The 144179-nt window shown below is 40.5% G+C and overlaps 5 protein-coding genes across 7 annotated transcripts in view; 4 read left to right on the top strand and 1 right to left on the bottom strand.

Moving 5' to 3' along the window:
- Positions 1 to 6722, top strand: part of ankfy1 (ankyrin repeat and FYVE domain containing 1) — a 20061-nt gene extending 13339 nt beyond the window's left edge. The window contains exons 16-25 of the mRNA XM_080779358.1: positions 682 to 800; positions 1132 to 1288; positions 2444 to 2644; positions 2783 to 2959; positions 3072 to 3219; positions 4152 to 4242; positions 4330 to 4454; positions 4595 to 4741; positions 4832 to 4922; positions 5138 to 6722. Of these exons, the coding sequence (XP_080635484.1) occupies positions 682 to 800; positions 1132 to 1288; positions 2444 to 2644; positions 2783 to 2959; positions 3072 to 3219; positions 4152 to 4242; positions 4330 to 4454; positions 4595 to 4741; positions 4832 to 4922; positions 5138 to 5270 (1389 nt within the window). The 3' untranslated portion in view covers positions 5271 to 6722. The remainder of the gene's footprint in view (positions 1 to 681; positions 801 to 1131; positions 1289 to 2443; positions 2645 to 2782; positions 2960 to 3071; positions 3220 to 4151; positions 4243 to 4329; positions 4455 to 4594; positions 4742 to 4831; positions 4923 to 5137) is intronic.
- Positions 6723 to 38220: 31498 nt separating this feature from the next.
- Positions 38221 to 117249, bottom strand: ncor1 (nuclear receptor corepressor 1). 3 transcript variants are annotated; one of them, XM_080779554.1, is made up of 46 exons: positions 117119 to 117249; positions 106679 to 106867; positions 104249 to 104349; positions 103916 to 104123; positions 101749 to 101931; positions 99153 to 99269; positions 97738 to 97794; positions 97518 to 97570; positions 96390 to 96456; positions 93019 to 93191; positions 90104 to 90194; positions 89088 to 89266; positions 88509 to 88563; positions 86759 to 86860; positions 76305 to 76441; positions 75562 to 75860; positions 71058 to 71123; positions 64689 to 64825; positions 64477 to 64576; positions 61354 to 61804; positions 61089 to 61212; positions 60764 to 60944; positions 60003 to 60161; positions 57540 to 57706; positions 57113 to 57224; positions 55405 to 55490; positions 55129 to 55297; positions 54908 to 55033; positions 54745 to 54828; positions 53866 to 54116; positions 52681 to 52984; positions 49721 to 49948; positions 48625 to 48831; positions 48035 to 48184; positions 46924 to 47112; positions 46511 to 46673; positions 45729 to 46204; positions 45478 to 45594; positions 44502 to 44650; positions 44160 to 44386; positions 43918 to 44061; positions 43381 to 43523; positions 43113 to 43166; positions 41180 to 41383; positions 40864 to 41034; positions 38221 to 40432 (listed from the first exon to the last, which is right to left on the bottom strand). In XM_080779554.1, exons 2-46 carry the CDS (start codon positions 106787 to 106789, stop codon positions 40233 to 40235), a joined length of 7272 nt encoding a protein of 2423 aa, XP_080635680.1. In that variant the 5' UTR covers positions 106790 to 106867; positions 117119 to 117249; the 3' UTR covers positions 38221 to 40232. The 3 variants fall into 3 exon arrangements, with proteins under 3 accessions (XP_080635680.1, XP_080635682.1, XP_080635681.1); XM_080779556.1 differs by having other exon boundaries at positions 43420 to 43523; XM_080779555.1 differs by having other exon boundaries at positions 46511 to 46652.
- Positions 117250 to 117902: 653 nt separating this feature from the next.
- On the top strand, positions 117903 to 131231 carry LOC308326962 (N-acetylglucosaminyl-phosphatidylinositol de-N-acetylase-like; the record flags this gene model as incomplete). The annotated part of the gene is made up of 7 exons (XM_080780058.1): positions 117903 to 118173; positions 118771 to 118870; positions 124874 to 124964; positions 126377 to 126444; positions 127474 to 127505; positions 130664 to 130797; positions 131018 to 131231. The coding sequence occupies 7 exons, from the start codon at positions 117903 to 117905 to the stop codon at positions 131144 to 131146; spliced, it is 825 nt and encodes a 274-aa protein (XP_080636184.1). The 3' UTR covers positions 131147 to 131231.
- Positions 131232 to 137653: 6422 nt separating this feature from the next.
- On the top strand, positions 137654 to 140474 carry LOC308327241 (polyubiquitin-C). Its single transcript, XM_080780510.1, has 2 exons — positions 137654 to 137795; positions 138487 to 140474. The coding sequence occupies exon 2, from the start codon at positions 138495 to 138497 to the stop codon at positions 140322 to 140324; it is 1830 nt and encodes a 609-aa protein (XP_080636636.1). The 5' UTR covers positions 137654 to 137795; positions 138487 to 138494; the 3' UTR covers positions 140325 to 140474.
- Positions 140475 to 142078: 1604 nt separating this feature from the next.
- zswim7 (zinc finger, SWIM-type containing 7) overlaps positions 142079 to 144179 on the top strand; it is a 13099-nt gene continuing 10998 nt past the window's right edge. The window contains exons 1-2 of the mRNA XM_080780950.1: positions 142079 to 142262; positions 143864 to 143885. Coding sequence (XP_080637076.1) covers positions 142187 to 142262; positions 143864 to 143885 — 98 coding nt within the window. The 5' untranslated portion in view covers positions 142079 to 142186. The remainder of the gene's footprint in view (positions 142263 to 143863; positions 143886 to 144179) is intronic.

The raw sequence follows: 144179 nt of genomic DNA, 5'->3' as shown, positions 1-144179 counted from the left end.
TATCAACACCATTCAATGCAGCCAGTATGGACATTTCCACATACTGATGTTGTCAGCCGTTGGTCGTGTTGTTTGACTATTACTAACCGTAACGGCTAAATCTAACCCTAACCCTAACCTCAGACTCAACCGGCCACGTAATTCCCCTAACCTCATATCAGTCTTAACCGGCCATGTAAATCAGTTTCACAATGGTTTCGCTTCTGCGGCAGTAATTTCCGCATTTCCTAGTTGCCTACTCACGGTAGGCAGTATGTGGAAACAGTGACGTCATCTCTGTGGGGGCTGCGGGGCTCGAGCCCCCATGAAGAATTTGTAACAACTCTTTTGTCCTGACTCCTAAGGCGTCACTCACACCTATACATCTAGCATACAACAATGTTGCATGGTAGATGTAAACAAAGGGTAAGTGTCATTTCCAATGGAAGTCACATGATTTGACACATTTTTGTTGTACAGCTTTCGGCTGTGTTTCAACTGCCCCCCTCCCCCTCATACAACAACAGGACGTTGCCTGTCCTTGTTTACGTTCGCACAGTTCAGGCATTCAAATGCTAATCTGATGGCTTTCGATTTAACCTGCCAGGTAGGGTATAAAATATGTGTGCAAGGTTGCTTCCAATCCTGTGATACCAGATTTTTTTTTAAACTTTACACAATTTCCTGCATTTTCCCTGCTAGGTGCGCCATGGCTGTGATGCCACTTGTTGGGGCCCTGGTCCTTCAGGCTGCCTGCAGAGCCTTCTGCACAGGGCCATAGATGAGAACAATGAGACCTCAGCCTGCTTCCTCGTCCGCAGGTCTGGCTCCACAGCACTTGCACACATATGGCTGTAGATGGGCACTTTACATTATTTACCTATGTCCTTTATTATGTCCTTTATTACATTTTAACCAATTCGAATAATGACTGGAATTAGCCTCATACAGGCACTGGAAAAAGCCTCATACAGGCACAGTCAACACTTGATCCAATAATACACGTGACTATACACTAGCATGGTATTTAATTTCATTCCAGTAATTCGTTTTTGACTGACTCTGGTTGACTTTAACAGTGGTGAGGATATGCTTGCTGTCAGCATGATCAGTCTAACATTCCGTCTATCCTTCATCTGTCCATGTGTGCAGTGGCTGTGATGTGAATAGCCCCAGGAGGCCAGGTCCTAATGGGGAGGGGGATGAAGAAGCTCGGGATGGACAGTCCCCCCTCCACCTGGCGGGTAGCTGGGGGTTGGACGACGTGGTGCAGTGCCTTCTGGAGTTTGGGGCCAATGTCAACGCACAGGTCCGTCTCAGTTGTGTTTTCCTGATATTGCAATGTACTCTTTCCCTTGTAGATGGCCTGTCACCAAAGCATGTAGTTTAGGAGCTGTTGCACATCACACATCATGGACGAGTTAATTCAGGGGTGGAAAATGTGATCTACCCAACCGCATTCCAAGGGTGGAGACTATTAAAAAAATCACACCTGTGTGAACCAAGTGGTGCAATCCCCCCCCCCCCCCCCCCCCCCCCTCCTCTCTCTCTCTCTCTCTCTCTCTCATTAGAGACACAGCACTACCCCTCTCTCTGTTTCTGGCGCCCCCTTCTGGTATAAATAAGTAACTACTCAGGCTCACGGACACAGGTACACACACAGGTATGTACACGGACAAAGCTGGATGTAGAAGTGGTTGCACCACTTAAAAAACACCACCGCTCTGACGTCTTATAATAATAATCATAATCATTATTATCACCAGTAAGATGCCTGAGGGCGAGAAGCGATCTCGCCCTTGGGCGAGCGCTGGCGCTTTGGCATGGGGGATCAGATCAACATGGAATGAATTCTGTACTATAATAAGGAGCATGTCTTGAGTGTACAGGCCAGGGTTTGATGAGGTCAGATCAACATATGGAATGTCAGAACAGGTCAGCTCCATATAGTATATGGAGATATAAGGGTGGTAGGAAAGGGAAGGAAACTTGGAAAGGAAAGATTTATTATTATGGAATATAAATAAGTAAACGCAGTGATTCTCTGGCAAATTGATGGACATTGTATTTGAACACAAACCCACGCCTTGACATGAACACATAATACACACATTTTTCGATAGACCAATTGTAGCTATGGAATGGAAAAGTAATTAATCCCATCTTTTTCTTAAAATGTATAAATCCAATGCAAGTACTTATTCAATTGGGGATTTACATTGCAAAACAATTCGATACAGATTATTTCCATTGCAAAACAATACGATACGATATTTGCTGTTTACATATCGATATACTTTGTTATAGTGTATATCCTTACACCCCTACTGATGATCATTTATGAAAAATCTAATTGTGAAAGCATCCTCCATTCCCCATAGGATCGGTCTGGCCCAATTCATCCTACACCAAAAATGAGGTTTGTTCTTTCTTTGTCTGATCTTGCTCTGGTTACATTCCCCAGGATGCAGAGGGCCGAGCTCCTATCCACATTGCCATTAGCAACCAGCACAGTGTCATTATCCAGCTGCTTATTTCCCATCCGGAGATACGTCTGAACATGCGTGACCGCCAGGGCATGACCCCGTTTGCCTGCGCCATGACCCACAAGAACAACAAGGCTGCTGAGGCAATCCTTAAGAGAGAGCCTGGGGCTGCTGAGCAGGTACAGTTGCGCTTGCACGCACGCGCACGCACACACGCACACACGCACACACACACACACACACACACACACACACACACTCCCCCCCCCCCCCCCCTTGGTATGAACCTACCTGATCTTAGATTAATCTCTGTTCAGGTGGACAACAAAGGGCGTAATTTCCTCCACGTTGCCGTCCAGAACTCAGACATTGAGAGTGTCCTATTCCTCATCAGTGTCCAGGCCAACGTCAACTCCAGGGTGCAGGATTCGGCCAAACTCACTCCACTTCACCTGGCTGTCCAGGCGGGCTCTGAGATCATTGTCCGCAATCTGGTAAACGGAACAGCTTTATTCATATAGTGACTGTATTTGCTGTACTTGCTGTTGTACTGGGACTCTGGTACATTTGGGTACATTTTTATTTATACATGTTCTGCACTTCCAGCTGCTTGCAGGGGCCAAAGTGAACGAAGTGACCAAACACAGGCAAACAGCCCTACACTTGGCTGCCCAGCAGGACTTGGCTACTATTTGCTCTGTACTGTTGGAGAATGGGGTTGACTTTGCTGCTGAAGATGAGAATGGCAATAACGGTAACAATCCGCTGTTGGTTCAAGCTTTTGGTTTTTACTTGTGATGTGATGAGGACCAGTCCAAAGTGTCTGATTTTCAGTCTCAACAATATTTTAGGCTTGGTGCATATTTGACCTGCACATAATCCTATACCTACATGTAAGATCTTGCAGTTAGCTTGATCACACTCACAGTAATCTCAGGGTCTCCTAGGCTACACTCACCGAAACAAAGGCGTTTGAGCACATAAAGCCAATTCTATCCTTGCTGCATTGATTCCTATTGTGGTCAGATCTGATGCTTAACTTATTAACGCACTACATTGGTTAGCTCCATCTTACCTAACACCTCATCAGCTCATATATTCCACCATATATGCTAGATCACAGGATCCTGGTTAACAATAATTCAGCAATCTGTAGACGGCACTCACGGCAGTCAATTTTTCCATCTTGTACTAGTTAATAAACTACCTCATTCAATCGGAGAGCTCTGTTGAAACTTTATACTTTGATATAGTTTCACTTTATTAGATGTAAACTATGAGCTTATAACAGCTACTATGACTGTACAAGAAAGAACAGTTTTATTGTACAATACGTTTGGTTACATTTTTGTTATATTAGCTTCTGTAAAGTGTATTGAGAAACCTGTGACTATGCACTTTATAAATACATTTACTTGCCTACTCTTATGAAACAGAAATACTGTGCTATTAGCACATCCTGTACATAAATTCCTCACAAAATAATACCAATTGGTATTTTATAGTTATTGTTGATTAGTCAGAATCAGAACTGATTAGTTAAAAAAAAGTTCCAGTTATAAGGATGGGGCATTCTGGTACATCCAGAGTCAAAAAACCTAAACTCGGGTAACTCGTGTTTGGCAGCCAATGACAGTTCTGTGATGTATTGATGGTCACTACTTTTCCTCTTTTTCATCATCGCAGCTCTGCACCTGGCTGTGATGCAGGCTCGCCTTAACAATGTCCGAACCCTTCTCACAGAATCCAACGTCGACGCTGAGGCCTTCAATCTTCGGTACTGTTACTCTTCACTGTCATTTCACTCATGATATGCAAACCTCTGTAGACATTGTATCAAATTATAATGTTATTGTCTCCATAGGGGACAATCACCGATGCACGTCCTGGGGCATTATGGGAAGGAGAATGCAGCTGCCATCTTTGAGTTGTTCTTGGAGTGCATGGCTGAATATCCCCTGGACAAACCAGATAACGAAGGGAACACAGGTAGACTTCACATTTTGGGATCAGTCTCTGCCTGCCCACTATGTCAGATTGGTTCAATTCTGTTAGTCAAAGTGGACGAGTAGACCTCAGTGAAAGATGCTGTCGTGTTAGAATAGACGTGCTCTTATCACCTTCTCCAGTTCTGCTGCTGGCCTATATGAAGGGAAACGCTAACCTGTGTCGTGCCATCGTGAGGTCTGGGGCTCGCCTGGGTGTCAACAATAATCAGGGCATCAACATTTTCAACTACCAAGTGGCAACCAAGCAGTTGCTCTTCCGCCTTCTTGGTCAGCCTTTTTTTATTGCATTCACCCTAATCATATATGTATGGTTAGATAAGACTATAATAATTAATTATGTGCCATTTGTTTGTTTAGATATGCTGTCCAAAGAACCCCCATGGTGTGATGGATCCAACTGCTATGAATGTGCTGCTAAATTTGGAGTCACAACACGGAAACATCATTGGTTAGTAACTTGATTTATGCAGTAGTACTTAACACTGTGGGCCTATTTTATACTTTTGACATACTATGGTGACACATGGTGAAAATAGGGGATCTACATATAAGCAATAAGCTCACAACGGCGCATTGCGATTCATTGTGAACTTTCTTTTAGGGACACTATGTTGAAAGTAATTCAAACTATATGGTACATTTTCAACTGTCTTCTTTCTCCAGTCGCCACTGTGGACGCTTGCTGTGCCACAAGTGCTCTATAAAGGAGATTCCCATCATCAAGTTTGACCTGAACAAACCAGTGAGGGTGTGTGACATCTGCTTTGATGTGCTAACTTTGGGAGGGGTATCCTAATGCAGCAGCCTGACTGTCATCTACCCCCACATGCTAGCCATGCCACGCCCCAACTGGATACTGCTGGCTGGGCATGACAGGAGAAAAGGACTTCAGTAGCAGGAAATACTGACAGGGGATCCCTGGACAGTTCTGGACCACAACTTCTATACTATTCCAGTCTTATGAAAAAAAATATTAAAATGTTCTAGAGGGACGCTTTGATGTAGAAAACAAAATTATTATTTTTTCATCCAAGTATTGTGAAGAGAAGCTTTCCAGCTGGGTGATGGTTGGACTGTGTCGGAGGGGAGATGCTATGTCTTAACAGGCTCAGTGATCTTGTCATGGTAAAATCTAGATATCACTCAAAACAAGCGCTGTTAACGGTCATCTTCAGCCATGTACTGTTCAGCATACAGAGAAGTTCACCCAGTTCTCTATATGTAGTAGTCAAAACCAAATGGATATTTCACCATTGGGAGCCTTGGAGATTCATGACCTACACACTAACATTATGCCACTGTTAATGGAAATATCTATATACATGAAAAAGCATTGTAGACCTCCAAGTGGCCCAGACGGTCCACTCCAAAGATCTGGACTGGGAGTCTGGGACACCTGTGACATTCTAACCATAACCATTGTTTCTTCTGTTCAGTTGTCAGTGTAGACTGGGTCAAATAAGGGACAACATGGGTTCTGGTTGCACTTGCAGATTCGTTTTTTAGTTGCTTTGAATTAAGATAATTTGACTATGAGCAATTAAATTCTCAATTGGAAAAATGGTTGAAACAACCAAGTATGGTACACACATCAATCTTGTAAAAGTAAATGATAAAATTGACCTGAAAGCCTTACCATAACAGAGGAATTTGAACTTATGAACTGTGCAGAACACAAATTAATTATGAAGGTGCATAAAATGATTATGCCTATGCATGTTTTATGATTTGTAAACTGAATATCTTTCCGTTGTCATAATCACGTAATTTCCCCCATATCAGTCACCAAAGGATTCATTCCATTTCTGGTCTATCATGAGGTCTTAGTTGGGATTGGCAAACCTGATCCTACTGATATTGCCTCTAGTCAAGTTTTCTTGACTTGTCACATTTTAATGCGTCTTGATTTCTAAACCTAACGGGTGCACTTTATCAAGATTACATGACATTTCTGATAATTTAGGAGAATGTGAGGAGGATGGTTGGCCAAGTAGAGGGGCCACTTTAGGTATTGTTAAATTGTACAGATAAATGTGTGATATTTTTGACCACTACAACTGTTTTGTACTTAATGCAGTTTGTGCTTGTCATTGTGACAAACTTAAATCTTGCCTCTGTTAATCTTTTATGCACATTGTTTAATCTTTTATGCACATTGTATTGTATCTGTATGCTCAGATATCTAGACAGTCTCTTCCTGGTGTATCCTTTTAGAGAAAGGGAAGACAACTTTACATAAAGGTCATCAAAATAAGAGCGTTTGCCCTCATTGCACCCTCATTGAATAATACCGTTATGATTTTTCTCTTCTAAAAAACCTAAGCATGTTGACATTCTTGTGATTTTAGTTTAGCCACCACACTAAACTACAACAAGACAGGAGTCATATTCCTGCAGGTTGGGTTTCTTGCTGTCAATCGGCCTGCCGCTGCCGGGAAATGCACTCGCTCTCCCTCCAATGATGAGAAACGAGGCTAACTTTTTTTTCAAAATTTCAAAAAACATGGGCTATAACCCATCGTTTTTGTCATTTCGTCATTTTTTTTCAAATCCTCAAAAATGATGAAAAACGGCGCACTATAGTATGCCGTACGATATGGGCTATAGCCCATGGTCCAAAATGATGAGAAACGAGGATAACAGTTTTTTTCAAAATTTCAAAAAACATGGGCTATAACCCATCGTTTTTGTCATTTCGTCATTTTTTTCAAATCCTCAAAAATGATGAAAAACGGCGCGCTATAGTATGCCGTACGATATGGGCTATAGCCCATGGTCCAAAATGATGAGAAACGAGGATAACTTTTTTTTTCAAAATTTCAAAAAACATGGGCTATAACCCATCGTTTTTGTCATTTCGTCATTTTTTTCAAATCTTCAAAAATGATGAAAAACGGCGCGCTATAGTATGCCGTACGATATGGGCTATAGCCCACGGTCCAAAATGATGAGAAACGAGGCTAACTTTTTTTTTCAAAATTTCAAAAAACATGGGCTATAACCCATCGTTTTTGTCATTTTGTCATTTTTTTCAAAAATGATGAAAAACGGCGCGCTATAGTATGCCGTACGATATGGGCTATAGCCCACGGTCCAAAATGATGAGAAACGAGGCTAACTTTTTTTTCCAAAATTTCAAAAAACATGGGCTATAACCCATCGTTTTTGTCATTTCGTAATTTTTTTCAAATCCTCAAAAATGATGAAAAACGGCGCGCTATAGTATGCCGTACGATATGGGCTATAGCCCACGGTCCAAAATGATGAGAAACGAGGATAACTTTTTTTTTCAAAATTTCAAAAAACATGGGCTATAACCCATAGTTTTTGTCATTTTGTCATTTTTTTCAAATCTTCAAAAATGATGAAAAACGGCGCGCTATAGTATGCCGTACGATATGGGCTATAGCCCACGGTCCAAAATGATGAGAAACGAGGCTAACTTTTTTTTTCAAAATTTCAAAAAACATGGGCTATAACCCATCGTTTTTGTCATTTCGTAATTTTTTTCAAATCCTCAAAAATGATGAAAAACGGCGCGCTATAGTATGCCGTACGATATGGGCTATAGCCCACGGTCCAAAATGATGAGAAACGAGGATAACTTTTTTTTTCAAAATTTCAAAAAACATGGGCTATAACCCATAGTTTTTGTCATTTTGTCATTTTTTTCAAATCTTCAAAAATGATGAAAAACGGCGCGCTATAGTATGCCGTACGATATGGGCTATAGCCCATGGTCCAAAATAATGAGAAACGAGGCTAACTTTTTTTTTCAAAATTTAAAAAAACATGGGCTATAACCCATCGTTTTTGTCATTTCGTCATTTTTTTCAAATCTTTAAAAATGATGAAAAACGTCGCGCTATAGTATGCCGTACGATATGGGCTATAGCCCATGGTCCAAAATGATGAGAAACGAGGCTAACTTTTTTTTTCAAAATTTCAAAAAACATGGGCTATAACCTTTCGTTTTTGTCATTTCGTCATTTTTTTCAAATCTTCAAAAATGATGAAAAACGGCGCGCTATAGTATGCCGTACGATATGGGCTATAGCCCATGGTCCAAAATGATGAGAAACGAGGCTAACTTTTTTTTTCAAAATTTCAAAAAACATGGGCTATAACCCATCGTTTTTGTCATTTCGTATTTTTTTTCAAATCTTTACAAATGATGAAAAACGGCGCGCTATAGTATGCCGTACGATAATGGGCTATAGCCCATGGTCCAAAATGATGAGAAACGAGGCTAACTTTTTTTTTCAAAATTTCAAAAAACATGGGCTATAACCTTTCGTTTTTGTCATTTCGTCATTTTTTTCAAATCTTCAAAAATGATGAAAAACGGCGCGCTATAGTATGCCGTACAATATGGGCTATAGCCCATGGTCCAAAATGATGAGAAACGAGGCTAACTTTTTTTTTCAAAATTTAAAAAAACATGGGCTATAACCCATCGTTTTTGTCATTTAGTCATTTTTTTCAAATCTTTAAAAATGATGAAAAACGTCGCGCTATAGTATGCCGTACGATATGGGCTATAGCCCATGGTCCAAAATGATGAGAAACGAGGCTAACTTTTTTTTTCAAAATTTCAAAAAACATGGGCTATAACCTTTTGTTTTTGTCATTTCGTCATTTTTTTCAAATCTTCAAAAATGATGAAAAACGGCGCGCTATAGTATGCCGTACGATATGGGCTATAGCCCATCGTCCAAAATGATGAGAAACGAGGCTAACTTTTTTTTTCAAAGTTTCAAAAAACATGGGCTATAACCTTTCGTTTTTGTCATTTTGTCATTTTTTTCAAATCTTCAAAAATGATGAAAAACGGCGCGCTATAGTATGCCGTACGATATGGGCTATAGCCCATGGTCCAAAATGATGAGAAACGAGGCTAACTTTTTTTTTCAAAATTTCAAAAAACATGGGCTATAACCCATCGTTTTTGTCATTTCGTATTTTTTTTCAAATCTTTACAAATGATGAAAAACGGCGCGCTATAGTATGCCGTACGATAATGGGCTATAGCCCATGGTCCAAAATGATGAGAAACGAGGCTAACTTTTTTTTTCAAAATTTCAAAAAACATGGGCTATAACCTTTCGTTTTTGTCATTTCGTCATTTTTTTCAAATCTTCAAAAATGATGAAAAACGGCGCGCTATAGTATGCCGTACGATATGGGCTATAGCCCATGGTCCAAAATGATGAGAAACGAGGCTAACTTTTTTTTTCAAAATTTAAAAAAACATGGGCTATAACCTTTCGTTTTTGTCATTTTGTCATTTTTTTCAAATCTTCAAAAATGATGAAAAACGGCGCGCTATAGTATGCCGTACGATATGGGCTATAGCCCATGGTCCAAAATGATGAGAAACGAGGCTAACTTTTTTTTTCAAAATTTAAAAAAACATGGGCTAAAACCCATCGTTTTTGTCATTTCGTCATTTTTTTCAAATCTTTAAAAATGATGAAAAACGTCGCGCTATAGTATGCCGTACGATATGGGCTATAGCCCATGGTCCAAAATGATGAGAAACGAGGCTAACTTTTTTTTTCAAAATTTCAAAAAACATGGGCTATAACCTTTCGTTTTTGTCATTTCGTCATTTTTTTCAAATCTTCAAAAATGATGAAAAACGGCGCGCTATAGTATGCCGTACGATATGGGCTATAGCCCATGGTCCAAAATGATGAGAAACGAGGCTAACTTTTTTTTTCAAAATTTCAAAAAACATGGGCTATAACCTTTCGTTTTTGTCATTTCGTCATTTTTTTCAAATCTTCAAAAATGATGAAAAACGGCGCGCTATAGTATGCCGTACGATATGGGCTATAGCCCATGGTCCAAAATGATGAGAAACGAGGCTAACTTTTTTTTTTCAAAATTTCAAAAAACATGGGCTATAACCTTTCGTTTTTGTCATTTCGTCATTTTTTTCAAATCTTCAAAAATGATGAAAAACGGCGCGCTATAGTATGCCGTACGATATGGGCTATAGCCCATGGTCCAAAATGATGAGAAACGAGGCTAACTTTTTTTTTCAAAATTTCAAAAAACATGGGCTATAACCTTTCGTTTTTGTCATTTTGTCATTTTTTTCAAATCTTCAAAAATGATGAAAAACGGCGCGCTATAGTATGCCGTACGATATGGGCTATAGCCCATGGTCCAAAATGATGAGAAACGAGGCTAACTTTTTTTTTCAAAATTAAAAAAAACATGGGCTAAAACCCATCGTTTTTGTCATTTCGTCATTTTTTTCAAATCTTTAAAAATGATGAAAAACGTCGCGCTATAGTATGCCGTACGATATGGGCTATAGCCATGGTCCAAAATGATGAGAAACGAGGCTACCTTTTTTTTTCAAAATTTCAAAAAACATGGGCTATAACCTTTCGTTTTTGTCATTTCGTCATTTTTTTCAAATCTTCAAAAATGATGAAAAACGGCGCGCTATAGTATGCCGTACGATATGGGCTATAGCCCATGGTCCAAAATGATGAGAAACGAGGCTAAGTTTTTTTTTCAAAATTTCAAAAAACATGGGCTATAACCTTTCGTTTTTGTCATTTCGTCATTTTTTTCAAATCTTCAAAAATGATGAAAAACGGCGCGCTATAGTATGCCGTACGATATGGGCTATAGCCCATGGTCCAAAATGATGAGAAACGAGGCTAACGTTTTTTTTCAAAATTTCAAAAAACATGGGCTATAACCTTTCGTTTTTGTCATTTCGTCATTTTTTTCAAATCTTCAAAAATGATGAAAAACGGCGCGCTATAGTATGCCGTACGATATGGGCTATAGCCCATGGTCCAAAATGATGAGAAACGAGGCTAAGTTTTTTTTTCAAAATTTCAAAAAACATGGGCTATAACCTTTCGTTTTTGTCATTTCGTCATTTTTTTCAAATCTTCAAAAATGATGAAAAACGGCGCGCTATAGTATGCCGTACGATATGGGCTATAGCCCATGGTCCAAAATGATGAGAAACGAGGCTAACTTTTTTTTTCAAAATTTCAAAAAACATGGGCTATAACCTTTCGTTTTTGTCATTTCGTCATTTTTTTCAAATCTTCAAAAATGATGAAAAACGGCGCGCTATAGTATGCCGTACGATATGGGCTATAGCCCATGGTCCAAAATGATGAGAAACGAGGCTAACTTTTTTTTTCAAAATTTCAAAAAACATGGGCTATAACCCATCGTTTTTGTCATTTCGTCATTTTTTTCAAATCTTCAAAAATGATGAAAAACGGCGCGCTATAGTATGCCGTACGATATGGGCTATAGCCCATGGTCCAAAATGATGAGAAACGAGGCTAACTCTTTTTTTTCAAAATTTCAAAAAACATGGGCTATAACCCATCGTTTTTGTCATTTCGTAATTTTTTTCAAATCTTTAAAAATGATGAAAAACGGCGCGCTATAGTATGCCGTACGATATGGGCTATAGCCCATGGTCCAAAATGATGAGAAACGAGGCTAACTTTTTTTTTCAAAATTTCAAAAAACATGGGCTATAACCCATCGTTTTTGTCATTTCGTCATTTTTTCAAATCTTTAAAAATGATAAAAAACGGCGCGCTATAGTATGCCGTACGATATGGGCTATAGCCCATGGTCCAAAATGATGAGAAACGAGGCTAAGTTTTTTTTTCAAAATTTCAAAAAACATGGGCTATAACCTTTTGTTTTTGTCATTTCGTCATTTTTTTCAAATCTTCAAAAATGATGAAAAACGGCGCGCTATAGTATGCCGTACGATATGGGCTATAGCCCATGGTCCAAAATGATGAGAAACGAGGCTAACTTTTTTTTTCAAAATTTCAAAAAACATGGGCTATAACCTTTCGTTTTTGTCATTTTGTCATTTTTTTCAAATCTTCAAAAATGATGAAAAACGGCGCGCTATAGTATGCCGTACGATATGGGCTATAGCCCATGGTCCAAAATGATGAGAAACGAGGCTAACTTTTTTTTTCAAAATTTCAAAAAACATGGGCTATAACCTTTCGTTTTTGTCATTTCGTCATTTTTTTCAAATCTTCAAAAATGATGAAAAACGGCGCGCTATAGTATGCCGTACGATATGGGCTATAGCCCATGGTCCAAAATGATGAGAAACGAGGCTAAGTTTTTTTTTCAAAATTTCAAAAAACATGGGCTATAACCTTTCGTTTTTGTCATTTCGTCATTTTTTTCAAATCTTCAAAAATGATGAAAAACGGCGCGCTATAGTATGCCGTACGATATGGGCTATAGCCCATGGTCCAAAATGATGAGAAACGAGGCTAACTTTTTTTTTCAAAATTTCAAAAAACATGGGCTATAACCTTTCGTTTTTGTCATTTCGTCATTTTTTTCAAATCTTCAAAAATGATGAAAAACGGCGCGCTATAGTATGCCGTACGATATGGGCTATAGCCCATGGTCCAAAATGATGAGAAACGAGGCTAAGTTTTTTTTTCAAAATTTCAAAAAACATGGGCTATAACCTTTCGTTTTTGTCATTTCGTCATTTTTTTCAAATCTTCAAAAATGATGAAAAACGGCGCGCTATAGTATGCCGTACGATATGGGCTATAGCCCATGGTCCAAAATGATGAGAAACGAGGCTAACTTTTTTTTTCAAAATTTCAATAAACATGGGCTATAACCTTTCGTTTTTGTCATTTCTTCATTTTTTTCAAATCTTCAAAAATGATGAAAAACGGCGCGCTATAGTATGCCGTACGATATGGGCTATAGCCCATGGTCCAAAATGATGAGAAACGAGGCTAACTTTTTTTTTCAAAATTTCAAAAAACATGGGCTATAACCCATCGTTTTTGTCATTTCGTCATTTTTTTCAAATCTTCAAAAATGATGAAAAACGGCGCGCTATAGTATGCCGTACGATATGGGCTATAGCCCATGGTCCAAAATGATGAGAAACGAGGCTAACTTTTTTTTTCAAAATTTCAAAAAACATGGGCTATAACCCATCGTTTTTGTCATTTCGTCATTTTTTTCAAATCTTCAAAAATGATGAAAAACGGCGCGCTATAGTATGCCGTACGATATGGGCTATAGCCCATGGTCCAAAATGATGAGAAACGAGGCTAACTTTTTTTTTCAAAATTTCAAAAAACATGGGCTATAACCCATCGTTTTTGTCATTTCGTCATTTTTTCAAATCTTTAAAAATGATAAAAAACGGCGCGCTATAGTATGCCGTACGATATGGGCTATAGCCCATGGTCCAAAATGATGAGAAACGAGGCTAAGTTTTTTTTTCAAAATTTCAAAAAACATGGGCTATAACCTTTTGTTTTTGTCATTTCGTCATTTTTTTCAAATCTTCAAAAATGATGAAAAACGGCGCGCTATAGTATGCCGTACGATATGGGCTATAGCCCATGGTCCAAAATGATGAGAAACGAGGCTAACTTTTTTTTTCAAAATTTCAAAAAACATGGGCTATAACCTTTCGTTTTTGTCATTTTGTCATTTTTTTCAAATCTTCAAAAATGATGAAAAACGGCGCGCTATAGTATGCCGTACGATATGGGCTATAGCCCATGGTCCAAAATGATGAGAAACGAGGCTAACTTTTTTTTTCAAAATTTCAAAAAACATGGGCTATAACCCATCGTTTTTGTCATTTCGTCATTTTTTTCAAATCTTCAAAAATGATGAAAAACGGCGCGCTATAGTATGCCGTACGATATGGGCTATAGCCCATGGTCCAAAATGATGAGAAACGAGGCTAACTTTTTTTTTCAAAATTTCAAAAAACATGGGCTATAACCTTTCGTTTTTGTCATTTCGTCATTTTTTCAAATCTTCAAAAATGATGAAAAACGGCGCGCTATAGTATGCCGTACGATATGGGCTATAGCCCATGGTCCAAAATGATGAGAAACGAGGCTAACTTTTTTTTTCAAAATTTCAAAAAACATGGGCTATAACCTTTCGTTTTTGTCATTTCGTCATTTTTTTCAAATCTTCAAAAATGATGAAAAACGGCGCGCTATAGTATGCCGTACGATATGGGCTATAGCCCATGGTCCAAAATGATGAGAAACGAGGCTAACTTTTTTTTTCAAAATTTCAAAAAACATGGGCTATAACCCATCGTTTTTGTCATTTCGTCATTTTTTTCAAATCTTCAAAAATGATGAAAAACGGCGCGCTATAGTATGCCGTACGATATGGGCTATAGCCCATGGTCCAAAATGATGAGAAACGAGGCTAACTTTCTTTTTCAAAATTTAAAAAAACATGGGCTAAAACCCATCGTTTTTGTCATTTCGTCATTTTTTTCAAATCTTTAAAAATGATGAAAAACGTCGCGCTATAGTATGCCGTACGATATGGGCTATAGCCCATGGTCCAAAATGATGAGAAACGAGGCTAACTTTTTTTTTCAAAATTTCAAAAAACATGGGCTATAACCTTTCGTTTTTGTCATTTCGTCATTTTTTTCAAATCTTCAAAAATGATGAAAAACGGCGCGCTATAGTATGCCGTACGATATGGGCTATAGCCCATGGTCCAAAATGATGAGAAACGAGGCTAACTTTTTTTTTCAAAATTTCAAAAAACATGGGCTATAACCTTTCGTTTTTGTCATTTCGTCATTTTTTTCAAATCTTCAAAAATGATGAAAAACGGCGCGCTATAGTATGCCGTACGATATGGGCTATAGCCCATGGTCCAAAATGATGAGAAACGAGGCTAACTTTTTTTTTCAAAATTTCAAAAAACATGGGCTATAACCTTTCGTTTTTGTCATTTCGTCATTTTTTTCAAATCTTCAAAAATGATGAAAAACGGCGCGCTATAGTATGCCGTACGATATGGGCTATAGCCCATGGTCCAAAATGATGAGAAACGAGGCTAACTTTTTTTTTCAAAATTTCAAAAAACATGGGCTATAACCTTTCGTTTTTGTCATTTTGTCATTTTTTTCAAATCTTCAAAAATGATGAAAAACGGCGCGCTATAGTATGCCGTACGATATGGGCTATAGCCCATGGTCCAAAATGATGAGAAACGAGGCTAACTTTTTTTTTCAAAATTAAAAAAAACATGGGCTAAAACCCATCGTTTTTGTCATTTCGTCATTTTTTTCAAATCTTTAAAAATGATGAAAAACGTCGCGCTATAGTATGCCGTACGATATGGGCTATAGCCCATGGTCCAAAATGATGAGAAACGAGGCTAACTTTTTTTTTCAAAATTTCAAAAAACATGGGCTATAACCTTTCGTTTTTGTCATTTCGTCATTTTTTTCAAATCTTCAAAAATGATGAAAAACGGCGCGCTATAGTATGCCGTACGATATGGGCTATAGCCCATGGTCCAAAATGATGAGAAACGAGGCTAAGTTTTTTTTTCAAAATTTCAAAAAACATGGGCTATAACCTTTCGTTTTTGTCATTTCGTCATTTTTTTCAAATCTTCAAAAATGATGAAAAACGGCGCGCTATAGTATGCCGTACGATATGGGCTATAGCCCATGGTCCAAAATGATGAGAAACGAGGCTAACTTTTTTTTTCAAAATTTCAAAAAACATGGGCTATAACCTTTCGTTTTTGTCATTTCGTCATTTTTTTCAAATCTTCAAAAATTATGAAAAACGGCGCGCTATAGTATGCCGTACGATATGGGCTATAGCCCATGGTCCAAAATGATGAGAAACGAGGCTAACTTTTTTTTTCAAAATTTCAAAAAACATGGGCTATAACCTTTCGTTTTTGTCATTTCGTCATTTTTTTCAAATCTTCAAAAATGATGAAAAACGGCGCGCTATAGTATGCCGTACGATATGGGCTATAGCCCATGGTCCAAAATGATGAGAAACGAGGCTAACTTTTTTTTTCAAAATTTCAAAAAACATGGGCTATAACCCATCGTTTTTGTCATTTCGTCATTTTTTTCAAATCTTCAAAAATGATGAAAAACGGCGCGCTATAGTATGCCGTACGATATGGGCTATAGCCCATGGTCCAAAATGATGAGAAACGAGGCTAAGTTTTTTTTTCAAAATTTCAAAAAACATGGGCTATAACCTTTCGTTTTTGTCATTTCGTCATTTTTTTCAAATCTTCAAAAATGATGAAAAACGGCGCGCTATAGTATGCCGTACGATATGGGCTATAGCCCATGGTCCAAAATGATGAGAAACGAGGCTAACTTTTTTTTTCAAAATTTCAAAAAACATGGGCTATAACCTTTCGTTTTTGTCATTTCGTCATTTTTTTCAAATCTTCAAAAATTATGAAAAACGGCGCGCTATAGTATGCCGTACGATATGGGCTATAGCCCATGGTCCAAAATGATGAGAAACGAGGCTAACTTTTTTTTTCAAAATTTCAAAAAACATGGGCTATAACCTTTCGTTTTTGTCATTTCGTCATTTTTTTCAAATCTTCAAAAATGATGAAAAACGGCGCGCTATAGTATGCCGTACGATATGGGCTATAGCCCATGGTCCAAAATGATGAGAAACGAGGCTAACTTTTTTTTTCAAAATTTCAAAAAACATGGGCTATAACCCATCGTTTTTGTCATTTCGTCATTTTTTTCAAATCTTCAAAAATGATGAAAAACGGCGCGCTATAGTATGCCGTACGATATGGGCTATAGCCCATGGTCCAAAATGATGAGAAACGAGGCTAACTTTTTTTTTCAAAATTAAAAAAAACATGGGCTAAAACCCATCGTTTTTGTCATTTCGTCATTTTTTTCAAATCTTTAAAAATGATGAAAAACGTCGCGCTATAGTATTCCATACGATATGGGCTATAGCCCATGGTCCAAAATGATGAGAAACGAGGCTAACTTTTTTTTTCAAAATTTCAAAAAACATGGGCTATAACCTTTCGTTTTTGTCATTTCGTCATTTTTTTCAAATCTTCAAAAATGATGAAAAACGGCGCGCTATAGTATGCCGTACGATATGGGCTATAGCCCATGGTCCAAAATGATGAGAAACGAGGCTAACTTTTTTTTTCAAAATTTCAAAAAACATGGGCTATAACCTTTCGTTTTTGTCATTTCGTCATTTTTTTCAAATCTTCAAAAATGATGAAAAACGGCGCGCTATAGTATGCCGTACGATATGGGCTATAGCCCATGGTCCAAAATGATGAGAAACGAGGCTAACTTTTTTTTCCAAAATTTCAAAAAACATGGGCTATAACCTTTCGTTTTTGTCATTTCGTCATTTTTTTCAAATCTTCAAAAATGATGAAAAACGGCGCGCTATAGTATGCCGTACGATATGGGCTATAGCCCATGGTCCAAAATGATGAGAAACGAGGCTAACTTTTTTTTTCAAAATTTCAAAAAACATGGGCTATAACCTTTCGTTTTTGTCATTTTGTCATTTTTTTCAAATCTTCAAAAATGATGAAAAACGGCGCGCTATAGTATGCCGTACGATATGGGCTATAGCCCATGGTCCAAAATGATGAGAAACGAGGCTAACTTTTTTTTTCAAAATTTAAAAAAACATGGGCTAAAACCCATCGTTTTTGTCATTTCGTAATTTTTTTCAAATCTTTAAAAATGATGAAAAACGTCGCGCTATAGTATGCCGTACGATATGGGCTATAGCCCATGGTCCAAAATGATGAGAAACGAGGCTAACTTTTTTTTTCAAAATTTCAAAAAACATGGGCTATAACCTTTCGTTTTTGTCATTTCGTCATTTTTTTCAAATCTTCAAAAATGATGAAAAACGGCGCGCTATAGTATGCCGTACGATATGGGCTATAGCCCATGGTCCAAAATGATGAGAAACGAGGCTAAGTTTTTTTTTCAAAATTTCAAAAAACATGGGCTATAACCTTTCGTTTTTGTCATTTCGTCATTTTTTTCAAATCTTCAAAAATGATGAAAAACGGCGCGCTATAGTATGCCGTACGATATGGGCTATAGCCCATGGTCCAAAATGATGAGAAACGAGGCTAACGTTTTTTTTCAAAATTTCAAAAAACATGGGCTATAACCTTTCGTTTTTGTCATTTCGTCATTTTTTTCAAATCTTCAAAAATGATGAAAAACGGCGCGCTATAGTATGCCGTACGATATGGGCTATAGCCCATGGTCCAAAATGATGAGAAACGAGGCTAAGTTTTTTTTTCAAAATTTCAAAAAACATGGGCTATAACCTTTCGTTTTTGTCATTTCGTCATTTTTTTCAAATCTTCAAAAATGATGAAAAACGGCGCGCTATAGTATGCCGTACGATATGGGCTATAGCCCATGGTCCAAAATGATGAGAAACGAGGCTAACTTTTTTTTTCAAAATTTCAAAAAACATGGGCTATAACCTTTCGTTTTTGTCATTTCGTCATTTTTTTCAAATCTTCAAAAATGATGAAAAACGGCGCGCTATAGTATGCCGTACGATATGGGCTATAGCCCATGGTCCAAAATGATGAGAAACGAGGCTAACTTTTTTTTTCAAAATTTCAAAAAACATGGGCTATAACCCATCGTTTTTGTCATTTCGTCATTTTTTTCAAATCTTCAAAAATGATGAAAAACGGCGCGCTATAGTATGCCGTACGATATGGGCTATAGCCCATGGTCCAAAATGATGAGAAACGAGGCTAACTCTTTTTTTTCAAAATTTCAAAAAACATGGGCTATAACCCATCGTTTTTGTCATTTCGTAATTTTTTTCAAATCTTTAAAAATGATGAAAAACGGCGCGCTATAGTATGCCGTACGATATGGGCTATAGCCCATGGTCCAAAATGATGAGAAACGAGGCTAACTTTTTTTTTCAAAATTTCAAAAAACATGGGCTATAACCCATCGTTTTTGTCATTTCGTCATTTTTTCAAATCTTTAAAAATGATAAAAAACGGCGCGCTATAGTATGCCGTACGATATGGGCTATAGCCCATGGTCCAAAATGATGAGAAACGAGGCTAAGTTTTTTTTTCAAAATTTCAAAAAACATGGGCTATAACCTTTTGTTTTTGTCATTTCGTCATTTTTTTCAAATCTTCAAAAATGATGAAAAACGGCGCGCTATAGTATGCCGTACGATATGGGCTATAGCCCATGGTCCAAAATGATGAGAAACGAGGCTAACTTTTTTTTTCAAAATTTCAAAAAACATGGGCTATAACCTTTCGTTTTTGTCATTTCGTCATTTTTTTCAAATCTTCAAAAATGATGAAAAACGGCGCGCTATAGTATGCCGTACGATATGGGCTATAGCCCATGGTCCAAAATGATGAGAAACGAGGCTAACGTTTTTTTTCAAAATTTCAAAAAACATGGGCTATAACCTTTCGTTTTTGTCATTTCGTCATTTTTTTCAAATCTTCAAAAATGATGAAAAACGGCGCGCTATAGTATGCCGTACGATATGGGCTATAGCCCATGGTCCAAAATGATGAGAAACGAGGCTAAGTTTTTTTTTCAAAATTTCAAAAAACATGGGCTATAACCTTTCGTTTTTGTCATTTCGTCATTTTTTTCAAATCTTCAAAAATGATGAAAAACGGCGCGCTATAGTATGCCGTACGATATGGGCTATAGCCCATGGTCCAAAATGATGAGAAACGAGGCTAACTTTTTTTTTCAAAATTTCAAAAAACATGGGCTATAACCTTTCGTTTTTGTCATTTCGTCATTTTTTTCAAATCTTCAAAAATGATGAAAAACGGCGCGCTATAGTATGCCGTACGATATGGGCTATAGCCCATGGTCCAAAATGATGAGAAACGAGGCTAACTTTTTTTTTCAAAATTTCAAAAAACATGGGCTATAACCCATCGTTTTTGTCATTTCGTCATTTTTTTCAAATCTTCAAAAATGATGAAAAACGGCGCGCTATAGTATGCCGTACGATATGGGCTATAGCCCATGGTCCAAAATGATGAGAAACGAGGCTAACTTTTTTTTTCAAAATTTCAAAAAACATGGGCTATAACCCATCGTTTTTGTCATTTCGTCATTTTTTAAAATCTTTAAAAATGATAAAAAACGGCGCGCTATAGTATGCCGTACGATATGGGCTATAGCCCATGGTCCAAAATGATGAGAAACGAGGCTAAGTTTTTTTTTCAAAATTTCAAAAAACATGGGCTATAACCTTTTGTTTTTGTCATTTCGTCATTTTTTTCAAATCTTCAAAAATGATGAAAAACGGCGCGCTATAGTATGCCGTACGATATGGGCTATAGCCCATGGTCCAAAATGATGAGAAACGAGGCTAACTTTTTTTTTCAAAATTTCAAAAAACATGGGCTATAACCTTTCGTTTTTGTCATTTTGTCATTTTTTTCAAATCTTCAAAAATGATGAAAAACGGCGCGCTATAGTATGCCGTACGATATGGGCTATAGCCCATGGTCCAAAATGATGAGAAACGAGGCTAACTTTTTTTTTCAAAATTTCAAAAAACATGGGCTATAACCTTTCGTTTTTGTCATTTCGTCATTTTTTTCAAATCTTCAAAAATGATGAAAAACGGCGCGCTATAGTATGCCGTACGATATGGGCTATAGCCCATGGTCCAAAATGATGAGAAACGAGGCTAAGTTTTTTTTTCAAAATTTCAAAAAACATGGGCTATAACCTTTCGTTTTTGTCATTTCGTCATTTTTTTCAAATCTTCAAAAATGATGAAAAACGGCGCGCTATAGTATGCCGTACGATATGGGCTATAGCCCATGGTCCAAAATGATGAGAAACGAGGCTAACTTTTTTTTTCAAAATTTCAAAAAACATGGGCTATAACCTTTCGTTTTTGTCATTTCGTCATTTTTTTCAAATCTTCAAAAATGATGAAAAACGGCGCGCTATAGTATGCCGTACGATATGGGCTATAGCCCATGGTCCAAAATGATGAGAAACGAGGCTAAGTTTTTTTTTCAAAATTTCAAAAAACATGGGCTATAACCTTTCGTTTTTGTCATTTCGTCATTTTTTTCAAATCTTCAAAAATGATGAAAAACGGCGCGCTATAGTATGCCGTACGATATGGGCTATAGCCCATGGTCCAAAATGATGAGAAACGAGGCTAACTTTTTTTTTCAAAATTTCAAAAAACATGGGCTATAACCTTTCGTTTTTGTCATTTCGTCATTTTTTTCAAATCTTCAAAAATGATGAAAAACGGCGCGCTATAGTATGCCGTACGATATGGGCTATAGCCCATGGTCCAAAATGATGAGAAACGAGGCTAACTTTTTTTTTCAAAATTTCAAAAAACATGGGCTATAACCCATCGTTTTTGTCATTTCGTCATTTTTTTCAAATCTTCAAAAATGATGAAAAACGGCGCGCTATAGTATGCCGTACGATATGGGCTATAGCCCATGGTCCAAAATGATGAGAAACGAGGCTAACTTTTTTTTTCAAAATTTCAAAAAACATGGGCTATAACCCATCGTTTTTGTCATTTCGTCATTTTTTTCAAATCTTCAAAAATGATGAAAAACGGCGCGCTATAGTATGCCGTACGATATGGGCTATAGCCCATGGTCCAAAATGATGAGAAACGAGGCTAAGTTTTTTTTTCAAAATTTCAAAAAACATGGGCTATAACCTTTTGTTTTTGTCATTTCGTCATTTTTTTCAAATCTTCAAAAATGATGAAAAACGGCGCGCTATAGTATGCCGTACGATATGGGCTATAGCCCATGGTCCAAAATGATGAGAAACGAGGCTAACTTTTTTTTCCAAAATTTCAAAAAACATGGGCTATAACCTTTCGTTTTTGTCATTTTGTCATTTTTTTCAAATCTTCAAAAATGATGAAAAACGGCGCGCTATAGTATGCCGTACGATATGGGCTATAGCCCATGGTCCAAAATGATGAGAAACGAGGCTAACTTTTTTTTTCAAAATTTCAAAAAACATGGGCTATAACCCATCGTTTTTGTCATTTCGTCATTTTTTTCAAATCTTCAAAAATGATTTAAACAACGGCGCGCTATAGTATGCCGTACGATATGGGCTATAGCCCATGGTCCAAAATGATGAGAAACGAGGCTAACTTTTTTTTTCAAAATTTCAAAAAACATGGGCTATAACCTTTCGTTTTTGTCATTTCGTCATTTTTTTCAAATCTTCAAAAATTATGAAAAACGGCGCGCTATAGTATGCCGTACGATATGGGCTATAGCCCATGGTCCAAAATGATGAGAAACGAGGCTAACTTTTTTTTTCAAAATTTCAAAAAACATGGGCTATAACCTTTCGTTTTTGTCATTTCGTCATTTTTTTCAAATCTTCAAAAATGATGAAAAACGGCGCGCTATAGTATGCCGTACGATATGGGCTATAGCCCATGGTCCAAAATGATGAGAAACGAGGCTAACTTTTTTTTTCAAAATTTCAAAAAACATGGGCTATAACCTTTCGTTTTTGTCATTTCGTCATTTTTTTCAAATCTTCAAAAATTATGAAAAACGGCGCGCTATAGTATGCCGTACGATATGGGCTATAGCCCATGGTCCAAAATGATGAGAAACGAGGCTAACTTTTTTTTTCAAAATTTCAAAAAACATGGGCTATAACCTTTCGTTTTTGTCATTTCGTCATTTTTTTCAAATCTTCAAAAATGATGAAAAACGGCGCGCTATAGTATGCCGTACGATATGGGCTATAGCCCATGGTCCAAAATGATGAGAAACGAGGCTAACTTTTTTTTTCAAAATTTCAAAAAACATGGGCTATAACCCATCGTTTTTGTCATTTCGTCATTTTTTTCAAATCTTCAAAAATGATGAAAAACGGCGCGCTATAGTATGCCGTACGATATGGGCTATAGCCCATGGTCCAAAATGATGAGAAACGAGGCTAACTTTTTTTTTCAAAATTTCAAAAAACATGGGCTATAACCTTTCGTTTTTGTCATTTTGTCATTTTTTTCAAATCTTCAAAAATTATGAAAAACGGCGCGCTATAGTATGCCGTACGATATGGGCTATAGCCCATGGTCCAAAATGATGAGAAACGAGGCTAACTTTTTTTTTCAAAATTTCAAAAAACATGGGCTATAACCTTTCGTTTTTGTCATTTCGTCATTTTTTTCAAATCTTCAAAAATGATGAAAAACGGCGCGCTATAGTATGCCGTACGATATGGGCTATAGCCCATGGTCCAAAATGATGAGAAACGAGGCTAACTTTTTTTTTCAAAATTTCAAAAAACATGGGCTATAACCCATCGTTTTTGTCATTTCGTCATTTTTTTCAAATCTTCAAAAATGATGAAAAACGGCGCGCTATAGTATGCCGTACGATATGGGCTATAGCCCATGGTCCAAAATGATGAGAAACGAGGCTAACTTTTTTTTTCAAAATTTCAAAAAACATGGGCTATAACCTTTCGTTTTTGTCATTTTGTCATTTTTTTCAAATCTTCAAAAATTATGAAAAACGGCGCGCTATAGTATGCCGTACGATATGGGCTATAGCCCATGGTCCAAAATGATGAGAAACGAGGCTAACTTTTTTTTTCAAAATTTCAAAAAACATGGGCTATAACCTTTCGTTTTTGTCATTTCGTCATTTTTTTCAAATCTTCAAAAATGATGAAAAACGGCGCGCTATAGTATGCCGTACGATATGGGCTATAGCCCATGGTCCAAAATGATGAGAAACGAGGCTAACTTTTTTTTTCAAAATTTCAAAAAACATGGGCTATAACCCATCGTTTTTGTCATTTCGTCATTTTTTTCAAATCTTCAAAAATGATGAAAAACGGCGCGCTATAGTATGCCGTACGATATGGGCTATAGCCCATGGTCCAAAATGATGAGAAACGAGGCTAACTTTTTTTTTCAAAATTTCAAAAAACATGGGCTATAACCCATCGTTTTTGTCATTTCGTCATTTTTTTCAAATCTTCAAAAATGATGAAAAACGGCGCGCTATAGTATGCCGTACGATATGGGCTATAGCCCATGGTCCAAAATGATGAGAAACGAGGCTAACTTTTTTTTCCAAAATTTCAAAAAACATGGGCTATAACCCATCGTTTTTGTCATTTCGTCATTTTTTTCAAATCTTTAAAAATGATGAAAAACGTCGCGCTATAGTATGCCGTACGATATGGGCTATAGCCCATGGTCCAAAATGATGAGAAACGAGGCTAACTTTTTTTTTCAAAATTTCAAAAAACATGGGCTATAACCTTTCGTTTTTGTCATTTCGTAATTTTTTTCAAATCTTCAAAAATGATGAAAAACGGCGCGCTATAGTATGCCGTACGATATGGGCTATAGCCCATCGTCCAAAATGATGAGAAACGAGGATAACTTTTTTTTTCAAAATTTCAAAAAACATGGGCTATAACCCATCGTTTTTGTCATTTTGTCATTTTTTTCAAATCTTCAAAAATGATGAAAAACGGCGCGCTATAGTATGCCGTACGATATGGGCTATAGCCCATGGTCCAAAATGATGAGAAACGAGGATAACTTTTTTTTTCAAAATTTCAAAAAACATGGGCTATAACCCATCGTTTTTGTCATTTCGTCATTTTTTTCAAATCCTCAAAAATGATGAAAAACGGCGCGCTATAGTATGCCGTACGATATGGGCTATAGCCCATGGTCCAAAATGATGAGAAACGAGGATAACTTTTTTTTTCAAAATTTCAAAAAACATGGGCTATAACCCATCGTTTTTGTCATTTCGTCATTTTTTTTAAATCCTCAAAAATGATGAAAAACGGCGCGCTATAGTATGCCGTACGATATGGGCTATAGCCCATGGTCCAAAATGATGAGAAACGAGGCTAACTTTTTTTTTCAAAATTTCAAAAAACATGGGCTATAACCTTTCGTTTTTGTCATTTTGTCATTTTTTTCAAATCTTCAAAAATTATGAAAAACGGCGCGCTATAGTATGCCGTACGATATGGGCTATAGCCCATGGTCCAAAATGATGAGAAACGAGGCTAACTTTTTTTTTCAAAATTTCAAAAAACATGGGCTATAACCTTTCGTTTTTGTCATTTCGTCATTTTTTTCAAATCTTCAAAAATGATGAAAAACGGCGCGCTATAGTATGCCGTACGATATGGGCTATAGCCCATGGTCCAAAATGATGAGAAACGAGGCTAACTTTTTTTTTCAAAATTTCAAAAAACATGGGCTATAACCCATCGTTTTTGTCATTTCGTCATTTTTTTCAAATCTTCAAAAATGATGAAAAACGGCGCGCTATAGTATGCCGTACGATATGGGCTATAGCCCATGGTCCAAAATGATGAGAAACGAGGCTAACTTTTTTTTTCAAAATTTCAAAAAACATGGGCTATAACCTTTCGTTTTTGTCATTTTGTCATTTTTTTCAAATCTTCAAAAATTATGAAAAACGGCGCGCTATAGTATGCCGTACGATATGGGCTATAGCCCATGGTCCAAAATGATGAGAAACGAGGCTAACTTTTTTTTTCAAAATTTCAAAAAACATGGGCTATAACCTTTCGTTTTTGTCATTTCGTCATTTTTTTCAAATCTTCAAAAATGATGAAAAACGGCGCGCTATAGTATGCCGTACGATATGGGCTATAGCCCATGGTCCAAAATGATGAGAAACGAGGCTAACTTTTTTTTTCAAAATTTCAAAAAACATGGGCTATAACCCATCGTTTTTGTCATTTCGTCATTTTTTTCAAATCTTCAAAAATGATGAAAAACGGCGCGCTATAGTATGCCGTACGATATGGGCTATAGCCCATGGTCCAAAATGATGAGAAACGAGGCTAACTTTTTTTTTCAAAATTTCAAAAAACATGGGCTATAACCCATCGTTTTTGTCATTTCGTCATTTTTTTCAAATCTTCAAAAATGATGAAAAACGGCGCGCTATAGTATGCCGTACGATATGGGCTATAGCCCATGGTCCAAAATGATGAGAAACGAGGCTAACTTTTTTTTTCAAAATTTCAAAAAACATGGGCTATAACCCATCGTTTTTGTCATTTCGTCATTTTTTTCAAATCTTTAAAAATGATGAAAAACGTCGCGCTATAGTATGCCGTACGATATGGGCTATAGCCCATGGTCCAAAATGATGAGAAACGAGGCTAACTTTTTTTTTCAAAATTTCAAAAAACATGGGCTATAACCTTTCGTTTTTGTCATTTCGTAATTTTTTTCAAATCTTCAAAAATGATGAAAAACGGCGCGCTATAGTATGCCGTACGATATGGGCTATAGCCCATCGTCCAAAATGATGAGAAACGAGGATAACTTTTTTTTTCAAAATTTCAAAAAACATGGGCTATAACCCATCGTTTTTGTCATTTTGTCATTTTTTTCAAATCTTCAAAAATGATGAAAAACGGCGCGCTATAGTATGCCGTACGATATGGGCTATAGCCCATGGTCCAAAATGATGAGAAACGAGGATAACTTTTTTTTTCAAAATTTCAAAAAACATGGGCTATAACCCATCGTTTTTGTCATTTCGTCATTTTTTTCAAATCCTCAAAAATGATGAAAAACGGCGCGCTATAGTATGCCGTACGATATGGGCTATAGCCCATGGTCCAAAATGATGAGAAACGAGGATAACTTTTTTTTTCAAAATTTCAAAAAACATGGGCTATAACCCATCGTTTTTGTCATTTCGTCATTTTTTTTAAATCCTCAAAAATGATGAAAAACGGCGCGCTATAGTATGCCGTACGATATGGGCTATAGCCCATGGTCCAAAATGATGAGAAACGAGGCTAACTTTTTTTTTCAAAATTTCAAAAAACATGGGCTATAACCTTTCGTTTTTGTCATTTTGTCATTTTTTTCAAATCTTCAAAAATTATGAAAAACGGCGCGCTATAGTATGCCGTACGATATGGGCTATAGCCCATGGTCCAAAATGATGAGAAACGAGGCTAACTTTTTTTTTTCAAAATTTCAAAAAACATGGGCTATAACCTTTCGTTTTTGTCATTTCGTCATTTTTTTCAAATCTTCAAAAATGATGAAAAACGGCGCGCTATAGTATGCCGTACGATATGGGCTATAGCCCATGGTCCAAAATGATGAGAAACGAGGCTAACTTTTTTTTTCAAAATTTCAAAAAACATGGGCTATAACCCATCGTTTTTGTCATTTCGTCATTTTTTTCAAATCTTCAAAAATGATGAAAAACGGCGCGCTATAGTATGCCGTACGATATGGGCTATAGCCCATGGTCCAAAATGATGAGAAACGAGGCTAACTTTTTTTTTCAAAATTTCAAAAAACATGGGCTATAACCTTTCGTTTTTGTCATTTTGTCATTTTTTTCAAATCTTCAAAAATTATGAAAAACGGCGCGCTATAGTATGCCGTACGATATGGGCTATAGCCCATGGTCCAAAATGATGAGAAACGAGGCTAACTTTTTTTTTCAAAATTTCAAAAAACATGGGCTATAACCTTTCGTTTTTGTCATTTCGTCATTTTTTTCAAATCTTCAAAAATGATGAAAAACGGCGCGCTATAGTATGCCGTACGATATGGGCTATAGCCCATGGTCCAAAATGATGAGAAACGAGGCTAACTTTTTTTTTCAAAATTTCAAAAAACATGGGCTATAACCCATCGTTTTTGTCATTTCGTCATTTTTTTCAAATCTTCAAAAATGATGAAAAACGGCGCGCTATAGTATGCCGTACGATATGGGCTATAGCCCATGGTCCAAAATGATGAGAAACGAGGCTAACTTTTTTTTTCAAAATTTCAAAAAACATGGGCTATAACCCATCGTTTTTGTCATTTCGTCATTTTTTTCAAATCTTCAAAAATGATGAAAAACGGCGCGCTATAGTATGCCGTACGATATGGGCTATAGCCCATGGTCCAAAATGATGAGAAACGAGGCTAACTTTTTTTTTCAAAATTTCAAAAAACATGGGCTATAACCCATCGTTTTTGTCATTTCGTCATTTTTTTCAAATCTTTAAAAATGATGAAAAACGTCGCGCTATAGTATGCCGTACGATATGGGCTATAGCCCATGGTCCAAAATGATGAGAAACGAGGCTAACTTTTTTTTTCAAAATTTCAAAAAACATGGGCTATAACCTTTCGTTTTTGTCATTTCGTAATTTTTTTCAAATCTTCAAAAATGATGAAAAACGGCGCGCTATAGTATGCCGTACGATATGGGCTATAGCCCATCGTCCAAAATGATGAGAAACGAGGATAACTTTTTTTTTCAAAATTTCAAAAAACATGGGCTATAACCCATCGTTTTTGTCATTTTGTCATTTTTTTCAAATCTTCAAAAATGATGAAAAACGGCGCGCTATAGTATGCCGTACGATATGGGCTATAGCCCATGGTCCAAAATGATGAGAAACGAGGATAACTTTTTTTTTCAAAATTTCAAAAAACATGGGCTATAACCCATCGTTTTTGTCATTTCGTCATTTTTTTCAAATCCTCAAAAATGATGAAAAACGGCGCGCTATAGTATGCCGTACGATATGGGCTATAGCCCATGGTCCAAAATGATGAGAAACGAGGATAACTTTTTTTTTCAAAATTTCAAAAAACATGGGCTATAACCCATCGTTTTTGTCATTTCGTCATTTTTTTTAAATCCTCAAAAATGATGAAAAACGGCGCGCTATAGTATGCCGTACGATATGGGCTATAGCCCATGGTCCAAAATGATGAGAAACGAGGATAACTTTTTTTTTTTTTTTTTCAAAAAACATGGGCTATAACCCATCGTTTTTGTCATTTCGTCATTTTTTTCAAAAATGATGAAAAACGGCGCGCTATAGTATGCCGTACGATATGGGCTATAGCCCACGGTCCAAAATGATGAGAAACGAGGCTAACTTTTTTTTTCAAAATTTCTAAAAACATGGGCTATAACCCATCGTTTTTGTCATTTTGTCATTTTTTTCAAATCTTCAAAAATGATGAAAAACGGCACGCTATAGTATGCCGTACGATATGGGCTATAGCCCACGGTCCAAAATGATGAGAAACGAGGCTAACTTTTTTTTTCAAAATTTCAAAAAACATGGGCTATAACCCATCGTTTTTGTCATTTCGTAATTTTTTTCAAATCCTCAAAAATGATGAAAAACGGCGCGCTATACGCTATAGTATGCCGTACGATATGGGCTATAGCCCATGGTCCAAAATGATGAGAAACGAGGATAACTTTTTTTTTCAAAATTTCAAAAAACATGGGCTATAACCCATCGTTTTTGTCATTTTGTCATTTTTTTCAAATCTTCAAAAATGATGAAAAACGGCGCGCTATAGTATGCCGTACGATATGGGCTATAGCCCATGGTCCAAAATGATGAGAAACGAGGATAACTTTTTTTTTCAAAATTTCAAAAAACATGGGCTATAACCTTTCGTTTTTGTCATTTCGTCATTTTTTTCAAATCTTCAAAAATTATGAAAAACGGCGCGCTATAGTATGCCGTACGATATGGGCTATAGCCCATGGTCCAAAATGATGAGAAACGAGGCTAACTTTTTTTTTCAAAATTTCAAAAAACATGGGCTATAACCTTTCGTTTTTGTCATTTCGTCATTTTTTTCAAATCTTCAAAAATGATGAAAAACGGCGCGCTATAGTATGCCGTACGATATGGGCTATAGCCCATGGTCCAAAATGATGAGAAACGAGGCTAACTTTTTTTTTCAAAATTTCAAAAAACATGGGCTATAACCCATCGTTTTTGTCATTTCGTCATTTTTTTCAAATCTTCAAAAATGATGAAAAACGGCGCGCTATAGTATGCCGTACGATATGGGCTATAGCCCATGGTCCAAAATGATGAGAAACGAGGCTAACTTTTTTTTTCAAAATTTCAAAAAACATGGGCTATAACCCATCGTTTTTGTCATTTCGTCATTTTTTTCAAATCTTTAAAAATGATGAAAAACGGCGCGCTATAGTATGCCGTACGATATGGGCTATAGCCCATGGTCCAAAATGATGAGAAACGAGGCTAACTTTTTTTTTCAAAATTTAAAAAAACATGGGCTATAACCCATCGTTTTTGTCATTTTGTCATTTTTTTCAAATCTTCAAAAATGATGAAAAACGGCGCGCTATAGTATGCCGTACGATATGGGCTATAGCCCATGGTCCAAAATGATGAGAAACGAGGCTACCTTTTTTTTTCAAAATTTCAAAAAACATGGGCTATAACCCATCGTTTTTGTCATTTCGTCATTTTTTTCAAATCTTCAAAAATGATGAAAAACGGCGCGCTATAGTATGCCGTACGATATGGGCTATAGCCCATGGTCCAAAATGATGAGAAACGAGGCTAACTTTTTTTTTCAAAATTTCAAAAAACATGGGCTATAACCCATCGTTTTTGTCATTTCGTCATTTTTTCAAATCTTTAAAAATGATGAAAAACGTCGCGCTATAGTATGCCGTACGATATGGGCTATAGCCCACGGTCCAAAATGATGAGAAACGAGGCTAACTTTTTTTTTTCAAAATTTCAAAAAACATGGGCTATAACCCATCGTTTTTGTCATTTCGTAATTTTTTTCAAATCCTCAAAAATGATGAAAAACGGCGCGCTATACGCTATAGTATGCCGTACGATATGGGCTATAGCCCATGGTCCAAAATGATGAGAAACGAGGATAACTTTTTTTTCCAAAATTTCAAAAAACATGGGCTATAACCCATCGTTTTTGTCATTTTGTCATTTTTTTCAAATCTTCAAAAATGATGAAAAACGGCGCGCTATAGTATGCCGTACGATATGGGCTATAGCCCATGGTCCAAAATGATGAGAAACGAGGCTAACTTTTTTTTTCAAAATTTCAAAAAACATGGGCTATAACCCATCGTTTTTGTCATTTCGTCATTTTTTTCAAATCCTCAAAAATGATGAAAAACGGCGCGCTATAGTATGCCGTACGATATGGGCTATAGCCCATGGTCCAAAATGATGAGAAACGAGGATAACTTTTTTTTTCAAAATTTCAAAAAACATGGGCTATAACCCATCGTTTTTGTCATTTCGTCATTTTTTTTAAATCCTCAAAAATGATGAAAAACGGCGCGCTATAGTATGCCGTACGATATGGGCTATAGCCCATGGTCCAAAATGATGAGAAACGAGGATAACTTTTTTTTTTTTTTTTTTCAAAAAACATGGGCTATAACCCATCGTTTTTGTCATTTCGTCATTTTTTTCAAATCTTCAAAAATGATGAAAAACGGCGCGCTATAGTATGCCGTACGATATGGGCTATAGCCCACGGTCCAAAATGATGAGAAACGAGGCTAACTTTTTTTTTCAAAATTTCAAAAAACATGGGCTATAACCCATCGTTTTTGTCATTTTGTCATTTTTTTCAAATCTTCAAAAATGATGAAAAACGGCACGCTATAGTATGCCACGGTCCAAAATGATGAGAAACGAGGCTAACTTTTTTTTTCAAAATTTCAAAAAACATGGGCTATAACCCATCGTTTTTGTCATTTCGTAATTTTTTTCAAATCCTCAAAAATGATGAAAAACGGCGCGCTATACGCTATAGTATGCCGTACGATATGGGCTATAGCCCATGGTCCAAAATGATGAGAAACGAGGATAACTTTTTTTTTCAAAATTTCAAAAAACATGGGCTATAACCCATCGTTTTTGTCATTTTGTCATTTTTTTCAAATCTTCAAAAATGATGAAAAACGGCGCGCTATAGTATGCCGTACGATATGGGCTATAGCCCATGGTCCAAAATGATGAGAAACGAGGCTAACTTTTTTTTTCAAAATTTCAAAAAACATGGGCTATAACCCATCGTTTTTGTCATTTCGTCATTTTTTTCAAATCCTCAAAAATGATGAAAAACGGCGCGCTATACGCTATAGTATGCCGTACGATATGGGCTATAGCCCATGGTCCAAAATGATGAGAAACGAGGATAACTTTTTTTTTCAAAATTTCAAAAAACATGGGCTATAACCCATCGTTTTTGTCATTTTGTCATTTTTTTCAAATCTTCAAAAATGATGAAAAACGGCGCGCTATAGTATGCCGTACGATATGGGCTATAGCCCATGGTCCAAAATGATGAGAAACGAGGCTAACTTTTTTTTTCAAAATTTCAAAAAACATGGGCTATAACCCATCGTTTTTGTCATTTCGTCATTTTTTTCAAATCCTCAAAAATGATGAAAAACGGCGCGCTATAGTATGCCGTACGATATGGGCTATAGCCCATGGTCCAAAATGATGAGAAACGAGGATAACTTTTTTTTTCAAAATTTCAAAAAACATGGGCTATAACCCATCGTTTTTGTCATTTCGTCATTTTTTTTAAATCCTCAAAAATGATGAAAAACGGCGCGCTATAGTATGCCGTACGATATGGGCTATAGCCCATGGTCCAAAATGATGAGAAACGAGGATAACTTTTTTTTTTTCTTTTTTTCAAAAAACATGGGCTATAACCCATCGTTTTTGTCATTTCGTCATTTTTTTCAAATCTTCAAAAATGATGAAAAACGGCGCGCTATAGTATGCCGTACGATATGGGCTATAGCCCACGGTCCAAAATGATGAGAAACGAGGCTAACTTTTTTTTTCAAAATTTCAAAAAACATGGGCTATAACCCATCGTTTTTGTCATTTTGTCATTTTTTTCAAATCTTCAAAAATGATGAAAAACGGCACGCTATAGTATGCCACGGTCCAAAATGATGAGAAACGAGGCTAACTTTTTTTTTCAAAATTTCAAAAAACATGGGCTATAACCCATCGTTTTTGTCATTTCGTAATTTTTTTCAAATCCTCAAAAATGATGAAAAACGGCGCGCTATACGCTATAGTATGCCGTACGATATGGGCTATAGCCCATGGTCCAAAATGATGAGAAACGAGGATAACTTTTTTTTTCAAAATTTCAAAAAACATGGGCTATAACCCATCGTTTTTGTCATTTTGTCATTTTTTTCAAATCTTCAAAAATGATGAAAAACGGCGCGCTATAGTATGCCGTACGATATGGGCTATAGCCCATGGTCCAAAATGATGAGAAACGAGGATAACTTTTTTTTTTCAAAATTTCAAAAAACATGGGCTATAACCCATCGTTTTTGTCATTTCGTCATTTTTTTCAAATCCTCAAAAATGATGAAAAACGGCGCGCTATAGTATGCCGTACGATATGGGCTATAGCCCATGGTCCAAAATGATGAGAAACGAAGATAACTTTTTTTTTCAAAATTTCAAAAAACATGGGCTATAACCCATCGTCTTTGTCATTTCGTCATTTTTTTCAAATCCTCAAAAATGATGAAAAGCGGCGCGCTATAGTATGCCGTACGATATGGGCTATAGCCCATGGTCCAAAATGATGAGAAACGAGGATAACTTTTTTTTTCAAAATTTCAAAAAACATGGGCTATAACCCATCGTTTTTGTCATTTCGTCATTTTTTTCAAATCTTCAAAAATGATGAAAAACGGCGCGCTATAGTATGCCGTACGATATGGGCTATAGCCCACGGTCCAAAATGATGAGAAACGAGGCTAACTTTTTTTTTCAAAATTTCAAAAAACATGGGCTATAACCTTTCGTTTTTGTCATTTCGTCATTTTTTTCAAATCTTCAAAAATGATGAAAAACGGCGCGCTATAGTATGCCGTACGATATGGGCTATAGCCCATGGTCCAAAATGATGAGAAACGAGGCTAACTTTTTTTTTCAAAATTTCAAAAAACATGGGCTATAACCCATCGTTTTTGTCATTTCGTCATTTTTTTCAAATCTTCAAAAATGATGAAAAACGGCGCGCTATAGTATGCCGTACGATATGGGCTATAGCCCATGGTCCAAAATGATGAGAAACGAGGCTAACTTTTTTTTTCAAAATTTCAAAAAACATGGGCTATAACCTTTCGTTTTTGTCATTTCGTCATTTTTTTCAAATCTTCAAAAATGATGAAAAACGGCGCGCTATAGTATGCCGTACGATATGGGCTATAGCCCATGGTCCAAAATGATGAGAAACGAGGCTAACTTTTTTTTTCAAAATTTCAAAAAACATGGGCTATAACCTTTCGTTTTTGTCATTTCGTCATTTTTTTCAAATCTTCAAAAATGATGAAAAACGGCGCGCTATAGTATGCCGTACGATATGGGCTATAGCCCATGGTCCAAAATGATGAGAAACGAGGCTAACTTTTTTTTTCAAAATTTCAAAAAACATGGGCTATAACCCATCGTTTTTGTCATTTCGTCATTTTTTTCAAATCTTCAAAAATGATGAAAAACGGCGCGCTATAGTATGCCGTACGATATGGGCTATAGCCCATGGTCCAAAATGATGAGAAACGAGGCTAACTTTTTTTTTCAAAATTTCAAAAAACATGGGCTATAACCCATCGTTTTTGTCATTTCGTCATTTTTTTCAAATCTTCAAAAATGATGAAAAACGGCGCGCTATAGTATGCCGTACGATATGGGCTATAGCCCATGGTCCAAAATGATGAGAAACGAGGCTAACTTTTTTTTTCAAAATTTCAAAAAACATGGGCTATAACCCATCGTTTTTGTCATTTCGTCATTTTTTTCAAATCTTCAAAAATGATGAAAAACGGCGCGCTATAGTATGCCGTACGATATGGGCTATAGCCCATGGTCCAAAATGATGAGAAACGAGGCTAACTTTTTTTTTCAAAATTTCAAAAAACATGGGCTATAACCTTTCGTTTTTGTCATTTCGTCATTTTTTTCAAATCTTCAAAAATTATGAAAAACGGCGCGCTATAGTATGCCGTACGATATGGGCTATAGCCCATGGTCCAAAATGATGAGAAACGAGGCTAACTTTTTTTTTCAAAATTTCAAAAAACATGGGCTATAACCTTTCGTTTTTGTCATTTCGTCATTTTTTTCAAATCTTCAAAAATGATGAAAAACGGCGCGCTATAGTATGCCGTACGATATGGGCTATAGCCCATGGTCCAAAATGATGAGAAACGAGGCTAACTTTTTTTTTCAAAATTTCAAAAAACATGGGCTATAACCCATCGTTTTTGTCATTTCGTCATTTTTTTCAAATCTTCAAAAATGATGAAAAACGGCGCGCTATAGTATGCCGTACGATATGGGCTATAGCCCATGGTCCAAAATGATGAGAAACGAGGCTAACTTTTTTTTTCAAAATTTCAAAAAACATGGGCTATAACCCATCGTTTTTGTCATTTCGTCATTTTTTTCAAATCTTTAAAAATGATGAAAAACGTCGCGCTATAGTATGCCGTACGATATGGGCTATAGCCCATGGTCCAAAATGATGAGAAACGAGGCTAACTTTTTTTTTTTAAATTTCAAAAAACATGGGCTATAACCTTTCGTTTTTGTCATTTCGTCATTTTTTTCAAATCTTCAAAAATGATGAAAAACGGCGCGCTATAGTATGCCGTACGATATGGGCTATAGCCCATCGTCCAAAATGATGAGAAACGAGGCTAACTTTTTTTTTCAAAATTTCAAAAAACATGGGCTATAACCTTTCGTTTTTGTCATTTTGTCATTTTTTTCAAATCTTCAAAAATGATGAAAAACGGCGCGCTATAGTATGCCGTACGATATGGGCTATAGCCCATGGTCCAAAATGATGAGAAACGAGGCTAACTTTTTTTTTCAAAATTTCAAAAAACATGGGCTATAACCCATCGTTTTTGTCATTTCGTCATTTTTTTCAAATCTTTAAAAATGATGAAAAACGTCGCGCTATAGTATGCCGTACGATATGGGCTATAGCCCATGGTCCAAAATGATGAGAAACGAGGCTAACTTTTTTTTTTTAAATTTCAAAAAACATGGGCTATAACCTTTCGTTTTTGTCATTTCGTCATTTTTTTCAAATCTTCAAAAATGATGAAAAACGGCGCGCTATAGTATGCCGTACGATATGGGCTATAGCCCATCGTCCAAAATGATGAGAAACGAGGCTAACTTTTTTTTTCAAAATTTCAAAAAACATGGGCTATAACCTTTCGTTTTTGTCATTTTGTCATTTTTTTCAAATCTTCAAAAATGATGAAAAACGGCGCGCTATAGTATGCCGTACGATATGGGCTATAGCCCATGGTCCAAAATGATGAGAAACGAGGCTAACTTTTTTTTTCAAAATTTAAAAAAACATGGGCTATAACCCATCGTTTTTGTCATTTTGTCATTTTTTTCAAATCTTCAAAAATGATGAAAAACGGCGCGCTATAGTATGCCGTACGATATGGGCTATAGCCCATGGTCCAAAATGATGAGAAACGAGGCTAACTTTTTTTTTCAAAATTTCAAAAAACATGGGCTATAACCCATCGTTTTTGTCATTTCGTCATTTTTTTCAAATCTTCAAAAATGATGAAAAACGGCGCGCTATAGTATGCCGTACGATATGGGCTATAGCCCATGGTCCAAAATGATGAGAAACGAGGCTAACTTTTTTTTTCAAAATTTCAAAAAACATGGGCTATAACCCATCGTTTTTGTCATTTCGTCATTTTTTCAAATCTTTAAAAATGATGAAAAACGTCGCGCTATAGTATGCCGTACGATATGGGCTATAGCCCACGGTCCAAAATGATGAGAAACGAGGCTAACTTTTTTTTTCAAAATTTCAAAAAACATGGGCTATAACCCATCGTTTTTGTCATTTCGTAATTTTTTTCAAATCCTCAAAAATGATGAAAAACGGCGCGCTATAGTATGCCGTACGATATGGGCTATAGCCCACGGTCCAAAATGATGAGAAACGAGGCTAACTTTTTTTTTCAAAATTTCAAAAAACATGGGCTATAACCCATCGTTTTTGTCATTTTGTCATTTTTTTCAAATCTTCAAAAATGATGAAAAACGGCGCGCTATAGTATGCCGTACGATATGGGCTATAGCCCATGGTCCAAAATGATGAGAAACGAGGATAACATTTTTTTTCAAAATTTCAAAAAACATGGGCTATAACCCATCGTTTTTGTCATTTCGTCATTTTTTTCAAATCCTCAAAAATGATGAAAAACGGCGCGCTATAGTATGCCGTACGATATGGGCTATAGCCCATGGTCCAAAATGATGAGAAACGAGGATAACTTTTTTTTTCAAAATTTCAAAAAACATGGGCTATAACCCATCGTTTTTGTCATTTCGTCATTTTTTTTAAATCCTCAAAAATGATGAAAAACGGCGCGCTATAGTATGCCGTACGATATGGGCTATAGCCCATGGTCCAAAATGATGAGAAACGAGGATAACTTTTTTTTTTTTTTTTTTCAAAAAACATGGGCTATAACCCATCGTTTTTGTCATTTCGTCATTTTTTTCAAATCTTCAAAAATGATGAAAAACGGCGCGCTATAGTATGCCGTACGATATGGGCTATAGCCCACGGTCCAAAATGATGAGAAACGAGGCTAACTTTTTTTTTCAAAATTTCAAAAAACATGGGCTATAACCCATCGTTTTTGTCATTTTGTCATTTTTTTCAAATCTTCAAAAATGATGAAAAACGGCGCGCTATAGTATATAGTATGTATCGTTTTTGTCAAATTGCGGAATTGCGGAAATGGTAATTGGGGAAATTGCGAAATTGCGGAAATTGCGGAAATTGCAAATTGCGGAAATTGTGGAAATTGAAAATTGCGGAAATTGCAAATTGCGGAAATTGTGGAAATTGAAAATTGCGAAATTGGAAATTGCGGAAATTGCGGAAATTGAAAATTGCGGAAATTGCGGAATTCAGACAAACATTAAAAACACATTTTCAGAGGTGGAGAACTGATCCACTTTATTTGATTGGTCTGAACTCTTGTAATAGACTACTAAGAGACATTGTGCGATACAAACATTGCATTTCAACATCATAGGATACATGGGTTTTCAAGTCTCGATTTCAAAAAGAAAAAAAAAAAAGTCACCACTGTGTGTTTGATAGAGAGCTGAAAAGGTGCTCCAATTCTTTTTCGGCTTCATTTCTGTTTTTAGATTCAAGTTTGTAAACTTATTTTTTGTCACTGCCATTGTAAACACATAACATCCCATAAACAGGATGAATAACTTTGATGTTGAAAAAAAATCTAACATGAGCCATGACAAAACTATTCATAATCGAAACGGAAAGGAAATCCGTTTTGATTTATTTAAATCCAAAAACAGGGTGTGGGTTCACAGAGCTCTAAAGGACTTGCAAAGAAACATTACTCATTTTTATTTTTGACCTAGCTTATTTCTAAAGTGTCATGCCTGCTGATAAAAAAGGTTGCTATCAAATCCAGGATATAACAAAAGCAGATAATCTTGAATAAGCCGTGACATGTAATTGTACCATACACAAAATTTCAGACTGTTATGCAAGAGTCATGAAGAAATTATGTACCAGTTACAAAAGATGGAATCTAAAAAGAAAGGTCCAGATTTCCATGAGTGGTGGGAAAAGTTAAAGCACATCTCAATATACTCCTGTGCTGGAGACTGAATAAGTTACACAACAGATAGTATGCTTTTGTTGTCAAAAGCAAAAAAGCAAAAAGTGCAACAATGGTGCAGACCATTCTTTATGTTTGGTTAGTTTTATCTTTTTGTCTAACGGAAAGACAAATTACACTGAGTTCAGATTTCTGTAAGGACAGTATAAAAAGGGACTACAGAAAACAAACAAATACAAACATCAACGTATATCTCTGAGAAAATTTGTTAAAGCTGCCTTCTTTCTCAAGCCACAAGGCATGGGAAAATCTCTCAAGAAAAAAAAAAGGTTCCTGACATACTTTTTAGTTACCATGATGACATTGCAGAGCACGTTCCATGCATGTTGGAAACCATAGAGACAGCTATAGGTGAGATTGTGCTATACCTTAACACCATGGTCATCTTTATTGAAAGGGAAAGAAATGGCTCAATTTAATAATTCAGATCAACATGGGGCCCAGAAGTAGTCATAAGAACATCATCTTCGGCAAAATTAAGCTTATAACAGACTTTTCACCTATCTGCTCTGACACCAGTGTTCTCAACTTGTTCCAAAGAATCTAGAATGGGGGTGACACAACCTTCCTCTACGATATTGTTACAATCCATGCATCTTCTCTGCAACTGCAGAGACAGGCATCAAATGACAATGTTAGCTTGTGTTTGTTTCATTCACTCAGTTTCCACAATGTTCAGGCTCTGGTGGTGGATGGCGGGTTTACAATTCTGTGCTCCACTCACCGTCAAGTAGGGTCTCTTTTAGTTTCAGTATAGTAAAAGATGGGGGATGTTCAGAGATGGACAGGAAGGGACTAACTGTGATATTAAAGTTTTATACCCCTCCTTCCATTTTAAAGTGGATCAATTTAAAAGCAACATTACAATAAGAAGTAATCAAGTTAAGAAAACACTGCAAAAAGTTACTCTATTTACATACAATGATTTTCTTAGACAATGGTTTTCTTTACAGAAGTCAAACAAAATTCAGAAATCGTCTCTTATGTCATTTGCCTTTTTACATAAAAGTTCTTCATCTTTATTACAGCTCATGTACTCTATTTCCCCCTCCCACAACAAGCAGGGTCAAAGGAAGTCCGTTCTGGAGGGTCCAGGCTGTCACACAAGTTGCAGCTTTCCTTCCAGCAAATCAGCCAGGGGGTGCCATAGCACCAAGAATGAGACTCCACCCCCTTCCCCCCCATCCTACACTCACCAGCAAGTGAGGTTAATTCTAGGGAAATGAGAGTGGTGCACAACAGCGTTAATGTAGGCTTCTTCTCTGGTATGGGACTCCTGCGGCAGGGTTCAGTCATCGCTGTCTGAAAGTGTCTCATACTGCTCCGACAGGAGAGGCTCCCTCTCCCAGACCCGCTGTTGTGCCACCGGAGCCCCCGCTGGAGGTGGAGGCTGCTGTTGGCTCTGTATGGTGGGCGATGCCATTGAGGTGGGCGGGGTGCTGCTCAGCATGCGCATGGTCAGAGGATTGTAGGGGAACTGCATGGAGCCTGCATGGAGGTTTATATTTTGTTATTTATTTTGTAATCTTACCATTTTGCCAACAAACATCACTCTAGTTCAAGTTCTTTATTGTGATATGCTCATATAGCATGTAATGCTTTACTCAACCTCTCGTCAAACAGAGTGTCAATTTGTTTGTTCTAGCACATGATTAGTCAGCGTACTCGTTGGCTCATAGAATATGCACGATCACAAAATCTGGGAGACAGATATCCATGTGGACCTGAGCTGGTGACATAATTTACATCATGCTGACCCCACTGGATCTTTGCATATATACACACAGTGTAATCTGGCCTTGAATGTAGCTCAATGTGCTTTATAGTATAATATCATGAACATGAGCAGGTGCTGTTGATAGCATACTAGCATATAGTGTACATTGCAGACACTGTGGCAGTTTAAGTGGACACGTTACCTGTGGACGATGGCCGGTCCTCCCAGGCCCAGGTTTGGGCCTGTCTGTGGTAATCTCCCTCAGAGTGAACAGACGACACTGACGAGGGCCGCTCGCTGCCCACATATGCCTGACCCAGGTTAGGCGACTTGGATTTCCGACTATTGGCTTTGCTCTGAAGTTTCTGCTTGCCTGAATTTCCAACAGACAGAATAATCCAGGACTGTTAGCAATGCATGTTGAATATTTGTTTTGAGCTGAACACAGCTGAGACTGTGTGTGTGTGTGTGTGTGTGTGTGTTACTGGTTTGTTTTGTACCAGTACGAGTTACCTCACCTATACTAGGCGAAGGACTGGCCTCCTGACGTGCCTCATTTCCTGCACAGGATGTGTTGTTATTGCCAGGCTGAGAGCCTGCTCCTCCTTGGTGGTCATCCTGCCTTTCCTCCAGGTTGCCCATCAGAGCCTTGCGGATGATGTCCTCCAGGCCCAGGTTACTGGCTGGGTCACCGAATGAGTGATTCCTGGGATTAATGCTGTCTGCAGATCACAAAACAAAAAAGAGACATGAGATAGAACACACGAGGGGAGGGAGATGTTTAGAATCTTTTTGTGTTTTCTAAATTGTGGTCTACTAGAAGTTTATCATCTAATGCCACGTAGCGATGGGTATCGGTTTTTGCGAATCCGGTACCGATTCCGGTTCTGCTTATCGATTCCGGTTCTTAACGGTTCCCTATTTCGGTTCCAAAATGGTATAAAATAACCTAAATAAGAGGTCAAACGTTTATTTAACAAAAAAGTTCAATGTCAATTTAAGACATGTATAATGAATAGTATATTATTGAGCCATTTGTGGATAATATAGTGATTATTTTAAATATAATATCTATATAATATCTATTCTGTATTTACCCAGGGCAATAGTGTTGTTGTAGGCTACTTCTCCTATTACCAATAACAAATAAAAGCATATCTGAGAGCAACACACACACACACACACACACACAGTGGGCAGCGCATCTCCGGCTGATAGGTAAGAACGGGTTTTCTGATCGACGTGCTAATTGGGGGAACATTGAAAACAAAGGCGGCTTGCATGCTGTGGTTTGCTACTAACAGAAATGTGCATGCACACGGGCTGCCCAAAGTAGGCTATCTTTTGTTGTTTTTTTGCCACCTCTCTTCGAAGTTAGAGAGGTTAAACTGACTGGGCATCTGGACCCTACACACACACACACGGGTGCGCATTCGAAGTGAGTGCACCAACGCTTTCTCTCTCTTTCGTCTCATGTTGATTCAGTGCTGCGCACGTATGCAGTGCAGACTCAGGCAAGGCGCAAGATTCCTGTCCGCTCTCTTAAAAGTTTCCTCCCATAAACTTCACTTGAAAATTACGTTTAAGAAACTTTAATAATGATGTTGCTTCAATGCTTCAGTGCCAGGCACAGCGCGTGTCACTGTCTCTAGACTCCTCGACAACTAAGAGAGCAAAGAGATAGCTCCGCCTCTGCAAGCCACAAGCCCACAACTCGTCGCTGATGCAACACAATGTAGGCTTGTAGATCAGCTCCGTTCCCTGCTCGTCTATTAAGAAAAGAAAATAAATAAATATCGTGTGACTGCGTGTCCGTGGGAACCGATAGAGAGAACCGAAATTGAATTATTGTAATGGGTACCCGGTACCCAGGCACGTTCGGTTCGGTACATACTTGGTCCCGAGGTTCTGGACCCACCCCTAATGCCACGTGTCCAAAAAAATAATTATAATACTTTGCTTCCCATCATGTACCGGCTGTAACCCAATATGCATTGCACTGCATGGACAGTGGACACGCATGTCACGTAATCGGGGGTAGCCAATCATTTGGAATTTCTCCGCCGTCCACTTCCTGTTTCAGTGCCGTCTTTAAACCTTTGTTTCTGAATCTAAACGGCATCTGCGGTGATTGAACAGAACATGGACGTTCTGGGCCCATTTCTGATGTTATGCTGCATCACGGTCACAATATTAACGCTTCTGAAGAGAAATAAAGTTTAGTAGACGGAGTGAGTGACGTCAGAGCACAGACGGCACTGGCGTAAACGCCACTTCCGCATACGTTACGGTCCATGACTTGGCCACCCGATTGTGAACACATTGTGAGCAGATTCCCTCAAACGTATATAGATATGTTACTTTGATTGGAAAGCACTTCTGTTTTAAAATGTGCTATACAAATAAAGGTGACTTGACTGGACTTGAGTTTATCTGTGCATGACTGCTTACTTGAACTGGTAACAGCAGGCAAGTTGAAGATCTCTGTGCCTGGCTGTGCATTTCCTGAAAGACATAAGTATCAACACAAAATAAAGCAGAGAATTGGAGGGTGGGTGCAATTGCCACAAAGTAATCATATCCTGGCCTGTAAAAACAAAAAGAAGAATAAAAAGAAGTGGGGAAATGCCAGGGTTACTGTGCTCCTTTTACATGCAAACATATCAAATGATGCATGCGGTTTAGTTGAAAAGCCAAGATAAAGTAGAGACCCACTTACCAACATCAGAATCACCAACACCAGAAGAGTTCAACTTACGGAAGATCTCCTGCTTCTTGATTTTCACCATTGAAAATTGATTTTCATTCTTGGTGAAGAAGGAGGGCAGGTAGTTGATGTTCCCTGGGGAGCGTGAATCACCCCTGATAGAGCGTGAAGGGCGTCGAGAGTTAATAGTCTGTACATGTAGGTGAAACTGTAAAGTATGGCTTCAACTTTGAAATTCTGACCCATTCTGCAATGTTGCACCACTTTTTGAATATTTTAAAAGCTTAAAAAAAAGTGTTTAAATAATGAAAGTAATTCCTTGCATTTCAATAGGGCTTCGCTTTTGTCCAGTGCTCGGGCCCTAATAAAGTTGAATTGTATGCCACCTTTGTAAAACAGGGTTTACAAAGTGCTTTACAAAATAAAATAATACACTAAAACACAGGCAAAACTACCAAATGACAACTTTCTGAAATTAATGCTACTTACTAAACCTGTACAAAGGTTAAATTGAGTAACATGAAAATCCATACTGTGCAGCTCCTTTACCTGATCTCAGGGTTGTCCGTCTCTCTCCTCTGGGAGGACTGTCCACCGCCCTCCTGTTTATCCATACCCTGGTAACTCTGGGGTGGGGAGATCGGCTCATAGCTCTCCATTGGCCTGCCTCCACGCTCGGGAGACTTTCCTGGCCTGGAAATATGGACAAGAGATATAGGGGGACACAGATTAAGAAATGTGATATGAGTGAGAAAAATCTGCTGACTTTTTGGATGTATTTCTGCAGGTACCTGGCCCTGGACTTATCAGGGATGTTCTCCGGTGATACTCTGCTAGAGGGTCTCTGATGGAGTGGAGCCTGGGCCTGATTCTCTGGGCTGTAGCGGTTGGGAAACTTGGCCCGGCCTGCCGTGGACACAGGGGCCATCACGTTCTGGAATGTGGTACTAGCAGAGGAGGAGGAGCTGGAGACTAGAGGAGGGTCCTGATTCCGGGCAAAGTCCTGGGTTATGATGTGCTGTGTGACAGATGCAGGTGGACAGAAAAAGCAACAACGAACGATTTAGTAAACATTGTGAGTGATTTCAGAATATACAACCACATTACTGTGCCTGTCTGTAAGTTACACTTACCGAGATGTGGTCTGCTAAGGTCATGACCCGGTGGGTCTTGGGAACCTGCGAGTAGCCGTCCTGCTGGGAGGAGGAGGGTGTCTGCTGGGGAATCGGTTGTGGTTGCTCTCCTGGCGGTCGGTAGCGGCTCATGTCAAACGGACGCATGCCTGGAGGGTAAAGATCAAAGACAGTTTGAGGAAGGTAAAGGCATCCAGGTGGCACAGGGGTAAAGTTTCTGCCCACCACACTGTGGACTGGGTTCTATTTCTCTATGGTGCCTCCGGGTTGATTGGCTGCACCAATTAACGCACTTGTCCATGTTCACATGTGGGCAGCCGGCAGGAGAGTGGGTTTCTGTCACTGCACTAGCGACTCCTACAGGTTGTACAGAACCTGTTCAGCAGGGAGCAGGCTCTGAGAGATACCATGTTCCTCTGAACCCATTACACTCCCCCAGTGGAATGCATCACTGTCAGGTCACAGTAATGGTTGGTGACACCATGTGTATCGGATGATTGGTTGAATACCCTCCCCAAACCAACAAGTAGGGGTGACAGGGACTATGACAAAAGTGGTGAGAGAAAAAATAAAAATAAAAACCAAACAACAAAACAGCTGATCCAAATGTTCTCTTTTCTAAATGGTGTACTGATGGTACTACAACTGAAGTGAATCCATGGCGGGCAGCTGACGGCAATAGCTTTGCAGGCAGTCTGGTGAGGTCTTTTCTCTTAACGTCTGTATGACAAGATGTCAGCGAGTTGCAAGTCTCATTCACTACCCACCTAAAAATATCTTGCATACACCTACTACATTCAATCAGCTTTTGTATTGGAAAAAGAGTAACTTAAGTAGATTTGAAGTAGAGAATGGTCAGACAATAAATGATTCAATGATTTATTAATTTCTAAACCAAATCTTCATTGAAAAGCCCAGGCAGCAGGATATTAATTAAACTATAGTCGTAACTAACTATAGGGCCTAGTGTTCATACCTGCTGCCTGCTGTTGTCTATCTTCTGCTTTGTCCTGTTGTGGTTGCACTGGAGAACTGGCGGGGCTGATGACCTCAATTGCTCCTGCACTGGGGTTCTCATACCGATTCGATGACACTGTAGGACACAGATGGTAATACAACTTACCAACAACACTCGGAAAGATGAAAGGAAACGACTGGATTACCTTATAAACAGTCCCAAGGTCTACTGTATGTACTGATAATGCAAGCCAAGCTATTGCAACTTACAACTGCTAGAAGAGTCAGAACTCTGAGAGCCTCTATCTCGGGAGTCTTTGTCCGAGGCAATTTGCCGCGTGATGATGACATCGATGAAATTAGCAGCCGTTATGGTGGTCTTTCCGCGAGTGCGAAGCTCCTCTTCGATCCGCGACTTGGTTTGGGGGACCTTGTCCTTGGCCCCCATGCCAGGGCCGTCTGTATATGCCGGGTGCGGCTTACCCCCTGGCAAAGACATAGCACCGTAGGGAGACTGCATGGAGCGCCTGTCTACCTCCTGCTGCTGCTGCTCACCGAGGCCAGCTGCTCGCCGAGCCACCGAGGATGACGATGATGACACGTCATCCTCGCGGTCATGTTTACCGTCCTTCACCTTCGACACATCCATCTGCGGGGCAGAGGCCGCAATGTCTACCAATGCAGCCAGGGCGTCAGCTGCGGTGTTGTAGCGAGAATTGGCCTGGGCTGCGGACGTTGAAGGCGGCCTTGAGAAAGAAACAGGTTCAAGAGACATTGGTGGTGTCAGTCATGTTCCTTTGTTTGGATTATTCTATTTGTTCTGCTGTGGAGCATTCCAATAAAATGTACCCTTGTTTGCTGCATTAAGTGAATTTTGAAATATGTGGAATTAGTGAATGGTCTGCATGGAATAAAGCCACTCCTGAGTCCTGACTCAAGCATTACCACATGTATTTAAAGATAAATAAACACAAATAAATAAACAATCACCAAAAATGTATAGAGTAAAAGATTGTAACCTCTTTCTAGGGTTAGAGTATGTTTAGACTTACATGAGAGCAGTGATGACACTCTTGCTATTAGTGCCTTGGAAGATACTGGGCCGCTGCTGCACCACCCCTTCCTGTGACCTAACAGAGGGGGAGGGGGAACGTAGATAGCCTCTGCTCCCTGGCCTGCCTGGCTGCTCTTGACCTGAATGACATACGTCATTGACTTCAGCAAGAATCAAAGACAAAAGACACATAGAACATTTGGAAAACGGTCCAATTTTTCATTACTATAGTTAGTATATTAGTATAGTAGTACCATATATATTACAATATTACGATAATATACTAGCAGCAGTATAGTACTCTTAATATTACAGTATGTTTCATTTCAAATACTTGTTGCAAACAAGAATTTAATTATTCTCATTACGGAAATAACGTGTTCAAGTATCATTAGTACAACGCAAGCTCACCTCCACGCATGTATTCATTTGTAGCAGCTGCCACTACACGCTCCCGCTCTCTCTCTCTATGCTCACGTTCCCTCTCTCGGTGTTCCCGCTCTCTCTCCCTTTCCCTGTCCTTCTCCCGCTGCTCACGCTCCCTCTCTCGTTCCCGCTCAGCGTTGGCGGCAGCGGTGGCTGCCATGTGGGCTTGGTGGCCTGTAAACACAAAGACAGACATAACAGACATAACACACACACACACACACACAGAGAGAGAAAGGGTTCACATGTGCTCCAAACATGGGATCCTCGGCAAGGGGTTGGGGGGCAGGCTTTCAGACGGCTTTAAATACAGTGTCATAGAGCAGTGGTTTTCAATTATTTTCATATCCAAGGCCCATTATTTATTTGGCGTTTGAGCCACGGACCACCATTTACTGACATTTAGCCTCACAGACACAATGCTGTATTGATATGGCTCTTCTACATTCTCTAATTGTGTAGACTTCATGTAAATTAAGTAATGTAGATGTTTAACAAAAATGTAACTCTTGATAATTTAATGGACCCTTACAGGTCCATTTGGTTGCATTTTACACTAATAAGGGTCCATTTGGTTACAAACTCTCCATCATTTAGCTGAGTTCCACCTGGGAACCCTTCACCCGTGGTCCGAAACCACTGTCACAGAGACTTACTTATCGGGTCTAAAATCGTCTCTCACCGTGATAACGAACACCAGCTTCTTTGTGAAATTATATCACCATCTGTGCTTACCATTACAGAGGCGTTTCATCAGTGCAAAAACAGGGTTCCACAGTTTAACCATGCTGCCAAATATAAATAAACACATCATGCCCCTGAATTTCTTTTCTGTGCTCCCAAGGTTTTTCAGTTTAGGAGCACATGTGCACATAGAAAAAACTAAAGGTTATAGTTGAGCCCGGTCAGTGGCCATTTTGTGAGAGATCTTCTCCCGACGTTTGTAGATTGAGGCATCATTCAAATAGCATTTGAATGCTTGTGGACAGGCGGCACCAACTCTCAGAACTCAGGGCAGTGCAGGGTAGCGTGCTTAAGAGGGTTGGTCAGGGAAAGATAAGGGAACAGTAGGGAGGGGGAAGGGAGGGGTCCTCACCTGGAGATATGGAAGCTGGGTTGAAAGCCCTAGGAGGGAAAGGGGACTGAGCTCCAGGGAGGAAGGCGATGCGTTCCAAAGTGGGAGTAACTGTTCCCCCAGGGTGAGGCAACAGGATAGTTGGAGGCATCTGGGCTAGATCAATAATCCCTTTTACAGACAGAAGCAAAGGGCCAACGGTGAACAACAAGAACCAATCCATCAATTTATGAACACCGTATACAATTATATCTGTAACCCATCACAATAATCTGTTAGTGCTCCCAATTACAGATTTGTGAGTAAGCAACGAGGGCTGCAAAGACAGTGGAATAGCAGTCACCTTGTAAGAGGCGACCAAGTCAGCAAATATAAGTTTGTGTGACCAAAACCCAATCGATTGAGCATTAGCCGAATCAGTTGCTGCCCCCCCGAGGATATCAAACAAATCAACAAATTTGTCAGGGTCATTTGCTTCTGAGCGTCTGGAAAAGGTAGCCACTACTTTAAAAGCGCACAAGTCTGAATACTAGTACAGCCCTTCCTGCCCGATGGCCTCTCTCCTGTCTGCGGCAGCAGGTCAGGGAGGTTCAGCAGGCGGAGAACCGTACCTCGAGCTCCGCCTGGATAAGAGATGGACATGGTCTGTTGGTCCCGTGGTGACATGCCCCTGACCATGTCAGGCCTCGGGATGACTTGCATCTGCTGGGAGGTGATGTAATCATTGAGGATCGTCTGTCGTGTGTTCTCCATGGTATGCAGCTGGTAGGTGTTGTGGTAGCCTGTTGGAGACGGCTGCCTGAGGAACATGTAAGCTGCTGTAGAGGACAGAAAGGGCAAAAAACAAGGCCCAACAACAAGAACATGAACAAAAGGTTCACAGATACTGAACGCTACTGCTGACGTCAGTTGCTGCAGAAACAACTGGACAGACACACAGGCCCTCATTTATCAACACGGCGTACGCCAAAATATGGGTGCACACCGGAATTACCGCAATTTCCGGCATTTAACATTTCCGCAAAACCTTGAACTTGAACGTGCGCCAGGACAAAAATCACGTCAGGTCGGGAGCTGTCGTAGGCTTTGTCCTCACCTGTTTTTCTGTCGTACACAAGCAGAGCAGCATTGTCTAAACTGCTGACAGGCTGTCACAGGCATCTAAACATACGTTTTCAATCCTAAAATGTAAATGTAAAAAGGTAAGGCGGGGGAAACGTTTTTATTGGCTTTTTCCATCGTTCCACGTTGTGTGGTCTTATTGCAGTTGTTCATGTCGCAAACACGAGGGAGAGGCTTGATTTCATAGGGCGTGCCAGATGGATTTCAGCCGTGAGTGTACTCCAAAACCTTTGCTCGAATTTGGGGCAGATGTTACACTAGATTGATAAATGAGGGCCACAGTGCCTATGGATTAGTATCTTTATTCTTTGGCATTTCCAAGTATAGTATTGTTTTCTGATGTTTAATGTGGTTTGTTTTTTAAATGAAGTTGTGTTTTTTTTCTTAATGTTTTACTGTAAAGCAGTAAAATAACGTTATTTAAATGTGCTATATAAATAAAGGTGGTATGGTATGTTATGGTAGTAGGGCTGATCTGCCCTCGTTTCATTTACTGAGGATCCTGGCCTATTTTAGTTTGTGCTGGTGGATGTCTGTGTCAGTGGAGACTGAGTGTAAAGTTGTGGTTGGGTTTGAGTGCAGTACCAGGATCCAGGACTCTGTGGAAGGCAAGAGCAGGGTCCAGGTGTGGGGGCAAATGAGCTCTGTACACTTCTCCGGGACCAACAGAGCGATGGTGGGGGTCGAAGGGGCTGTGAGAGCCCATGGGGTCAGCCCCTGACACTGGGGACTTGGCTGGGACATTGTCCCTCTGAGTTGGAGTCATGGCATTCTTCCTATCATGTGGAGAGGGCTTCCCAGAGCTGATGCCTCCTTTAAAGAGATGAACAAATGGTATTAGGACATGGCAACAAACATTGAGGTCCAACTCTGTGCATCATTTTAAATTAGTTATTTATGGAGAATTGACTGTTGGATGTTTATCTACAACTATGCAGGATAATTGTATTTGAAAATGTTATGCGATCATAACATACATTTTATAGACAACTACATGCCTCCTCCAATACACATGGAGTCATCAGCCACTTCTGTTCCCCTGACAGTGTAAAAAACATGTCTGGAGGTTCATGTTATCTTACCCAATTAATTCTCACATTGTGTGCATTGAGGTCTGTAATTTGCAATATCTTTTAATTAAAAAAAAAAAATTGCCAAAATTATGAAGGACAGGTTACTGTGGTTAACGTAAATGTTTTATTAACCTGTTAAATTGTGATATTATAAAACATAAATGTCAGACTGTCAGACATTTCCCAAAAAGTAAATAAAATATTTAATTCAGTGATCAGAAGCCGGGATAAAAAGCAATAAAAATAATGTAATGACTGGAGGGATATCAAAAGCATAGGCATGGATTCCTCCTCCCATTCTCCCTGAATCAGTGTCTAATGCTTTGCGCAACTAGACAGAGGATAAAAACAATTAGGGAGTTTAAAAAAAACCCCACCAGGAAGTGGAACCAATTGAAAGTTTTTAATCCATTTTGACCCGAGTTCAGATTTAAAAAATGTCTTCTACATCCTGACAGTTTTCTGAAAAAGCTATGTTTCTATGTCAGTGGTTCTTTGATTTTTCAAAAATAGCAGACCTACAAGCTTGTAGCGTGCCACTCGGTGGCGCGCTACGAGCTTGTAGGTCTGCTATCACAGTCATGCTATCACATGACTGGGCTGCTATAGGTCTGGTATTTAATACCATCAACTGTGTTTGTTGGAGTCACATGACTGGGCTGCACTGAGTTTGGCTCCGGTGTGAGCCAAACTCACACCGGAAGTTCAATGAATACATGGCAGTGAATGGAGCCGGCTGGACCAGCTCACAACAAATATTACTTCTGAACAATTGAGACCTTTGTCATATAAATCGGTTCAGAAATATAAACAAAGACATATCACAGGTTGTTTTCTAATCACTTGCTTTTCGATGTGCACAGAGTGCACAGTATATCATTTTATCTGAGGAACTAAACAGCAGCAGGTATCGTTTCTGGCTCTGCGGTATCGCGAGATTTGGCTGCCAGACAGGTGGGTCTTGCGATACTTGGTACATTCAGAAAGGTACTTTCTGCTCTTTAGATACCATATACCTCTATAGAAATTACAGTGTACACATCAAAAAGCAAAACAGCAGACTATGTGTTATATGTCTTCTGTTGTTTTCCTGAAGCGATTACTTTACAAAAGGTCTGTCATTCAGAAATAGTGTTTGTTCATGAGCTGGTCACTCTCACTCTCTGTTATCTATCATTTATACATTATGGATAATAGTGTGGACTTAAACAGTTTTTCGTCCGTGGCATTCACTGTTGTAACTCTCTCTGTTAAGAGCCAGGCAGGCAGATCGCACAAGCGACATTACACAAGCTTCCATTTTTAACGTGTATTATTTTAATATAGTTATATTAGCGTATTTTTATGGGATTGGAAATATTTCAATATTTCAAATGAATTAACATGCGGTACCTCATATGTTTAAGGATAGATAGATAAAATATGAAGTAATGCCTGAACAACTATTATGTTATGTTGAAAACGGATCGCTTGTGTAATGTTGGCTGCCTCTTAACACATTTAGTACCGGAACTGCATCAAAATAAAGGCGCTGCTTGCGCCGGAGTAATCGCCAGAGTAGTGATCGCTTCCATTTTGAAAGCCATGAACCGGAAATACTTTCTTAAAAAAGTTGACTGACAAAGTGCCATCACAATCTCCGATCATCTTAATATATTTATATATGCTACAAAAAGAGTTCATATTTTGCGGGAGAGACGGATGAGGAGCAGAAACGCAGCGCCAGCATATCGATCCATTCATCACCACGGAGAGCGCCCTGGATGAGGAGATACGAGTCATTCTTTCCGCCGCGCTAACATGGGAGTCAATGACAAGCTAATAGTTTCACAGAGCGTTAGCATACGGCAAGCGAAAAGCGAAATGCCAAAAAAAAAAAAGTAATTATTCTGAATATTATTATCTCGCCCCGCGTCGTTTGGACGTCGCTAGGACGTCCACAGACGTCTAAGGCACCTCTCGGTTCCAATCCTTATGACGTTTCAGGACGTATTATGTACAAAATGTGTTAACAGCGCTGCCTGGCTGTCAGCCGCCTCCTCTTTTGCGGTCTGGTTGGAAACCACGTGGTGGGCCAGTGTTCCTATACCCACGTCCTTTGGGTCCACCTTCAATTCATGAATATGAAATTATTTGACCAAGTTAAAACTTTGATGCTCAATATCTCGGAAGAATACTGAATGGAGATACTTCTGAAGGTCCTTTCAGATGGGCAGCGATTAACGCGCCTAGTAATACATTTTCAATGAGGATTGCAGGGTTTTTTTGTACGTGCGGAGAAGTCGAGGGACGATAACGCAAGTGTATTTACGTGGGCGCAGTCCCGTGAAATTGTTGCGCGCGTGCTCGTTTCATGCACACGCCCGCAACGGACTAGACCTGGATTGTATTGAGTTTTTTTTTTTTTTGTTACGCATCTGAAAGAACTTTAAGGCAGTGATTTGTTAAATGATGATGGTTTATGAATTATACCCTCTGGAGCCCGTAACATGGGCGATCCTCTGTTTGTGGAGTAGTTGACAGGGGTCCTGCGAGCGTTGGCGTCCTCATACATGCCCGGGCTGAGCTGTGACCTGGCGTTCTCCTGGTGTGTAGAGCGCAGTACAGAGGTGCCGGAGTTGACCACGGAGGTGTGACGCACACGTTCTGCCGCTGCCTTGCTCTCCTCATACTTGGCTCTCTCCATGGCCTCTAGCTGAGGCATAGTATGCTTACTGGGACTGGTTATCAATGACTTGACGTTGTGCTTTAAAGCAGGTTGGTTCAGAGGATGCATCTGAGGAACAGAGTTGAAGTACAACTTTGAGGTACTTTTACCTTACTTTGAGCATGACAATATTTCAAAAATGTATACTTCTACTCTACTATATCTCAGAGGCAAATCTTGTACTTTTTTTTTACTCCACTACAATTATTTGAAAACTTTAGTGACAAGTTACTTTGCAGAGTTTGATAATATTATTACGAAATATGTTATACCGGTACTTGTCTATAAAAAAATAGCCAATCTACAAGCGCAACGTATGATGTGATGCGAACTTGTACATCTGCCATTTTAAAAACTAAAATCACACCGTGTGAAGTGAGGGCGCTCTTATCGTACATCATCATACATCATCTCATTCCGGCCAATCAGAATTTGTGTCCTCTGCCTGGGCCGGTTTAGCGGTAATCCAGCATGACAGTGTGTCGCGGGTTCGAGTCCTGATCCCGACAAACTTTGCTGTGTGTCTTCCCCCCATCTCTCTGTCAAGCTACTGTACGTCTATCAATAAAAAGGAATAAAAAAGCTCTTATATAAAAGCTCAAAAATATCTTAAAGGAAACAAAGAAGGAAAAAAAAGGATTTGCATCCTTCAACGTCTGTGTTACGCAATGTTTGTGTTTACACACACACTCAAATTTGTCCATTTATTGTCAATGGCATTTAATGTTTCTGTAGGACAAAGTTTGTGTTTGCACACACACTAAAAGCTGGACATAGGAGGGGCTAGCGCCCCTCAAAAAATAAGTGTTGAAATTGGACATTCTGCATAATGAATGAGTACTTTTATTGTACTGTCAATACAGGACTTTCACTTGTAACAGAATATTTCTACATTGTGCTATTGCTACAATACAATACTCTATTACTTCTTCCACCACTGCCTGTCTTACCTGAGACATAGGACCCTCCATAACCCTCCGGTCAGACATGTCCGGTGTTTTGCGGCTGTCCTGGCTGGATTGTTCTTGCCGTGGGATCTCGTGAATGGAACGGCCCATCTCTTTGATTGTGTTCACTCCTTCGTATGGCTTACCCTTGCCAATACCCCCTTCGAAAGAACGAATAGGTGGGCTCTCCCGCTTGATCTGTTTCCCATATTTTATGCTATCCTCATAGGCTTCTGCAGATGTCCTGGGTGTCCCTGTAGAAAAACCCAGAATGTAGTACAGTATGTATGCTATTCTTTCCTTCTCATGGCTTTACACCAAGTCTGCTTGGACAAAAGGGATATTGTAATATTTTCCCTGTACTGCATATTGTGATGATATCAATGATATTTGCACACAGCAAACAGCCCTTTAATATATTTAAAATTAAATGTATTACAAGATGTATTTATATCAGCCAGATGATGTCTTACGTTGATCTATACTGCCCTAAACAAACATTAAAGTCATAGACTTGGCTGGAGACTGGGAATTTATAAATAGGCTCTAAACAAACATTAAAAGTTCATAGACTTGGCTGACCTATGACGTATTTCGGAAAACCATGCATTGGAGGGGCTCAAAATCTAGAACTTATTTTTATGAACAGAATGCCATTTCCTCCGCTCCATGTGATATAGAGTATGTTACAATGTATCTAGCACATCTGCAGTGGATGGTCTATCTCCACTTCCAAACCCTGGTGTCAGGTAGAACGCCAACTGGTTGACAATGTCAATATAGTTATTTGAAGCAGATGGCACACCAGATTGGACAGTTATTGATGTTCCGACATCATTACAATTACCTCTCTCTCAACAGTGAAATTCAGAATGTTGGTACCTTGCATAATGGATCCAGTCATCAGCGGCCTCTCCTTAGAATCTCCATGAACACCTTCTCTAGGCAAGGCTCTGCTAATCAAGCCTGTGAAAAAGAGCAATACTGTCACTCATCTTTTAAAGAATGCACAGAGCAATATAAGCCCACAAACAACAAAACATACCCTCGAATGGGGCACCCTCTCTACCAGGATGTCCCCTAGCCATGGGTCCTTCCACCATGTCATAGGTGCGTTTCAGTTCATGGCCTGTTCTGGGACTGCGGGTGGCTTCTCTGGGATTTTTGATAGCTTTTGGAGAAATATATGCATGAACATTAATGTTCCCTATTCATGGACTGGCTAACGATATGTTAATAATATCAGAATAATCTCACAGAATCTACCATCATAGGAGAGGATGTGGCCACTCTTTCCCTCGTAGATAACATGACCCTTGGCCAGCTGCTCTCCCCTGGCCTTGTCTGGGTTGCTCAGGTCCTCTGTGGCCAACTTGGTGATTGTGCCCTTGAGGAGGTCAGCAGCAATGCTGGACTGAGGCAGCGCTGGGGTGCCCTGTTGCAGAAAGAGTAAGAGTTGTGAGAAACAGTCATGCATATCTTTTACTACAGATGTGTTTTGCATGTCTGCATGTCCCATTTCAATCAAAAAATATTCATTACCTGAGTGATTGATCCTCTGAAAGCTAGACCCTCACTCATCTTGGCAAGGTTGCCCCTCCCATCCTGCATGGTTGGCAATGGGCCTCCTGGTGAAAGAAAGAGCGAGACATGAGATTGGTTTGTGTGGGGAACGAGGGGGCATTTGTGGTAGTAACTCCAGGGTGTGAGAGGCCAGAGATTGTCGTTAGTGGTGGTAGTTATGTAGAAATCCAAGAGGCCAGACTGAACAGGGATGGCATTTGGTTAGGCCTAACTCGAGGGAATCTCTCATCCTACACCAGCCTGCCACATTCTGTCAGGTCCGTGTAAACAGAGCTAGGAGGCCAATTCTCTGCAGCAAAGCTCAAGGAATGGTCTATCCTTCAACTGTACTGTGATGGCAGACGTATCATTGCCCGAGTTGTAGAAATCTCCTTTGAATTTGTAACTTAGGGGCCCATTCCGAGCCAATGCTTGCTTTAGTTGTGAAGGAGAAATACGGCAAATAAGAAAATAATTATCACACGTGAATACAGCCAGTGAATACAGCCTTCAAAATAATTGACAAAGCAGCAACAGAAAATGCTCTTTGATGTACATTATGGTCTTGACTCTACCCGCATTTAGATATCCATTATGAATCAATTGGATTAACCAAGTTAATTAAATCATGTAACTGTATTGTACTCTGTCAATGACAATATAAATGACAACGCAAGTACGCAACTGTATGGGGGTAATGGTGAGTGGAGTATTGCGATAATTCATTTACAGTTTAGGCATTTAGCAGATCCACAGTGACTTACAAAGTGCAAGGTCAGTCAGAGTACGCAGAATGAACCCTAGTTAACAAACAATAAGCTAAACGCTAACTAGAGAGCTAAGAAAAAAAAGTATGCACCACAAAGTAAGAAGAATAGCACGTTGGTAGACTTCAAACTTAGCATGTGTCTAAAAAACATACAGGTACTATCTACAGTGATTCCCAAACAGTGTGCTGTGATACAAGTTCAGGTGTGCCATGGGATTTTTCTTAGGGACGCAATGATACCAAAAACTCATGATACGATGATATTAGGATAGCCTGTGTGTGTGTACGGGTGTGCGTCAATTTAACAAAGGTGCAGACGATCAGAAATCAGCAGAGAGTGATCGACGTTTGCGCTACTCTATGCCGAATTGAAGTGGACTCGGTCCTAGACTTTTTTTTCTCCCTGGAAATAAAAACGTCTGGGTTTCCGAGGCTAATATTAGGGTAACAAGTCCACAATACAATATTTAAAATAAACAAATAAAATAAATAATGTTCCAAATGTATGCTTAATATGACATGCTCTAAATAGCGATGCTACGGTTCATGATATTAAGGAGATGCACTCCGCTTGTTCGTTTATCTTGGTAGTTGGTACAGAGTTGCAGCGCTGTGTCACTGAATCTCAAGGCTATGTTGCTCAGCCAAAAACAACAGGTCAGTTGTTAGCCCATTCTGGACTCAAGGTTCCCCTCCACAATTACAAAACCTTTGCAGGTTGACAAATTTAACTGTCAACTTGGCATCCCTGTTTTGGGCATATCATTGTAGGCGACACTCTTTTCAATTGTTTATTTTCATTATGAATAAAAGGTGCACATTGAGATTCTGACTTGCCCATTGATGTGCACTGAGCACAACATATTTTAAAGCCACTGCTCTAAATAAATAACAATCTGACATTAATTGCAGTCTTACCAGGCTTGCTGGGATCCTGCTGTCGGGGCAGACCCAAGGATATTGAACCCACATTGCCTTTTGTCCCCTCTGGGCCATAGACAGCGTGTGGTAGGTATGTGCCAGGAGTTCCCTGGAACAGCACACACCAAGAGGTCAGAATAAAAAGGGCAGGATTGCAAGGACTGCATACTAACAAGAAAGCTGGACGAAGAAAGGGTTAAAAGGTACTGGTGCCATCACAGGTGCATATTATTGATGTGTCACATTGATAATTGATGATTGATAAAATAGAAAACAGGTAATATATGTAGTAAATGGGTAGTAAATAGGATATGTCAAAAGAATATAGACAATCAGGAAAAAACTAAATTACATAGATAATTTTGTTTATTCAACTGTTATTTAGCCACAAAGTCACTGCTAACAATTGACTATGGTGTCTCACCTGGGAGATTGAGCCTCCCTGAATGAAGGAGGGCTTGTCTGTGGGCTTGGAGGTTGGAATGAGCGGAGGAGGAGATGGAATGTTGGAAGGTCGGCTGTGTCTATTGAAAGTCACCCGTACACCATCCGGAAGGCTCTGTACCATCTGGTTGGGGGCTGGGTGGAGGACTGGGAGAAGAGAGAGGGGGGGAAAACAACTACATTTAAAACGTTCATTCCGGTGACAATTAAAGCTTTAATGACATTAACACAGACATCCACTTCAATATCATTATAGTTCTATGTAGGCGCTACAAGCTGTAGTGAAGTTTGTTTTGAAAAGATTTGAAATGTAATATATTTTTTAAATGGCTCTTAATTGGTTATAGTTCATGTTTGTTTAAATACCTGTCCTAAACTGCACGTGACCTGGTCCTTGACCCATGCTTACTGTCTGTTCAGCATGGAGAACAGCTGACTAAACAGGTTATAATACATGGCATCTGTCGCGGCCTGCACTAAAATTAAACAAGTAAAAGTCACACTCATGTGAAGTGAGGGGCTGCCACATGAAATCACAATCACCATGGACCCATGGTGATTGTTGAGGGCATGCAGATTTTTCTTTTCATCATCATCCTCCATGAGACATGATCGCATTGTGTTAATATATGAAACGAACGAACAATAAATTCCATAGACTCGGCTGGCAAACGATTTGTTCATAGTGCTCTAAACAAACATTAAACAGAACGTCGCATCCCTCCAGTCTATGAGACGTAGCTCCGTCACATGCACGACAAAGTGTTTGTTTACAGAGACGGGCAGCAAAGCTCATGGCTTATTTCTAACATACGTTTTCAGATACATATTTTAGGGTGATGATTAAGTTTAAAACGAGTTGTCACTGTCTGGATGTCATCTTGAATGAGATTAAAAACGGAGTAGTTCTGTAATCACGCAGCACGTTTTCGTTCAAAGGAAGTAATTAAAATTGTCTTTTGATATAAAAATATACAAAAAAATGTATTTCTCATTTCACTAGGACTCATGTCACATGAAGTTTTCACACTCAACTCTAAAATTGCTTGTTCATACTCCTTATCGGCTTGTATTTTATAAAAAGAGAAGTGGTTTCATGCTCAATGTTCTTGCACTCCCATTGCTAACAGGAACCAGCACTAGTCTTTATATGTAAAATGGAAAAGCACTCACTAAACATATAGTCCAAGTAGAGAACCAGATGCTAAGTGCCGCATTATCAGCATGCTAGGGTTCTTGGGCTGGCAACACATCTGTCAAACTGGCACGCAGCATTGGTTGGGTTATTGCATGGCTGAAATAGCCTCCGTCTCCCCCTCTCTCTAGTGAATTCTGCTGATGTCATACACAACCTCCCTTCCGCTCTCCTTCCTGCTCTGATGTCATACACAACCTCCCTTCCTCTCTCCTTCCTGCTCTCAGATCGTCACACATAACAGAAGCCATTGCATAACAGCAGCAATTTGCACTGACGTCAAATGTTGGTGAGTGACCATGGGCAGACAAAACAGAAGCCCTTAACCACAAGGAGATTTTGCGCATGTCCATATTTGGTCATAACACACACACACACACCCACACACAAATGTGAAGAGAAAAGAAAGCACAAGCCACAAGGACATCTCAGAGCAGTGTTGAAGTGGATGATTACTTTCCTCAGGGTCCTCCTCAGCTATAAAGTCAAAGTTAAATGGTAGAGCCTACTGTACAGTCAGAGCTCGATCGTCCCTCTGAGCGATGAAATTGTAATAATTATATACTGTAGGTCATGTCACTTTTAGCCCAATAACAAGGAGCTAAAAACTTCACAATGAAAATTCACAGTCCATGGTGCCTCTGGAATTGGTTGGCACTAAACAAAATTAAACTGCTGAAATACACAAGACTTTTGTTTGTGCCCAGTATATCCCTAATACCATATAGGAATATATAACATGACAAGTTCAATATGGAAATCTATACTACAATAAAACACCACTCAAAAATATTAGCAAAATGCTTAGTTTCAAATACAGATTCATCTCAATGGGAGGATAGCTCCCTTCCAAGTGAAGGGTGGGGGTTGTACATCCAAGTACAAAAACTGGAAAACAACAATAGCACAAAGCCACCCATCAAACTCAACACGCATCATAAAACACTCACATTTAATTTGATTCAAATCTGTAAACCGCTCTATGTCCAACAAGCCAAGCACTGTAATTCGATTGTCAAAGATGGAAAACTAGTCTGGTAAGAATAGCAAATATTTACCAAGGTGCACGAGGTTGGTAATTGACAATAATTGATGCCACAGCCATTTTGTTCTCAAATCATACATTGGGGGTGGGAAAGTATAAAGTAAGAACAGTATAGCTGCCATGTGAATATGGCCAATGGGAGAGAGCAGGCAAGAGAGGAGGGGAGGGGTGGAATAGGAAGGAGGAAGATGTGTGCTGGTTACCTGGAGGCACACTGTAGCGGGACACATTGGGGTCGGGCTGGGGTGAGGCCTTGCTCAGCTCCCTGGGGGAAAGTCTGTAGGGGGAGCCTGGCCGACCAGACTGAGCCTCCTGGTCCAGAGGCAGCTTCATGTCATAAGGGATGTAGGTAATGGGCTTACCTGCAGTACACAGGCATGAGGACAAAGGGAAAACGTGCACTATTAAGAGAGGAAGGCTCAACGTCAGCTAAAGCTGAGAAGACCTAGATGGGGTGATAAATATGCAACGTAGACTCCGGCTACGGGATGAAACAACTTTGGAACTTTGCTACAACGCTCTGTGGTTGGGCGGTCCAGTTTAGCTCCCATTTACAGCGAAGGTGCTAAAAGCATTGTACAAGCGATACAACGGTACAGCGATAAAGACCATGCACTGACTTGACCAGTATGCTTTTAACTCAGTTAAAGGCATTAAGTGGTTGAATTAGTCTTGCACATAGGAGTATGTACTGCTCTGACAAACAAGTCACACACCCTCAAAAGTCAACACAAAGGCCCAGTGTCTCTTGAGTGAAAAGCAAGCCTTTGGTTCTCTGTTCACATTGCAGATAGATGGTCTAATTCTTGTCTTGCCGAGACATTTTTTTTGTTTACAGGGAATGAAGAGGGACCCATTGGCCATAAATCTGCTGTTAAGAGCGAGGGGTACAGATGCCTACTGAGCAAGAGACCAGATAGAAAGAGAGAAAGCGGGGTAGCACCGTTTGCTTGTCTTCTCTTACCATCTCTGTCTACTATGGTGGGGCTGCGGGTGTTATAGCTCGGCGTCCTGCGGTCCAGGTCGCCCTGATCCTGCCTCTGCTTGTCCTCTTGGTGTGCCGACTCGTGCACCGCTTTGATCTGGTGCTGGAACATGGCATATCCGCTCATGGGAACACTGCCAGGGCCATAAGGACCAGGCACCTGAAAGGAGGACGGACGACAAGCCATGATGAGTTGGCCTGTCAAATACTAGATCTGCACGCGAGATTTCAGACTTCTTCCCACACCCTTCTGAAAAGTCACTAATATGATAAGATGAAAGTAGGCTCTGCTGTAGTGACTGACCATGGGCGGTATGGCGGCGGCCCGCTGTTGCAGCTGCTGCATGTTGAGCTGGCTCTGCTTGCCTGACACCAGCACCGAACCTGGAGGATTCAGTAATGAAGGCTTCCCTGTGTCCATGTACATTCTGAGGGCAGACAAAAGAAACAAGAGAAAGGAGCAAAAAAAGGTGAGTGACAAACACAATAGAGACTACTTACTAAAAAACACACTCTTGGAAATATGAGTAGTGTCATTAAAGTACAGACAACATGCACAGAAGTCCCACCTCGGTCTCTCAGGTGGTTCTGCCTCCACATCCTCGTCGGCACTGCAGGTGGCGCTGGAGTCATTATCAGAGTGGAGCTCCCTCTGCCTCTCTCCGTGGTCCCCCTTGTCTCCTTTCTCCTTGGCTTCGGGCTCCATCTTGACCTGCACCTCTCCGGTCTTCATGTCCACATCCTGCGGTTCACTTTTGGGGTGCACCGGGCCCATGTAGGCAGACATCCGGGGTCTCTCCTCGTGGGTGCTGGCCTCTCCCTCAGGGCTCTTTTCTTGTTTGACGCGTAGTTCACCGTACATAGGCTCCGGGGTCTTCCCATTGTTGGTATGCCCTCGGTCCTGTTCCATGCACTGGCTGTCTCCCACAGCACCATCTCCCCTCTTAGAGTCAGCCATTTTAGAGGGGTCTGGCTGTGAGGGAGAGGGTGCACTCTCTGTGTCAGAGCTGTTGTCACCACCTGGAGAAACAGAAGAGAGCAGATGAGAACAAGTCCACTAACAGCAGAAACCTTCCGGATGATATCCAGTGGACACACCTAAAACCTTCTTTTATTTTTTTTACTCTCCAACTATTTAAGACTATGTGCACCTATACCGGCTCTTAGCATTAATTAGACATTTTTCTCCCTGAATGCCATAATGCATTTCTTAAACACTTAATATCATTGACTCAGAGAAATAGCAAACATCATAAAGGGTCTGTTGAGTACTAGTAGTATACAATATACAACTCCTTCCCCATGTATTCTTAGGATCAACCAACCATGTGACAATCCATAGGCTCTGGATCGCCAAGGTTCCTTTGGAACCGTTTGAGTTTCCAAGAGACAAAGAAAGAATAAACATGGCAAAAGACCTTAGGACTGCTTCCTGTCCCCAGTGATACATTTCAGTTATGTATGATTACAATCTGGCTGACACCTTCTCTATACAGTATATCCAATGAAACTGAAACCACAACAAAAACAAGACAGAGTCTAGTAGTGGCATGTAGGCCTGTCAAAAATGATTATATAATCACAATTATTTTAGATAATCGCAATTATTTTGTTCAGACATTAAAACAAATAGCCAATCTACAAGCTCACAACACGTCATTTTAAAACAAATAGCCAATCTACAAGCTCACAACACGTCATTAAAACAAATAGCCAATCTACAAGTTCACAACACGTTGTGTTTACAATGCCTAAGTCAAACGTACTATTTGTGTAGCAGTTAATCAAGTAAAATGTCATGATCGTGACAACCCCAACAGCTTGGCTTCCAATGTTGAACATCGATATCAATAGTAAGTTATTGTGTGTGTCAGTTAGTATGTGTGTCACAATGTGATGTTCAGTGGTGAAGCCACATTATGTGTGCAGCTGCATTTGTGTGGTTACAAATGGAATTAGTGATTTTATACGTGTACTAAAAACGGAACAATGTTGGTCCAGGTGTGTTATTGTACATGCATAACTTTTCAACTACACTACACTCAATGGATTTAATGTTATTTAGTCACAAGTTATTGTTAATACCTTTCTTTGGTTCAATATCCATAAAACACACAGACTTGTGAGTTTCTACTCCATTAGAAATTGCAAGCTAGAACGTTGACCAAGTCTTCAGAAGCAGTTCAGATCTTTTAAAGCACTACCTTTCCACCTCTTTTTCTTTCCACCTTTACCTCTAATTTAAAACCAAACAGTCGGTAGCGAACAAAGGCTGAATCTTTTTATAATTCACTTGTACCTCTCAGGATTAAAACATTATGAACCAAGTACAAAGATTGAGAACTGAAAACATTGAACCTGTGGGTGACATCCCCAATATTCATGCAGACCTCAAGTGTGAGCAGAATAAAATGTGAGGTGACAAATCATAATACAAGTTTCAGAATTCAGATCATATTATCACAGTGACTTATATTGAAGCCTGACTAGTAGGAATAGTATAGGAAGTGTAATTTTCTTAAAGATTTATTTTTGGCCTTATACCTCCATTGATAGTTATTAGTGAAGATGGACAGGAAAGTGGGAGAGAGAGAGAGAGAGAGAGAGAGAGAGAGAGAGAGAGAGAGAGAGAGAGAGAGAAGGGGAGAGACATGCAGCAAAGGTCGTCATGAACAGGACTCGAACACACAACGCGCCGCGAGGCCAGAGCCCACACGTGGCATGCGCCCGGACCACCAGGCCAGCGGGCAGCCTAGGAAGTGTAATTTTAACAAAATCCATGCACTCTGAAACAGTGATGGCCGTTTTTAGCCAAAGGAGTGAATTTTGTGCAAAACTAATGCTTGGAAGGGATTCAGAATCATGAAAACCCCCTAGTTTGACATGTCACATGCTACTTAAAGCAAAAAGGAAAGTTTGACATTTTTGCCTGCCATAGGATGTTAATGTTTGGCCAATACTGACAGCGGGTCAACAAGTGGATTCATGAATGTATGGATATAGACAATATTTTAGGGGCAATAAAAAATGACTATATACCAAATTTCCCACCCGTCCACCTCGGCTGCCGGACTGTAAACATGCAGAGACTTTACCTGGGTCACATCGTCCTCTGATACTTCAATATGTTTTAACGTGAAATAATAATCCTGTACCATGTATTGTTTTGTTTCATTAGCGCGAGCGTGACAAAATAGGCTGCAGTTTGTTGTTGTTCCGCTGCTGCTCTGAACACATGGTAATGGTAAAGATACCAAGGATTCGAAAATGACGTTACTGTTATGCTACGCAACGCGGAAGTAACAGACTTGAAGCAGTTTATAAACCACAGTCAGTGACGCGGCCATTAACGAATCCTTGGTATTTTCATTCAACATTCGTTCATTCATTCGTTTGCAAAATCCTGGTGACGGTCAGGAAAACTTGGGATTCCCTCGCGTACCAGTGGGACATGTCCCGCGGACCAGTGGTTGGGAACCTCTGGTTTAATGCAATCAGATAGGACTTTTCTGTTTAGACGTATGGGCTCCCCACTCAGAAGGCATTCCTGCATAACTTCTGGGTATAATGATGATGTCATGCGCATACCCTCTATAAAGCTGATTCTGAAAAGTGACATGTATGTGTGTGTGTGTGTGTGTGTGTGTGTGTGTGTGTGTGTGTGTGTGTGTACATGTAATCATGTCTCTGACCTTCACTGTCATCTGGGTTGTCCTCATCCTCATCAGCTGATGCCGAGGCTAGACCCTCGCCCTGCAGTGCCCTTGCATCAGCCCGAGCTCGCCGTGTGTCCTGGAAGAAGCAAATACAGAATGTTAGCATACTATGTTAGCAGAATATGAACATAGCCATCATGCTTTTGCATTGATGTCAGTTCCACAGACTATATAAATGTGTTACTCACCTGCTTGTGCTGCTGGAGCAGGTTGTCCAAGTTATGACGTCTCTTGTAATTGAAATAGAAGTTCTTGCACTGAGCCTCACTTTTGGAGCCCACCATTTTGGCAATGGCCGTCCAGTTGCGTCCATGCTCAACGAGTCCTAATGGGAGATGGAAGAAGACAATATTCAGCATTGGCAAATAAGCAGATCCATGCTCAAAGCTTGAGTACAAATGGACATAACTCAATAAACTTTTCATGTTAATATAAACGTATACATTATTCAATTGTGAAACGCATTGCTACAAAAATAATAATACAGTATAGCCATTTTAAACAGGATTTATCTCCTGTGACTAAAGCACCGTTATTAACACTACAGCATACTGTATATAACAAGTGAAACATGTTGCTAGTGATTGCTGATGTACTGCCCTATCCATTCCTGACCGATGCTACGCTCACAATCAGCTTTGATTATCTCAATAAACCGTTTTAAGCCTTGCTTACAAGTTGCAATGGCCTTTGAAGGCTGCCAATTACCTTTGGCATTAAAGGGACACTTCACCCTTTTTGCAAAAAAATATATGTTAATGACGTTTAGAAGCTTTAGATCACTTTTCTGGGGGTATTTATGTGTGTAATATGTGTTTTTAGATATTTTAGATTGTAGCAGTGAGCCTGTTGTCTCTGATGTCATGGACAATGGTCTCACTACCTTCCTGGACTACAATTCCCATAATTCTTTGGTGCACTGCTCCTCCTTGTGGATAGGGGGGAGAGCTGTCTTACTGAGACAACATGTAGTCCAGGAAGGAAGTGAGCCCAGTGTCCATGACATCAGAGACAACAGGCTCACTGCTACAATCTAAAATATCTAAAACCACATATTACACACATACAGACCCCCAGGAGTGTGTTCTAAAGCTTCTAAACCTCATTAACATATATTTTTTTGCAAAAAGGGTGAAGTGTCCCTTTAAGAGTGTTTCTCCTCCAAAACCTGAACGACTATTCTCTCTCTATACCCATCCTGCCATGCTAGTCTCTTTCTTCTGCACTGAGCTGAAGAACACTGGTGCTTTGACAAATTGCCATATAGTGGAGGGCAAGTCCCATATTACTGTTACAGCTAAATTAATGGGGTTGTTGGGACTATTAGCCACTTAAGCCCCTATATACCTTGTTGTACAACGAATAGTGAACATAGCCGATCTATAAGCTCACAGCGCGTTGTGACGCTTGCAGATTTGATCAATTTTTATTGTACACCCCATGAATGTACTCGTACATTCATGTGACAAGACAGAAAGAAAGAGACACAGACATGATTTTCTTTTTACATTTTCGCCTGTAATGACATGGCCAAAATAGGGAAGCCAGATTGAAAGTGGTTAAGACCGCAATCTTGCTTGGAGTGCCTTAAACACACAGTTTGTATGTCACGTGCCTGGGCCTCGTTTGTTTTGTGATTATGCGTTATATCCCCCTGAGGACATCACTTATCCCAAAGGCCTGGCAGTCTGGCAGCACTAGGAACTGTACATTCTCTCTAGCTTCAAGTAGCTCCCAATCATTCTGAGAGGCAGCATTGGTACATTACGTGTCTAACCTTTGTTCATGTAGCAGCCATAAAATGTCCATAAATACTCTCTCAACAATCCACCACTGTCACTACCTCCACTACCTCCTCCACACTACAACTCCGTGTGGGAGTCCCAGGGGAGTCCCTGGAAGTTCCAGACCCACAGGAACACAGCCAGCGTGCCGGCCCGGTTCCGGCGAGCCGTCGCGTGTCCGTAACGGTCGAGAAATGACAGAGTTACCGTGTGGGGGTCCCTCTACTGTAGTGTACTGTACTGTACTGTACGGTCTGTCACACCCGAAATTATCTACAGTTAATATATGTGTGTGTGAGTGAGTGAGTGAGTGAGTGAGTGAGTGAGTGAGTGAGTGTGTGTGTGTGTGTGTGTGTGTGTGTGTGTGTGTGTGTGTGTGTGTGCGCAACAGTGACAAAATGTTATTTTCGTGCTCGGACACAGCCAGGGACACACATAGCTGTCTATAGGGGTGTTTTCACCACTCAAAAACCATCCAGCTCGGGCTTCGGCTGAGGTTTTGGCTGAAGCACTTTAATACTTTTCATTGAGTCCGTATTTTTTTAACCAACACACTGATGTAAAGGGTGTTCAATAGCAGGGGGAAAAAAAATCACACCCGTGTGAAGTAAGTGGTGCAACTCCGTGTGAGCCCCGAAAATGCCAGACCCACAGGAACACGCCAGGGTGCCGGCCCGGTTCCGGCGAGCCGGCCCGTGTCCGAAACGGTTGAGAAATGACAGAGTTACCATGTGGGGGTCCCCAGGGGGTCCCTATACTGTACTGTCACACCCAGAATCATCATATATACAGTTAATGTGTGTGTGTGTGTGTGTGTGTGTGTGTGTGTGTGTGTGTGTGTGTGTGTGTGTGTGTGTGTTAGGCTGTGCAACAGTGACACTTGGTTGTGAAAACTAAACGCTATTTTCGTGCTCAGACAGACCCAGCCAGCCAGCCAGCCACCCACCCACGGACACACAAAGATGGCTTATAAATGTTAGATTTGTCTTCTTGGATGTATTATATTTTCTGCCTGGGATGAATCCATCATGTGGGTCAGCTGCATCACACACTGCAACAAATCTGCATGAGATGTTCCTCACGTGGCCTTGCATCAAAACACTCACATGTCAAACTCAAGTCTTCCAACTAACATGAGAGCATGACCAACCAACATAAACTTCATATAAACAAATTAAAACATGGTACCCACTAACAGCACATTTCCCCTCTGTGCTTATTATTGCAACATTACAATTATTACTAATACTAATACAATTACAATTTACAACATGACCAAATATAATGGCTAGAAAGTGAGCTTCATAAGATTGTGGGACAATATACACAGCCATTTTTACTTTCGGTTTCTTCACCGATATAGAAACATAGGTTTTCCTGAAAACTGGCATGATTTAGAAGACATTAGTAGATTCAGTTATCAGGTCTAAATGGGTTAACATCGAAGCGCAGATCGAAAATGTTAAATTTAGCACAGTGTTGTTGTTTCGATCAATCTTTTAATTTTACCACTACACTGAACCTACAGACGTCTGTAGGATCAAAGGACTACCTTCACATTTTTCATACGATGTTTGGAAAACGGAAATAGATCATAATTGACCATTTTGATGGTAAGTTTACATGACCGAGTGCTGGCCCGAGAGCTACAGTGGAGGGGGAGGTCACAGATGGCGCTAGGGACAGCAAGTGTACAGGGACATATCTGACATGTTCCAAACATTAGCAGGCTGAGACCTTACTTCTCCCAGCTGGTGTGCTCCCAGCTGGAGTATTACTTTCCAACCACCAAAGACCGACAAAGTACGAACCAGTGAAATTATTTTCTGTCGAAGATGATATTTAGTTACAATAGTCAAAATAATTAAAATATATATATATCATTATCGTTTGCAAAAATATTGATGACATGAAAGTGGTCCTTGGTGCAAAAAAGATCAAGACCCCTGCCTCTCAACGTTTTTGGCTGGGGACCCCCGAAAATGCTTTGGCCATGTCTCGCGACCCCTGCCCTGCCCCCCCTCCCCACCACCAATACAAATTGGCCGCTAATAATAGAGAAAATACATCATAAATAAATACCGAAACCAGATATATCATTATTAAAGGAAATTTTATGCATGCACTGTGTACTATTATAAACTCTAAATTTCCATTTTCCAGCCATTCTGTTGCAAAAAAACCTGAAAAAAATAACCTCCCAAATAGACCTCCCAAAATAATCTCGGGACCCCCCCGAGGGGTCGCGATCCCCATGTTGAGAACCCCTGGCCTAGAGGACTGAATCGGAAGTTATTTGCAGGTGGCAATTGATTCTTAGAGGCCCAAGTGTCTGCACCTCGATCACACAAGTATATTTACAAATAGTAGCCCTGCCAAAAATAGTCGCCCACTACCTAATAATTGCCGGGGGTCTGACACCATTTTGCACATTAAACGCCTCGTCCAAATAAACGCCCTGGTGTCTATTATCATTGGGTGTATAAATCATGTTTTGTTATGCCTCTATCAAACGATACGGAGAGAAGATAGTGTCGGGACTTGGAGGCAGACATGGCATGCTGATGGGAAAATAAAGATGTTCTACTTCCACTCGCCATTTCGGTGGCATTTAAAATACCGTACTTATTCCTTCACTAATCCAATGAAATAAAATAAAATACTGGTAGTTTCTTCTTAGAGCGTATGACGCAAACGTCAGGTAATAGTGTCCAAGCGGCACATCAGTGCGGCTGTAAAGTTCATGTGTAACACTGCGTTGTGGCACTTGAATTAAGAGATTGTGATTGTCATTACATTATCTTTAATCAGCAACATGTGGGTGCTAGCCTACTTACAGTATGTGTATCAAATGTGGCTTTATTTAAATGCAATCAAGGGCTACAGGCAGCTTTGCGAGATTTGCGGTTCCTCAGTGCCGTTTTCCCCTACGCAGTCAGAGCATTTAATGGCTCATTATTAAGTGTTAATAATGAGGGAGCTTTCATGCATGCACACTCATGCAGCGTGAGTGCATGTGTTTGATCACGTGCACACGTGCGCTCAAAATTTGTGATATGTTTTTGCAGTCTTTTTCAGTATTTCTTTTTTTTTTTGGCCTATTCGCGGCCGCCTACAAAAAAGACCATACTGTGGTGGCTGGTCATGAGTGTGTGGTGGCCCGCCACACAATCATGCATATAGGGGAAACACTATCAAAGACTTTGCCTGCAATGTATATTTACCGCATCTTATAATTTAGCACACAAAAATACATGCTGGACAGGAACTGTAACCAAATGGCGGCCCGGTGTAGGCCGGTGCAAAGATAATTAGCCTGCTGCAAGCCTGCTGCAAGCCTGCAAACAGACCTGTTTTTTTTTTAAACTCTTTCTATGCCACATAGTTGCGTTCTGTGCCTGGCCGCCTCTGCACTCAAAACACCATGGAAACACAAGGTGTTGGCACAGAATCCCGATCCGCCATCTTTGAGCCACTCTGGGCATCGAAGATTTTTCTTTTAAGTCCAAATATTGCCTAATTGCCAATCCAGGCGCGGATGGAGAAAAGATTGAGAAAAACACAGCTAAAGATAGTGGACATTTTTGGATCGCCAACCATTGGAAAATGAAATCGTCTCCTACGGAAAAAACACCCGCCTACAGTTAGTATAATCGAGGATCGTCTACTCTGTACCAAAGTTCAATGCTTTTCTACAGTACTAAAGAAATTCCACAGGCCTAACAAATGATCAGTGACTACAAAACATAACTAATCACTGTATGTCAACATTACGGCAGCAGGTCTTTCCCTAGAAGCTACTAGCTAGCATACGTTTGTGTGTAATCATTTACCAAAACCAATGGTAAAAATTCAGATCTATTCAAACAACATACAGAAGAGAAAATTACATGCAGCCACAATTTTTACATAACCAATGGTGGTTTCTGTGCCCTCAGGGAGAACTTCTGATTTCGGTGCAGGGTCTGGTATTTATTAGACTTGTTTAAACACTCACCCTTACACAGATTAACGTCTTACAACATTGCACTACAGGAGGGCAGTGTTAACTGTGTGTTGATAAGGTCTGACCGGCCATGAGTAGTAGCTAGGCAACAATGAATTATAAATCTGACACAATGTATGATATAGGACTGGATTCTTTAAAAAGTAACATTTTCATTCTAAAACTGGAGCCAAATCTTCCAAATCCACACCAGAGAGTTTCTAAATTAATCCTTTTATTCAATATGCCCAGTTCAAAGCACGTAACCCTTGTGGGCCCCTCCACACTCCACAGTAGGCCATACGTGAGTGTGGGCTTTAGACTGCAGGTTAGCCAGCCAGTGACTTCAGCAGTGCAGTCCGAGGGCAGGACCAGATCAGCACGAATATTTCAAAGAATCAAAGGAGTCACATGTAAACTGAAATGTTAGAAAGGCTGACAAAGTGTTTACACGTTAATAATAGATAGCAATCCTTGACGAAGTCCCTATCACGCTCTTCTGCATCACGAATGGCCTTAATAGTTCACGGCATACAGGGCACTGCAGCTGCAACAGTAAAAACACTCACTGAATCCGTTCAACTTGGCCTGAAGCATCCATTTAACCACAGTCAAGTGGCTTGTGTGTGTGTGTGTGTGTGTGTGTGTGTGTGTGTGTGTGTGTGTGTGTGTGTGTGTGTGTGTGTGTGTGTGTGTGTGTGTGTGTGTGTGTGTGCGCGCGCGTGTGTGCGCACACGGCAGGGGAAGGCAAGACGGAGAGAGAGAGAGAGAGAGAATCAGAAGCCTACCTTTTTTGGCAACTTCCATCTCCTCCTCGGTCCAGCGAGAAGTTTCTCCCGTTTCAATAGTGCCAGCTAAATCACAAAGATAAAAGATAGACAGGCCCCATCAGTACTGGCAGAGAGGAAGAGAAAGATATAGAGAGAGAGAGACAGACAGAGAGAGAGAGGGGAATATAGGGACAGAGAGAGCAACAGTCCGCTCCCCAACCGTCTCCTTCTCATGGCCACTAATCTAAAAATCTGTTTACATTCAGGGGCTGCAGAGACCTGCCCCTCGCTCACTCGTTCGCTAACTCTCTCTAAGCCTGTTCTCCGCCTTTTCTCTCACGCTCTCTCTCTCTCTATCTATCCACTTCAGCAGCTCAGAACAATCCTCCCCCTCTCTGAGGGGAGGGACCTCTGGTCAGCTGATACAGCGCCAGACAGCAGGGGTAGGGGGGGGGGTGAAAAGCCATGCCTCCTTCTTTCGGATATGGCCTTGGATGGAGACAAACACACAGAACAGCCAGCCCAACCCCCCTTATCCACTGTAACACTGTCCCTAAATGCACGCACGCACGCACATCACGCACAAACACTGACCCTGCCCACAAAACCAAATTCACAGAATGCAACTGCAGTTAGTGACGTGGAGCCGACTGGGACTATAACCTATCCAATTACAGACACCAGCAGTTACATACAGCACCTGTCCAGTTACAGACACCACCTATTCACTTACACCTGCTCACTACGCCTGCTCACTTACAGACACAACACACTATACCTGTCCAATTACACCTTACAGACACCATATTTATAGAGAATATATATAAATACGGTATATAAAGAAGTATATAAAGAAAGAGTGCATAAAGTTGAACTCTTCTCAGATTTCCTTTAATGAGAAATTGCTGCGATTTTGTTGCCAGGCATCTTGCCTCTTCAAGTTCCTCATTGTACCCCAGCCACCATTGTAAATGAATGACTGCTGGTCGCTTCATTGTTTCTGGTGTGACCACATGGTACAGTAGCTATACAGGTGACGTCTGTATTGTAACCAGACAGGTGGTTTCTGTAACTGGACAGGATGGTGTCTGTGACTGGACAGGTGGCATCTGTAATAGGTGGTTCCTGGAATGAGACGGGCTATTGTTCAAATCGGGGGTGGGGGGGACTGACTGACAGTGAACCCTGGCCCACTCTACCCCTCTGTGGCACTCATTGAGATTGTGTAAACATCTCAACAAATATAGCAGCATATGAACCTTTGACATTTCCCCCCCTCTAAAGATGAGGAGATCCTTTCACACTGTTTAGTCAGCTCCTTACAGAAGGCCAGGCAGTCCGTTCAAACCCATGTCAAATGCATGTATACTTGACTGGACTGCCTTCTCCCATGGCTGAGGACTCGCTCACATGTTCCACTAATCCCCATGACCGTTTAAGCCCCCGTGAGGTGGTCGCTAATCTCAGCAGTCTTTTTCTTTTTTTGAAGACATGGAGTTATAAAACAGACGGGGGTGTCTACCAACAATGTAACACCTAACCTCATGACAACATATCCCCCCACCCAAAACCACCCATCAAGCCTCTCCCCATGACCACTAACAAGATCAAACCACGCCATCCACTTCTGAGGAAAACCTTGGCACGGGGGTTACTGGAGAACAGCATGCGCACAAACACCCACACATTGAATCTACTCAGTGGTCACTGAGTAGATTTGCACCTGACTGACAAATTGCACCTTACCGACAACGGTAATAGCTAAATCCCTGATGTAACCAAGGAGCTGGCCATAGGGGTCAGTCACAGTCAGGGTTACGAGGTTGGAAGGACATGGCAGTCCACATGAATCACATTGTTGGACATGTATGGGTCAGGCAGACTGTTGAGAGAAGTGCACCGCAGCAGACGAGGAGCGCATGTGATGTATACACACACGCACGCACGCAGTGTAGGACAGTATGCACAATTACAACAGCATGATAGCTAAGCTGATACCCTCTATCAGCTATTATTAGCATGTTCTCTTCAATTAGCATGTTCTCTAGTATCACATATTGCCAAACGGCACTAAACAACTCTAATCATTGTTAAGCAAAACTGTCACGGAGGTTCTGCTTTTGCCTCATGAGGCCGCGTGGCTCAGCGGTCCAGGCACCTTGGCTGGTAATCCAGTCTGGCCACGGCCTTTACTGCATGTCACCCCCCATCTCTCTCCCCATTTCCTATCAGCCTACTGTCTGTCCCTCCATAAAAAATATAAAAATAAAGGCGAAGCCACAAAAAAACATAAATCTATATATATATGCACACCTGCCCGATCGGGCAACCCGGTAGCAAACTTCACCTGCCCTCGACCCCCCAGGCTCCAAAACACGGACATTGGACAGAACTTTTCTCCACACTGCTGTCCAGGTGTGGAACAGCCTACCAGAGCATGTAGTGGACTCCATCACAGACAACGGCCTTCAAGCCTTTAAACGCAGAGCTCACAGACATCTCCTGACCACCCCTCACACTGACTGTTGAGCTGCAGTGAACCATTTGATTGGCCAATGGATATGTATCTTACTATGTATTACTTGGCTATTGTTCACAATTGCATCTAATAAAAAAAACAAAAAAAACAAACATATTTTGTACCTGCCCCGGGCAGGCGTTAGTGCCAACCCCTGTTCTCTAAGCTTCCTTGGTTGGTCAGTGTTCTCTTCTTTGGTTTTTGGAGCATTTCTCTGGCACTGGCGCCACAATCTCCCCTAGAGGGCTGGGCAGTAATGTGTTGCAAAGGGTGCCCTGAGAGCACCTTGAGCTGCCGCTGACAAAACAACAGACATCATCAAAGGGGGCTCTCAAAGCGTAAGGACGATATCAGTGTCTCGTGTGCATGGCCCCGGGAACCATGACAACGGCTCACTTTGCCATGGTGATGATTAGCTCTAGACGGACAGGGGGGGGAGGCTTTGGAGTGCTGGGTGACTACGCACTCAGGGTCAGCGAGTGAGTGTGTGAACCTGGTGAACCACCTAGCCACTCCCCAGAAAACAGAGACTTATGGGGGGGTGTGAGGGCTTACAATTTCATGATGAAAATAAAGATGTTTTGAAAGCCTCAGAGTGTAGTTCTGTATGACTTCTCGGCATTGTGAGATTATGTTACCCGCTAAACCCTAAACTGTACTGTAGTTGACTGAGGTCCTCCCGCCCCCCAGGGCTCTATAACCGGCCTGCTTTTTTCGAAAAACTTCTGTTTGTTCTACACAAACATTAAATTCTATGGCATAGTGTCTTTATAGGGCTCCATCTTGCACGACCCTTATCCCTAAACTTATTTGCAATTTTTTACTATTTAGAAAATCATTTTAAAATATGTACGTTGTGTGAGTTTATAGATCAGCTATTTGAACTATTTTAAAAGTTTTTTTTTAAATAGTAAAAAATGGCAAATAAGTTTAGGGATAAGGGTTTAAGGGGTGGCACAAGATATAGCCCATAGTGTCTATTTTATGCCATGATGATGTACGATAAGAGCGCCCCTCACTTCACACGGGTGTGATTTTTGTCAGTAAAATGTTTACAATTCGTCACATCAGCCATTTTCGCCGAATGTTCACCTCAGAATAGGCATGCTGGGTTCATGTGGTTAAGCTGTGCCCTTCTCGGTTGTGAACTGTAAAGCATCCCCCAATCGTGTATAAAATACTTGTATGCCATTCCAGGAAAAAAAAGACAAATAGGAGTGATGACTGATAAAACAACTCGTCTCTTGTTGCAACTACCCACACACTCATGCGATCCTTGTATAAATGGGATCATTCTCATATAAACTCATTTCAGTACTTAATACAATAAGGCCAAAGTCAGGATGTTGTTGTCCTGTGATACGCCAGCCTCTTGGAGCCTTGTCAGTGACAACAATCTTATTATGATCCACAACAACCCATGATTCAACCTATGATTTAGCTGGAAAACCCTATTGGACATCATAATGGGATGCCGGTGAACGGACCTCACTCAAGGGAGGTGAAGGACAGATGAGGGTAATTGTTTAGGTCAGTATTAACACTGATGAATGTGTAAGCTCCCAGAGCACCCAGAGCACGTTGTATGGACTCAATTATCAAACAATGACAACTCTTCTCCTATAAATCCCACATATGTTCACTTATATGTTCACTGTATACTACTAAGTACATTGACGCTGCGTAGTGCTGTCTATGCAAGATAAAGTACATACATAGCTTGCGTAGACAACGCTGGTAATCCTGTTATTGCATCATGGTGCCAAGATGAAAATGGTTTCAACATGTGGTGAATGTGGGCACGAGAAATTCCAGTCAGTGTTCAGGAAGGTCCGACAAAATATTAAGGGTGATTAATAGTTTTTAGATCGAGCTTGTAATAGCATGTTGATCCTCAACATTACTGATGGACTGTTATCAATTATTAGACACCATTTTAACTGGGGAACACAGCACAATGTGGTGGGAGAGACAGCAAATGACATGGAAGCTGCAGAGGCTTACCTTTATTTGCGTCCAAGGCAGATACTGGGGTTTGGGGTTTGGCAGGCTCCTTCATGGCCTTGAGGGCTGGCTCAGTTTTGGGGGTCTGTGGCGTTTCAGGCATGGCAGGCTCAGGGGCCGCCGGGGGAGGCGGCTCCTCGGCCGCCACAGTCGCGGCCTCGTTGGCCATGGAACGGGTGGTGATCCTTCGATTGCGGCGGCCCTGGCTGTTGGCAGTCTTCCTGCCACGCGGTGTGTTCGGCTCCTTTCCGTCCTCGTCCTCCCCGGCGTCACACTTGTCTTTGTCCTTGCCAATGTCCCTGTGGCAAAGACATGAGAAAGTGCATATGTGAATAAACACCATTGGTCCTATCTGCATCTGTCTGTCGGCGACCAAATATTTTTGGAGGGGTGTGGGCACCCGCCTCACCGATTGGCCAACCTGACATGTCGGCTTCACTGATTAACGCAGCGTGTAACAAATATGATCTGCCCTCATAGGTAAGGAAGAATCAGCAAACGAAAGTGGTAGCAAGAAGCAAAAGGCGATGCGTGTGAAGCTGACAACGGGTCCTGGTATACATAAGATACCAGGACTATTGCACAACAGGTAGGGCGTGTATTGCCGATTTGCATGGCACCTGAGTAAGGCACCAATCTAGATTATTATTATGTTTTCACCCATAACGACATGCGCAAAATAAGGAGGACAGGTTGAAATTGGTTCATTTAAAACATCACTGGACAGACCCGTTCTCACTCACCTGCTGTCCTCCTTCTCATCTTTCTCTTCCTCGTCCTTCTTTTCCTCTTCCTCTTTTTTCTCAGACGACTTCTCTGACTTCTCCTCCTCGTTTTTGTCGTCTGACTTGTCTTGTTCGTGTGAGGGACGTGTGATTTGCTGGGGGGGGGGGGGGGGGAAAGTGGTTGGTTGCCATGGGAACATATGTTTTTCCGTTGTGGCTAAGAACTTGGTGAATAGGCATTCTAGTACTCAAGATACTTACACACACGTTGTTTTGTGCACTTATTTGCCCCAAAATATATATCTTTCAAACTGGTGTTTGATCACGAGTACACCCACACAGAACGTGACTATTAAAGGGATATTTCACTTTCAATAACAGTTTGGGTCAATTTCTTTATGAAAAGATCAAAATATATTAAAAAGAAATGGAAAAACTTAATTGAACATCTCCTCACGTATTAGAAGGACAATATCAGTCACCAGAACCAAGGATGGGTGTTTTCAATTAATCTATTATGTTTAAAATGTAGTTTGAAGTTACACTGGGTTTGTATAGGAAGGGGGCCGGGCAGCTAAAATAAATATAAAATATCTAAATACTGAATCAAGCAACTTAAAAACTGTTGTTCAAATAAGACTGAGTAGACGATGAAATGACCCACAGCAATAAAGCAACTGAATTAGATTTTTTTACGGTAAATAAAAAGTATCAACCTGTATGAGGCATCAACTATATGAATAGTTAAGCCCTATTTTACTCCATATGTCATATGATAATGTCACAAAAAAGCAGCGAAAATAGCTGATCTACAAAAATGTTGCGATGTGACATGTTGTGAACTTGCATGTCTGTTATTGTTGTGATTTCATCACTTTGAATTTTGCAATAAACGCCAGGTTGAAAGTGGTTATGTCTGTCTGTGGGTTTTATATAAATATTAACAAGGGCTTGGTGTCAATCAAGAGCAGTCTGTTGAGCGTAATGTTGTGTGTCGAGAGCAGCATGGACATCCCACAGGGAGTCAGGGACAGCCCTGTACAGAGAGAATTGTCTGGTAGTTTACAGGTCTCTAGAACAGTAGGCAGTTAACTTTCCATCCCTCTAATGGATTCATCTCCAGGGGTGAGGAAACATCACTGTAGATCTCTACTTTTTCTTGCCTGATTTAGCATATTGCTCATGCTGCTGTTTTGAGCACCGTTTCACAACGTTTACATGCAACTTTGACTTTGCTGTTCTTTGTCAAATGAAGCTATTCCTTTCATTCTCCCGGTGCAGAAATGTGTCTTCTGCAGAACATGCATTCATTAGGCCAATAAGACATTTAAGCTTATTCAGATATTTCTTTTAATAAATGGCTAACCCGCTAACCATTGGCATCCCTAGTCTAAAGGACTGGGTAGATGTTCACATACAAAAAAGGACCAGGTCAGCTTAATTCTTCAGCCTAGAAGCAGAATGACCCAGTGTGGAGAATGGGAGAAATGTAATAATGTGATGAGGAGCTGTCCTCAGGTTATTTCCCCCTCCAGGCAACACAATTTCCTCTGACTTGAACTAACAAGACAAGAGATAAAAGAGATGAGGAGCCTGGTCATGCACCCTGTGCAGATACGATTATGGCCATGGCATCCTTTGATGACCGTCACATGATGTCCACAGGAACACTACAACCACCAACAAAGAACATCTATCCATCCATTTATGCTCCCCAATTACAAAATGACAAAAACTGGGTTGTGTCCCAGACAGTCCTAAACCATGTTCACCTCAATACGAAAGACTCAATGGACTTCAACATGACAGTCATTATGATAATAAACAATGATGAAGTGCTGCTCTGTAATACTTTCACAGGAAATTTGCATACGTCAAGCTCTGTTAGAGCTCAGACATGATACAGCTTAAATACAAAAACAAAATCAGCTCAAAGAAGATCTTAAAAAACAGGTCCGACAGAGTGATTGAGGACAGAGCAACATTCTTTATCATCACTGCTGGCGCGGCACACCACAGAATCCCTCCCCCTGCCTGTTCCATGAAAGCGCTGGAACAAGTCTGGCTATGCCAAGCCAAACATCCCATGCTGGTACCAGATGGGGCCAAGGAATGTGCTTAACTCAATGGTAGCTGCAAAATGACAATGAGGCTCTGCACATGAAATGCCTGGCTCTCATCTTCATACAATAAAGTCTGATACCAGTAAGTTAACAATCTAAAATGTGTTGGAAAGCATCTATCTGCAGCAGTTTGAGTTAGTCATCTTCAGGTGGCTTCTGGGGATAGGAGTTGTCAGTGTCACCTGATTTGACCTTAAGAAACTTGCCTTTCATGAGCAGAAGGTCCAGTAAACAAAATCTATTTGAGGAGAAAATTGCATGCAATAATGTGTCCAGTTTCCTTTGCCAGGCTCCAAAATTCACACCTTTCTCTTTTATTTTCCCTTTAATTAATCTGATCCAGATGTGCTAGTGCAGATTTGGGAACAGTGTAGCTCACAACTGAGCTTTTTCCTGTGGTTAACATTTTCAGTCAGACCCAGGGCCCATGCACCAGTCAGACCCAGGGCCCATGCACCAGTCAGACCCAGGGCCCATGCACCAGTCAGACCAGGGCCCATGCACCAGTCAGACCCAGGGCCCATGCACCAGTCAGACCCAGGGCCCATGCACCAGTCAGACCCAGGGCCCATGCACCAGTCAGACCCAGGGCCCATGCACCAGTCAGACCCAGGGCCCATGCACCAGTCAGACCCCGGCCCATGCACCAGTCAGACCATGGCCCATGCACCAGTCAGACCCAGGGCCCATCCACCAGTCAGACCCAGGGCCCATGCACCAGTCAGACCCAGGGCCCATGCACCAGTCAGACCCAGGGCCCATGCACCAGTCAGACCCCGGCCCATGCACCAGTCAGACCATGGCCCATGCACCAGTCAGACCCAGGGCCCATCCACCAGTCAGACCCAGGGCCCATGCACCAGTCAGACCCAGGGCCCATGCACCAGTCAGACCCAGGGCCCATGCACCAGTCAGACCCAGGGCCCATGCACCAGTCAGACCCCGTTTGGTGTATTCTACAGTAAATGTAACCATACGTATGTGAGGAGTGAGGTGCTGTTCTGGTTGAGTCAGGGAGCGCCTGTGTTTGCTGTGGAGGCAGCTGGCGAGCCATGGCATTCCTGCCTCTGCTCCCCATACCACTTGCGGAACATCCACACAGACCTTCTCCAAAACTCAATGAGGCCTGTGGTTCTGTGGTTTATGATGTTTTTAGATGAAGCACTTTCCTGACCTGGACTGAATATTTTGAGAGTTTTAATTTCCCCCCACTTTTGCTGATTCACAAGACCTATTTGACTTAGGAAATGATATAGAGCCACAGTCCAATCTTCCCTTTCCTACCACAGACTTTCGGCCACCAGAGGAAGTTTAGGAGCCTATCTCTTTCTTCTAACAACTGAGTGACCCTATGATAAATTAAACTAACAGTGTACAGCATCTCGACTTTAAATGGCATTGTCAAATTTGATTATTCCACAATTAAATTACTGGGAAGAAATGTGTGAAAAGGAAAAGCAAAAGCGTCACAATAGGAAATTAACTAATAAGATGGAGGTACTACTTGCATGTGCACAAATCGGTCAAGCGGACACACACACACACACACACACACACACACACACACACACACACACACACACACACACACACACACACACACACACACACACACACACACACACACACACACACACACACACACACACACACACACACACACACACACACACACACACACACACACACACACACACACACACACACACACACACACACACACACACACACACACACACACACACACACACACACACACACACACACACACACACACACACAAATAAATAAATAAATACCAGCTGTTCTCCCTTTGGGGTATATGCTAAAATATTACTACGGAGCACAGAAAATGTTTCATAATTTTTTGCCAGATCATGAATTAAATATGACACAAAATAAAGGTTTTTCCATCTTCAACAACAGTAGTAGAGCATAGTTTGGTGAAAACGTGACATAACACAAAAGCCAAAAAGTACTTCATCCATCCAAATTTGGTTTTAAACATTCAAATACCACTGCAAGCACTCATGTCAGATTGACTGTTTCCCGATTGTCTAGTGAAAGAAAGAGATGTCGAAACACGTTAAATAACAAATCTTCTAAATCTAACAGTTTTAATTTGAACACTTTCAATCCCCCGCTGTGGCATTGTGTCACTGTGGCTTTACTACACATTTGATATATTGGGCAACATCATGTAGCAACAGTTGTGTGTGCCATAACAGACTCATGATTGGGATGTGGAGTTGTAGTGTACGACCATGGTGCACACTATATCCTAAGTAGGATGTAGAAAGCATATTTTGATGAATTGAACAAGGTGGACCCTCTTGTAAACAAGTGTAATGCTTTATTGGGTCGTCCGCTCACAGTTAACAGTCTTTGTATTGAGTTGTGCTGGAAATGTACTGTAATTCTGCAAACTGTTAATACATCAATCAATGGCATCATGGCAGCCCCGTTTGTAATACTTGCCAGTAGAATTTAAATCCTTTAATTTCCTGATAAATGTTAAATTTGATCATGGCTTCATTTACATAAAAATTACATAAAGTTTCTCCCCAGCTGGTCTGCCCCCATGATTGTAAATAGCTCTTGTGTGAGCACTTTTTGGGCCTCTTGTAAGTGGTAGTCTCCTTGTATTGGATCCCTGGCTCCCCATCTTCTGTCGAGTTTGTTATAATTGTGTTAACTGGTTATGTTTTAATTTGTTATGTTTAGCTTTCGAACCCTCTATGTAGGAGAGTGGCTAAATCCCACATTGCCGTCTCTTCTTTTCTGCGTAATCATGGTGTGTCTACCACCCCCTTTCTGCAGCTCTCTGCAGTTATAAGCTTGAGGGCACAGATGGTACCGCAGCAATAGGATGTAGCCTATACAGCATAGTAATTAAAACCCAGAAAGCATGTGTCATTAGTACTCATTTTGATTTTTCCATTAGCTATAGAGTATATATATACTATAGAGTATATATATAGACATATATACTCTCTATATGTGTGTGTGTGTGTGTGTGTGTGTGTGTGTGTGTGTGTGTGTGTGTGTGTGTGTGTGTGTGTGTGTGCGTGCACACAAGCTCACAGCACGTCACGTCGTGCCGCACAGCAAGCTTGTATATATAACTTTGATTTATTTTTTTAGTGTGAGAACTACTGATTTAGAAGGCATTTGTAGAATGGGCCCCAGGTCTTAATGGGTTAAAAATATTAAGACCAAAAATAGAATAGTTACAGTGCTGTGCAGAATTGGAAAATACAACATAGAACACACACACAAGCTGTGCGTGCATGCTAGGTTAAAAATTTTAAACTAGGTTTTTAATTTGTTATGGTGACCTGATAGTATTGTAATTAATGTTATTCTATGCTGATATTTCAGGCATCTATGTTGATTAATTGGTGTAGCTTCATTTTCTCATTCAGACTAGTGGCATTAGTGGAACTGCTATAATTTATGTTTGGGTTCATGTTTGGGCTTATCAGCACAATATACATGGTGACAGCATCTCTTGGTTTAAGACGGTGTTCAATTCATTTATATATACAGAAGTGTGTGGTTTTTAATTATTTATTGTACAGCACTTTGGTACAAATTTGTGCTACTCTCTCCCTCTCTCTCCATTTGTGTGCTTGTTGTCATGAAATGCGACCAATATCTACCTACAGTTGGATTTAGTACTTTCAGCTGGCATTTCAAACCTGCTACTTTTGACCAATAATTGTGTGTACACAATTTGCATGCAGGCTGGCAACACCGCCATTAACATGTGGTGGTTTCATGTCAATCCCAATCAGAATGTCATCTAGATCTCCATGTCAAGACGTCTGGTAGATAAGAACCAAATCGCACATCCAGACCCATTACTTAATCAGATTTTGAACATTGAAGTGACTAACCAAAGCCCAAATTCTACTACTGCTACTAACTGACTACTACTACTGTAGTAGCTAGCAGTCAGTTAGCCTCACAACTTGTGAGACGTCTGCACATTAGGATTATGTTTAGAGCTTAAACTATCCCTAAGTCTTCTGATGGTTAAAGTGATTCAATTATTTTCAATGGTACCTTTATAACAAGAAATTATGACATAGTCATAATGTGTAAGGTGAAACAGGCGCTGTCTCCGTCTTTGTTTTCCCCCATATTATTATTGTTATTAGTTTGTAACATGTATGTTTACACTCCGAGTTAAATGAACACTGGCTTCTGGCCATGTAGACTGGGGTCCCAGACAGTCTAGAGATGAAAATCATAATGAAATGGCCTAGGCTAATTTCTATCAATTTAATTTGGGGGTCCTTTAAATTAAAATGGCTGAGAATCAATGGGTTAATCACCCTGAAGGTGAATTATATCCCCACAATGACCACTTAGGCAGACATCCCTTAGGTATAGTAGGCTGCTGGCTTATTATCACAACATGAAGTTATACCATAATATAGTAGACTGCTGCGCTCTATTATTTTCACAACATGAAGTTATATCATAGTATAGTAGGCTGCTGCTGCTATGTTATTATAACATGAAGTTATATCATAGTAAAGTAGGCTGCTGCTGCTATGTTATTATAACAACATGAAGTTATATCATAGTATATTAGGCTGCTGCTGCTATGTTATTATAACAACATGAAGTTATATCATAGTATAGTAGGCTGCTGCTGCTATTATAACATGAAGTTATATCATAGTATAGTAGTCTGCTGCTATGTTATTATAACATGAAGTTATATCATAGTATAGTAGGCTGCTGCTGCTACATAACCTCCAGGTTTCACCTGACAAAAACAGTAGCATAGCATGGAGGTCGCCCAGGGACCATAATTGCATACTACAGTATTGATAGCTACAGTATTTAGGTCTTCTCAACAATTAACCACCTAAACTGAACTCCAACTGACAAACCATAACATGAATAACTTAGCACTGTCATGTGCAATTATATGGCTGGATGTTTCTTTAGAAATGCGCATTCAGTTATTATTGTGGTACACAACTGTAGCTCTCTGGCAGAGGCAAGAAAGCAACCAGGTGATCGACGAGACGTACAGGTAGATACAAAGGCTTAGCCCTGATGAAGACGGGTATGGGTCGAAATAAGTTGGTTTAATAAATATTCTTCTCCTTTTTAACTTTTGTATGCCCGGATCTCCGCCTTTTTTCAAAAGAACATCTACATATTCTTGGATTTGAACATCTCCATGAATGACATCATCCATTATGTCAACAAGTGGTTGCAGAACTTGGCATACTGTAGCACAGGAAAGATATGGTGGAGGGGCTTTATTCAGCCACAGAGTCACAGTGCAAAAAGTTTATTTTTATTTTTGTATAGCTAGAAGTGCAGATAGGCACACACAGGCTCCATATATCTTGTTGTGGTTATTTTGTCAATTTATTGCAGCATGAGCAAGGCAGTATTAACTAAGACCCAACTATTTATCTGCCCCTTACAGTTCATTCAGGCAAATGGAGAACCCTGCTTGAACAGACCAATATAGTAACTTATTAGAAGCAGCTGCCTTTTAAAGCACCAGGTCAATGTAGAAGCCAACTATCTAGTTGTTAAAACAACAGATCTAAAGACATAGAAAGATAAGAGAGGCACTGTGAATGGAAAAGGGCGACCAAACCCGAGAGGACGAAGAAAGACAGCAATATACCGAAAAACAGAAAAAAGCTAGCGCAACATACCTGCAAGCTCATTTGTCAGTCATAAAAATACGTTTTCTCTGCCGTGAGCCACAGCTTACTGGCATTGCAGACGCGAGTTTAGCTTCCAGTACTTCCATAGCAGCAGTAGCAGTTGAGAGGCAGGAGAGACCATTGCAGAGCTCCTTAGAAGGGCTGCCGAGCCAGAGCACAGTCACACATATTCCAGGAAAGCGTGTCATTGGGTCGCTAAAGCCGCACTTCTTTTAATACATCCATGAAGCCGCCAAAAGAATTGTCAATCTCATATGCACGCACTTATCTATGCAGGGTCAGGCAAGGTAATCCGTGTCGAGCACGCTTCTTTGATTGGCACTCACAGCAGCGAGTTTTTTGGGCCTGTCAGTTGGCCGGGCTGTACCACTAAGCTGTTAAGTGTGAGGGGTGTCTATGAGACGAGTTACAGAGAGAAGGAACCGGAGAGGGCTAAACGAAACAACGCAGCTGCCAGCACAGTCCATCTCACTGAGGGTATTTTTCCCGCCCTCTCCCTCTATTTCACTCGCACTCCCTGCATTCCCTTGCTCCTACTTTTTGCTGGCTCTCTCCTGCTCTCCCCTCTCTCTCTAATGGCTCACTCCAGTCACTCTCTAAACTATGTGGGGAATTGTATGTACTCGGCAACTCTCACTCTGAGCTGCTTGTTGGGATCACCACCACATGCATAAGAGATTATCTTTTTTTTTTACAAAAAATAAAATAGAAGGCCAATCTCCATGGCAATATCAGAGATTTCAAAGATGTATTAGTTATTGGCTGGGATCTCTTCTCAAGGCAATAATAGTCCTTGGTCACGCCATCTTAAAGGGCTACTTGTCCTCCCCGAGCTGATTGGGAGACAGCAGATGGCGTAAGATCAAAACTTGTGATCTGTCTTCCAGCTCTCAAACAGAGCACTCTCTGTTGCTGCAGAACATAATGAAGGTCTGGGGGGGAATATACGTGGCAACAAGTCATTTCACTCCATCTCCTAATTCTGCAAATTGTATATGCTCACAGCACAAAAGGCAAGGAATGATCAAACCGTGTGCTCTGGCTACCTATGTCCAGCTTTGAGGGTCTGTGTAAACACAAACATCGTCTTAACACAAACATTGAATGCCATTGACAATGAATGGCCAGCTTTGAGTGTTTGTGTAAACACAAACACTGAACACGAAGGTGAGGACGCAAATTCTGATTGGCCGGAATGAGATGATGTTTGATGATAAGAGTGCCCCTCACTTCACACAGGTGTGATTTTTTTATATACAATTTAGTTACCACACTTGCACAACACAGATGAAATTCCTCAACGCAAATAACTTCACATTATCTCTGGAGTCATGTGATCAACACGTATCGGTCAGATTGTTCCAGATTCCATTTCAAATGGCTAGGACTGCCTTCCAATGTTTGCAGGCCCTGGTTAGGCAATCAGGCCTGGCGGAAACCTGCACTCAAAGGAATGAGCGTTTCTAGTTTCAACACAGATTCTATCCTAGACCATCAAGCTTTGCCCCTTCTGTATTGAGTGCAATGCAAAAAAATGCAGGTTCTTTTCTGTAATGAATCTATGTGATGGATAGGCTCATTTCAGTGATGCTAGTCTCTCGAGACAGACTGTTGACTCAAAATTCAAGGAAAAGGGGGCGCTGTTTTTCCTTGAACCCATCATCAGATGGGTTCTCAGATTGCAGAGCTGCTAACCAGTGTGTTTCCTCTCTCTGCCCCTGCTGTAGGCTTAGAAACACAATATGTTAGCCTCTTGACTTATGGCATCACTCTCCAGGCATTCCATAAATCAGCCGGCCAGCTTGACTTAGTTCTTATTTACCCTCCATTTGTCAACATCACACTCCTCCACCAAGCTCCTGTAACTCTGATGAGGGGCTGAGCTTTCCAAAATAGAGATGGATAATGCTTTTGTAATTTGTAGGCTAGAGGGCCTTCTGCTAGACAGCTCAACTGCTACTCATAATACAGAAACATTACATCAACAGCTACTCATGATAGTGAAACTCAAAGTCATCAGAAATATACAAACAATGCCGGAAGTGTCGCAGCTCGCTTGGTCTTCAACCAGCCATAATTCTCACATGTCTCTCCCCCTTCTCCCTCCATTAGTTCCCAATTGCTGCCTGCACAGAGTACAAAACTCTGATGCTGGCCTTCAAAGCAACCAAAGTTATGGCACCCCCTTATCTTCAAAGTCTGATCGGACGCTACAAACCGCCTTGTGCGCCCAGATCAGTCAACGCAGGGAGGCTGGCATGCACTAAAATATCGGGACAACACTCGTCCCAGACTCTTCTCCCTTCTGGCTCCAAAACTATGGAATGAACTTCCCATTGCAACCAGAACTACAGACTCACTCCCAATCTTCCACCCTAGTCTGAAAACTCACCTCTTTAGACTCCATTTTGGCCCTTAGCACTTGCCGTAGGTACCACTTGCACTAGCCCCGACAACCTTACCGGCATATGCAAAGGCTAAACTTATGTAATGTATGTAAATCGTTCTGGATTAAGCTAAATGCCTAAATTGTAAATTTAGCCTGGAACACCTGAAGCATGCGATTTCCAAGAGCAATTGCAATCCCTTGCAGGTGTCTTCTAAAATGAGAATGTGGGGATTAAAACATCTCCAGCTTTACCTGGTTTCTTCCTCTTCGCTTTCCGTAGTTGCGTCTCACCAGAGTCTTGTAGTTATGGTTCTTCTTTGTCAAATAGTAGTACAGGACACAATCAGCCACACACTGGAACACAGGGAAAGAAACACATTTTCTTTTAAAAAGGTTGCCACCATCTATAAATGAATGAACATTCTGCGTGTACGTGTATGTCCATGTCCCACCGCATATCTCGAGAACCGCCTGACCGACCTCTCGAATGTGTTGCCAAGGAGGACCCATTAAAGGGACACTTCACCCTTTTTGCAAAAAAATATATGTTAATGACGTTTAGAAGCTTTAGATCACTTTCCTGGGGGTATTTATCTGTGTAATATGTGGTTTTAGATATTTTAGATTGTAGCAGTGAGCCTGTTGTCTCTGATGTCATGGACACTGGGCTCACTTCCTTCCTGGACTACATGTTGTCTCAGTAAGACAGCTCTCCCCCCTATCCACAAGGAGGAGCAGTGCAACAAAGAATTATGGGAATTGTAGTCCAGGAAGGTAGTGAGACCAGTGTCCATGACATCAGAGACAACAGGCTCACTGCTACAATCTAAAATATCTAAAACCACATATTACACACATAAATACCCCCAGGAAAGTGATCTAAAGCTTCTAAACGACATTAACATATATTTTTTTGCAAAAAGGGTGAAGTGTCCCTTTAAGGGAGTGCTGTACAAATATCTGACCGAATCCTTGCTTCCTTATCGTAGCATTTCACGCGTGGTGTTTATTTTTTATCACTGTAGCCTGTAGCCTATTTTTCACGCTCGCGTGAAAACTAAACTCTGAAAGTTTAACTAAAGTTCTAACGTAATTTGTGATACAGAAACAGACAGGTCATCAGGCTAATCGTTTTTTTATCATCCTATCCTCGTTGATATATTACGCCATTTAAGTTGAAATCATGATATAACTTTATGTTGTGATAATAAGCAGCAGTAGCCTCATTCAACTACATGTCTTCCGTGTGCAACAACGCACCACCACCACCCGCCCACCCACCACCACATAACATGCAGTGTTGGATGAAATAAAGTCAAATATATAGCGAGCGGTGCCGGTTGATACGAACGGGTAACGGGGCCGGCACCCTGTCCACAAAAACACATTTGGGCAGTTTGTTTAATTCTGCGATGGCTGAGGGGACAAAACTCCTACTAAAACAGACCTTTTTCCATGCAAGGTTCTGCATCTTTGTCCAGATGGCATGAGGTCAAAGAAGCAATACAGGCGATGATGAGCTAAGCATGTGATGACCTTATGGTTCATATCAGAGAGTGTGGGTGTGGGAAGTCCGATAATCTTGGAAGCAATACAGGTAATACTGAAAAGTTTGTTTATAGGCATGGATAGTGTAAAAACATTTATTAATAATTATTTTGTTCAGGGAAATAGAAGATGAGGGACAACAGATAATGATTTTAATTTACGAAATACATGACGTGTTTTCTGAAAACTTGTATGGATTGGACAGATAATAATGTAATATGTTGATCAAACCTAAGTCTATTGTCCAGAGTGAGTCCAAAATATGTGAAACTGTCAACGTGTTCTACTATTTTATCATGAATGAGGAGTGGGTTGTTTCAATGTTATTTGGTTCTGTCCACATTCAACTTTAGGTAGCTGTCAGTGCAACTGGGTTCCTAACAGGCATAATCTATCTATAAATGCGCAGAATCAATGCGTGTACACAGACAGAAATGGATAATCTGCAGTTTACCTTTCTCTCCAGATAGGAGGCAATGAGACCAAAGTTTTTGGGGTGTTGGACAAATCTGAAAACAAAAATGTTATAATAGGTTAACAGAGACAGAAAACTTATTTCAGTAACACAGAGTGCCATTATGATACACAGTATACTGTTGTATATACTCATCGCACAACACCAAAGGAGTATGATGGAAATTATTCCATTTACAGTAACTTCCATTCACACTCACTTTATTTGTGAGCAGAGATTATTTAATAATCGTTTATTACAATATTTCAAAGAAAATCTGTAGACAGCAAACAATGAAGAAAATCTTACCCTGTACAACCAGACCACATAGCAGTTATTTTTTATTTACAAGCCAAATTCTACACAAGTTATGAACCAATAATTTATATTTAAGTATAGTAAAACAACTTTCAAATATAAAATATCGGCATTCTGTAGCATTTATCTTAACTGGCCGCTTGAAACTGTGACTCTTGCTGTGACTAATACTTTAATAGAACGTTCAAATTCATAGTCTTGACACAGTGAAACAAGTAACTAGTCTGTACTTTTATGAGTGACAATAAAACAACTTCTCACTTGTCCTTGAAGATCTCCTTTTCGTGTTCAGTCCAAACATTCATGAACTGCCGGGCTTTGTACACCTTCATCGGGTCGTCCATCAGGCCATTCATGTTAATGAACTTAACTCGCCGCTGCTCAGTGTCAAACATCATGGGGGGAATTACCGAAAGCTGCCTCATCTGTTTCTCATTGTTCTATGGGACACAGGCAGAAGAATCTGTTTCTCATTGTTCTATGGGACACAGGCAGAAGAATCTGTTTCTCATTGTTCTATGGGACACAGGCAGAAGAATCTGTTTCTGATTGTTCTATGGGACACAGGCAGAAGAATATGTTTCTCATTGTTCTAGACTATGGGACACAGGCAGAAGAATATGTTTCTCATTGTTCTAGACAATGGGACACAGGCAGAAGAATCTGTTTCTCATTGTTCTATGGGACACAGGCAGAAGAATCTGTTTCTCATTGTTCTATGGGACACAGGCAGAAGAATCTGTTTCTCATTGTTCTATGGGACACAGGCAGAAGAATATGTTTCTCATTGTTCTAGACTATGGGACACAGGCAGAAGAATCTGTTTCTCATTGTTCTAGACTATGGGACACAGGCAGAAGAATCTGTTTCTCATTGTTCTAGACTATGGGACACAGGCAGAAGAATCTGTTTCTCATTGTTCTATGGGACACAGGCAGAATAATCTGTTTCTCATTGTTCTAGACTATGGGACACAGACAGAAGAATATGTTTCTCATTGTTCTATGGGACACAGGCAGAAGAATTGCGACTGGGTCATTACATTTTGATTAATCAGCTATGATACGACCACTGATGAAATTATAAATTATTCATTTTTTACTCCCATCTGCAACTTCAAGATCAGAATATTTCAGGTATATTCTTCTCAGTATCTCACAGCAGAGATACAACCTTATCCGTGCTTAATCAGAATACTTGAGTAACAAGAATATTAAGAATATATTATTGGGCATGTCAACGTAGCAAATAAGCCAGTTTGTTCTGGTACTACTCACCTCCTGTTCAGAAAGGCCGTCAATGATTTCTGATATCTCATGCTCACTTCTTGCAATGGTTGCAGACATGCCAGTTCCTCTTTGGCCAACTCTGAGTGAAGAGAAATATTTAATGTTGTATGAGGGGATGATAAGACAAAGTTACCTCTACTATGCTTTTCAAAATCAAACATACATAAGGAAATGGATAGCAATAGTTCTGTTACACTTAATATTTAGAATTAATCGACTTTCCAACAAACACCCTTACGTGCACATCAAACTAGATTGGGCCAACTAACGGCACACTAGTAGTTAATGGGGTAGTGTCATAGTGCGTCAGTCAAACACATGACAAGATCATCTCCAGGTTGGACCCGTGCTGCATGTCATGCTCCCTTTAGTTTCCTGTCTCTACATTGCAGATACATTACACTCTCATCCATTTAACTTGGGTCCAAGGTCGAATTCACATCTCTACTTCAGTAGACTTGATGCGAATGGGTGGAGAAGTTGCATCATTCTTGCATATTTAATTTGCTGCGTTTGTATTCAATTCATAAACTATACACAGTGAAATCTATGGTGTTAAAAATATATATTTCGAGTAATAATTAGGACTTTAGGGTACACACACACACACACACACACACACACACACACACACACACACACACACACACACACACACACACACACACACACACACACACACACACACACACACACACACACACACACACACACACACACACACACACACACACACACACACACACACACACACACACGCTTTATTTGATGCGATTGCATTCACACCTGCAGTGAATCGAAGTCAGGTGCACTTTGAAGTGAAACCTCAGTTTTTTGGCGAAGTAGAATGTGGTTGTTCAACAGGTTTAATGCCAACAATATTGACGACCGTCTTTCAGGCTAGACTGCATATATTTAAAGTTACATTTGAACAGCCAGTGCACTGACCGCTGAGTTGCTTGTCATGAAAATACACTTTAAAACGGTGTAATCGCTTGTTGTATGTAGAAAAGTATTCCATAGCTGTGGTAACAACAACAGACCGGGCAGCGCACGGCTTCTTCCTCCGGCAGATGCGCCATTGTAAACAATAGGGACTCAATTTCCCATAACCCTTTGCACACCGGAGCGACGGACCATGAAACTCAGGAAGTGTTCTACAATTAATTAACTGGGGCAACTCGTGAATAGTAGTCAAAGTGTTGTGTAGCAGGATTCAAATGAGCCTTCACACCTGCCAAACGAAGCACACATTCCGACAATACGCAGCAGGATTCGTTTTATTCGCAGTATCACATGCTGATGTGAATGTGTCTATCAGGTACATTTTGAAAGCGTAACATGCAAATTTACCCAGACTAGACCGGTCCCTGGTTGTAGAGCACCGAGTCGGTTATGATGGAAATTGGAGATCCATGCCCCACGCGGCTATGCAATACCCATTGTATCCATGTCAGAGTACCCGTTCCACCCATCTGTCTGTTTCCCTTTAATGCCCATATTATGGAGATTTCTGTATCTGTCTCTCTGTGTCCCTTTATTCGTGTCAGGAATGCCCAAATATGGGGTGTTGTGATGTCAGAACAGGCCAGCTCCATATATGGAGCATGGGCAGGGAACACCAAACGAGTCACCCCTTTACCAACTCGCCCCGGGCATACAGCCGGCGGAAAAGCGCAGCCTGGTATTTCTAAAGAAACCTAAGTAAATTATGCTTAAACGGTTGAACCTAACCTTATTCCTAACCTTAACCTCAGTAAAACTATGCCTAAAACCAACCCTATACCTAAACTTAACCCCAGTAAAACTATGCCTAACCCTGAACTTATTTCTAACCTTATTCTCAGTAAAAACAAAATAAAGAATACAAGAGCCTTTTGTGGAGGTTTTGGACAACCGTGAGTCCGACCGACACCGGGCACTGCACTCCCTGTGGGGGTGTGGATCGCGTGTGTCGAATTTGAGGTCGGTGGGGCGAACGGTTCTCGAGTTACGTGCATTACAGCCGTACAGACAGTACAGACACGTGGTAGATTTAGGCTCTCAATTGGCAGAGCTGCATCAAGCTCTTTGGTGATGGGCAGGGGCTTATTGACTCAACCAAACTCGCTGTAGTATTTAAAATGATGAGCCTCAACGCTGTTTTAATGTAGTGATGACAAAACTAGGATTTTTAGTCTGAAGGTTTGGCAACAAATGTATGCTTCCAGGGTTCTCTCTCTTTAGCTGTCGGCATTTCAGCTCCATAATCAATGCAGAAAAATGCATTATCCACAGAACAGTGGCACAATTTCTTTGGGTAAAATGCTGCTATTATGTTGCCATCATAATGTTTGGTCACATATGTACAATTGGTGTTCTCCTAAGGTAAGATGCAGTGGTTTAGCCAATAGACTTAAATACTGAGCTCTAATATACAGTGTGCTCAATGCCAGACCGAGAACGTATTGGAACAGACATTGCTGTGAAGTCTTTCAATAGGAATGATGTAGTTTATGGGGCCAAATGTCAGCCCTACCCTCATGTCCATTCCAAAGCTAATTCCAAGAAAGACCCACACTGCCTTATGACGAGCCAGTATCTTGAGAAACACACTCGCACACAAAGAAGAGAAACAGGCCACTATAGCAACAGGTCTCTTTATGTGTCTCTGTCCGGTACCAACTTTCTAAATGCAAAAAGTTTTTGACATTTACAAATCCATATGATTTTCATATTAAATAACAATGAAGAAAGTTTATTATGCTTTCTGCAGTTAATTTGGGAACACATCTTCCATCATGATTCAACCACATTTATTGATATTTTCTTTATTTTCATTACCATTATCTTCTACAGTTGACCTAGCAGAGCTCGGGCTAACATCAGCCACAGCTGTGCACTGTGTTGTGTAACAGTCTTACCTCTGGAAGCGCTCCTGTTGCTCTCTCTGCTTGCGGATCTCAGGGAACTGCCTCTCATAGTACTCCCGTGTTCGGCTCTCCTTGGCTTTGCGTCTGGGGTTGTTCTCCATTCTCTCCACCTTCTTCTCCCAAGCCTCCATCAGCTGGTCATATCGCTGGCAGATGTTCTGTTCCTGTGAATATACACACACGCACACAACAGGAAAGCTTTAAACAACTGCTAATATGAATGCTAATATTCAGCGATGGTAATATCACTGAATATACAGGCTTTGTGATAACTGCTGCTAAACAATAAAGGAAACAAAAGTTTGGGAAACTAAATTTCGCACTAATTGTGGTGCGCTCACAAAATGTTATCCATGGACCATGACTAAGAATTTATAAATAACAGTACTGCACAAAAAATATACATAATGTTCATATTTGGGATTGTGATTTGTCACTTGAGAGCACCTGCCAGTGTTGCCAACCGACAGGTGCCAAATCGAGCTGGAAAGGAAAATCAGCATCTCCATAAAGATTGTCAACATACTGAGGCACAAAGTGCTCTAAAATATCCTGGTAGATGGCTGTGTTGACTCCAGTTTCCACTCAGTGGACCAACACCATTCACATAACATGGTCCCAAATCATCACTGTATTATCAATTCCAGAGTCAACACAACCATATATTAAGATATTTTACAGCACCGACTGTGTGATTCTGTTTGTTGACAAGCTTTATGAATACACTGATTTTTTTTTCCAGCAGCACTTGGCACCTGCCCACAAAGCTTTACTGGAAACAGACAGGACCATTTGCTGAACTACACATATCCTATTTACACCACTCAGAAGAGTTAGGATTAGTGCACACCACTTCCCTAGCTTAGCCTGTTGTCTGACGCATGTCTAGAGAATAATTAAAACAATCCCACTTTTGTTTAGAAATACTGTAGGATTCAGCAGCACAAAACATCACCATGATGTTCTCTTCATGGAGTGACTCTGTAACAAGTTAGTCCAAAATAAAAACCCTCCAGAGCCAGAAGAGTTAAAATGTTCAGCTGAGACATGGAAAGAGTCCCATATGGGGGAGGACAATACAGCCTTGTTTCCACTCTCTCCAGCGAGGGCCAAACAATTCACCTTCCTCTTGGCATAAGGCCATGTCCACTCCACCATTGTCCAGAGTGCAAAAGGTCTATCTGACCCTGGCTGGGTGCAACCTGACAAAGGTTGCACTCACTGATCCAAGCAATACAAAAAGGAAAAGTGCTTCTACATGAAGTGATTAGACTATGTTTAACCATGAGCGTGCTGATAAGAGAGAGGAGCTATTTGGTTGCTATTTGGTCTGAGCTCTGATCCGATTTAACAGCACCATAAAACTTGGAAGGCTTAAACACACAGTACGTGATGTGGTTCAGCAAACAATTGAAAAGATGTTTACCGTGCATTATTTAGACATGGTATGCTAAGTACTGGACTACCCACCAACACTACAAAAATGTACGCCAAAAGTAGAGAATCGAATGTGCCACTAAACTGAGGTACCATTTAAACCCTGTATATTTTGTTGACCGGGGCCCTTGGTGGTCTATAATTTGATCCACTCCTTTTTCCCTCTAGACCAAATCTCTTAGCCAGAAATAGTTGATTTACCGGCTCACTAAACAATAGTACACATTGTGAGCTTGTAGATGTTATTTGCAGCAAATACTAGAGTATTTTAAATCAGGACGCCAGGGTTAAGCATGAGATATTATGTTTATGTCAATATTGGGATGGTGAAACAAATGTTTAAAAAACAAAAGTCATTACTCCGACTTCAGATATGACACAAGGTCTCTGAGATAAAGTGTACTTTGTATATTCTGCTATGCTGAGTGTACCGTCAAAGGTTCACTCAAAACCAATTTTATACACTATATGAACATTTGTGTGTGGAAGCTATTGTGAATGTTGGTAAATCAATATTATTTTCCACTGACTATTTTAAACTAGATGTCAATTTGACAAAAAAAATAATGAAATCCAGTGACTTCCTCAGAATCGCACAAAGCATATTATGCTTTGGAAAATGTTTTGCAGTTATGTCAAGTATACTGTGAGGCTAGACCACCAGTATGGTCCTCTAAGAAGGTAATGACCAGCCTTAAAGGACACTTCACCCTTTTTGCCAAAAAATATATGTTAATGATGACATTTAGAAGATTTTATGTGTGTAATCCCATAATTCCCATAATGCTTTGGTGCACTGCTTCTCCTTGTGGATGAAGTATTCTACGTCCGAGCATAGACATGGTTACGCCCGCCTGCCTCTGATTGGCCTACCGACACTGCCGGCCTTACCAGACTTTCCGCCGAGGTGGATAGCTATATGCTGGTTAGTCTGCCGCGAGGTTACTCCGTGGTGGAAAATAAATAAATAATACAAGTACGATACAAGAGAATTACAGCTTGGCACGCGTAACAGTAACTTGTATGTTTTGTAGAAGAGGCAAACTTTTTTTTTGCCGTTTATTTTATGTGTACAGTGTAAACTTGAAACATTATTGTAGCCTAAAAAAGGTTTATTTTCCCTTGATCTTTATCCTTTTAAGTATAATAGTATTAGTTTACTATAATTAGATTAATACACGATAATCAACACTAACACTTAAGACTTTATTTCAGAACACACCCAAATCAAATCATACAAATACGTGTTCAATCAATCATTCAATCAAAGAAAACGAAGCAAGCAAATTAGTTTTCCTCTTCTACAAAAATAAAAGTTACAAGTTACTGTCGCGCGTGCCAAGATGTCATTCTCTTCTCGGAGGACAGTCGGTAGGCCAATCAGAGGCAGGCAGAGTATTACCATGTCTATGCTCGGACGTAGAATAGATCTACGCCTTGGATAGGGGTTGGGCAGTCTTAATGAGACAACATGTAGTCCAGGAATTAAGTGAGCCCAGTGTCGATGACATCAGAGACACTGGGCTCACTGCTAAAATCTAAAACCACATAAAGACGCCCAGGAAAATGTTCAAAATCTTCTAAACGTCATTAACATGTATTTTTCTGCAAAAAGGGTGAAGTTTCCCTTTAAGTGTTTAATGTACTTGGAAAATAGATAGATAACTTATGGTGCTTGTTGAATGTATGCAAAGCACCTCATAACAGATCTGCATAACTGTTAATACAGCAAAGGTGATACAGCTTTCGAGACCCTTAAGTAATCCTGTATAATCTCTGTTATAGCATTTAGCTCATCTGTGTGAGAGCACAGTTTGTGTTCAAATGTCCTGTATGGCCATGGGCTTTCTCTGTTCAAAGCATTGCAATCACACAAATTCCTGGAAGTTCTTTCAAACTATCTGTCCTTAAAGGCAGATACTTACCCTTTGCTTTCGAGCATGGTTTCTTCTCTTGAAAAACAGTATAAGCTTCTTTCTCATAACTTGGTTCCTGCAAGAGATCAAAATGTACAGTATATGATGATGAAGAGCCCATGTTAATAAACCATTCTTCAGCCACAAAAAGCATAGGTAATGGCCGCAGCACACAGCATACAACATAATGTCCCATGCCATGTTCCTTTGCAATGCTAGAACACTCTATTCAGGCATCTCTTTATAACATGTAGTTACTCAGAATAGAACAGAGTCATGTAAGAATAGCGCTGAAATAAGATGAACACTAGTCAACATCATAACAAATCAATAATCAAACAGGAATAGGAATAGTATTTCCATGACATGCACATTCTTCATACAACTGGTGCTGCTGCTGGACCCAAAGTAAACCTAGGTAATTTCTGCAGCACACAGTATATGTAATGTCCTGTGCTTTATTAAACAAACACTTCCTTCATCAGGTTAACATTAACAATTAGCTACTGCATGAAGACATTTCTCCAAGTAATTCAGCACCAAGACAACAGCCAAGGAGTTATATCACTATGCTTTATGTGATAAGAACATGCAGTCAACAAGTTCAACACTACCATTTCAGATTAGGAAATACTTTTTTTCAGCAAAGTCTAAAATATAACACAATCACTGAGCCTCTCTCTTTGCCTTCATTCAGACAGCTACAAAGTACTGGCAAGTTGTGGGAACTGTTTTATTTGCACATGGTGGTGGCAGTAGAAGATAGAACATGTCTGTTCTGAGGGACAAAAAAAAAAAACGTTTTGCCCAAATGGGCCATTCTCATGGTACAGCGCTGATAAGAGCTTCATACCAGACAGCCTGGCCTTCAAGCCCATAAAACTCTCTCTCTCTCTCTCTCTCTCTCTCTCTCTGTGTCAGTAGGGCAAAGTGACCTGGTGACTCAGTGATCAGACTGGGCAGTGAATTATCAGCACGATTTATCTAGACGAGGTGGGTGTTATGTTATCCTATCACTACCCTCAGCTGAGATGCCTCATATCCTGTTAGTGTCATGAATATTACATCGGGTACACTCTTCTCACATTTATGTGCAAGTCTATATACATTAACAGCTAAATGTAACATAGCACTTACGTCTTTATATTGTCGTGGTACACTTTTGTATCTGATGGCTGGTTGTATAAGGGCTGAGAAGAGAAATAAAAGGGTAACGAGTACCAGTAGTGGATTAATCATTAGCCATTAGGAGTAATAGTAATAAATATCCAATATTGAAGAATGCATCATTTGTTTCCAAACACCTTACGAAGGGAAAAAGTGAATAACCATTATAGTCCCCTACAATTATACTTACAAGCTCAACCTTGGGACCAAGACCTTCAAATATCTTATGGGCTTCTTCAGCTTTTTTCTGGTAAAAGATTGAAAAAAAGTGCTTCAAGTGTTAAATGTGTCAATTTACAAAAATGACATATTTTCTCAATCGACACAAAACAAAAAAACGCAGCAACTGCTAAAACTACTAAACTACTAAAAGCACCAACTGCCCGCCATTTTTGTGTAAAAATAATGTAGAGCATAACATAACATCTTCAAGCATAGGATCATGAATACCAAAAACATAAAATAAAATGGAGTCACGAAAAGAAAAGTAGTACCCGTAATTTCCGGACTATAAGCCGCGGCTTTTTACCCCTGATTTGAACCCTGCGGCTTATACAACGGTGCGGCTAATCTATGGATTTTTACAGCTAACGCAGAGCCATCTAAGGCTCTGAGCTAACGTAACGGCCACTAGGGGGCTACCTGCGGCTTATAGTCCGGTGCGGCTTGTATACGGGATTTTCCCTAAATTTGGCTGGTGCGGCTTATATTCAGGTGCGCCTTATAGTCCGGAAATTACGGTAGATATTTTTTCATAGCCATTTATTTGAACATGCTGCAAAAATCCTTTCCAGAGTGAAACATTTCAAGGCTGTGTTGTACCTGTCTGCAAAGAGGAGCTACATGATACGAGCAAAAGTACAGTGAAGAATGTTCCACTGGAGCATAATAAGGGCTGGCAATGACAGCTCTCCTGGATCACAGCAGGCTGTGTGCTCTGAAAGCTCATTAAAACTAGCCTTCAGTAACTCTTAAACATCCTTTTTCATGACCCTCTGCCTGTAGACTGGGGCCGATTTCCAAGGCCGGGGGATGATGTAAGTAAACGACCAGTTTTACTAAAAAGGGTTAATGGCTGACTGCGAGTGAAGGCGTGTCCCAGCACTGTCATAGCACAACGCAGCCTGGGAAGACATGAACTACAGTAACCTCTACTCTCTCTCTCTCTCTCTCTCTCACACACACTACTCCACTCCCATATCGCTCTGCGGAAATACAGATAATGAAGCCTGCCTCGCTCAGCTCTCCTTATGGTGGACGGACATTAAAAAAAAACTAATTTATTCTCACGATTATAAAAGATTCACAACTTCACTTTAAACAGTACCATCGCAAGCATGGAAGTCTAAGAAGTAACTTGTAGACAGACAAGACAAAATAGTATTCATTATTTGCGATATGATGAAAATATCCAAGCTCACAACACCTTGTGGGCAACTACATTTGCCATTTTAGCTTCTTTCCAGAAAACTCGTGACATTTTCTGAGAATCTTCATCTATAATGACATGCCCAAAACAGGTTCAAAGTGGTTGAACTATCTCAAATGGTACAAAAACTAAATAGGACAAATGAATGCATTGGAGTTACGAGGCCAAATACCAACCCTGTTCTCATCGTAGATGATCTGGACGATGCTACGGTGCTTAATGTGTTCCACTGGAGGCGGTGTCACTGGCTTTTCTGGCTCTACTGGCTTTGCGGCTTCCTCCTCTAGTTGTTGCTAAGAAACATGAAGACAATACAATATTACTGTAAGTAAAAAGGCACACAGAATACACAGGTAAAACAGGGGTAACTTATTTTTGTATGTATCGTTTTTAAGTGCTATATAATTGCATATAGGTCAGAGTAGACAGACAGAAAACCAAGGGCAGAGAGAGGAGAGACAAGTGAGACAAAACAGGGCCTGGATTTAAACACAGCTCACTAGGACCATATGATTTATGTGCATTAACAGGCTGAGTCACCAGGCACCCCGGAAACATTATCTTTTAATGAAGTGCCCAATTTAAAAGTGAAAAAGTGCACATGGTTTCCACGTATATGAATTTAGTTTGCACTCAATGGTGTTTCAAGGACCACGACTCAGCTTCTGTCTGCACTGTTGTGTTGATCTGATCCAGGCTTTTGATATCGGAGGCCCAGGCAGGATTTATCAGATTAGTCTCTGCCTGCTTGTTTAGGCTTAGCCTTTTCTTTTTTCCTCTTTCCACTGGACTGTAGGTCTCTGACACCGGGGCCATGCTGACAGACAGTTGAACTGGTGACTTACAGGTTATGTAAACTACCAGGTTTCATCATCATAGACAACATCAACAGAAGCTCCTGAAATACCTCAAACAAACAAATCCCTGAAAGTATTTTTTTGTGTGTGTGTGTGTGTGTGTGTGTGTGTGTGTGTGTGTGTGTGTGTGTGTGTGTGTGTGTGTGTGTGTGTGTGTGTGTGTGTGTGTGTGTGTGTGTGTGTGTGTGTGTGTGTGTGTGTGCGCGTGCGTGCGTGCGTGCGTGCGTGTGTGTCAGGTTAAAATCTCCCTGCTTACAAAGCTTAGCTTGCATTGTGCATTCCTATCTAATGAGAAGAAATTCCAAAAAGATAGCAGTAGAAAAATAACCACTATAAAGCACCTCCAGAGGGAGATAACGACAGGAAGCGGGAGCAAGTAAGCCCTGGGCTCAAGAAATGTACTTTAATTGGGAGCAGCATCTTACAGACCAGGAGAATTGCCTTTCAACGCCACTGGTGCCATCTGTGGCTCTGTGTGTTGATTAGTGGCCCTCACTGACAGTACCAGCAAGCGTATATGGGCCTTAGCAGGAGCTTGCATCAGTGACACTGAGGTCAGACTGAAAATTTTCCTCATGGAGCTGAATGGTTCTAAACTGTACCAGAAACTAGAGTTCTAAACATGAATAGAAACTAGAACTGAGTGACATGACTTAAAGAGGCATCACAATATTTATGGGACAGGCGTTGATCAGTGAAATACATTTATATTGGCTTGTTTTCTGAGGGTTAAAATATACAGTTGGCCAATGTGAACTCCATGTTTTATGTGTTCATGTATTGCAATCTGTGAAGAAAAAGAGTGCAAAGTGGAAGCAATGGTGAGGTAGAGAGGAGACCAATGTTCCCTCTAATTCTCGGTCTGAGCAAACACTCAAACCTCCTGAGCAGCAACTACTGAGCAAACATACGTCACCTTGACACCAACTATCCAAACGTTAGATAATGCGAAGTGAGCACCCCTCACTTCACACAGGTGTGATTTCTTTTTTCAAAATGGTTTTGGTATACCAGTGAATCAATGAATAGTTACATAAGGTTACGCACTACAATTTACAACATTTTTATTTTATATCAAGGTGGTAGGCTAACAATTTTAGGAATATTACATATAATATATGTAGTCTATATCAGTGGTTCTCAAACTTTTCAGGTTGTGACCCCCCAAAGTAATCATATTTGAACTGGGGACCCCCCACCCAGACAAGCAACAGAATGGTTCCACAGACAAATATTGTGAAAATGTCCGATCTACAAGCTCATTGTGAACTTGTAGATCGGCTATTTTCACAATTGGTGCCTCTTTCTTATATTATTTAATAATCTGGCCAAAAGTGTGTCTTTGAACTATAGTTTCTCAGATTGTCGAACGTCAGCCCCTTATGGCCCCTACTATGCCGGCTATGGGCTATGTAGCTCTACATAGCAGAGGAATTGATTGATGGAAAGATGTATTAACACAGAATTACAGAGAGAAGTTCCATATGGGGCTAGACCGCTAGAGATTAACGTTAGCTTCCACATGTTTCATTCATAAGTACACAGGACTAGAGGCTTGTTGTGCTGTAGTGATATGCAAACACTAACATAACCACGTTAGCTTACCAGCTAACGCAAAGCTAACATTAGTCCCTCTCTCGTTGTTATTGCGCACAACCGTGCCCACTGAGCATTTAATATTCGTCTAAAGGGCCGTCAAAACATGTGATAAAAAACGGCAATTGTCTTTTATTTCGGGGCGCACCTTAGGGGGAACATTGGAGGAGAGTGGAGACTAATTAAACCCGGCAAACATGAACCTGACGAACTCCTCTCCTATAGGACTAAACTGTTCTCATAAGTCTGTTAGAACTGTTATGGAAGATTCATACCCAGTACCCACCTATTTTTTACCAGATTCATACCCGGTACCCACCTGTTTTTTCTTTAGTTTGAATATTTGCTGTTCCACTTTAGCGATCTCCCGATCCACACGGTCCATGCTCTGGATCAACTCTTCCTTAGACAGTTTGGAAGGAGAGTTATCCTGCTCCTCCACCATGTGTAAAGGCAGCCCTCCTGAGGATGAGGACTCCACTTTCACACCGAACTGTGTCTCCTAGAGCAAAGTATAATAATTGTATTAAAAAGAGCTTTACAGCAATATAAATATATACTTTTATACAAATAAATGTCGTAGATTTTTAATTCGTAGGCTGTGATCAGGGTGTCTAAAGATTTCAGTTAGTCGATAAGGGACTCCCTTTTTCTTTTATTGGCGTTTCGCCCAGTTGGGGGGCAGTTATATGCCTAAACCCTAATCTTTAACCTTACAAAAACTATGCCTAACCCTAACCTCACAAACACTATGCCCAATATCACAGCTCAAAGTTGTACTCAAGACTTTGGAACCAATGGGGATTTAATACTGTACAAGCCTAGTGACTGCCAATGAAATGGAGAGAGGCAAGTAAGAAAGTAAGTAATAAAGCTGATTATGTAGGCTACTAAATCATTAAAGGTGTAGGGAAACGGAAATGGTGGGCATTTATGTTATCTTGAATGGGAATAAAAACGGAGGATTTCTGTAATCAGTAGCAGCTGTGCTGGACAGATGTGCAGATATGGGGAATTAAACGGGTGAGCTTAAATTTTATTGGCTTTTATCGATGTGTATCTCTATACGTCATCACGTAATTAAAAAGATATTTTTATGGACTTTTGATATAAAAACACAGAAATTAGAATTTGCCCATTATTTTGGCATCCATTGTTAGGTATGCCCATATGAAGACCACGGATATGGTCTAAAAGTGTGAAAAACGTATTTTTCATTTCACTACGCCTTTAAACCTTTAGTTGAACGAGATGCGTAGATCGACACCTGCTCAGCCTAGTTGGTTTATTCGATGTAATATTACACCACAACGCTGTGTAAGTTTGTAGATCTATAGATAGCAGATATACAACTCGCCCGTCCTGACTATTTTCATTTCTTTTTGGCTAGCAACACCAACTAAGAGAGGTTGTTGGCCTTGAAAGCGGGGGCGGGATATTGGCCATAGAACCCAGATATCGTAGTGTCAGAGATTTTGGCATCCCGGTTAAGTTCTCACCAGACACCACTGCGGTGGGTCCTAACCCAGACAACCAGCTCTAGCAGAAACTAGAACTGTCAACAAATATTCCATATTCGAACATAATATGGAATATTCTGAGAAATTAAGAAAGTTACCCTGGGAAAAGGTTTTTACATCACTTCTTTGGTCAAGTCTGGTTGTCATCTATCATAACCAAATGGATCACCCATTTCATCGACCCGTTACCATTTTTTAATCAATTAAAGTGATTCAATGTGTTGTGTACGTTCAGAACAGCAAGGAAGGGGCATAACTTAAAGCTGTACAGCTGCTCTCAAACAGATGGCTTTTTATTTATTTTTATATTCCAATATATTACATTTGAATGCCTTAATTGAATAATACACTCAAAAGTGTAGGCTATACAGAGTCTGACTGAATAGATTGGTTTAATTATAATTTCCAGTTTCATGTCAAGATAAAGATTGTTTCATCACAGCATGTCACTCGATGGATGCATGTCCATTGTCCGGACAATCCGGGCTTAACATTACATTAACTAAGCTTATTAAAAGGTGTAATAAATATAAAATAAGACATAAATATGAATGATTAATTTGATCTCACAAGATAGCACCAACCATGGCCGGGGCATACGGCACACAATATTTCATATAAAGAATATGACAGTTGAAATTTGATTAAATGCACAAAGTCTTTAACATTTTAACCCATTCTGACCTGGCACCCATTTTGGTGTTAGCATCATGTTATGCTTTAGCTATTGAAAAATAGCAGATCTACAAGCTCGTATCGCGCCACCGAGTGGCGCGATACGAGCTTGTAGGTCTGCTATTTTTGAAAAATTCGAAGAACGACTGACATTTTTAGAATCTGATCTCAGGTCAGAATGGGTTCATCAGACCAGTGTGTGTCCCGTGGAAACCTCGTATGAATCTGATCTCAGGTCAGAATGGGTTAAGTTTGAGAAAATATTTTTGACTGTGTATTTTTTATGCCAACCTTCTTGACGTCCACAGTGGCTCTAAAGCTGTCCTGGACTGCATGGGGCAGTGGCAGCACTACACCCCCTGCATTGGGAGGAGTGCGGCTCATATGGGCCTCAGACACAGTCTCCATGCGGGGGCGTTTAGCCTCCATGGCCTCATGTTCGGCCTGGGTGGTGATGGAGTGGAACTGCTGTTCATAGCCATGGCGTCTCTCTGGAGGCCTGAGGAGAGAACAGAGGTATACAATTCAAATGTCCAGCTTTATCAGCAGCTATGCTGATCCAGACAGCAGGAATGAGAACACAGAGTGTTAAAAAAGCCACCAGAGAAAGGTCAGGGGCCGTACCTCTCTGTTCCAGGGTGGAATTCGGAGAGCAAAGACGGTCTTCTTCTACCCTGTGGATCTTGCATGTGACTGTGAGTCCGATAGTCCGGGACGGTGAACTCCTGAAGGCACGAATGAACACACACACAACCATGAACACACACACACAAAATAACCAGTAAGACACCCTGAGGGCGAGAAGCGACGTGCACACATCTGCCTGGGTGACAGCAGACTGCTGGGCGAGCACTGGCGCTTTGGCATGGGGGGGTCAGATCATCATATAGAATGTCAGAACAGGTAAGCTCCATATATGGAGATCTAAGGTTGGCAGCGGGGGCAGTGTCTTGAGTGTAGTACAATGTACAGGTTTGATGAGGTTTGGCCATATATGGAGCGTGTCTTGAGTGTACAAGGTTTAATGAGGTCAGATCAACATATGGAATGTCAGAACAGGTCAACTCCGTATATGGATATAGGGTGGCAGCGGAGGCGTGCTGAGAACTCTAGTTTTCGCCAGCTGCCACAATAACTTTGGGGCTGGCCCGTCTAGAGTTTGAATGGACAATATCAGTCAAAAGGGAGACGGGTGGGGGAGGATCAACATACAGTATGGAATGTCAGCACAAGTCAGCTACATATATGGAGATCTAAGGGTTTGAGATCAGATGTAGAGTTGCTGGCCGGCTCCATACAGTATATGCAGATCTAGGTGATGATCCAGTCTTCCATGTCCATGTATGTCTATCCAGGGTTTGGTGAGGTCAGTGTCGTGATCTTCAAATATGGAGATGGCCATATATGGTGGCGTGACATGTCACGAGGCGTGATGCCACGAGGCTTGACTATATATGGAGGCATGATGTCACAAGGCGAGATGTCACAATGCGTGACCATAATGGAGGCATGATGTCACATGGCGTGACCGTATATGGAGGCGTGACCAACCGACCGACGGGAGGTGAGATGCAGGTTTTCAAAGTAAACTGCGACCCGTTTACAAATTACCATTACCATTACAAATATTGTAATGGTAAAGCAGACTCAGTAATAACTAGATCTAAAATCTAATAGTCATACAGAGACTTACTACTCTAACTGAACTATACAAAGCAATTCAAAGTGTGGTACCAGATTGTGACTTTAAGTACATTATGATTAATTCAATGAATGTCAATGTCAGTTAGAGGCTTATTTACTTCTAAGGCTTAATGGAAAAATAACACAAAATATCTGCACACTGACCTGCAAACAAACGTGAGCACATTGCAAATAACGTTAGAGGCACATTTCCAAACTCCAGGGTTCTTTTTTTATCACAGACTCAAGCAAATAAATCCCAGAAGAGCACAGTGTACATTTTTCGGTGTAATTTGCCTTCTGAGAAGTCTGTCATTGAATTAAGCGAACAAACATTACATGACCATCATGGCACAGAAAAGGTAGGATAGCTTCAGCTAAGACTTTGTTATAATCAACTCTAACTGTAGTAATTTTTTAGACAGCAGCAGAATATTTTTTTAACAACAATGCTTTAGAGTAGTCCCATTTGACCACACCTGTTGGGTAGTAGCACTAAACCAAATTAGTCAAATCTGTCTTCCTACTAATTAAAAATGAGACAAGATAGAGAGCTCATGATGGTACCTGCCATTACCTGGACTGCTAGCTAGAGTGGCACAACAACTACTAGTACTGCTTTCCAATGATACATTGCAAACGACTGTTTATACAGCCAGTATAAACACTGGCTGTGATGCAAGTGAGTGAGAGATCAATATCAATCTGCAACCTTTGGAAGGTAATCTTAGTAAATCAGGACGGAATATGGGGAAGCGGACAGGTCTGTGTTGATCACATGTCTATAGTCGAGATAGTGTATACCGATTTGCGTGATGTATGGATAAAATGTGTTTATGTGTTTTGCTACAATCTGCCTCATGGTGGCCCTATAACAGGTTGTTGTTTGCCGGAGATTAGCTGTACGCAGACGGCTGGACACACAGACGGATAGCAAATAATACTCTCCCCATGCCTTCGGCTGGTGGAGACAACAAATAAGATAACATTGATTACTGCAATGCTACCATAACAAACAAAGCGAAGAAACCGTCATATTGCACTCTGGAATCAATCAGCAGAATCAGCATAATGCCATTGCAGCTCTGCTATATGCAGCTGCAGCATCAAAAAGAGTCATAAACTACAATAAGCAAGAGTTCACTCAGCTAGGTGACTTGAAGAGTTAACCAACAGCTCAAGGAATTGGGTAGTGTACCTCAAGTTGTGAGTCTTTACACATTTTCTCTAACATGCTCAACTTGTTTTGGTCAATGGTCAAAGCTAAAAATGAATTGACATATAGAAATTTAGCAAAATTATTAATTATTAAAAACAATCAAAGACAAACACCACCTTGTGACACCGATTGAACCGGACTTTTTTTTGTACCTGTTGGTGGCGCGCGGTGCTGAAGGTGTACTGGACAGAGTGTGGCGGGTAGCGGTTCTGCTCACTGCTGAAGCTCCCCTGGCCGGGGGGGTAGCCTGAGCTACTGGACATCCTGGCTCAGGGGAAGCGTGTTATTGCTGCTGCACAGATTAGGAGTTCAGCTGGAGCATGGTTGGAGAACCAACCCACCTGTGGAAAGACAGCACACAATCATAATGTTGAGACTCACAGATGGAGACATCAGAAACCTTCCAGTCATACGAAGTCATATGCAGCTAAAATGAGAAGCATTCTATGTGGTAATGAAAGAATACCTGACAGACAAAGGCCCCTGACTAGTACTGTATAATCAGCATTGCAGTTTCAACAACAAAATGTAGAGGATTACCATGGATCATTTTAGAATTACCGTCGCCATCAGTGAGGAGGTCAATCATTTGACAATGGATTACGTCCTATTATTGTAGACCACCTTAATTAGATTACCATTCTGTGGCAACGTCTTGGCCAGCTAATTAAAAGTGATGCATTTAAAATATTAAGTTATTCGCCGACATTGCTGATAACCACCAATATCTTATTGTGCAACCAAAAGTTTAGCAAGAGCTGCCTGCCATGTGCAATATATGAAGATTGAATGATAAATGAACATAACGGAAGGAAACTGATGTCTGAGCTTATAACACATTAAAGCATTATTTTAATTTCAGTTCTCTAAAATTAAGGTCTGGTGTTGTATTTCCATTCCAGGGAAAGAGCAGAGCAAAAATATGCTCTTCTCAGCTGTCCATTATCTCAGGTTGACATCAAAGACAAACAACACACTTAACTACACTTAACTGACTTAATTGCAGGCTGCTGTTATGGCATTTTTTATTTAATGGCAAAGGACTATGCGGAATGATAGAACATAGGAGAGATGACATGCAATCCCACAATCTCCAGTTATAGTAGTACTGTAGGTGGTTGGAAATGTATGCAGTGAAGAGCAAGAAGAGTATTGAACCAGGAGACAGAGAGACACCAGACTCATCCTCGTCTAAATCAAAGTATCACAAAAACAACTGAGCTAAGGTTTGGTTAAACATGTCTCTTTAGACTCAGTTAATGCCCCATGCGCATGCTGTGCCACATCTCAGGTGTCATCATGTTCATGTCTGGTTGATGTATCCAATAGAAGTTATGTTTATGGTTCTGGAGTCCTGCAAGTTACTGAATCTCCCACTCCATCCATTTGCAGTCTTCCCATATTGTCCTATGATCAACTCAACTCAAATAAATACTAAATGCGTGTAGCCGTGTACAATTAAAATAATGTCACCACTTCTTTACGCCTGTAAACCTGTGATTCTGATGTCAGAATGTAATCGTCCAAAACAAAAAAAGGAAAGAGAGACAAAAGGTGCCTGAAAGAATAATCTATACGAATTCTCAAGTTCTGGTAATACAGGGCTCGACACTAACGGTTGCCCGATTGCCCGGGGCAACTAAAAAGTATGGTCGGGCAGGTGAAGGCAGCGCCTGTCTCCCCCTCTCTTTATCAATCTCTCTCGTCTCTCCCAACAAACACACACACACACAGAGAGCGTCAAGTGGCTGCGACATGCACTCCGCGAAAACAGCTGATCTGCAAGCTTATCGCCAGGTTGCAAAATGACTCCATGAGTTTTCTCAAGCCCCCAAAACATGGTATTTGTGAGCACCTGTACGACTGTCCATATATTTTGTGGCATGACCAAAAATGCTTCCCAATGTCTCTGTGAGCTTGCTGGCAGGCAGCTAAGACGACAGTGTAGCTTGCTCGTTAGCGGTCACTCGTTAATTAATGTGTTCCACCTGTGTACTCGCAGAAGCGCATTGAAGTGGGCATAGGGCAAAAGCAGAAACTCCGTGACCGTTTTGCTTAACAATGATACAGTACAGTACTCCACCTCCTGCTTGAGGCTGTCACTATGCCACCATAATTGGGACAAAGATGTTTGTATTTGGGGGCTTGGGGGATCAGTACTACAAGTCCATCAGAGTGTTTGACACAGACCGACCACTGGCTGGACACACCTTCTGCACAGTTTGTTCCAGAAGGACGCTGGTTTCATTCAGCCTTTGCCTACAATGGAGAGCTGTACATATTTGGTAGCGTCAGCGTTGGCCAGCACTTCAATGATCTGTGGAAGTTCAATCCAGAGACCTTCTCCTGGAAGAGGGTTGAGCCCAAGGGGAAATGACCGTCTCCCTCATATGAGATGTGCTGTTGCATGATGGGGGATCGTATCATCCTCTCTGGAGGAAGACAAACACCTGATGACCTGAAGCCAGACCGAGCGCCCCTCAGAATGTATCAAAAAACACATTCTGTTGGTACCTGAGAAATAGTGTCACCTACTGGTTTAACTTATCTCATGAATCATCTACTGAAGTTAATGGAAAAGTGACACAGATGCATGTTTTGCAGAGATTCTGACAATGTGCTTCATAAATGTGCATTTGAACGGTGAAGTGCCTAAGAATACTATAGGAACCTACTGTAGATTGGGTGACATAATAGCGGATGTATCGTTCAACATCTGTAAACGATTGTGACGATTAAATCATGACAAAACAAATTGCCACTATCTCAGTATCTCAAATAATTAGCGATTAGTCGATTTTGTAATACTTGGACTCAGAGTGGATTTCTCTCAGTCTTTTTGATACAGAGACAGTCATGGCGGCAAGACTGTTTAGCATAGGATAAAAATCGCACCTGTGTTAACTGAGTGGTGCAACTCCCCTCTCCCCCCCACCTCCTCTCCTCTCCTCTCCTCTGGGGGTGTGGAACGCGTGTGTCAAATATGAAGTCGGTGGGGCAAACTGTTCTCGAGTTACGTGCATTACAACGATACACACACAGAGAGGTGGCGCATTTTTAGTAGGATGATTCCCTGCTTTCATAAGACATGAAAAAAACAGAAAAAATCAATGACTTGGCCTCCACCAGAAACTGTCACATATTGTATAACATTCATGTAAAGACAAATATGTTTTCATTGTGATACAGATAGATATAGGAATTTGGGTGGACCATGATTCAGAAGAGTGACAAAAGTGAGGACGCAAATTGTGATTGGCCAGTATGAGATGATGTTGTACAATATTAAGAGCGCCCCTCACTTTACAGTTCACACGGGTGTGATTTTCATTAGCTGCCAAATTGATATGCGTTTTTGCCGCAGATACGCATCTGATGTTTGGTTTAGTGCCAATGGTGATAAGTAAGGAAAACATTTGTCGTCATAAAAACCTTTTAATAGCCTAAAAATGAAATTGGGCATGAGCTTTTTAAACTGTTACTCATTTAGCTGCATGGGGGCCGCCCCCTCTCAAATCCCCTTAAGGACCCCTTGGGGGGGGGGGGGGGTCTCTGGAACACACTTTGAGAGCCAGTGCATAAAATAAATGCGTAACCGCACCCTCTGCTCCGGAAAAATTTAAAACTAGATTTATTGACCGGCGCTTCCAGCCAAAAATGGCCTTTGTACGTCCAGGTATTTAAAGGTCGTGGTTTTAAAAGTATCTTGGCCAAAGCATGAGTCAATAAAACAGAGTGGCTACATTTATTTGTCAAACAAACTGAGGTTTGTGTTTGTGAGACACACACACACACACGTACAGTCCTGAGTGGTCATTTAGCGTGAACATTATTGGTTCCCAAACTGAAAGGTGTGGGAACCCTTTCAGATGGGGGTCCGCCAAAAAACTTATTTGGCGGTCCTTGACAGACACACAATTGTTTGAGAACCACTGGTTCTCATTAGACAGCAAGCCATGCAAAATAAATTACAAAAGCCCGAGTGCCCCTCGGGGTCTCCACCAGGGCAGGTCAGGTTGTGGCCTCCTGGTGGCGCTAAAATAGGACAATGTGAAAAGGGTACCATTTCTTTTTACAACTTGGATTGAAATTGGACGATTCGAGGCTTTTTGTTCCAAAAATGTGTTTTGCAAAGATCTACCCGTTGTTGGTGCTATAACAGGCCAATGTGAAAAGGGTGGGATATATTCCTCAGCCTAGTAGGAAAGTCTGTGAAAGATTTCACGTAAATTGCACGCTGCGTTCATGATTTGAGGCTTTTTGTTCAAAACGGGCCAGAATCCTGCAAACCCCATGCCTTCGGCCTGGTGGAGACAACAAATACGAAAACACAAACTACTATACTAGCAGTATATAGTGGGTGTGGATCTTTTGTTCAGGTGCATCAAGTATAATACAGTTTCATCCTCACCAAACTATTCAGTTCAGAAAACCCCCAAAAACGTTATTTGAATATTCAAATATTTATTTTCCTATTTAATCGAAGCTTTGAAGTAATTGGGTCAACCCTATTTATTTTATTTGTCCTCACGTCACAAGAAGACATAATAGTAAACAAAAAAAGAACAATCACTCTCCTCCCAGGCTCCCACCCAAGGATCTAAAGCAGCATCAAAGGACCACAATAAAAGATAACAAATATAGACAATCAAAGCAAAAGATTCTTAAAAGCCGGTTACCATAGGGGGCGGTAGGTGGAATGTGCCAGAGAAGCCACGGGTGATTTTTAACCCACAGCACAGATTCGTTTTAACCCGCTGCGCATGTCAGGAGCCATGGGTGATTTTAACCCGCAGCAAGGGTGAGTCTTAACCAGCCACACAGGTCTGATTGACAGGATGTCTGACTTATGGGCAGTCCCCCACCATGCCTGGACTAGTATGGTACAATTGGTACTTGTTGCAAGCAGTATCAGTGATGTTGAACCGTTTTCAATGTAGTGGATCCCAGGAGGTGGACATTCAAATGGGTGAGGTCCCAGCCTCTCAGGGGTATTGAATGGGTCGTCCTCCATGGGTTATAATTATTAATTATAGATACATGATTGTATGTTGAACTGATTTGAAGATTAAACAAATACAATGTCAAATTTGAAAACTTTTGAACTCTTATTATCTAAAAGAAAATATACTGTCTGTGTCATAAAGTATACCAGAAATGGTATAGAACCAAGGGGGCAGTCAGACAGATATTTTGTGAAGCCACTAAGAAAATCGGGACTTCCTGAAAGTTCATATAATGGCCTGTTGTGGCGCTGTCATTGGGCCCAAAAAACCCCATAGCCCAACTTCACCTAGACTGTATTACCTTAATAAACATGGTAATGAATACTTTCTGCTTCCAGTCACTAGTTTAAAGTCTCATTTCTCATCATAATATTCTTTTTGGAAAACTATGGTCCCATTTATTAAAAAAAAATCCATAAAGTTGCGTATGTTCTGAGGGGCGTGGCTACCGTTACAGTCTATGATCGGGAGCCACCCCCCGTTCGAGTCAAAATAAAAACCAACGAAGAAGAAGGGAGGAAGTCCCGCCTCGTTGTCTGGGCCAGCTAATGGCCAGCTGGGCCCAAACGGATCTACAAAGATGGCGACTTACAGTTCAAGGACTGACAGGCTTCATTTTACGTCCATATACCCGGAGAACGCTTTGTCCATATTTTGTACAGTCTATGTATAGAACACATAGAAGTACAAGTATCTACTGTATAGTAATTTTGTGAAAGTTAATTTATCATATTAACAATTTCATGGATTTCAACGATGAACATTTGAAAAATCATAGCACAGAGTAGAAGATCACGTTTCTGATCATTATGTTGAAACTTGTATCTCTGTCGCCAACCAGTTGTTATGTGAGCGTTTGTTACTTGCGTCAAACTTTGTGCAAAATGGTGACATCCACTGCAATAATATCAACACAGATTTCTTCATAATCAGGCAATTCAATCCATTAAAGTAGGGGTTGCCAACCCCAATAAAATGTTGGCGGACTGGCATGGCTGGGGGCTTTGCGGCTGCGTATCATCGTAACAAAACTGCTGCGTAGCAGCACAGGTACACGTACCAGTGGTTGGGAACCTCTGCATTAAAGTGTCAAAGTTGTCTCAACTTCAGACACTTTACATGTAGAGCAGAGACCCGACAGTCCCACAGGCAGGGTAAAGTATATATCGATGGATAGTTTAATATTCTTAATATGTGTCAAGAGACGAAAGACACAAAGTAAACTAGAACTAGGGGTGGGTGATCAAGCAGTATCACTTCACGATCCACGACATTATCATCACCATTATTTTTCATGTTAGTTTTTATGGTTAACAGTACAACCACCTACATCTACAAGGTAAAAAAAACTAAAAGAAAACAGTAACAGACCATTTAGACCAAAATACTTAATGTTGGCGAACAAAACTACTACAAGTATAATAGAACTGCAAATCATAGAATGTGCATTCACTCCATCACGACATATACAATATCTCTGAAAAGGCACATTGTTGAGACATTGTATCGTCAACGATATTTATCACCATTACACCCCTAACTAGAATTTTTTTCCCGGCTTGGGCAGGGCTTCAAGTGATGCAGCTTTGTTTTGCGTTCTGAACATAGACTGATTCACTGATGGAATGGGGATTTTACCATGGATCTTTGCTGTTTGTTTACACAGTGGGCAAGTGTGTTATCTCTCTCCATTAGTGAATTGCCATCTGGTTGGTTCATTGTAGTCACTCAGAGAGGGCCTATAAAGCTTTGTACCTCCTAAACCTTCTCAGACAACCTTTCTTCAAAACTGCGAGTGCACATTGAGATCACACATGATGTTCAGCTACTAATTCCTCTTTGTGCCTTTACTTCTACCTAATCCATATGGAAATGACTTCTGTAGCTAGCCTAAATTGTATGTAAAAAAAAGTGTAATTCTGTAAATATTCTTGCCATTAGTAGAATTATTTACTAGTACATTTGCATCCGGCCTGCTTCAAGGGTTTGTAGTTGGATGGAGCTGAAATAAGCCTAAATGCACATTGTGACAGCGTGCATTGTGATCTTAGTGGTGTGCCAGTTTTGTGATGACTTCTTCATCTGACTTCTTGAGTGCTTGGCATCTAACAAATAAAAAGCAAAGTAGTGTAGTGGTAATCTCCATTGTGCATGAGGAAAAGGCATCCATGCAATACAGCATGTGTACACATGTCATGTCATGTTGTCTATATCCGAGCCATTTAGAATACAAAAGTATTGGGTTAATAATATCATAAGATTCGTGCCAAATATAACCAGCTTTGAGTCAGCTGAGCTCCTTTTAAATGTCTCCAACATTAACAAAAGACAAAACTACAAGTTAATGACCATGGAACTGAACCCTAAAAATGAAATGGCTCGTGCAAAAGGGTTGGATGTACATTTCGTTACGATTCGTATTTCATTTCCCATCTTTAAAATGGCATCACTTCTGCCAATTATGTGCCAAACACTGATAAGGCGATTCATTTTGTGGTAGATTGGACGCTGTATTCGTGATTTGGGGCATATTTGGTAGAAATAGGTCCCTCCAAACTTAGGAAAGAAATAATAGCCAATCGGAATGGAATATGAAAATATATATATATGTATATATACATGTATATATATATATGAATGTACATATATACATATGTATACATATGTATATACATATGTATATGTATATATATGTTTTTCACGACTCCAGAGATAATGTATACCAATTTGTGTGAAATCTGTAGCATTAAAAATCTAGCTAGGAATGGGCAAAAAACTATAAGGATAGGTGGAGTTGAGTCATAATCCAAGGACATGTTTTAACCCATTTAGACCCGAGGATGATTCTACAAATGCCTTCTAAATCCGGGCCGCGGACCCCCATCTGAACATATGTAGTTCCAGCGACATCCCAGAAGCAAAGATTTTAGTTAAAAACGTTCACTGTGAAAGAATATATTCAAAGATTTGTGCCACATTGTCATTTTCATTATTTTTTCAGAAATAGCAGATCTACAAGCTGCACTCGGTGCCGAGTATGAATCGGCCCCAACACTGCCACCACCGTATTGGAGCTTCCGAGTGTTACGTTTTCACATGTATGTACCTAACCAGTACATCTGTGATAATAATCTGATCTGATCCATGAGGCTGATTTGAAAATAAATGTAGGTGGAGTCTTCCTTCCTTGGCCTACTGTGGGAATTGGGAGTCTCTATTTTGCAGAGCCGGGGTTTCGATGGGGGCTGATGCCTGATGGGTCGCTTGTTTACAGCGCTGGCTACTACAAGTAGGGCGGGGTAATATAACCTCACAAAAACTATACCTAAACCTAACCATAACCTCACTAAACCTATGTCTAAACCTAACCTTAACCTGTAAAACAAGACAAGACTCCTAGGCTCTGCCAAAGAGAGTCTCCCACTGGGAATTAGCCCTTCGCTAAATCTCACCCCAAAAAGCGATTGTCTAATGCCAACCTAAATAGTTTAGCAACTGCTGCTATGCAGGTCAAGCTTTCGCCACCTCATAGCTGTCAATGTTATTTTGCATGGCTGTGTTGTTGAACATATACACGGCTTAACGTCGGGAAAGTTACACGACTGACCCACCCAAGCTGATTTCTCCCATTTCCCATTTCATTTCCTCGTATTTCGAGTTTATTTAAATAATGTCATGCACATTTTTCCAGTGCATAGCCTACTGCAGGCCTTTTGATGCTCTTGCTACTGAAATGATTGATTATTTATATGGAGAAATCTCATAATTTAACATGCATCTCTATGGGTGAGAACTTAAGGACAGCTTTCCCTGTCTCCTCGCTGCTAACATGCCTATTGGACAAGGACGGGTTGGTGAGGGACTTAGCGAAGGGCTAATTTATTTGACACTTATCATTCAAGTAGCCTGGGCACCATTCCTTTTCGGGTTTATGATCCGTTCGGGAGCGGATGATATCGCTACGTCATGTTGTAGTCATTGTTTTGTAGTCAGTAGGCAGGAACCATTAATCTGGAACTTCCTTTTCCCTCAAACCGATTTTTCTCCAAAAAAAAAGCAGCAGGCTACGAGAGCTTTTATTGTTATTCTTCCGGTTTGAGGAAAGGAAGTTCCCGATGATTGTCCTGCCTGATAAAACAATGACTACAACATGACGTAACGATATCATCCGCTCCAGACCGGTTCACACAGCAATTTTGTAACACAGACCAGGCTTTCCTCTGAGGTGGAAAGCCTGGTGATACGAGGTTATCATTCAAGTGATGTCTGGGTCCGGGAATAGTTGACACGGTCATGGACTGGGGCAAAAACATAATCTCTGCCTACTGGCTGGCAGGGAATGTTGTGGCCTCCTGGTGGCGCTATAATAGGCCAATGTGAAAAGGGTGCAATCTCTTGTTACGCTTTGGATGATTTTGTTCCAAAAACGTGTTTTGCTAAAATCCAGTTGGTGGCACTATAACAGGCCAACAACAGGCCGTCTTGAACACATGACTATAGAGATAGTATGTAACGATTTGCAGGCTTTTTGGACAGAATCTGGAGGAGTAATATAAAAAAATGTTTTTCAAAAGTCGGCCTCCTGGTGGCGCTATAACAGGCCGTTTTGGAAGAATTGGGGCAGAGGTTCATCGTTGGCATCCAGGGAGTGTGTGTGCAAAATTTGGCATCGACCGGGTTAGCGGTGCCGGAGATTAGCTGTACACAGACAGACGGACACACACACACAAGTGCAAAACATACTCTCTCCCCAGTCCCCATGCCTTCGGCCTGGTGGAGACAATAACCCAAATGACAAATACTGAACTGGCTAGAAGGGTACAGTTTTTGCTTGTTTCCAGACAACGTTCACTAGTTGCTAATGCAAGTCATTTATTGACCATGTCATGGTGTTTAACAGTATCCACAAACTGAAGATTTGTCAAGTATCTTGTATATGTAGAGTTGGCTTATAAATACAGTCTATCTAGATTAGAACAAATACAATTCACTATTTCACTTACAGTCTTCAACCTTCAATGTCTCAACCTTGAGTTTTGCATATTAACTTTTTATGTGAATTATCAATGGTGCCATGTTTTTCCCCCATTACATTAAATTATGTGTAAATAACCTGTGGTTTTGAAGTTACATTCTGTTCCAAATCTGATTTAGAATCCACCTAGCAAGAGCATTTGCTGACTGTTTGTTATGGTTACATATATGGGCAGGAGAACCCTGTTTGGTAAATGTTATTGTTGCCTTTTACCATACTGTCATAAACGCAATTGAATTTCTTGCTTGAATTGGGGGATGGGTCCATTTCCGCAAGCGATGACCTTATCCAGAAACTTACTAAACATGCATAATGGCCAACTTTAGATTGAAATACATTTTATGTTAGGACTTCGGTTTATTGATCACACATCTGGGATGTTGTTGCTGTTGCTGCTAGCTGGCTAACTTAGCAGTATTTCACCTTTGAATTCTCAACCACGTCGCCATCTTGCAAGGCAGATTTTCAGCGTAGACTGAGCGCTGAAATGACGTTTATAACAGTTCAAACAAAACAAGTAACTTTGGTACAGACAGGCGATTCACACTCACCTCATATTTAGAAATAACAGCCAATGAAGCGAAACTTATCCCTATTAGAATGTTGTAGAAATCGTTGATTGTAAATCCGCGGGTTAACGGACTGTGGACGACTGGGCAAGCTGTAGGCTGCGCCGCATTTGTCTGTCGACGTCCTGGAAGGACATCATGTATTTTCCTATATGATAAGGAGAAATACACGTTGGGAAACGCCTATACTCTATCACCATTTGTTCCTGTTTTTTTCCTTAAGATTTAAGTCACACTACATAAATATCTTGATAAATACCTACATTTTTGTAAGTAAATATTTATTTTACACCTGTAAGGATCAGGTGGTGTGACAGTTAAATCTTTCCTACAAGCAAAGTAATGTTCCCGTGGGCTGTGATCTAAAAATATATATAAATAAAAAGAAAGAAAAAAGAAACAATACTTGCTCGATTTATTAAAATTATATCTTTAAGTGTATTTTTTTAATATAAATTATTAACATTAACCGAGATTTTATGGTAAATTCTAATATGTCTAAGCAAAAAGCAAAGCATATATCTCTCTCCTCTAGAGATCCCTCATCCCACATTTCAGTATCAGACATTTCATATTATGTTGTCTATTGAGGTATGTAACAGGCAACAGCTGTTATTTACGGCATTTACCACAAATCACTATGATCATTAGAAGATTAATACTAATAAATGACTCCAGTCAGACTGCAATGCAAAAGTCAAATGTGGAACTCGTGGCGTTTAAGGCTTTGTTTTGACACGGATTGTTTACGGCGACGGTCAAAACAATGGTTATTTTCCTTGTTCTCTTCTCGGTTATAGCGTACCTTGTTTGGATAAAATGGATTTACTATCGACATCAACTAAACAGTGCCACGTCTTTTAAACGTTTAATGAGTTTTTCGTCAATACAGGTTCCTGTATCTGTTACAGATAACCGTGAAATCAGAGCACTGATTGTAACTGCACATCCAGATGATGAATGCATGTTCTTCGCGCCGACTATTTTAAGACTCGTCGAGTTCAAGGCCCAAGTTCATTTACTATGTTTATCTCAAGGTATCAGAATAATAATTATTTTTTTATCATTTGAACGGTATCAGAATTTTTAAACACTGAACAACTCAAATTACATTATTTAGTTTGGTATTTTTGATTTCGATCTATTTTGTTCTTTGTATTTCACCATGATTTATCGAATTTAATATATACAAATCCTGGAATGGAAGATTATTCCACCACATTTTATGGTTAACAAGGTAGCCCTGGTCCAATGCTTACAGCGAGTGTCTCGCTGTAAGCATTGGACCAGGGCTAGTTAACAAGGCAGCCTATAGGTAGTCTCATATACCATTTTTACTGCTTTTACTAATCATTGAAAATGTGAATGGGAAACACTACATTTTTAAGTTATATGAGTATTTCTTATTAATACATGTTGGTGTATTTAGCTGCCTCCAATTATACTAGTAGGTCTTTATTCAATGAGCTGCATTATCTGCATAGATCATGAATGATTAGAATATTAGAATAGATGGCTGAAAATGTAATTTAAAAACATAATTCTCTACAGATTATTGTGAAACAGATAATGCTGACTATGTCTATGTTTCATTAAAAAAGAAAAAAACTGATCTTTGCCCCAAATGTATACAGGAAATTTCTACAACCAAGGAGCTCAGCGTAAAGAGGAACTTATGAAAAGCTGTGCAATGTTGGGGATACCAGCCTCCAGAGTTAGCATAGCAGACCATAAGTAAGTAGAGTTGTTTTAATACCAAAATGTAAATTAAGGGTATGTGTACCAGAATCGGTATTGGAAACTAAGGGAACATTTATATCGGTACATCTCTATAAGTAAGAAGACTACAGTATGCAATAATGGAAGACAATTTTGATATTCAAATAATTGTGTTGAATATGTTGTAATATAATAATAATTATATTACACAAAATCAGTGTAAATAGAAAAATGTTGATGAATAGTATTCTTGTCATTAACAAATAGGACTTCCCTAATTTATACTTTGTCTTTATGACCACATTGCTCACTGAAAACAAATGATAAAAAACACAATGTGTGGAACAATGTATAAATTATCTGTTGGAACCCAGCATGCCTGCCTGTTAGAGCGTGTCAAGCCCTTCCCCCAACGGTAACCCACAGTTACTTTCTCAGAACAAAAAGTGACTTGACCACAGATCAAACTCTTCCATTCTTACCACAACAGCCTAGTCAACAGGGCCTGATGTATTAGCCCTGAGTCTGTGTCAATGGAGGGAAAAATGATCAGACCTCAATGGCATTTAGAGGTTTGTCTCATGGGACGTAGACTACCACACAACATTATATTTCTTCATGTAAAGTAACATTATAATCCACACATTGATATTATTATGAACTTGCCCATACTGCTGTGTATTTAAATTCCATCTCCCCTGAGATGTAGCCCCACATTTATCAATACTGTTACTACTTAGTACTATTATTGCAAGTAGGTCGGGAGAGGCTTATTGTCGGTATCAGCCGTGTTAGTTTGTAGTGGTTACAATGCACTACTAGGGATCGATATTGCTGAGGTGGAGCGCCACACCTACCATCAGCTCCCAGTACTTACCGCAAGCTGAGTTGGCGGTGCCCGGGATCAAACACATGACCTTGTCCAAAGGCGAGAGCTCTATCGACTGAGCTAAACGGACATAATACTGTAGCTTGTTTGCTTCTGGAGATAACTAACATTTTACAGTTTGTTTCTTTTTCACTTGTTGGCTCTGCATAGCAAAGTGCCAATTTAACCTTTTTCTTATCTCTAAGAACTGTTTGTATGTTGGTGATGAAGAATACTGCGAAGCAGTGAAGCAGCATGCAAACCGAATTTGTTACAGTATTAGTGGATTAAACAAAACATCTTCAACAGATTGAGAGACATAACATAACAAAAATGTTCATCAAATGTAATCCTTTGGCAAAGTATTTTTGTCATTTGACTTGAAATCCATGCACTATTTGTAATTAATAATAATTGTATATGACATCAAATGGGCCTACATCAAAATATATATACATAGAATCTCATAAACATTGTCATTTCATACCCAAAGTAATACGAGAACAAATGTACAATAATAATAATGATGTCGTATTTTGATTTCTTGTCTTGTTGATCCAGCAGGGAGGTTTACTGTTAATAAGTGTTTTACAGAACAAAAAAAACAACATCAAACATCAAAATCAAAGAAAAAGCAATAATAGCATTAAAAAAAATAAAAAAGCAGCGAAATAGGCAAAATAAAATAGGTCTTGAGCTGAGTTTTAAAGATGTCTATGGTTGGTATGTTGGTATGGCCATGTTACAGTAAAGTAATGGCAAAAGGTGAAACTCAGGCTGAATTCATTGTGTGTGGATGAGCTTTGCAGCTTTACCAGGAAATTTTGTTTCTTGTTCGTTAAATACAGGTTGGCTCAACAAAAATGCAGCGTGAACTCTGTTACTAACCTGTAACTCTCAGTCTCACAGTTATATTATAAAATGGCATGGTGCCCAGATTGTCTGCCCCAGAGAACATTACACACACACACACACACACACACACACACACCATACAATTTTATCATCTTGTGCACACAGAACATAGCTGAACTTTGATCTAAGCACTGTCTGGAGTGCAGCCCATTTTCCCCTCCTGTGTTTTCGTTGTTTGCCCAAATACACACGCCTAAACTGCTCTTGGAGAACTCTCACCCGAATCACTCCACCTCCCTCACTCGCTCCTCTATCTCTCCACCCCCCCCCCCTCCTTTTCTTTCTGCCTGCTGAAGCCAACGGCCAAGGACTGTGGGATACATTTTGGCTCTGCTCTGAGCACTCCAATGTAGGTCATTCTGATCTGTTTTCCTTTTTGTGTCTGTTGGTTGGCCACTGCTATTTCTTAATGCATTACTTCCCTTGCCACGATTGTCCAGATGTACATCCTTTGCTTGACCCTTCTTCTATTATCTAAAATTTAATTTAACTCATAAAATAATGTAATTGAATCATGTGTATTTTGGTATCCACACAACTGTGTTCCTTCAATATGGATTTTTGACTTCATGGGGCCAGTCTGGGACGTGAGTCATCTATGGCAGATCTAAATTATAATGTATGAATAAACAATTTTGCAAGGTTTCAGCCCAATCAGAGCCCCTTTGACTTCCATGATCAAATTAAAGTTAAATATAAAAAAAATAAAGTATAAAAAAAATAACAATATAGATGACTAGACTCCTGCCGAGCAATGGCATAAAAACATTCCTTATCATATAATATATGGTCTCACAGAGAGAAACATCTATTAGGTTTAGCCCCCTCAAAATGCCAGGTTATGTTTTTTGTACAGGTTCGACTATAACTTTATCTTCTTTGTGATATAGTTCCCATAATTAATTAGCACTGAATGCAAGAGGATAGCAGAGAGCATTTCTAGATGGATTCAGCATTTACACCTGCCACACTTTAACAGCTAAAATTGCTTGAGGCATGCATTATCTTCTAGACGATTCAACCTCTATTGTTGTTTTGTTTGGTTCATAATGGAATATGACCGGTCCGTCATATTAATTAAATATCGTGTATGAAGTTTTGCAGCCTGTGCATCTTCTTAGACAATGTCATAGCATAAAACAAATAAAAAGAAAATATTAGTAATTCCAATAGCCAGAATTGCTCCTTTGACAAGCATATTTGTAGATTGAGTTTCATTTCTGATAGGCCTTTTATATCATTATTGTGCCAACAGTTATTAAAATCAGTATTTTACTCAGTAATTACTCAGTAATTCTCAGTATTGACAAAGTCATCATTGGGTCCATCTGTTTCTGGATAACGGCTATAGATGAGACATGTGAATGCTCACAAAACTTCTAGAGTTAGCTGTCCAAGATCACAGGGATAACATGGGAATTCTGTTTTAACATGGATTTTCCCTTTAATGCCAGCTGAATAGGACAGCTGTGTTGACAGTATCGGGGGCCCCAGTGCATGTTGGGGCCTTTGTGATCAAGCCTGATATGAGCACGCTTTGCTGCCTCTGCTCTTGCCCTGGCTTGACCTCTGTCTACGACTCTACTCTCTGCCCCATTAGATATGTGCACTGCACACGTTCATCCTATTCTACCTCTTAATTACTCTCCATATCTATTTATTATTTTTGTCATGTCTCAAATCAGTCTCTTTGTCTCCCATGTAAAATGTATAACTGTAGCCCTGGGATGATTTTATGACGATGCAGCTACTGACTTGTGCTGGGAAATCTATCATAATGTATAAGCTTTTGTCTCAGCCAGGCCGAAGGCTTGGCTGAGACTATGTTTTCGCCTCTGCCATCTATCCGTGTGTGTCAGTCTGACTGTGTGACCAGCTAATCTCCACACAATTGTTTTTCAAATCAGCCTGTCATAGCGCCACCTTGAGACAGATTTTTGCTAAACACATATTTTGTTAATACTACAGAGTTTGTCAAAACTTCACGCAAATCGGTATACATTAGCACTAAGCAATTAGCAGTAGCACTCAGGATGTTACTATGTCTGTAGCAGTAGTACTGTATGTGCCATTGCATTTTGTAGGTGTGATAGCTATATCAATAGCTTTTCACTAGGGGTGTAAAATGCATCAATATTAACCACATGAACTCAAGCATCCCTCTTCTGGGGGTGGACATTCGGCCAAAATAGCTGATCTACAAGCTTGAGTTTCAAAAAATTTCACTCTACACTTAGGGTAGAGTGAAAACCGGAGTGGAGCTTATAGAGCACGCAGGAGAGTTTAAGTGGTTAAGGTGGCAATTCAACGGCATCTAAAAATAGATTATAATAGATATTTATTGATAAATGATAATCAAATTGAATCACTGTGAAGTCACCCCACCACTGGCTATGTTTTTCTCTGGCTAGCCAACTCACAGTTTGTAGCCTATGAAGTAAGTAGTTGTAGAGGTCTATTGTACAAAGTAGACAAGGTTGTGTCTACAATGATGCTATTATAAATACAACTGCCTCATTATGATGGGATACTGGGGATAGCATCTCAGCCAATCACACTACGACATATAATCTGACGCTGGCAGTTTAGGCCTGTGTGTCATGTGACCAGACAAAACAAGCCCTCTCTGACGCGTGATTTGGGATCGCACTTGAATGATTGGCACGCCACGCCCCCCGAGACGCTGCTCGAGTGTATACCGTGCCCAGACTGTCTCCAATTGGCTGGCTCTATCCATCTATTTATAAACTCTTATTTATAAAGCATTTTAATGGATGCATGTTATTGTTATTATTAGGCCTATACATTCTGGAAACAGCCAGCCAGTTGGAGACGGTCTGGGCGCGGTTTACACTCTAGCAGCACATCGGGGGGTGTGGCGTTCCAAGCATTCCAGTGCGATCCCAAATCATGCCTCTCTGACACACTCACCCAATCACTTTACTGGGCCAAAGTTCAACAACTGCATACAGATGCCTGCAAGCAATTAGACGTCCACATGCAAAGCCACAAAGGGGGCTGGTGAGGTTACTCTAGGACGTTTTGTACTGTTACCATAGTGAAGCAGATACTCAGCCTGTATCCTGCTTGAGAAAGGTCAGGTGTCCATTTTTATGTTTTACTCTCCGTGTTCACTTTTTCTTAACAACGGTTGCTAAGACAAATTGTAATTATATAAATTAAAACATGATCATTCAGGAACTGCACATTGTACTTGTGTACAATGTAATAATAGCTCTTGAATAGCCTAGGACCTAGGTCTTAACCAAGCTGTGAAGCCAAGATGAAGATTTTACCCCCTTTTCATTATAACCTAAAGTTAACCAAATTGAAATTAATCGGCCATTGTGGCCTAGGGAAATCAGATTGTCACTTTGAATCGTTTTAATTTAACATATATATTTTTTTTAATTCCATTTTAACTGAGATAAAAAATACTCCATGAACAAGATAGGTTGCAGTTATCAACATGTCATGGGGCAGTGCATTCAACCCTGATGTCAGCCATAGTTCCTCAATGCCCCCACCCCTGTAACACAGCCCTGCACCATGCACCCTCCACCCACCCCCTAATGCCTGAACCTCACACCACTGATGGCCATTAGATTTGTGACTTACTGTCCTGACTCCTGGCTCATTGTTGGGAAATAAGAAAGTGAGAGTTTGGAAATCCTCAATTCAATTCAAAGGGCTTTATTGGCATGGGAAAACATACGTTTACATTGCCAAAGCAAAAACTGGACTAATACAATCAAAACAAACTTTATGTACAATAGAGAATGGATTAGTTGGGGTAGTGTGTGTGATGTCCCTTCACTGTTCAGATGAACAGGATGCTACGGCCCTTCGACCCCTAACCTCAGGACTTCCCAGCACTCCCTGATGGTCCCATTCCAAAAGAGATCCCTTTCAAAGGTTGGCTAAATCAGCACCGTTTAGAAGTGTGCTTCTGGAAAACAAGCAAGAAATGACTGAAGTTATATGATATCAGTTTGCAGCAAGTTTGTTTCCCCCCCGATCAACCAGAGTCCGCAGCAATATCATAGACGCTAGTAGAAGTAGTAAAGGTGCTTTTCAAGCACCTGGCAAAAATCTATGCTGCTCTTATGTACAGTACCTTACGTTGGATATAGATGGACAGGAACTTGCTGACGAGAACTGATGAAATTATCTTCTTGTCGGCAACACTGTTGTGCAATGGAGAAAATTACTTTAGCCATTTTGATCTCTTTCAGAAAACTTCCTGATGACCCCAATGCAGAATGGAGCATCTCCTTGGCCTCTTCTGTAATCCTCAAGCACATCAGAGCTCATTCATTCAACATGGTATTTATACTTTCAAAACAATAAATAAATCAAATATTTTTCTGTTTAGTATTGTGCCCTATTGCATAATAGTTCCATGTGTATACATCCACTGTACAATGGAGTGAACAATGCATCCACAGCATTGTACTTACAGGGCAGCCTCGTCTTTGTCTTTTGTATAGTCCAAGTTATGTCTTAGCCTTTCGCTACAACAGACATGTTTGAGTGTTTATTCAGATTCGTATCATTCTCTCATAATTGTCCACACTATTAGCTCAGAGGAATGTGGCACATTTATATAAAAACAATGTCTCTTCTGGTCTCTCTCAGCCAGGACAAAAATAGTTAACTTGTGTGAAAAACGAATTAACATTGGCAGCCAAAGTTGTACACAACACTTGAAAAAATTATTAAATGGAACATACAGTAGTAGGAGGATGCATGCAGCTCCCCTCAGACCAAATAGTTTGATGTATCTATCTGTCCTAGTTAAGCCTGATTTAGACTTCATGGTACTGTACAACGGTGTCGCATGCCGAAAATATCTGATCTACCAGCTCATAGCGCGTTGCATCCATAATGCGCTGTGAGCTTGTAGATCGGCTATTTTCGGCATGCAACACCAACATGCTACGAAGCATAAATTGGACTTTACTGCTGTTATCAAACCCAGTTATAAACATTATTTCCTCCCATCCTGCCAAGGCTCACCAGCAAAGATGCCAAGGCTCACCAGTGTTTCCTAAAAAGGAAACACATTCTCACGCCAAAGGCTCATTTATACTTAAGTTAATATATACTGTCAAAAAATATGTATTTTCAACAGTATTGCCCACCATTTTTTAAAGGGTTGTGCAACAAAGTATGAATTTGACTTTTTGTGGATGGTTTTACTTCACTCTTATTGGATATTCAACTAAAGGATTATGTATTTAAATAGAAACGTGAAGAGTGGTTTGCCTCCGACCTACCTTTTCCTGGTCTTGAGGACAAGCTTCAAATAGCATTGTTTGCTTGGTTTGGCAGGATCCCAGCCCCAGAAATGTGGGTCTCACTCTGTTTGTTAATGTTTCAACTGGATTTTGGTTTCCCATATCTAGACCAGTCCAGCAAGAATGAAAGGTCTCAAGGGATTCTCCCATTTTGACACAAAAAAGGTCATATGTCACTTAAAATGATTGTTGGCTGAAGGTATCCCCCCTTCATGCTTGGTTTTAGAGGCAACGTCATGTTGCAAGCATGCAGGCAGAAAGAAGGCTTTTAAATATCAGTTGTCTGTGGCCAAGCAGCTCTACTGTCAGACTTACTGAAACCCTTCCATTAACCCAAGACAAATCTCTTACTCCTTTTGCTTATGTTTATTCAAATTCACATTTAGCTCTCTGTATTCTGCATTCTCACTGGTACAATCGGGTATTTTGACATTTCAGGTGCTGACCTTCGATGAAAGCGGAGTGAGTGGTCATGCCAATCACATAGCCATCCACAAAGCAGTCAGGTACCAACTTAACATTAAGCTTTTGAAATCAGAAGAAACTTGACTTAAGTTAACATCCTTTACATAAAACACTTATTCTCCTTACACATAGTACCGTATACTGTAAGCCTATCTATAGTGTGCATGTACACCCTGAAACTATAAACCTTTAAGATCCAGCCTTAGACAATTATAAAGCATGCACAGTGCACAGCACTAACAAATGCAAAATATCCAGGCACACATCAACACTCCTCTCTCCCCCACAGAGAAGAAAACACATAAACACTCTCAGGAGTCAGTCCTCCATAATTAATCTGTTACATAGCAGAGAGGTCATCCAAACACACAGAATCTCCACTGGAGAATCACATAGTACTGCTATTAAGCCTCATTTATTTTTTGTCACATGATGGTGTTGCTCGCTGAAAATAACAGATTTCCAAGCTACTGATATGTTGTGCATGTTGTGCACATAGTAAAACAAAGTATAAACAAGGCTTTAAAGAGTGCTAGTAAATCATGTCCCTGAGGTGGGAGGACAGCTGTGGTTTGGAGAGGCCCGCCAGCATAGTTGCATCAGACGAAGGGGGAAAACTGGTTTGGAGTATTGTGTGGTGATGAGTATATTGTAGAAAATCCCATACAAATGTGGATGCTTCAAACTGACTGCTGCACTGGTCTTTTTCATAACTGAGCAGTGAGCACCCCCTCCCTTGGCTTCCAGGCAGTCTCTAGTCATCATTTGCTTTTAAGAACTGCTCTCCAAATCAGATCTTGTGATTCCTGTTACTTTGTATTGCGTAGTCATTTTTCAATTTACCACATTGTTTACTCTTGACTTTCTCTTCTACCCTAATCCTGAAACCTTTTTCCCCAATAACAAATATAGTTTAACTAAATGCACGATGCCTTATACTGTATACTATATTGTCAGCTTGAATTATATGTTATGAGAGACTTTATTCCTTTTTGCAACTGCAGAATATATAGATCTCTAGATCATGTAAGATTATGACCCTGTAATATTCTTCTTTTCTCTACCCGCAGTCACCTTGCCTCCACTGGCCAAGTACGCAATGGTAAGTTTAAGGACCCCACTTTCTGTGAAGACACACTTTTCAAATAGAACTTAGAACTTCTGATATACAATACCTCCTGAACCGATAAGTAATAGCTCCATCGAACACTGCTATTGGGCATTTCAGTACTAATGAGACATCCAATGCGCCCTAGTAAAGGTTCTCAGTGAATGTTGAACTGGACTGCTCCAAGGTGTGGATATTGGTAACAGCATGTGAATTGGGTAATGCATGGTTGAGCTGGAGAAGATCTCTGAATAAATGGCAAAATCACAGCATGTAACACAGCAATATTACATTACTTACACACACAAGTATTTATATAATTTATGATGAGAGACAAAATAAAACAGCTTCAAGCTGTTTCGTTACTTTAGAGCACCCTCTACTGTTCAAAATGACTCCTGTGATTCCTTGCCTTACATCTACATTTTGTTTAGTCTCATGGTGGCAGTATGAAGCTAGCTTTACATCTACATTTTGTTTAGTCTCATGGTGGAAGTATGAAGCTAGCTTTACATGATACTGTACATCTACATTTTGTTTAGTCTCATGGTGACAGTATGAAGCTAGCTTTACATCTACATTTTGTTTAGTCTCATGGTGGCAGTATGAACTATGAAGCTAGTTTTACATCTACATTTTTGTTAGTCTCATGGTGGCAGTATGAAGCTAGCTTTCCAGTTTTGACAACAAACAGTGGTGTAAGACAGAGAAGTTATGTTATTGTTTAATTAATTTTGTTTTACTTTTATTTAGAAAAGGGCGCTGTGCGCACACGGAGCTTTGCTAAAGTCATTTATTGCAAGCTTTCCGTGAGTGAATGAAACAAAAAATAGACTGGATCAAATAGTCACTTGAATAATCCTAATGCATGACAGATTGTAAATGTCTTATTTCTTGGTAGTTTTGAAATGAAAGTGGTTAACTAAGAGTTTGACTAAATAATAACTACATTGGATTGATTTCCTGAAAAGTAATGGAAAGTAGTGGATAAAGTACTCAACCCCAGTACACTGTAGTGTAGATACTCTGTAGTGTAGATACTCCTGGTTAAATTAAAAGTGAAAGTTGCTCTGTCGAATTTGTACTTGATTTAAAGTACTAGAGTTTTTGCTTTTTAAAATAACAAGTATTCAAAAGTACAAAGTACTTTTGCATCAATCAAATCATTGCTGTATTCAAATTTAGACATATAATTTAAAAAATCTAATATTTAACAGAAAGCTTCAAAAATTGTCGCGAATTATACACATATAGATATAAACTGTATATCATATTTACAGTAGATCATATATACAGTCAATACTGTTACACCCTCCTATCCAATGACAAGAAGTCATTGGAAGTCATCACAAGTCCTGGCCCCACATAAATGGTAAATGGTGCATTTATATAGCGCCTTTATCCAGGGCTCTTTCATTCATACACCGATGGTGGAGGAAACCATGCAAGGCACCAACCTGCACATCGGGAGCAATTAGGGGTTCGGCGTCAAGCTCAAGGACACTTCCAAACTAAGTCTGGGGGAGCCCAGGATTGAACTGGTAACCTCACGGTCACGGTTCCCATCCAGCTGTTCTACATACCACTGAGACACTTCCGCCCCTTGGGAGCACACATCACATAATTTGGGTGTTGAGACTAGTACAGGATGCAGTCTATTTAAGACATCATCATTTAGGTGTTCGGCTCATACCCAACACACTTTTAGACAAGCACTGAGCACTTTTAACTACTTCATCTGACCCACTGGATAGACATTCACATAGCTAAACTTGTGACCTCAGCCTATAACGATTACAATAATGACAATTAAATAAACCAATTATAGCAAAATGAGGGAGGTGGTGGGTCAGTTCAGAATAAGAATCACTAAACAAATCGGCAAATAAGCTTAAACTGTGATTTATTAAATCAAAAGAAAGTCAAGTGCTCTATCACATAATGTTCACTTAATCAGATCAAAATTAAATAAAACTCTCAAACGGTAGCACTGTCCAAACTAAACTCAAAGTGTCCAAAACTAAACTCAAGTGTCCAAAAATAACGCAAATCCAAACCAGTAGAGTGTGGCCAGTCTCCTCTGGCCACTCTTAAACTCCTTGGAAAAGTCTGGTCAAATGTCCAATATCCACACTCCAGGAAAGGAAGAAATTCTCTAAATCCAGAGGTCTAATCCAAATTCAAGGGAATAATCCAACTCCAAGGGAATAATCCAAAAGGGAAAGAATGGCAAGAACATGGGAAATATTCCTCTTGCCCACAGCCGTAGCCTGTCTGTCTCCCTGCTCCTTCACTCTGCACTGCCTGAGTCAAACTCCCCAGGTGGCCCAAACATTGTGATTGCCCATCAACCCCAGGTGAGCTGTGGGCGGGGCTTCACAATCACTGCCTGTTGCCATAGCAACCCATGTATCCAACTGGCTTCTTGTAGCATGTAGCATATAGTCCAGCAGATAATTAGAAACATTTCATAGCACAACGGATTGGTAGAAAATAATAAAATACATGAAAAATGGTGCATAGCAAACAAAAAATGCATGGAACCAATGTGACTCTGGGCACAGATGTTACAAGCCATAGAAGTAGATATATAAAACATTTTGCGAGGGAGGGCGAAATCCATTTGACCCAACCTGACATAAGACCCGACCGTCGGACTGCCAACCGACACGGCGGGTCAAATGGATTTCGCCCTTGCTGGATTTTGCTGTGCTCCTGTGTTAAATAAGGTTTGTCAAAGAGGATTTAATGGAACCAAAGGGCCTCTTTGACACCTTTTTATTTGATATAAAGATGTTGGTAATGTAGATAGATGTGAACACGGCAGTAGGGCTGCAGCTAGTTATCTATTTATTTATATGACCTTGCCTATTAGTTTGACGGACATTAGGATCTGAGCCATAACATGATTCTACATCATACTAATAATATCAATATCTTGTTCATATCATTTCCAACAGCTACCAATCCACTTTTAGCCAATGACCTACATTTTCTGTAAGCTGCAGAATACTGGACATAAACAACTACTCCATGAATGTGGTCCATGGAGAGAACTTTGTTCACAGACCTACTTAGCTATTTGTTTCATTAATGTGAACCCTAAATGGCATGAAGTGAACCGCTAACTGAGTCTCTGTCTGTTCTGCCAGACTGCTGTCTGCTGTCTTTGGAGACTGTTGGCGTCCTCAGGAAATATCTCTCCTATCTGGAGCTCCCTCTAAGCTGGCATTTGCCATCCAGTCTCTGCTGTGTCATAGGCTTAAAGGGCTACAGACAAGCCAGGGTGAGGCTCCAAATGAACTGTTTGTTTGCGGCGAATCTGGTTCATTTTGTATGTCACAGGCTAACAGGTTAACAGGCTATATCTTAATTGTGGAACCAAAGCATTAGATTATTCATCATACAATATATGTTTTATGTACACAGAATAAATGTAATGTTCACTTTAACTTTAACTTGAAATAAGCAATGTCTGAAACATGTTTCTTTGTTTTTTCTCTCAGGAGGCCATGCTTTGTCATCGCACTCAACTTCTGTGGTTTCGTTATCTCTATATCTTTTTTTCACGTTACATGATTGTCAACACATTCCAGATGATCCCACAAGGACCAAAGAACCTAAAAATATATTAAGAGCCTGTTTGAAGCACATAGGGAGGAATGCACTGATTGACTCTTAAAGAGTGAGCTGGTTATGTGGAAAAAAACAGAAAATAGTGAGCTTGCTGCCTAACATCTAAAATATAATCTACAAATATTAGGTAGCTACCGGTATTTACAGAATGACGCTATTTCCACCTCCTTAGCACTGACGGTAGCTGTCTGAGCACCAACAGCAATGAACTCTAGTTTAATGTGGCTGACCCATGAATGAAATGGCTGAGTTATTTGTGTTTTGTTCACAGCACACCTGACAAAAGACCATTGATATTTAATATTGATGAAATAAAATTGTTGAAATGCAATGCATTTGTATGTGACTTTAATATTGTCTAAAAATACATTATGTTATGTAGGAGGGGATGCACACCAACGGTCCGACATGCGGAAAGGCCACAAACAAACACTATGGCAATGATTACTATATGTAGTTATTAAACATGTATTTAACCAAAGGAATCACTTATCCTACGTTTAACTTAGAATTTTTCACAATGTCAAATTATATTTTATTAATTTATGATGACCCTTGCCCTAGCTTCGACGACCTTACAGGCGTATGCAAAGGCTCAATTTATGTAATTTACATGTAGATGTAGACATGGCACTCTATAGTGCATACGCATTGTTTCATTATATAGATATTACACTGTCAGATGGATGTGAGGTTCTTAGTTTACGTATGATTCTTGATGACAATTTTTTATGTAGTACCAGTTCTTGCTTTCTGTAAATCGTTCTGGATTAAGAGCGTCTGCTAAATGCCTAAATTGTAATTGACCCTGTGACATCACCTCTGTTTTATTCTAGGCCTGTATTTTCTGCTGCAGGTTTAGACATGTCTCTTATTTTCTTGTGCGCTAGCATGCTTTCTTCCCACTTCTCGCCACAGAAGTTATCAACTGTGACACTGCGCACAGTACCTGGATCCAGACAGTGGGGAGAAACTCCTAGGGAGAGAAAACAACAGGCTAAAGGCTTGATTGGTGTTTTGCTTTCATGTTCATGTTGTGCTTTGTCCCCATCTCCTGTTTGGTTGACAAATATGAATACCGGTACTTACCATATCCATCAGGGTTAGAGCGAGGAGTGTAGAAACTCTGGACTCCACAGGTTGTACAGAAACTGTGCTTGGCAACATGTGTGTTAAATGTGTAGATTGTCAGATTTTCAGACCCCTGGGAAGAGATGAGCAAAACCTGATATTCTAAAATCATTGATAATATCACTTGAACTTATGAAGCAGAGGCACCTTCATCATGTTTAAAGGCTAATTATTACTTTCATTTATTCTCACCTGTAAAAGCGTGAAGTGCTTTTTTGGCACAATAAAATGATGATTTTGCTTCTTGGTGCAAATGCTACAACTTAAGAAAGAAACAATAAATTAGTAAAGTAAGCGTTGTATCTATTGGTTTGTTCATGTACAGCAGGGGTTTTCAACTGGTGATCCAGACCACTGGTGGTCTGTGAAGGAATTGAATGTGGTCCCTGATCATGCATTTAGAAACATAGGAACGTGAAAACTATCTTATTTTTTTCCCCACTAGTTGAGAAACTAAATGACCTGGTCATCTATGATGAGGCATCAATGTTGTAATATAATACACTTGGATGTTGGAGGTGAAGAAATCCCACAGAAAAAAAAGAGAGTTTGAATCTCAAGAAGGGGAAGCGTTAAGTGTACCCAGCCTGGTTCAGTCATAATAATTAGGAAATATATATTGTGTGTGCTCAACACTCTTACAATCAGTATCAGTTAATAGAACATGAGTTTAATATGGAAGGTTGGTCAAGTCCTACAAAACGCCTATTCATTCAAAATAGTTTTTATGGACTATGGAAATTATTTAAACATTTTAATACATTTAACACTATGATTTATTTCAATTTCCCCATGGACCACCTGCAGACCTAATTATACCAAGGACCACTAAGTATACAGGTGCAATCGTGGAAAAGTACATTTTCTTCCATAATATAATTTAAAAAGTGAAACTTTAATATATTCTAGATTAATTGCACATAAGGTGAAATATTTAAAACCTTTTTTTGTTTTTAGTCTTGATGATTATGGCATACAGCTCATTAAAATAAAATCCACTGTTGAGGTGTTGTGGAAGCCCAGATTTGCTTTGATAGCAGCTTTAAACTAATTTGTATTGTTGAATGTAGTGTCTCACACCTTCCTCTTGACAATGCAACCTAGATTATCTGTGGGGTTCAGGTCAGGCCAGTTGTCTGGTCAGTTAAGCACAGTAATACCATGGTCAGTACACAAATTACTAGTAGTTTTGGCACTGTGGGCAGGTGTCAAATCGAGCTGGAAAGGAAAATCAGCATCTTCATAAAGCTGGTCAACATACTGAAGCACAAAGTGCTCTAAAATATCCTGGTAAGATGGCTGTGTTAACTCCAGTGTAAAGTTTTCACTGTCAGTGTTCCAGCAGCACTTGGCACCTGCCCATATCCCATAGTGCCAAAACTACTAGTGTACAGTGTCAGTGTACTGGCCATGGTATTACTGTGCTCAACTGACCAGCCAACTGGCCTGACCTGAACCCCACAGAGAATCTATGTTTTATTGTCAAGAGGAAGGTGTGAGACACTAGGTGTGAGAGATCTAGTGTGACTAGATTCAACAATAGAAATGAAATGAGTTTAAAGCTGCTATCAAAGCAAACCTGTGCTTCCATAACACCTCAACAGTGGCACAGGCTTATCACCTCCATGCCACGCCTCATTGATGAAATAATTTGTTTAAAAGTAGCCCAGACTACGTATTGAGTGCATACATTTACATAGTTTTCAGATGGTCGACATTTCTGTATTATAAATATGTTTTTTAGTGGTCTCATAAAATATTCTAATATTTTGGGATAACATTTTTATATTTTCATGAGCTGTATTTTTTTTTAGAAGCACCTGCATTCTGCAGGTTATTGGTTGAGAAACATTGGGATGGATGCTTAATAAGTGTCAAAAACGAAAGAAAGAAAGAAATCTTGCGTGTGTGCCTTTTCCTATTTGGGTCATCCTTACTTGCAATGGAAAACAAGGAGGTCAGGAGAACTCCAGACTTCAAATCTGACAGCCCCACAGTGACAGCCACCAGTATGTTTCACAAGATCCATTCTGTAAACAAACCAATAGATCAGAATTACTGCTAATTTATTTACGCAATGTTTTCAGTGTAAATTGGAAACTGAAAAAAAATGAATCGTGAACGAGCCCGTAAACAGGGGCATTGCTAGTAAGAAACAAGTGTGACCTGTTATTGTGGAAATTGCTGACGTGCGTGGTTCGTCTTTTATGGGTATGTGGGGCCAAGTTCAACACTATCAGTCAATGGTTCCCAAGTCAACGTTGGCCTACACCAAAACAAAGTCCAACCACTGATAAGCCATTAAACTCACATGTTACATGCTAATTCACGCCATTCAGAGTAGACATTTCGTATCAATGAATGGATCTAGTTTCTGTTTTGTAAGCAATCCTTTATTGACTCAGGGCAAAGTACAGTACAGGAGGCTTGCACATTTGCACAAACACATTCCAGTGAAGCTAAACCAGTTTAGCGAGGCAGGCCAGGACCAGGCTGTTCTGCCTTGAGCACACTGACGTAGTGATCACGCGTCGGGTGTCGGGTAACAGACTGCCTGCCCGGAGGGAATGATGTGACCTAAATCCAAGCCACTCCTTGTCCTCAATATGCTTGCTTCCTGAGTCACTTGTCTTTATATATATATATATATATATATATACACACACATATAACCACTAGACCTATTTTCAGCAATGGGACAATTGTTTTTTTGGTGCGTAGATCTGGTTGAGCTGGTCACCCCTGCACTAGACCAAAGGGACATCCTTATGGACTGGGGGAGATATTAGACTTTTGAGGCCATCATCAGGCTGAGGCCCTGAGCCACTCTGCTATACTCACCCCCCTTTTGACCTCCTCCCACGGGGAAACCCGATGTAACGCCCAGGATTCGAACTTGGGTCTCCCACGTGAAAGTCCAATATCTGAGCTACTCCTATATATATATATATATATATATGAGAGAGAGAGAGAGAGAGAGAGAGAGAGAGAGAGAGAGAGAGAGGGAGAGAGAGGGAGAACGATCATTATGAATGTATTCATAGTTACATTTCTTGTATTTATCTTATAACCTACTTTTGTCTGTTTTCCAAGGTGTGTCAGTGACAACAAGTTGCCAGTATCAATATTTAGACATAGGCCTACAAGTCTGAGTCCACAGTCCCACCAACCAATGCAACTCCTTGCAACCATTTCCCAATGCTGGCAGTTGCTGGGGTGGACTGGCCTTATATTAAAACGGTTTTGTTGCAAGCGAATATAGTTTTTTTAATAGGACCAATTTGCAGTTAACATTAAACAATATCACAACATGAACTTATTTCCAGATTGTACGACCTGGACCTTTTTAATTTCCTTTAGGATAGGCTGCAAACCAACGGATCATTAAACAAAATTAGACAGGTGTGGTGGTCTGTAGTATCTTCCCCCATATTTAATCTGATGACAAACAAGCTCAACCCATCTATAATCTTGTTGAATTTCTGTCACGCCATCACTGATTGTCTCAAGGGGAGAGAGTAAAGGGCAGTCCATACTGTCTCCGACCACCAAACTTTTCGTCAGACTTTTATTTTTTCTCCGAAGTAGAGTTCGGCGAGTCACAAGTGCAGCTTTCAGAACAAAAATTAGGAGGAATGCGTTTCAGAAGTTGCGAGTGACGCCATGTTGTAGTTGTACCGGAGCTTTCCGACGAAAGGTTCGATGGTCGGAGACAGTATGGACTGCCCTTAAGTTTTGCACTCCGTCCGTGTGTCCGTCCGTCTGTCCGTCCGTCCGTGTACAGCTAATCTCCGGCACCGTTAACCTGGTCGATGCCAAACTTTGCACACATACTTCCTAGATGCCAATGATATAGTCATGTGCTCAAGACAGATCTGTCCGATATTTCATATTCCATCCTGATTGGCTAACATTGGCTTTCAAAGTTTGCAGGATTCTGGCCCGTTTTGAACAAAAAGCCTCAAATCATGAACGCAGCATGCAATTTACGTGAAATCTTTCACAGACGTTCCTACTAGGCTGAGGAATATATCCCACCCTTTTCACATTGGCCTATTATAGCGCCACCAGGAGGCCACAACCTGTCGACCTGCCCTGGTGGAGACCTGTGCCCCGAGAGGGGCACTTTTTCTAGTTTTTGTTATTTTTCTTTGGTGACTGTTTGGCGTCCTCACAAAATGTAGGCCCTACTGCATTTCTGTTGGCAAACCAACCTTCAAACATCTTTAAAAAACTATAAAACACTATCAGCCTACTAGAAAATTATAACATTTTTATATTGTAAACAAGTGTAATACTTTATGGTGTCGTCCACTCACAGTTAACAGTTGTTGTATTGAGTTGTACTTGAAATGTACTGTAGTAATTCTGCAAACTGTTAAATCAATCAATCAATCAATATTGAGGTCGAGAAGATTGTAGAAGACAGTAGTTTTAAACTTTTTTATGCACAAGCTAGCCTAGGTCTGGTAGCTAGCTAGCCTACAGAATACGACAAGACGTAGCCCATTATTTGCCCTTTATCCAGTGCGACCAGGCTGGGCTAGCCCATATAGTTAGTTATTTCAAATATCGCTGTTATTTTATGGTCAACATATGGTCTTCATTGCTTCAATTCTGGGCTGGCAGAATTTTGCATTATGATGATCGAGTGACATGCATTTCGGATTTCGCCAGTAGTAGTATCGGTGTCAGCTTTACCTGATGATAACTGATGTCACAACAGCTGTTAAAACATATTAAGAAAACACATTTCCATCAGTGCTATAGCTGGCAAGCCTGGCATGTTTCCTACGCAATAAAAACACAAGTCAGCCCATGCATGCTGACGGTCTTCGCAGACGAGTAAGGCTGGGACTCACTGAGACTAGTCTTTGACTGTTTTTATGATTTTCGTCAGCTAACTTGTGGGCTAAGTGTTAGCCATGGTTCATCATGTTTCAGGGCTAGCTAAGTGTATGAAATGAAACGTTACGCCCGGATACGCTATGTGAAATGTAAAGAAAGGTAAGGCTGATGATCATAATGGTACTCAACCCATCAAATAATAATGTGATAACATTTTAAAAGTAACCAATCATTGATGAAACAAACAATACCACCATCCAACCAGAGGCTTGGTGGGAAGGTCCCAGTTGCTGTTGTTCTAGTAGGTTCTGGGAAGTTCTACCGAGAGTGTACAAATATCAATCCGCAGTGAGTGAATCATATAGTTCCGAAATAATTCGTATGTACTACAGTACTTGTGTGTGTAAAGAGTAATAATAGTTTTGTGCCCTGGTATTTTCACACAATACTCTCATAAAGATTATTTATTTAAAACAATATAAAGCGTAATATTACTTTGGAACAGTGGGACTATACTCGAACACGGAAGGACACTGACACATCATCATCACCACCACCACGTATAAATACTAATGTTGTGGTCCCCTTATGTATAGTTCCCAACTTCCTGCAGAAAACAATAGAGAGAGAGAGAGACACTATTTCTGACAGCTGAAAGCCAATCGAATTGTAAGTATTTTATCATGATACTTGTTCCCCCATTTGTTAGTGCTTATTTTAAATGTAGTCGGTGAATAGGCATACTAACCAACCGTAGGTTAACTAGTTTTATTTCGAGTGTTTGTCGTTCACTTAGATACTATTACAAGTGGGAAATATGAAGTTCGAGTAAAACGACATTTCTAAATGTCTAAGCAAAAAATTTAACTCATTTGTAGCATTTGAATTAAGACTCATTGAAGCTAATGTCGGCAACTAGAACGAGTAGACTAGTAGTTTATATAATCTGTTATCTCCGGGGTAAAAAGTCCGCCTTTGTTAAAACAAACTGTGCTGTGATAATTGCGTCGTGAGTATTTTCCGTTTCGACACAACCGTCGAAGAAAAACTTGCTAGCGTTGCTAATGTTGTTAGCAATGACTAAGCGTTTCCAGTATCTGCCATTACCGCCCGGTAGAACAAAAGGGACGTCTATGTCGAACTATAAAATGGCGCTGGTACTCGACTGGCGACTAGCTGTACTAACCGCTTGCTTGTAGTTGTCATATCTACGGTGTGTGTGAGAACTTTCTTTGTATTATCTTGGCTGGCTGATATAATGTCAAAATATTTTTGCACATTGAATGACATTTGTCAGAATCACTTGTTACAATATTTTAGTTTTCATGACCACTCTAACATTTTCTCCTTTTCCATACAGGTGCAAATATGCAGATCTTTGTCAAGACCCTCACCGGCAAGACCATCACCCTCGAGGTTGAGCCAAGCGACACCATCGAGAACGTGAAGGCCAAAATCCAGGACAAGGAAGGCATCCCCCCTGACCAGCAGAGGCTGATCTTTGCCGGCAAGCAACTGGAAGATGGCCGCACCCTGTCTGACTACAACATCCAGAAAGAATCTACCCTCCACCTGGTGCTGCGTCTGAGGGGAGGCATGCAGATCTTTGTCAAAACCCTCACCGGCAAGACCATCACCCTCGAGGTTGAGCCAAGTGACACTATTGAGAACGTGAAGGCCAAAATCCAGGACAAGGAAGGCATCCCCCCTGACCAGCAGAGGCTGATCTTTGCCGGCAAGCAACTGGAAGATGGCCGCACCCTGTCTGACTACAACATCCAGAAAGAATCCACTCTCCACCTGGTGCTGCGACTGAGGGGAGGCATGCAGATCTTTGTCAAAACCCTCACCGGCAAGACCATCACCCTCGAGGTTGAGCCAAGTGACACTATTGAGAACGTGAAGGCCAAAATCCAGGACAAGGAAGGCATCCCCCCTGACCAGCAGAGGCTGATCTTTGCCGGCAAGCAACTGGAAGATGGCCGCACCCTGTCTGACTACAACATCCAGAAAGAATCCACTCTCCACCTGGTGCTGCGACTGAGGGGAGGCATGCAGATCTTTGTCAAAACCCTCACCGGCAAGACCATCACCCTCGAGGTTGAGCCAAGTGACACTATTGAGAATGTGAAGGCCAAAATCCAGGACAAGGAAGGCATCCCCCCTGACCAGCAGAGGCTGATCTTTGCAGGCAAGCAACTGGAAGATGGCCGCACCCTGTCTGACTACAACATACAGAAAGAATCCACTCTCCACCTGGTGCTGCGACTGAGGGGAGGCATGCAGATCTTTGTCAAAACCCTCACAGGCAAGACCATCACCCTTGAGGTTGAGCCAAGTGACACTATTGAGAACGTCAAGGCCAAAATCCAGGACAAGGAAGGCATCCCCCCTGACCAGCAGAGGCTGATCTTTGCCGGCAAGCAACTGGAAGATGGCCGCACCCTGTCTGACTACAACATCCAGAAAGAATCCACTCTCCACCTGGTGCTGCGACTGAGGGGAGGCATGCAGATCTTTGTCAAAACCCTCACCGGCAAGACCATCACCCTCGAGGTTGAGCCAAGTGACACTATTGAGAATGTGAAGGCCAAAATCCAGGACAAGGAAGGCATCCCCCCTGACCAGCAGAGGCTGATCTTTGCCGGCAAGCAACTGGAAGATGGCCGCACCCTGTCTGACTACAACATACAGAAAGAATCCACTCTCCACCTGGTGCTGCGACTGAGGGGAGGCATGCAGATCTTTGTCAAAACCCTCACAGGCAAGACCATCACCCTCGAGGTTGAGCCAAGTGACACTATTGAGAACGTCAAGGCCAAAATCCAGGACAAGGAAGGCATCCCCCCTGACCAGCAGAGGCTGATCTTTGCCGGCAAGCAACTGGAAGATGGCCGCACCCTGTCTGACTACAACATACAGAAAGAATCCACTCTCCACCTGGTGCTGCGACTGAGGGGAGGCATGCAGATCTTTGTCAAAACCCTCACCGGCAAGACCATCACCCTCGAGGTTGAGCCAAGTGACACCATTGAGAACGTGAAGGCCAAAATCCAGGACAAGGAAGGCATCCCCCCTGACCAGCAGAGGCTGATCTTTGCCGGCAAACAACTGGAAGATGGCCGCACCCTGTCTGACTACAACATCCAGAAAGAATCCACTCTCCACCTGGTGCTGCGTCTGAGGGGAGGACAGTAGAGTAAATCATTCCAAACAAAGAGTCCATACTCTATCGTGTTGGGGGGCAGTAAATTTATTCCATGTATTTTGAATTGGTTTTTTTTAAACCAAATATTTGCATAAGACTTAACATTTATGCACGACTCATAATAAAGAATTTGAAGTTTACTACTTGTGTGCTTTTTTAAAAAACTTAATTGAACACGGGTTACTCTTTATTTTACATGGATTAAGTGGAGGGATGTCAGGCTTGTATTGTATATTGACATGGCTGGGTTTGTTACTGGAATAGCTAGACTTTCTTGTTATGCTGTTTCAGGTGGTGTTTGTTCCCCTCTAGGCATGCTCCAGTCAATCTTGTAGTTCTGCCACAAATGTCTAATAATAGCACTTGTGATAAGCCTATACCTGTGGCCATTAAATGTCTAGCACAAAGCTGAATTCATAGTAATGTGGGTTGATGGCAGCATACCCAAATTATAATTTATTTAAAAAATGTCATACCTGTCACTTGTATAGTTAATTAGTAATTAGCTAAACTTGGGACATTTCTGAACTGTATAGCATTTAGAAGATTCATTTTAACTTAATTCAATAACTGGTGTAAATGGGAAAGCATCAGCAAACTTATGCATGGGAACAGTACCCTGTTGTCATGCCATTTACCGTCTCACCTTAAAAATGTTGTCTTATCAACATGTACTTTTATTCCATGGATCTTGTAGGCTGTAAGGTTTATACAGTCATTTTCTGTTCAAGCATATAGCTAGCCTTGGGCTATAATATAATGCATGTGGAGAGTGATGTCCAGGAACTGAAGTTCCTGTAAGCTTTATGACCAGAGCCCTATGTAGAAATAATGGCTACATTTCAAACTAAAGCACAAGTCAATATAAAATGTACTAGCACAGCCTCAGGACTTGTTTACAGGGTCCTCCATTCATTATTGTTGTCTGTCACTGAGCAAATCGGCATATGCATGTCAGGAAAACCTCTGCCAATAAGGGACCACGATTCTTATAAACTATTTTGTGATGTTAAATTGGCATTGATGTTGGTAAAGTGCCCCTCACTTCACACGGGTGTGATGTTCCTGTCAAAATCTATAATAAATAAATAGTTTTGATCCAAGGCTACATAAATTCTAGCTCTGGTCCATAGCCCTAATGCCATTCAACAAATTTAGCTTTAAATAATCCAGAGGAAAGAAGTAAATATTGCCTTTCTGCTTACAATAATAGTTTAGCTACAAATTGTATACATTTTTAACTAAATTACGTTTCTGACTGGGCGGTATTCGCTTTGGCAATTTCGTCAGGTTTCCAGTCTAGACTGTGCTCTTTAGTATGATTGAATACTAGGATACCGTATTCGTAGGTAGATATGTAACATGATACATCAATAAAATTATAAAGAGTGCACGTCGGAAGAGACCAGCAAATAAAGTTATTTTCATTTTGGACAAAAGACATCGAGTTGTCCCTAGAGGCTAGAGCCCAGGCAGTGCCCACTGCCCACGGACGGTGCCCACTGCCCACCTATCCTGTATCAGGCTGCAATGCCCGCATTCCGAACACTGACAAGTATGTATGGGTAAGTAATTTACTGATATATGAGCCTGGGGCTCTGCTGAGGCTTATTATTCTATGCTCAACACTGACGAATCTGCCAGAGAAAATCTGCGCGGGGAGCCCATAGGATAGGGGGGGGGAGCCTGCCTAGTATTCCAGGAAGTGTTCGTTTCATTGAAATCATCATTGTTCAAATGTTCACACTGTTTTCGAACGACAAGACAACGACCACCAAGATCCTGGCTGCTCTCTGTGCATAACGTTATTTATACAAACAATATACAGTCTACAAAAGAGACCGCGGGCGCGATGCGCTCTATTTTACCTGCAGTAGCAGAACAGCTTTTCACAGACATCAAGGAAACATATGAAGAAAATTCACAAAGTAAGACCAAGTATTAGTCCATTCATTGCATACTATAATTATAATACATGGCAATCAATCTATGTCTATGGAATATCAAACAAGGGGAAGTGGCTTGCACAGTATTGCTAGACAAGTTCAACATGACAAAAGTCCCTGTAACATTCGTTACAAAAGGTTTATCATTTAACAATGATAGATGAACGCGAACGAAAATAAAAGCCTGGATACTGGACAGATTGTATACTGAATAATACGTCTGCTACGACTACGACTATTATTTTCGTTAAATGTAGTTAGATTTTTCGTGTGTAGATGCCTAGATGGCACTGTTGCCTCAATTAATTACCAAGTTTGATAACTTCAGCAGACACACAAAGCAAGACTGTATTTCGAATTGGCACTGTTTATTTGCTCTCCCACCACAGTGTTTGGTCAAATAGCATAGGATGTTTTTTTTTTGTATTATTATTTTTATTTACACAATCTCATGTACAGCAATGGTAGTCTATAATAACTATATCACAAGCCCTAATTTCACAGTGTCTTTGTAGCAGATTGCCTTGCTCAGGGATAGTAGTTTTTCATAAAAAAAATGTATATATGGTTTTAATGTTTATTTTATTTGAAAGTGAAATAGCCCTTTAATCTTCTGATGAGTAGGGAAATATGAAGCTTGATCTTCTTGTTACAAGATTGCCTCTATAGCCACATACTTCTCTCTCTGACATCTCTAGTAGTCCTTAGCTGAATAGTGTTATTGTTAGCCCTAGAACGGCTCTTGTTGTTTCACACAGTATGTACAGTATTTCACATACAGAGCTATATAGAACACCCTGCTTAATTTCTGGTCGGACGTAAAATGCGCGGCCTAAATGTGATAAATGCTCAGTTTGTACTCACCCATTAAATAATTCCAAAGACGTGGAGTGAAATATGGTCCTCTAGTTTTATATCCATGTGAAAGTTCTGGCACAAAACGTGTATTTAGTCAATTATCTCCACTTTGTCAAGAGATGCACACAGACGTCTTTCTCTCCGGGCGAGGGGGGGCCCGGAATGATCGCTGGACTGATTTTACGAATTCGTCCTGTTTACCGCAGACGTCATCACCAATTGACCAGGGAAACACAAAAGTTTGGGTCACACAATTGGCAGGTGGTGTGATTAACTACCCAGCACATATCACAAGGCACTTGCCAATTGTGTAACCCAAACTTTTGTGTTTCCCTGGTTAATTGGTGATGACGTCTGCGGTAAACAGGACGTATTCGTAAAATCAGTCCAGCGATCATTCTGGCCCCCCCTCGCCCGGAGAGAAAGACGCATCTCTTGAAAAAGTGGAGATAATTGACTAAATACATGTTTTGTGCCAGAACTTTCACATGGATATAAAACTAGAGGACCATATTTAACTCCACGTCTTTGGAATAATTTAATGGGTGAGTACAAACTGAGCATTTATCACATTTAGGCCGCCAATCTTACGTCCGAATAGAAAGTAAGTACGACCGTTCTATGCCTCTGATACATGAAAATTTACGAAGTTAATTAAATGATCACAGGCTTTCTAGGTCTAGTGTTATTGTAATCCTTTGTCTCTTTTCCCCCCCTTTTTGCAGTCTCTGATGATCTACTCATAGCGTAAGTGTCCTGTCGATCTTGTTACACTATCATTCATCAGACAGTGGTTACTCTCGAAAATATACCACCCATCCATATTAATTTGCATTTTTATAAACACAAGTGTTGACGCCAGTTTCAGACGCCAGTTTCAGACAGACACTTTGCATGTCTCTGAAAATGAGTGGGCAATATAGCATGCACTTTTACAATCTGAAAAAGCCTTTATATTTCCCGGTAGTGTAGCCTATGTGACTAGAGGGTTGCACCTCACATGGGTCATCATGGCCACATCCTGCCTGTGGTCCTGTTTCT

Source organism: Protomyctophum bolini (genome assembly GCF_963924005.1).
Source record: "Protomyctophum bolini genome assembly, chromosome: 13".
Classification (NCBI taxonomy): domain Eukaryota; kingdom Metazoa; phylum Chordata; class Actinopteri; order Myctophiformes; family Myctophidae; genus Protomyctophum; species Protomyctophum bolini.
The sequence above is the reverse complement of the archived record's forward strand: the minus strand, read 5'-3'. Positions and strand labels throughout refer to the sequence as shown.

Bases quoted from the DNA above. Each gene is read 5' to 3' on its own strand.
- ncor1 (XM_080779554.1), bottom strand. From the start codon at position 106,789: ATGTCCAGTAGCTCAGGCTACCCCCCCGGCCAGGGGAGCTTCAGCAGT. The intron at 88,564-89,087 runs GTGAGAAGTTGT...TTTTGTTTTCAG, and splicing joins AAGGAGATCTTCAAGGACAA to ATTTGTCCAACACCCCAAAA. The intron at 45,595-45,728 runs GTAAGTTGCAAT...TGTGTCCTACAG, and splicing joins TTCTGACTCTTCTAGCAGTT to TGTCATCGAATCGGTATGAG.
- LOC308327241 (XM_080780510.1), top strand. From the start codon at position 138,495: ATGCAGATCTTTGTCAAGACCCTCACCGGCAAGACCATCACCCTCGAG.